Below are 144179 nucleotides of genomic sequence, written 5' to 3' on the forward strand. Positions count from 1 at the left end.
GTAATAGCTACTATCTTAAATTAAGTCCTAACTGAAGTTGTCATAGTGACTAAACAGATAAGATAAAAATTTCAGAGTTAAGAAGTTTCTGCAGTACAGCCCCAGAAGAAACCACAGAAAACACCTGCAATGTATGACACAAGAATTCTTTCCCTGGTGAAGAAAAACCTCAATGTTGGCTGGATCAGGAGGCCAGGTCCTCCAGGATGCAGACATATCTCAAGTCAACAATCAAGAGAAGGCTTTACCAGAGTAAATGCAGAGGGTTTACCACAAGATGCAAATTATTGGTAAGTGCTCAAAAACAGAAAGAGCAGATTAAAATCGTCCAAAAAATGTCAAAAAAAAATCCAGTATTATTCTGGAATTCTGCAACATCTTTTTCAACAGATGAGACAAACATCAGCTTGAATCAGAAGGTTAGGAACAGAAGAGTATGGAAAAGGGAATTAACTGTTTATGATCCAAAGCATACCACCTCAGGTGGAGGTACTGTTTTGGCATATGCATGTATTCATGGCTGCCAGTGGAACTGGTTCCCTTCTTTTAAATGATGACAGTTCAATTAATGATTACATTAGTTTGTTCAATTACTTTTGAGCCCCTAATATTGGGAGGGTGGGGCGGCAGAGTATATTTACATGAACTCCACAAGTTTGTGCAAAAGCCTCTCATAATGATAGATCAGATCCACCTGAACATGTACTTCAGTTGAGAAGAAAAGTTTAAAAAAAGAATCTGACCTTTTGTTGCAATGGTCTTCACATCAACATCATTACTTAAATTTGCTCAAATTTGGGTAATGACATAGAAAACGTGTTAAATCTTGAATATTTCTTTTTCATTTCACTTCCCATAACTTTTCTTTGTTTTATTTTAATACTTCAAAATTCTAAAACTCTCTGTTGTTCAAAATCCCAGGTTTCCAATGTGGTCTCAGACCTTTGGATGTGCTTCTGTATCTTTGTCTGTCTGTCTGTCTAATTGCCATTCCCTTCTCTCTATATATAATAGGATGTGATGTTCTGCCTGCAGTGTTTTTCCTGTGTATAATTTGGATTGCACTTGTGTTTGAGAATGCCAGCACACACACACACATCAGCATCACACTGTCTCACACACACACACACACACACACACACACACACACACACACACAGAGAGAGAGAGAGAGAGAGAGAGAGAGAGCAAGAGAGAGAGAAAGAGAGAGAGAGAGAATCTGCCTACATTATGTGTTTCTTTCTGCTCTTTCCCATTGGATATTGATGTCTGTCTTCTTTTCAGTTATATGATGATGAAGTTTTTTTTGGGGTGGCACATTTTATGAAATACTAAAATAATTACTTGGCATTTTAATTTTGTTAATGCACAAAACATAATGTAATCTTCTTCACTATCTAGCCGTACATGTAACTATCTGGATTGCATGAGAATTAGGTTTAATTTACTTTAATTGTTTTGTTTTTAAAAGGTCTTGAATTGTCTGTTATCTAGTTTGAGCTTATACACATATAAGGTAAACCTTGAATGAACATCTGTTCTTGGAGACTGAATTAACTGCACTGGAGCAAGAGAACAAGTTCATTGTGACCTTCTGTTGGAAGAGAGTACCTCTGTGCCAAGATAATCCTGGAGTTCACCTGTAAAGTTACATAATACAATGCAATGTGATTCTGCAATGGAAAGAATCCAAATGTATGATACTGTAATGACTCCTATTGGGAAATATTTGTTTTATACATTTTACTTTATAACAGCCTAAAAGCATCTAACATAGAGAATGTCATTCCATGGACATATCACATTTCCCGCAGTATTTTCCTTAAAATAAAAATATCCTCAAGTGTTCAAGCAAGACTACAGTTCCTGGAAACAAAGTCACCTCTAAGGGTGCTGTTTAAGTTCACAATAATGGCAGTAATGGGATTGCTTTGTACTGTACTGTAAACAGCCTGCCAGGCTGAGGAAGCTTGCGTGACTGAAGCTGCAGTGTCATGGCTCCCACAGTGAGGGATACATGCTTAAGCCAGACTCTCTCACAAAATCGCCTAGCATTAAAGCAAAGGTTCATGAAAACATTTCTGTGGTTAGCTGAAACACTAATGTTCTTAAACAGCTATGGAAACTAAACGCCATTGATTAGCATCATGTAAATGTGTCAAATTGACTTGCTTATGTGTGTCTAACATACTGTTATCTATAGATGTTGACAAAAGTTCTTTGCATAATTAGAAGCCAGCTTGAACCCTGAATTTTGTTCATATTTTTCAAATCTTTACAGACTTTTGCTAGCAGTGAAGAAGCTGTGTACTGCATAGGACAAAAGAGTGTTGTAATGAATTCAGGGACAGACTGTAGAGTGGGAGCATTCGTTGGAGCAGTAATCTGTCATTTTGATTGAAAATCAATAGTGAATTTGTGGCTACAGAGGCACAGCATAGCTTAGAGTTGTCCCAGCTCACAACTAGGCTATAGCAGCCACAGTGAACAACCAAAGAAGATTTAAATGGCCTGTACAGACTGCCTGACCCAACCTATATTTTGCTATTCAAATACACACACACACACACACACACACACACACACACACACACACACACACAGACACACACACATTTTCTAAGCCGCTTCTCCCTCAGGGTCGCGAGGGGGTGCTGGAGCCTATCCCAGCGGTCATTGGGCGGCTATTCAAATAGTGGTTTTCTATTTGTCTGCTTATGCAGTAGGCTTGCATAGATACACAATCAATAGAGGACCATGTGCATGCTGCAGCTGCACTGTACCTAGACACTGATCCTCCAGACAAACACGCTCTCACACAACCACACACACACACACACACACACACACACACACACACACACACACACACACACACACAAACACAAACAGAGTCAGACAAAACAGATCACCATAGATGGGTACAGATTTTAGAGTCCTATCTCCATGTCATGAGTAAAAGGGCGGGAAAGAAGAGTGATGAGGGATTAGTGAAATGACATAACAGACCTGGAGCGGATTCTCCAAGGTTAAACGATCCCGTCCAATTACTGCAAGGCGTAACCTATTTGCCAACCTCCATGGGGTGCAGTCCATCACCCCAGATGAGATTGGACAATGTGCCTGTGTGAAAGGAAAAAGAGATCCAGCCGTGCACTGTAAATCTGAGGGTTAACCTGACCTGGCAGGCCAGATCAGCCAAGACCAGAGCTGGCAGAGTATAGGTCAGTGAGATAACTTTGGGTGAATTAAATTGAACATTTGGCCTTCAACTGATAAAGCCTCCTGCTGATAGAAAGAAAGGGACTTTGAAAAGATTCTTATTTACTAAAACTGTAATCCACACAGTGGATTTTATTCTCCATTTTTACAAACATATTTTAAAGTTTATACCAATTTCTGCTATACAGCCCATGTGATTTATAATGTTATGTTAGCACCAAGCTAACTGTGTTGAATAGTCATTGTTCCACTGAGTTTAACACCATTTATGGCAGCTCTGGACATCTGCTTGTTGTAGGCATTAAAGTGCATTCTTCATTTTTGAGGCAATTGTAGGGTGAAGCCTTCAATTAATCATTCTGCCTAGCCTGGTGTAGGTTTATGCCAGTTTTTTTAATGATGCAAGCTTAAACTGCTTTAGTGCTAATAGCACCACCTTGTGGAGAATATTCCAACTGCTAAATGTGACCGAGTCAGTGCCTGAGTTATAGTCCAGGCCAATTTACATGGTAGGACTTGCTTGTTTGGAATGATTTATTATAATCGCCAGTATTTATTCAGTACCATATCAACTTATATGTTAACATTTGTGAATGAGTGTGTGATTGTATTAGAGTGTCAAGTGGATGTTTATGAGAGCGTGTATCTGATAATATGTGAGTGTTTTGTGGGAAATGGGAGGGGGTGAGGAGTATATTGCGGGCCTATCCCAAACAGTGCTTGCTCTATGAGAATTTGGGCCTACGTCAAATATAAATAAAAATCTGTATTTTAAAAAAATAAGGAGCTAATCAGAGCCAACTTATGGATCCTTAGGGTTCAAGAGGTAGTTTAGCATTCATCGAGGCAGTTTAGCATTGCAGAGCTAATGCTAATGAAACACCAGCAGAAAATCTGTGAAATGTTACAGTGATTGTTACTTTATCTCTTGAGATTGGTCAGTGCATAACACTAGTATGCTATAATGACTCTAAATTTAGTATGCTAAAACTTTAGTATGCTAAAGTTCCCTGTACTGACCCCTGAGTATCAGAGGAAAGTTAGTTATAGGCAATTGCGCACAGCACTCATTTCCTGCTGACTGCACACACAGCATTGCAGTGGTTATGTGATCCACCACAATTCCCTCTATGTTTTATTACCATGCTGAGCTCAACCTGCAATTCTTTGACAGCCATATCCTCCTCACTATGTTTGCAGTTCTTTGTGTGACTTCATTCAAAAGCTATTTCATATACAACCCCAAATTCAAAAATGTCAGATCAGTATGTGAAATACTGATAAAACTAATGTTTCACCTGTATTAAACTGAAAATGTTACAAAAACACTATTTTATTTTACTTTATGAAGCAGTGTTTGTTATAAATATACACTCATTCCAAATTTCATGCCTGGAAGATGTTCCAAACAAAGGTTTATTTTAGCAGCACTTAAGAAATGTTTGGGGACTAAAGAAACAAACTGATCTGATTTTGAAAGCATCATTTCTGTGTAGTTCTTCTATGCTATTCAGTATGGCAGCAATGGAATATTTTGAGCTAATGCATGACAAGTTTCAATGGCCAATCTAGCACCTGCACTTTCTGATTACACAGCCATGCTGTTGTCATGTTGAAATAAGCATGGGTATCCCTGAAAAAGACAGTGTCTAAAAGACAGCATATGCTGCTCCAAAATGTGTTATGGTGCTTTCCCAAATGTGAAGGTTACCCACTAATACCACCAACACCATGACAGACCCTGACTTTTGAACTTCATGATTATGACAATCTGGATGATCCTGAACTTCTTTAGCTGAGAGAACACAACTTCCAATATTTCCTGTCCATTTCAGAGTTCGAACCCAAAAAAATATGACTTCCACTTTGCATAGTGCAGTCTTGCATTTGATTTAAAGTGTCCTGAGCCCATTTGGTGGTATCCTTCACAGAAGCATACTGGTTTTAATGCAGTGCTGTCTGAGGTGTCAAAATCACAGACAATCATTCATTCTCTGAATTCTCTGAATCTTTTGATGTTATTTTATCCTGTAGAGCAGGGGTCACTAATAGGCATACCGTGGTCTGATTTGGACCCAGATGCTGTCCTATGCGGACCTGGACCTATGGACTGATAAACTGTTGAGAATTATTTAATATTGACGAGATAGTCCTATTTTAATTGACGTAACTTTTCTAGCCTTTGCAGTACCGGTTTAGTGGCCAGGAGGCTCACAGACCAATAGCATGCATTGTAAATATCACACATGATGCTACTCAGCCGATCAGATACGTGCATTTCAATGAGCACCAAGACTCAAGCGAGTGACAGACACACAGTGGAGGGACAAGGTGAGAAACAGCAGTCAGAGTAGTAAGTGAGCCAGAGGAGAGTTATTTCACATGGCGTGCTCTAAAAGGAGAAAACTGACAATAAATGAATTGTACTTTCTTTGATTTGAAATTCAGCTGTTGACTACATACGATGTTGATATACCTAAACAGTACATGGCACTGAATCATGATGCAAGTTAGACATTATGATGTTCCAGACCTTTCCTTGAGGATGTTTTCTCTAACTGGACCTAACTGAACTTTAATTAAAGACCCCTGCTGTAGAGGGTGAAATACTTGAAATCCCTGGATGAGGAATATTTTTGAAAACTGTCAGATTTTTTACTGATGCATTTTTGCCAAAGTGATGAGCTGTGATCCATCTTTGCTCATAAAAGACTCAACTTTTCCTGGAAGTTCCTTTTATATCCAAGCATAATTGCATCATCTGTTTAAAATGTTTTTAAACAAATTACAAAATTCCTAGTCTTAAACTGCTCCTGTCCCAAGTTTGGAACTTGTGGTAGTGTGTATTTACACCAAAAACAATAAAGTTGGTAAGCTAAAACATTAATTATCTTGTCTCTGTGTTGTTTTTGTCCCAACTTTTTTGCAGTTGGGTTTGTATGTTACACTTTGAGTGTGTTTAGCATGTATGATGGGATGATACATATAGCGCAGCTTGTTAAATAGAGCACACTTTCAGATGCAGCCTCTGTTGCCTGAACCACATGCCATGTGTTCACACAGGGATAGTAATCAACAACACCACTTCCTCTTTTTGTTTTGTCAACTTCAACAAAGGTCCTGACACAGTTTCAGTAACATGATAAAGACCAGATATTGTTTCTGCCCTAGATATTTTGTAGACAGACACAATAGGAAGTATTATGGGTTTGCGAAAAAAATAGGGTGGACCGCAAAGCGCATATCAATTCAGCAAAGGAGGGGTTTAGCCTCAATTTTGTTGTGCAGTTGAACTATTGCTCTTCTAAGAGCCTACATTTCAATCATTCATTCTAATAACTACAAACAACATGTCCACAGTATGCAGACAGCCCTTCTAATGAATGAATTCAGCTACTTTCAGGTGTACCTATTGCTGATACAGTGATTTGACTATGCAAACACAGCTTGTTTAATCCCCATAGAAAAGCATAGCCAAAAGAATTAGACACTCTGGAGCAGGTGCACATTTGTTTTAGGTCACCAAGCCCAAAGCCAAGCATTGCCTAGTGGAGTATAACACCCCCATCATTGGACTAAGGAACAGTGGACCAACAGCTAATCCTAATCTTAACTCACAGGTTGTATCTCTATAGAACGGCATTGCCCATAGAATGGGATGCTCTGGAGATGCCTCATCTGAGGCCCCCGAACATCAGCTAAAGTGGTGTAAAGCTTTGGAGCTGTGGAACACCATCATATATTTGGGATGAGTTGAAGTGGAGTTTGTGATCTAGAACTAATCATCCAACATCAGTACCTAACCTCAGTAAAGCTCCTCTGACTGAATACAATCAAATCTACACAGCAATGGTCCAAAGCCAACTATAATGCTTTCCAAGAAGAGTAGAGGATGTTAGTGCAGGGGAACAAACTCTCTATTCATATCCATAATTACAGAAAAAATTGTTGAATGGGCATCTCTCTCTAAACATTTGGACATACAGTGTAACCTACATGTTAGATACACTGTAATTACTGATTAACTCATTATAATTAGCCAAATACTTCATTAATGAATAATGAATTAACAAATAACTACAATTAATTATTATTAAGTATTAACAAAATAATAATAAATAATTAATAAGCCTATAGTTTCAGCAATCAAATGTGAATGAGAAACCATTTAGTTTTCTCTTTATTTTAAATAGTGTCCTGCTACTTAGCAACAAGTGGAGAATGTAAGCTAAGTAGTGGCTTGTGGCCTGTATTTCTCTGTTGTCAGAACAAAACCTTGGATCTCCAAAATTGTAATTTTACAGGAAAAGGAAAAACTAACATTAACTTCAATGTCAATTGAACCAGACTTTTTTTTACAAGTAATTTTGGGACATTTCTTTGGGACAAATTTCATTTTTCATTAAATTTACATACAATGTAAAAGACATCATTTTCAGATTATGGCAAAAACTGAAAAAAATTTCTTCCGGTTTTGTTCCAACAGCAGCAATTTGAAAGATATTTGGTATCTGGGAAGTTGTGTATGGGCTGCAGTGGTTCCGCTGATGCTCAAGAGTTCTGATGTCACAGCTGCACTAATCCTGAGTTTGAAGTTTGAGTCTGATTCAGTCTGGCTGTGCTTCAGGAGATTGTGTAGAATGGTAGCACACAGAAAGGCAAAGTAAGAATAGAACAGAGGTCTTTTGGAGATCCTCAAATAAGAATCTGTAAATAGGTTTTCCGATAAAAGCTGCTTATTTTCCAAGTTGGTTTATTGTGTTATTTGTTTTTAACAGTGGAGTGCTTGACACTGGAGTGCTGTATGAGCAGAACTATCAGATAGCCTCTTTATAGCTATAGCAGTCTTATGACTACATAAACTATAAGCATCTTGTATGCAGTTAGTGCTTGGAGACAGAATCAACCTAAATAACACTCAGAAATCCATCACTGGTGACCATCAGAATTACACGAATCAGATTTATCATAGCTGTTCAGGCAGTTTATCAAAATTGTGTGGATGTTAACTTCTACAAATAGCTACTGTGGTACTATATATTGACTTCAGAGATTCACTTATGGAAATCATGTTTTCCCCTGACCTTCCTGGCTGATTGATGGAAAGGTCAGAAATAGACAGTCCAGGGCTCGGCTGTTTATGATGTACGCTGCTGTCCAAAAGTCAGAGACTGTCCTTTGTTTATTTAATAACAGACATTTAAGCTATTCATTTTTCAGGAAGCATTTATTTAACACAAAAGCACAAATTTTCAGTATTTAGTGGGTCCAGCCTTTGCCTTTATGACAGCATTCATTCTTTTCACTAGCTTTCAGTTTTTTTTAAAGAAATCTACAGAGACATTTTTCCACACCTCCAAAGTTCAGCCTTAGAAATTGAGTGTTTTTTTCTCTTCACAATTCAAGTAAACACAAACACTTTCAGGAATCTTAACATCTGGACTCTGGGGTGGTCTGTCCATTGTTCTGAGCACACCAGCATCTCTATTTGATTTGTCATTTTTTGTCTATTTTCTTTCCTCAGTAACAACGTATTGGCAAGCACACAACCTTTCAGACTCATAGTGTTGAGTTGTCTTCTCACAGTGGAAGGATGGGCAGAAAGACCTGCGGGTTTTTCAGATCTGAAGCAAGAGTAGGGGTTGATTTTCTCCTTGATTATCCTTGATTATCTCAAAACTGAAAACTTTAAGTGCTGTCTTTGTGATAACATTTCACTTTCACTACATTTTTTAATATTTTATTAACTCTAGTTTTGGAAACTTGTGTTTTAATTCATTTTCCTCTGATTTCCCCCAATCCATAAAAGTGGATTATTTTACATCTCCTCAAAAGTATCTCCTGAAATACAAACATTTTCTATTTAATGACTCATTTCACTGATTCATCCTCCACCACATACCAGCATTCACAAATACACACACTCATACTCTTCTCTACCCCCCAGTCTTGGGCCTGACCATTGTGTTCTTGTCCAGCCTGGCTTCTTGTCGCCATGGAGACACCTCTTCACTCACAAAGCCTCCAGCTCATTAAGAATTCTTCCCAAAACATTGCAAGCAGTGTCCTGACATGCCAGACAGCCCAAGTATACAATGCAGACTGTGAACTATAGTCACTGACTGCATATTGCTTGAAAAATGCTTTGCCTCATTACTAAATTAGAGAAAATTGATTCTGGTCCAGCCACAGAACTTTTTATGCATCAGTCACAGAGACTGTTGCCTGCAATATTTATGTGTCAATCCCAATTGTAATATGTGTAAACATCACCTACACATGTCCTAATCCATAAAAAACAAAACAGAAAAAACTGAGGGTAGATTTGCTGGTGTACTGAGTGCAAAGCTTTGAACATTGTTAAAGCCTCAGCCTTTTTAGGAGAAGAAAGGAAACACAGAGGGTCTCTAAAGTAGAAAAAAGAGCCAATCCAGTGCTGAGAGCCAATCCTGCTGCTACTTTTACGCTGGAGCTGAATAAGACCACTGTTTCTTTCAGACCATTTCGTCCACCACTGTACTGTGCTGTACTACAACAGCTACAGTCAATACATCATTTGAGGCTGGTCTGAGGTCAGATTTGTGCTTTCTTTTCAAACAGGTTCACATACTACATTATTATTATTATTATTGTTGTTGTTGTTGTTGTTGTTATTATTATCATTATCATTAATGTAAATAAAGACTCAACAACTAAATATAGTAGCCTATAATATTTTCATTATTCAGTATGTCTATTTTTGCCTTTATTATAGCTTTCATTGTTTCTCTGAGACTTGCTTTTGGGTTTTTAAAGATATCTGCAAGGATATATCCACACCTCAACAGTTCAGTCTTAGAAGTTGGTTGCATTTTCTGCCTTTCACAATCCAAGTAATCTCAAACACATTCAATAATGTCTGGACTCTAGCATGGCCAGTATTATTCTGAGAACATTTTTGTCTGTTTCTTTTTCTCAGTAATGGCTTCTTGACAGCTACACATCCTTTCAGACTCATAGCGACATAGTGAGTTTTCTTCTTAACGTGGAAGGAAGGACAGAAATGTGGTGGATTTTTACCGATCTGAAGCAAAAATGGAGGTTGATTTTCTCTCAAAGATGAAAGTATTAAATACTGATGGTGTCCGTTTTGGTGGTCTACCAGGTGTTGGTTGTTATGAGTCCCATTTTCAGTACATTTAATAAATGTTTTTGCAACTTTATGTTTGGAAACTTCTGGAGTTTTTGAAAACATTTTGTATTTATTTTCTTATGGAAAATAAAATTCAGGTGGTCTTTGTTTTTTTGTGCAGTACTAAATGCAATACATAAAAAATAAAATTACAAATAATTAATATCTCCAGAATCCATAGGTATTTCTACAGAGATAACCAAAACATTATAAGGCTAAAATATTATTATTGACATGAAAAAGCAAAGTTAACAACAATACAGTTACAATAAAACTAAGCATATTCTAGCCTGAACAAGTATGTTTTAATGTGGATTCAACCAGTTGGCTAAAGGCTTATTATTCATTTATAAACCTAATACTTCATATTCAGTGCTATACCCTTAGAAGAAAGAGAATCTTGAGTGCTATAGAGAACCATCACATGCTTAAATGGTGTTTTGCTTGGTGAAATGGTTCTTTAAATTGATGTGTTAGATTTGGTTATAAAGAGAACCTTTTGGAAATTAGTTGTATATGGCACCAAAAGGGCTCTTCTATTGTTACAGCTTGCCTTCGTAACAATAAAAGAACCTTTGTTGGTGCTATATAGAACCATTTTCAGAAAGGTTCTATTTAGAAATATAAATAACAGCACAATCCCCACCAATCTGAAAAACCATTTCACCATGCAAAGAACCATTTGAACATGAGATGCTTCTGTATAGAGCTCATGATTCTAAATAGAACCATTCTCTTTACTAAAGAACCCCTGAGGAACTCACGTTTTTATAAGGGTGTATGTCAAACCTGCTGTGAAAGTAATTTGTATTTTATGTAGTTAAGGATGAGAAATTGAAGTAATGAAACCTTACAGATTAAAAAAAATGAATGATCTTGCATTCCTAATACTATGACAGATAGTTTAGGATCTAAATAAGTGAGAAAGATCTTGAGCTGAGTCCGGGCGGGCTGTAGTGCTTTATAAGCTTTAGTTTTGGTAGATGAATCCTAGATCAGTATAAATGGGGGCAAACAGCCCTAGCTCACTCTCTATTCTATGAGAGATTAGGAGAGCACAAGGAGGGATGGGGGTGTTTGAGGGCTGGGCATCAGACAGACAGGGCAGGCTGTTCATAACAGATGAGGCGTGTCAGTCTGGAGAGCCGTCTGGAGTGGAGGCGAGGAAGTAAACAATAACAAGAGGCCCGACATTTTGCAATCCAGATCACACTTCCTCACAATTTATTCACATCTCATTAGCTTTTTCGACAAGGAGCTGTAGGAGTCACATATACGCACAACAGCCCAGGGTTTATTTCATATGCTTGCAGGACTTCAAATGATTTTTAAAATGGTCCTCACAGGAGCTCTCACTCTGTCACTCTCTGCAAAGCTCTGACAACAAGCAATGAAAGACAGCCTATGTTACAGAAGAAAGTCAGAAAGAGAAAATAAGCATGCATAGGAGGTAAATTGCATCGTCTCCTCTGCTGTGTTCTTACTGCTCCCCCTGTGGTGAAACTCTGCCACTGCAACCTCCAGCATCACCTCAGATGACGTCATTCACACTGTCCTTCAGTCCCCCTGTTTGTTTACATTTTTAACCAGGCAGACCTCAATATCCATTAGAAAAAAAGCATTTAAGAGGCTAATAGGTAAACTGGACCCCTGTCTCCAGCTGCTATGTTTTCAAGGCCACGCATTTGCACCCGTTTTAGATGCTATTGATATGCAGATCTTGTTTCCATCTAAAAGAAGCGCTTGAACGAGACATTATTTCAATTATCAATCAATAAAGGGCCATTTCTTCATTACATCAGCAAGGAGACAAAGCTAATTTAACTATGGAAAATTAAATAATATCATGTGAACAGCAACTCACATTTTATGGAGGTAAACATGAAAAAGGTGAGCTGCCAGCGAAGCTGAAGGACATCTGGAGCAAAACAAATTTGTCACAGTAAATAATTGCTGCTGCCAGTATCTTGCCTCCAAAGCCACAGTTCTTATCTCTTCTTGATTTCCTTATTTGTCTGATTCAGTTAGTCAGTGTTCATACCTATTCATGGCAGCTAGCAATCAAGATACTGAAAAGTATGTGGGGTCAGGTGTTTTAGCCTCACTCATTGCTAACAGGTGTATAAAATCAAGCCCTGTAATCTTCATTAAACAAACAAAAATGTCCAGAAGAGTTCAGTGGTGCTGTCATATAAATGTGACATCATTATAGCTTGCTACTTTTACACAAGCCTTGCTAGATCTTCCTGGGTTTAATAAATGCTGTTGTTGTGGAATGGAAGCCTACAGGAGCAGACACACAAAGAACTGAGTGTCAGGTGCTTCATGACATGGGTTTCCATGGCCAAGAAACTGCACAAGATCACTATGTGCAGTGTCAAGTGTCAGCTGGAGTGGTGAGCCATGTCACCAATGGACTCAATGGAAATGCGTTCTCTGGAGTGATTAACATGCTTTACTCTCTGACAGTCTGGTGGACGCATCTGGGTTTAGCAGATGCCAAAAAAACACTACCTACCGACAACTTTAGTGTCTGGTGTAGGAGGGATAAAATCTAGAGCTGTTTTTCAGGGTTTCCTTTTTCAGTATGACTGTACTTCTGTGCACAAAGCAAGGTCCATAAAGACATGGTTTATTGACTTTAGTGGCCCTCACAGAGCCCTAACGTCAACCTTATTGATCACTTTTGGGATAAATTGGAATGTCGATGGTGAGCCAGACCCTCTCAACCTCACAGATGCTCTTTTGACTGAATGGGAACAAATTCCCACAGACACACTCCAAAATCTTGCGGAAAAGCCTTCTCAGAACAGTTGTTATAGCTGCAAAGGGGGATCAACTCCATATTAAACCCCATATTTTTGGAACAGAATGTCCAACAAGCCCATATAGGTGTGAGGGTCAGGTGTCCACACACTTCTGGCCAAATAGCATATAATAAAATCAAATGAAATCAATAAAATCAAATGAAATTTGTCCAGACACTACAGTAAGACTCTGAAGAGTGAATTACTTTTGTCTTTGCCAAAGCCTTCATTGACCTACGTGGCTATGCAGCAATGCTTTTGAAAATGCACATGTAAATGAGTACAAGAAGGACAGTAGATAAATGCAGGGCAGATGGTTCCAGGTCATCATTGGTAAGCAATAGATATGGTCTCTCATCCATATGCATGTGTTTAAGCATAACATCAAAACAGAAGATTTTTGTAGAGATGCTTTGATTATTTGCAAACAATCTGCCATTTTAAAGGCTGTAAAAGTGCCAGTGACATCCTCATGCAAATGTGCTCTCAGCTATTCTGATTCATGGCTGTAGTTACGTAATGCAGTGTCTTCACATCTCCCAGAGTGTGTGTGTGCTTGTTTGTGTAATTGCCATTTGGATGTAATATATTCATTTGAGTTTCTGACCTCTCTGTGTCTCTAAATATATCCTGGTGAGTAACATCTGCATGAATGTATGTTCAGCTGCGCACACATGTATAATTCATTGTGTGTTCCACGTACCCACAGATTTAGACGTTTCAGAGGCTAGGATCTTGCCTTATGTTCCTTCTTTTGTCCTCTCATCTCTCTTCCCTTCAACACACCCAGAAAGGCTGAGTGAGACTGAGACAAGAGGACGAGGGGTGCATACCAACACTCAGCCTGCCACCTCCTCCTTGCCCCGCTCAGAAAGGGTTAGCACTGCTATAAGAGTGTAGCTTTACAGGCTAATGTTCAAGCCTGCAAGACATTCTCAAGACAGAGCGAAGATAGAGATGTGGGTGGCGTTTATATTTGGCATATCTTACTGTGCATAGCCTGTAGACTGTAGGTATTACGTAACAAGCTTTTAAACGGCGCAGCAGTAAGCAGCTGAGAGCAGTGTGTGTGTGTGTGTGTGTGTGTGTGTGTGTGTGTGTGTGTGTGTGTGTGTGTGTGTTTGTGTTTGTGTCAGAGGGATAGGGGGTGAGTTAGGTTTGCAGTATGTTGGAGATGGAGATGAGTTGCGTCGCTTGGCAAGGGTGGGGGTGGGTCAAGTAATCTGGGACAGCCGACCCATGTGATTGTCGCCATGGTGATGGCAAGTGCTAGAATAGAAAGAAGCAGCTTTGTGTGTGGTAATATGTGTGTGTGTGCTTATGCATCTGTTTAGCTTGCTCTGATAAGTGGACCCTCAGCAGCTCTCTGAGTGAATGCATAGTTAAGTGGGTGTATTGATGCCAAATTGCATAGCTGCAGTATACACAGGATTTCATCATTAAATCTAATTATTTCAGAGACTCTCTCTCTCTCTCTCTCTCTCTCTCTCTCTCTCTATCTCTCTCTCTCTCTCTCTCTCTCTCTCTAGGCTATGTCTCACTATTTTGCGTTTATCACAACAGCTCTTACCCCTCTCTTCCATAATACACAAATATACTCCCACACACACTCACGAACCAAAAACAAGTATGCATCTGATTCTGTTGATGATTCAGGGTTATTCCGCAATGCCGTGACCTGTTCAGGATGTAGAGTCAAGCCAATATTCCCAAAAGACCTTGTGTGCTCTAATAATCAATCACGCAGTTGTTGCCACTACCTAACCTGCTGCACAGTCATGGCAACGCATGACTGTGTTGCCACCACCCCCGCCCCCAGAACCAGTCACAGAACCAGCGGGCCAATTGGAACATTTGACTACAGGTAACTAAAAATGTTTGTCCCGCCATAAATATATGCTGCACATTTTTATATAGCTTGGTTGATATATGTGTTAATGAAAGTCACTTATTTATTGTGGGAAAATTTTTTTTTCTCTTGGTCATGTACGCAGAGTCTTGATTCTTCCCTGTTTATGTGTTACTTTGTCTAGCAGCATAAACTGGTTTCAATAACACAGCTGGGGCACATGATATATTATTATTAGTAGTATTAATACTATGTAAAATAAATATTACCACATTTTATATAACTATTCTTTAAATCTACACACTGTGTCTAAATGTTTGCAGACATCTGCTCATCCAAATTAAGGGTATTAATAGCTACAGTAACAGCCGCTAGTCTTCTGATTAGATGTTGCAACATTTCTGTGAAGATTTGATTGCATTTTGTGTCAAGAGCATTTGTGAGGTCAGGAACTGATGTTGGACGGTCAGTTCTGGATTACAAACTCCACTCCAGCTCATTCTAAAGGTATTCAACGAAGCACCATTATTCCAGAGGACAGTTCCATGGCTCTACAGCCCAATGTTGGAGAGTTTAAGCTCCTGTAGATGATGTTTGGCAATGATGTGTGGGTGCTCCAGAGCATTCCATTCTAGTGGTCAATGCTTTTAAAAAAAAATTTTTTTAATGGAAATCATGCACATTGTGTGGGAGCAGCTGAATGACAGCAATGAGAGCTGAATTCACTAATTAGAGGGGCTGTCTGGATAGCTTTGAAAATGCAGTGTAATCTATAAATACAACATTTTGTGCATGTAATGTGTTCCTAGAAACTGAACAGTGGGGCAAAAATGTAATCTACTGGCAGAAAGGCTCAGGTACCCCGTTCGTACTACCCCAGTGCAAGAAACATTGTTAGATGATGAAAGGTTTTTTTTTATGGTCAAGGCTTTTATTGTCACTTCCCTCCACCAAGATGCACACAGACACCCATGACAGAATCCCTGCAGTGATATAAACTCATATAGAAGCTGACAGTTTTTACCCTCCTCACACCCGCTCCAACACCTCTGATGTAGCACTTCTGGTTGATCTGTCTGCAGTGCGTGTCCCAGGGGCACACTGTGCCCAAAATCAATGACAGCGGCTGGTGTGAAATGGATCAAACTGTGATATCGCTGCCTCAACTGTCTTTCCATTTCAGCAGTCCCCCAGAACAGGTCAATTAGAAATAAGCTGTTTAGGGAGCACCACAGATCCAGCTCTCCACTGGACAGGACATAGAACTGAGTAAAAGGCTTTCATTTACACTCAGTGCCATCTGCTGGCCAGCATGGAAGCTTCAGGCAGAATTTGTCATTAACCTGAAATTACATATTTTATGTCACACTGCTGAATGTGCCACACCCACAGTCCTGGTGGATTAAGAAGAGACCATTAACAAGTCTTTCACTCAGTGTAGCGGCATCTTCAGCCCATTTATCTCCCTATGTGAGTTTATTAAATGCTCTTTACTCCAGCTGTTCTGTAAGCTTGCCTGAGCACAAATCTGGATTTTTTTTTAGTTAATCAGCAAATGTAAGTTTTCCCACTTTATTTACCATAATAAATCTTATTGTGAATAAAGGTATAATAGCTACATAGAATAATAATAATAAGAAGAAGAAGAAGAAGAAGAAGAAGCAGCAGCAGAAGAATCAGAAGAAGAATAGGTTTTGTTCGTTGAAAGTATTCCTATAACTATTCTAAACAGTCATCACTTGACAACTTGACCGATCAGAACATGTTCTGTAACATTTTCATGTAGTTATTGTAGCTTATCTCACACACTCACACACACACACACACGCACACATCTTCCAAGCCGCTTATCCCTCTGGGTCGCGGGGGGAGCTGGAGCCCATCCCAGCAGTCATTGGGTGGAAGGCAGGCTACACTCTGGACAAGTCACCAGTCCATTACAGGGCAGACAGACAGACATATACATTCACACACACTCACACCTACAGGCAATTCAGCATATCCAATTAGCTTGAATGCATGTCTTTGGACTGTGGGAGGAAACTGGCAGAGCACCCGGATGAAACCCACACAGATAAGGGGAGAATAATGTAGCACATAAATGGTTTAATAAAGAAAAGGTTTGGAGGCTATTATATCATCTCAAACAGATTTGTTTATGTGTTAATATTATTATCTGGTATATTATTATTTTAAAAAATCAATAAAAAATACATAGTTAAACGCTGTAGTAGCAGTCATCCATTGTGCCCAATCTGATAGATATTTCTAGTAGTTACAGTTTATTTCACATGTTTACTACCACAGCAGGTCCACTTGACATTACAGAACAACTTGATGTGCCTTGAGGTAACTAAGTGTGATACTATAAGCATGCAGTTTATACACTGTTAATTGGTTGAATATAAGCTTCCATTACTTGTTAGTTACATAAGCCTTGTAGCATGATGCAAAACTACAGCAGCAGAATTTGGGCCCCAAACATCATTTGGCCGATCAACAACTTTAGGAGGTATGTGAAAAACTAAATAAATTTGATTTTTCACCTATTACTTTAATCCTAGCATGGTTGAGAAAATTACATTTAGAACAAACCTTTTTAAAAAATATTATATGATTATTATAAGATTCTACTGATGATAACGTCACAAAGTTTGATAAAATCATCATTTATTCAATGTATCAAAGACAAACATTCATGAAGAACTAATATAGTCTTTCGTTTGTATAATGCTTGTAGCCAACTGACCTTGCCAGAGGTCATTTCAACAAAAGAAAAGTATTTATACAATGTATACAGTCCATCATCTCCAAAAATCTCTGGTGTGCTGTTCCTCATGCACATTACCCTCTGTAGAAGTGTCATCATGAAGAGGTTTGAGGCTGTGCATTGAGATCTTCATGAGGAATCCCTCTAACGCCTTCTTCCCAAACTCCACACAGGCAGCTGGCCCGCGGAAGGTGGGGCGCAAATACCACCTCTAATTTGCGGGGAGCACAAGTCTGACCCCCTGATCTTAAACAGCCCTCCTGTCTCCTCAGCATAAGACGTGACATCACCTGGTTGGCCCAAGCAATGCCGAGTGCAGGTAGCACCTTACTGTCTACCAGCCTGAGAGTAAACAGACAGACAATCATTTCTAACAACATGGTAAGAAATACAAGCTTTTAGCATCTTTTTACCATGTATATTTAACATGAAACAACATAGAGTCTATAGATACAACAAAAACAAGAAATACTCACCCATAATCACAGCGTCCTGGGTTTGGGCCATCCACAACATCTGACACCTAGTTAGTAAGGATAAAGACACTTTAATTACTTTACGTCTGAGCACCTTGACATGTAGTCCTGTTGAATTTAATACTTAATATTTAATACTATGTGATATTTCTGGTAGTTTCAATCCCAGTAACTGTTTATGACCTAGAACAGGCAATGTGATCTTTTACTATCAAGGCCGATGTCATTCATGTGCAGTACAATTCTTCTATAGCATTCCTGGTTCTTTGTTTTGTTAGATGGATGGTTACTCTGAATGCTTTTAATATCAGTCAACAGTTGTTGCTGTACTGCAATGGCAGCAGTATACTACACACGTACTTACTTACACAGAGTATGTTTGGTATACTATACTATTAGGATTACATCATAGGTACACAATTTGTGTCTACAAACATGTCCAATGGTGAGCTCTTGCTGGTGTGGATTCATGTCAGTTTATTCTTTTTAAAGAGGGATTATGGCCAAAATGAAAAATGTAATCACTGCAACATATTTTGTAAACATACATACTTGTATCCCACAGCAGTGCTGCAATAGTCTTATAAGCAGGGTGTCAAACATACAGCCAGTAGAATTTAGAATTCATGTTCTAAATTAAAATCATCTAGCGGAACTTAATTTCACCATTTGCAAAATAATGACCATGACGAAGTTCAACCAGTCATTACTTAGCAACCATCTCTAAGCTCTACTTCTTTTGACATGTGAATGAAAAACTCTGACAAAACTTCTCAGATCAAACCTAGAAGATTGGTAATGATGATAAATTAGTCACATTAGGCTGAGAGGCATGATGTAATGCAACTGAGGAATGTGTAATTCAGACATCCAGATGATCAGAAAAGTGGTGCTGTTTTTATTTCATTACTGAAGCTGAAACAGTTTTGGATTTTACTATGTAGAACACACTCACAGCTCAATGTCAAAATTATTAATAAGCAGCTCAAAGGTATCTAGGTTATGGTATTTACCAACATCCATTTTAATAGAACATAACTAACATTAAACACCCTTACAGAAAAATGTTGACCAATTAGCTAGAAAAGCGAACTCTTCTTAACTTTGCTGCTGACATTGCTGACAGCTTAATGAATTAGTCACATTGGTGACTATAACATTCTGTTCAAACATAAATATTACTGCACTCGTCCGTCTGCAATCCTTGGCATTCTTCAAACATTGCTAAAAATTGTATAAAAGATCATATATCCTCAGCACCAATGTTACATTAGAGTAACTTTAGTCTGACTAACTGTTTTGTGGGTGATATTTATAAATCTGTTTGTTCATTCAGAATGTGCCTTATATAAAATGACAGTAAAATAAATAACTGCTGATGTGTTCTTGGCCTACTAAAGTGTTTTATTTTGGTCCACCCTATTTGTGCATTGTGAATTCTGATAAACCAATGAGTCTGACTGATATAATGTTGTGCTACAGAATACTACATAAGACAACAAATAACATATTTAATTTTAGTTTAAGGCTCTTTAGATGATGCACACAAAATGATTGTGTTAATAGCACAACCTTGTGTCAAAGACTTAGCTTGCTGTGAGATGGAGTGTTTCGGGGAAAAAGTGACCGTCAAACACAGGAAAGAAAAGCCAAAACACTTTGAGGAACCTGGTTGATGCAGAACACAGGTGCACTGTGTGTATGACTGAGACGATGCAGGGCAGCAGAGAAGGCGAGCAGGTGGCGCGCTCTCTCTATGGCTTCATCAGCTTGGAACTCCGTACGGAACAGAGCAGCCACGGAGTCCACCACGACCAGACGCGCCAAACCTCGCTCCAATAGCACGGGCACACGCTGCGACACACACTTCTGAAGAGCCTCCTGAGGAAACATATACAGACTTGTGTTAAGAACTGTATTGCTATGTATTTTCTTTATCACAGAGCAGAGCTCTGTGGCACTCAGGGCACTAGCGCCCCCCAGAGGACAAGAAATACGCACAAAGTTCTCTGATTGCAAAAAAGTAATAGTTATGGCACAATCTATTAATTAAAATGACATTATTCTGAAACAATTCTCTCTTTTGAAATTTAATGTAGGACACCGTCACAGTTGAATTGTGGAGTATCAGGCAAATGCTTAACACACTAGATGTTCAAAAAGGCTATAAAAGCATTAGCATCCCATTCTACTGGCAATGCTTTTACATGGAGATTATGCAAACAGTGCAACTGAACGCTTGTGCCAGCAATGGGTGCCCCTCAAAGGATTCACTCATTGGACAAGGTGTCTAGACACCTTTAGACATGTAGTGCATCTCCTCTTACCAGGTCTGCAGTGTGCTCAATGTAGATGTTGTCACTGAAGCGAAGGCTGCGGATCAGAGCCTGTGGTAAATTAGGGCGGAGCCTGGACTGCTGAGTAATCAGCTGACGCAACCGTTTGATAGGAAAGGAATCTTCAGTGCAGATGTATACAGCTCCTGCATTAAAAAAACAATGTTTGCCAAATTATCTGTGGAAATTAGATTACACACTTAGATTACACACTTACAATATGATTTACAGACAGTATATCTATCTATATATCCAACAATCAATCAATCAATATAACTCTTTCTTCACAAACCTATTTGACCTGTACCTGCCTTACCTGATCCGAGCCCCCCATGGTCCTGCGGATACTGGACAGACAGGCAAAGCTGCAGCCCAAACTGAGTCTTTCCAGCAGCACTCTCGCCTGCCAACTCTGTGAGTCCATGCAATGGGAGGCCTCCCCGCAAAAGGTCATCCAAAACAGGGCAGGCCAATGAAAGTCTATGTCCAGGCTCCAAGGAAGGACACTCTCCACGAGCCAACTGTAAAGCTGTAGCAGAACATTTCACAGGTGCCTGTCCATGTGTTACTAATGTAAATAACAGAAACCCTGCAAATTGTGCTGCATGTAACAGCAGGCCATAATAATCATTCACTTCAGTTATTCACTGTAAAACTTAACACTAGGGTCAGGTTTACCAGGCATGGATTAACTGCAGTCTAGTCTAGGACTAATTAGTAGTGGCAATGGTAAATCACCATTAAAAACTGGATGCAATACTAGGTACTGATACAGGGGGACAATATCTGCAGAAATGTAGATATCAGTGGATGGGTAACTGAAGGACAAAACAGGAATGTATCTGATCCACAGAACACATTGTGATACGATGTTATTAGCTGTGTATTTCTTGCTGTGATTGTAGTCTTTGAGTAGTCTGAGCATTATGGACTAGTTTTAGAACCGATCGGCATTGGCTGTTCCCCAAAGTTTATGTTGGTATTAATAGTAGTAAGCAAAAAGTGGTAGCATTCCACACCAGTTTAAATGGATTTCTCATACAGTGCCAAAAAGTAGCCTGGGGACCCTCTCTAAAAAGACGTCATGACTTGTTACTTTATTACAAGCTAAAGATATTATTTATTCATTCTTATCCATCAAAATTTTTTTAACAACCAGCAATAACAAGCAGGAACTTAAAGTAATAACAGAAACTTAAAATTATCCTGGTAGTGATTTCAAAAGTAAAAGTACTCAAACATTAGTGGGACAGATATTATTTAGTCTTATTCTTATTATTATTAGGTGCTGTTAAGTCAAATCCAACTCCTGGTGGCCATAAGAATAGTGTTTCTCCAGAATATCTTGTCACCTGTTTGAGTCTATAGGCTTCTGAATGGCCAGTTTGGGATTCAGACATTAGCGTTCTCTTTCCATAGTATTTAGGGGGTTAGTATTTAGGATTTTATTTAAGTTAAATAATGTATTTTTGCTTTTGCATAGTCAGCATGTAGCAGATTTTGAACATTTATAGTGTCTTTCCATGACTTCAGTATAATTTTTACAAAAAAAGTGAAAATTTTTAAGTTTCTATTGTTCAGTTGTACCCAATGTATCGACTGATCAGGTACAAAGCATCTGAAATTGCATACCTTTAAAAATGGTATAATACAATAATCAGTCCATTATCAAATTAAAACTGTCTAAAGCAAATGATGAGTGGTTTTGGGGTGTGCAGTGTAAAAACTGATGTATGGAAAGCGAGTAATGAGAGTTTTGTGCAGCCTCTAAATCAGGGGCCCCCAATTATGGCCGTGGAGGTCTACCACCCTGGAAAGGTCAGATATGATACATCTGCCTCTAATATCCAGATGCTCCTGAAGTCCTTCATTATCTTGCTCAGGTGTGTTAGATTAAGGTCGGAGCTAAACTCTGCAGGGGGGCGGCTGTCCAGACCAGGACTAGGCACCCCTGCTCTACACAGTGACTGTAGTGGATTACCTGTGACGGGAGGTGAACTGCGATATGCAGCAGCAACAGCAGCCTGCAGACTTTTCACCTCACTCTGGGAAAGATGAGCGATTCTCTGCAGTTCAGGACCCGTAAGACTGAGAATCTCTTTTGCTGATTTCAAACAGGCTGAGAACATTGACAAAAAACGGCACAAAAATCACACGAAGTCACAAATGTAGATATATAACTGATGCATGTAGTTAGAGCTATAATGCAGCGGGAAATTTGAACGTCTTACCCTTTTTCAGAGCATTAATAATCCTTGGATTCAGTTCAAGATGTTCCCAGTCCATTGCATATTTTTAATTCCATTTAAACCCTTCTGCTTGGTCTGTACAAAGCCATATGCCCTGTAAAATCGTGTTTTTTCATATATATTTTAGCTAAAAAAAAGTTCCAGGGTAGTCTGTTTCCAGGTTATGAAAATACTTTCAACCTCCTGACACAATAAAAGTCCCTGCAGCGACAGAGTCTATTCATGCAACCAATTGAATGAAGTTATTGGAATATTCAAATGAATATTATTGAGAGACACTGGAAAAAATTATAGTTTTATGTCAATTTATTATGCACTATTATTCTCCCAAGATAGAAAAAGACCTAACCAATAAACTTTCTGGCAAGGTCGAATTTTACAATTGAGAGCGGCATTAGCAATGGTACGCGCTACTATAGGGGAATATACTTGTGGTAATTAATTAAATCGACCACTTAAGGAAACAGGTGTAGAAAATAAATAATAATGCACAGTTTTATAGTGCACTAAGAAAGAATACCGGCATATCGCTGTAGGATACCGCCAAGTAACTGAAAAAAAAGCATTGTGTTGTCAAGTACACCCCTCCCAGTGCAAATGTTTGGACCCATTTCGTCAACATTATCTGTGAAGCTGCTGAGCGTCACTGCACTGCCGACTGTCAGTGCTGAATGGAAATATTAGCGACACTAACTTATTTCAGTCATAGTTTGCACAAGATGCAGTGAATTTTCGACAGCATTGATAGTGTTTTTGAATAAGAGTCTCTCGGAGACAGCTTTTGTAATTTGAACAGAACAGAGTCTTTGCTTACTTCCGTGGCCGGTGAGTGGCTAACAGGCTAGCAAAATATTGCACTGTTTACCCGTTAAACATGTTAGTAGATGGGTAGGTTAGTAGCCCATGCTGTTTAAAACATGCTTTATTAAGGATCAACAAAATGTATACCGGTGCGGTATATGTGAATCATGATCAGGAGCTGGGCAAAGATTCACAACCCCAGCTAGCATCAACATAACCTGACCTAGCTAACTTATACCACTAACGTAACGTTAACTTATTAAGCTGTGTGTTAGGTAAGCAACGTAAATGCAGCAACCATCACACATGAACTGTGCATGAACCATACGTGAGCCACAATAGGCTAGAATAATTTATAGTTAGTATACAAAACCTATAGTGGGGTGCAGTGAGGAGCGTGCAGCCTTTGAGACTTTGTCATAAGCACTGAGCGCTGTGTTTCCGATGTGAAGTGTGGTTGAGCGGGAGAGTGCAGCGTATGTTAAGTGGATACGGGCGACCGGGGTTCAAGTCTTGGTAACGACAATCGAAATAGTTGTAGTAGTGTTTCTGGTTGTGGGAGACGAATATGTTTCTTTTTCAGTTACGAAGCGTTGTAACTGTGTTATAATTAACGAAATGTCGTGAATTTTAAGTATTAACACTTTGGAGCAAATTTTCCATATCACAGAAATCATAATTGTCCTTGCAAGCCAATGTAGTAAATGTTCTGCACAGTGAAACGGTTAAGATTTAAACAAAGTAATCCACAGTGGTTTGCTGTGAAATGCTCGGTTCTGGAGTCAGAATAGTTTACTGTGGTGGTGATAGGATCCAGACGTCTGAAACGGCGCTGTTTGTCTTGGATAGTACTTAAAATGCTATATTTGGTTTCAGAATGTATAGACACTGCCCAGTTCATGCATTAATATGATTCTATCTTAAAGAGGAATTCCACCTTTCAAATGTCTGACATAAAACCGTTAAGATGTGAACAGAGTCATTTATAGTGGTTTGATGTGAAATGCTTCTTTCTAGGGAGATTTGCCAACAGATTCTTTCTCAGTGGTGGTGAAAGGAACCGAGCGTCTGCCCTCTGAAAGCGAACGCTACTTCAGGTTCTTTACTGTTCTAGCCTTTCCGCTATTTTACCATTATACAGCAGTTAGTTCCGGTCACGCAAGCTGATTGGTTGAGAAGCGTTATAACCGCGCTGTTATTTCATTCTAACGTCACGGGTTTTTCACAAACACTGTATCACTCCGCTGAGACGCCGTTGCTAAGCAACGACTATGCTAGGAGACGCTCGAGCTATTTGAACGTTTTTACCTCTTAGTTTGCGCACAAACAGAAAACGGATACTTTGATGATCACAACTGACCCACAGTCGATTTGCTCCGAAAATGAGACTACACTAAATTCCCAAACTGTTAGTTGGTCTGTGTGGAGCTGGAGAACGAACTACCAACTGTGCGGCGAATGAGCGGAACTCTTTACTCTGACATAGTAACAAGCTGCTTATTAAGGAACTATAATTCAGCGGAAGGATTTGCTAACGTGTTAATTGCCACCTTCACGGTCCAATTTTCTCAATTTCTTACTTTCTCCTTGTTTAACTGTTTTTTTTTTCTTACTTTACTTTGTTTAACTGTTGTATAAAAGCAATACAATACTCAAGGTCGTGTGTTATTGCTGTAACATCATAAGCGAAATAATATCACTGTGATGCCATAGATCAGAGGTATTTAATTAAAATTCAGTAAGGTCCAGTAGAGTAAATTCCCTCAAGCAAAGGTCCGGAACCTCATAATGTCTAACTTGCATCATGACTCAGTGGCAGTTGGGGGCTGGAGGTTAGGGAACCAGCCCTGTGACTGGAAGGTTGATGGGTTGATCCCCTTGGCTGATAGTCCATGACTGAAGTGCCCTTGAGCAAGGCACCTAACCCCCAATTGCTCCCCGGGTGCCGTGGATAGGGCTGCCCACTGTTCTGGGCAAGTGTGCTCGCTGCCCCCTAGTGTGTGTTCACTAGCATGCATGTATGTGGGAGTTTCACTGCATGGATAGGTTAAATGCAGAGGTCTAATTTCACAGTGTGTAAACACAGTGACAAATGGTTGTAAATTCTCTTCTGGTCTATACTGTTTACTGAAGTAGTAGTGTCAACAACTGAATATGAAATAAAGTAGAATTCAGTCAAATTTCAACAATATTTACTGTCAGTTTTCTCTTTTTAGAGCATGACATGTGAAATAACTTCCCTCTGACTCACTTTCTTTTCAGACTGCTGTGTCTCTCCTCGTCCCTCTCCTGTGTGGCGTCACTCACTCAAGGCTCAGTGCTCATCGTAATGCACAGATCTGATAGTGTCATGTGTGATATGTACAACGCATGCGATTGGTCTGTGATTCTCTGGCCGTTAAAGATAACATAAAGGCTAGAAGTGTTACGTTGATTAAAACAGGACCACCCTGTCGAAAATAAATCATTCTCCATAGTTTATCAGTTATAGTTCCTGGTCCGCATAGGCACCGTCTTGGTCCGTCGATTAGTGACCTCGGCCATAGATCATCACAGCCGTGATGTTATTTCACGATAATACACTCCTTCTTGTTCTACTGCTTAATTATTAATATTAAACTGTAATTCGTTCTTAGGTGTGCCGGCATCATCAGTCCGGTCAGGATGAGTTCCCGGCAGTGTCAGAACTGTGGTGGAGCGGACATCGACATTGACCAGGCCAGAGGTAGCGCTGTATGTACGGCCTGCGGTTCTGTGTTGGAGGACAACATTATAGTGTCTGAGGTCCAGTTTGTGGAAAACAGTGGAGGAGGTGCCTCGGCAATCGGCCAGTTTGTTTCTGCAGATGGTAAGAAATGTTTAATATAATTAATGCTGCAGAAAAAAGCACACCCTGTCTAGTCTGCATTTTCATTTAACTCAAGGTAGTGACTCAAATAACATATAAATATCTGTTTAAATGGCATGTCAGTACTCTTGTGCTAAATTGGAAATACAAATAATGTTATTGAATTATGAATGTTGATTTTGAGCAGTGTCATTTACAGTACCATGAAAAAGTCTTGGTTTTGGTAAGCATGAAAACTATTCTCAGTAGTAGGTGTGTATTTTCCAGGAAAACACTGGAATGAATACAAAAATACAGCAAAAAAAGAAACAGGATATTGTTATCATAGTTAGAAGAATACAGTTAGAGGAACACATTCTTCTTTATGTCCTTAGTGTTTTAAACAAATAAATACTGCAGAGACAAACAGCTTTACAATTTTCTCAGATGCTTTTTAGACAGTATTGTATGAGTGGGAAATGTTCATTTTAATAAAATAATACATTACAGTAATAGGTCACATTGACCAGAGCGTCAAGTGAGCTTAAAGGCTGTGGAGTATTTCAGAACAGGCAAGCAACAGGAGTGTAATGTGCTTAAGCATTGTGTCTTTACAGAGACTTTCAGTCAATCAGGAGATCTAAATAAATGCCGCCTGCAAATCATTCCTTCCAATCAGGCAGTCACAGATCACCGTACACCACAGACAATTCTACCCACATGTTATGATCAATATGCATTTTCCTCTGTCTTTCCTATTTTGAAAGAGACAGTATTCTTCTCTGAGATGCAGCATCATTAAAACCGTTGAAATCCCTGTTTATTCTTGTTATGCCACCCCAGGTTTCCATTGTTATCACTAATTGGGGTCTTGGTGCTATTTCTTGGCTTGATTTTCTTGTTGTACACTGTAATTGTTTATTGATCAACTGCACAAGTATCCTTTAGACACACTCAGCTGTCTGTGTACACATGTTCCCTTTTAAAGGTCATTGGCTTTGAAAATGAAAAGCTAATGCACTGGATTACGGCTGATAGTAAACCATTAATAGGGTGAAGAAGATACAGAGTATAGTTCTTTATTGGTTTTGTTCTTGCTCATTGCCTCCTTTGCTCTCTATACTTGCACTTGAGGCCATTTGCCACTGCGTGACAGTGAAGTGGAAAGCCTGCAGAAATCTAGTGAATATGAAGTTCTTTCTGGTAGGAAAGCACAACATACAGAATACAGACTGGGTTTGGTTGGGTTTGCTATATTGAAAAAAATCACTATCATGATATTTTCCAAATATATCATGGGTGTCAGATGATATTTAGGTTACTAATAATAACCAACAACAATGTTAATTTGTATAACGCTTTTCACAACTAGTGTTGTCTCAAAGCAGCTTTACAGAAAAGAAGTTTAATGAAGCATCAAAAAGAAAACTAAATGAAAATAAAAAAGGAGTAAATGGACAGTTCTTTCTGAATACCACTTCTCTTAAAATGAATTGAATTTAGAATGATCAGCCAACTGTGCTTGCACACTGTGGAATTAGACCTCTGCATTTACCCCATCCATGCAGTGAAACACCCACATACGTGCACACTAATGAACACACACAGGGGGCAGTGAGCACACTGCCCTAGCCATGGCGCCCAGGGTGCAGTTGGGGGTTAGGTGCCTTGCTCAAGGGTGCTTCAGTGATCGACTGTCAGCTGAGGGGATCGAACTAGTAACCTTCTGGTCACAGGGCTGGTTTCTAACCTCCAGCCCACGACTGCCCCAAGTCCTGAAACCAGAGAAACCTTCCACAGTAATATGAACATTAATGAGAAAACACATTTCCAATATTCCTTCCAATATTTTTAATGGATTTTTTAAAACTGTTCTTTCAAAACGGTCTAAAGCACCCACATAATGACATACATTGGGGTCAGATGTCTGAGATCACTCTGAAATACCTCTATTTTGCTTTCTTTCTTGATGCAATACATATTTATTTTTATTACAAATGATATCACATAACACATTGAGTGAACAGTAGAATCTTTGAAATATTTGAAATATTTATGAAGAAAGTATTTTCTATATTATATCTTAGTATTTATTGTGTCTTCCTTTCACTTTAATGTCAGTTCGCTCTCCAGCTGCCATGGGCTGCACAAGTTTGCGCAAAATGGTCAGTCACAAATTTGAATGATGGCTGAGAAATAGTACAGAATTATGACTTGGCCTGTGATGACCTTTATTTGTTTTACTATTTTTATTCTAAAACCTTCTAAAGAAATCTTAGAATTGTATTGTGTAAAAAGTAAAGTTCTTAGCAGTAAGCACATTATCCAGTCTCATGGATATAATACTCATTATTTATCAAATATACTGCTAAAACATTTCTAAAATTCAAAAGCAAAATCCTGCTATATTATGGTGATTCAGTTATGTAGTTATAGATTGACTGGCATTGTTTTGACTAAAATTATTCACTTTTGTTGAATTACATAAATTCACTGATTTATCAAGATTCTCTTACTGTTGGAAAGGCCACTGTGTGTGACTTCAGTGTGCAATTTTCATTGTAATCACTGTAATTTCACAGAGTGACTTAACATTTAAATTAATATCACATTTTCACAGCTGCCCCATTATTTTGGAATAACATTGCTCAGTAGGACTCAATTCAGTTTGCATTTCAAGTTTGAGTCTTTGTTCTCATTAGCAGCATGTCGGTGTTAAAAAAAAGACAAAAAAAAACACAAACTACTTTCCTCTAGCCAGGCTTTGACATTGCAGCCCTAAGGCTATAGTGGTCTTATTGGCTAGGGGATTCACTTAAGCTAGAGGGAAGTGTTGTCTATTATACTAGAGTGCAGGACACATCACAGCTCCACTTCATTGTAACTACATGCAATATCCAAAAATAGACAAATATCCTTAGCCTGCCTAATAAGCTGTAGTTTTGAGTAATGCAGCAAGATATGTTTCCTAAACAATCTGGGACACACTCTGGAATTACCAACACAAAACCCAGATATTGGCATATAAATACATACATTTTCAGTCTTGTACAACCACAAGCATAAAACAATTCAACAGCAACATTTCCTCTGGATATTGTGTGAATTATGAATGAGTATTTAAAAATATTTACCAAAACGTTTTGCATCATCTGCCTGCTGCCTGTTACCTTGACACATTGACAGCTAGTTGAACTAGCTTCAGTTATCTATGTTCCTCTGCGTCCCTACTTGTGGCATTCAAACAAGTGCAAAGCAGTAAAATCTCAGTCCTGGAAGAGGCGTAAAATGATACGTGTTCTTTTCTTTAACACCTCTTATGATAAATGATAACAATAATAGCACAGCGGTTGAAACCTATGGGAGGGATTTTATAAAAAAATCATTTTAAAAACTCTTTAAATAGGACCTATTTAACCTATTATATGGTTCATTCTTTTTGCATGTTTAATGTATTCAGAACAGATAGATCAAAGTCATCCTCCATGCAAACAAACATACAATTAGATGGTTGAAGTGTTCCTAGATTAAATGTCTTATAAGGTGCAGCCTAGCATGGCTGGATTAATCCCCCCTTTGTTGGATGTCATTGTGTTTGAGAGTTGAGACTGAAATGGCTGCAGGCTTGCTCAGCTTCCAAAAGGGGGCAGTGTTGTATTTTCAGAGTAAATCTCTGCCCCTTGCGCTGGAATCCACCAGATGGAGTGTAAATGTACAAGTCTGAACACATGACTGAATGTACTGTATGTTTTTTTCAGTCGTAAAGACATTTTGACCTAGCAGCATATGCTTAAACGCTTAAAGGAGCTTTGAGGCTGATGCCTTTGTATACATTTATTTCAAAGGCTAGGATTTTTTGGATCTCCCGCTGAATAAGTATTCCCCTGCATGCCAAGCAGGTATTCTTTAGTCCAATTGGAAAAATCAACTCAGGTGGCTCCTTGGAAAGCTGCTTGAGAGAATACCAAGAGGCTGTAAAGCAGTATCAAAGAAATGTGAGAGGGGGTGTACTTAGAAGCCTGTAAAGCTTAGTGACAATTTTGATCTGTTTACACTGTTTGGTTACTCCTCGTGTTATTTCACACTTTTGATTATTCTTCATTCTTTTAGTTCCTTAAATGTTTTTAAAAATAAAGAAATCACTGCTGTAAGTAGGTGTATCCAGACTTTTGACTAGTACCATATATGTTTGGTCAGTCTATGCGTTGTTGTGGTTAAATATCTGGATCAGGTCATAGTGAACTAAAACTGTATGTAAAATAAAAGAAAATTAAGCCTAAACAACTTCACTTTTCCATGAAATGACAGGCTCTGAAATGTTTTTGAGTGTTTTTTTTTTTTTTTTTTTTTTTTACTACAACATAATGAACAGCACCTGTTCAAATAAGCCCCTACTGCAGGTGGGCCTGCCTCTGCCGTGTGGTTTGGCTTGTCTTTTGCAGGCTAGTTGATGTGGTTTTGTGGAATATTCTTATACAGGTCCTGCAAAGGCCCCAGTCCTGGGCAGCGGCTTCCATACAAGCCTCGGTAAAGAGTCACGGGCTCAGACGCTTCAGAATGGTGAGTAATCAATCCCTTTCTTACTCCTCTTGCTGAGACAGAGAGGATTGAAGGTTATTAGTACCTCTGATGAGGTTTTAAAGGATGAAGGTCACATACATCACCTGACAGCTTGTAATTTAATTAGTTGTTTGCAGATGTTTGTGTTCTGCACACACTAGAATTAAAAGGCCTGTCCTGGTGCAGTGATGAATGATGTCTAGCAAGTGTTTGTGCCTGTCCTATTACTGACAGCAGTTCAATGGTTCAGTTACTCAAGCTTATATGGCAGTGGTGTCATGGCATTATGTTTAACCTTATTGTAATATACAGAGTTTGAGATAAAATTGGCTGGGACTTTATGATGTTATGTAAAAATTGTTATCATGATTGATAGTCCTAGATAATGAATTATCAGGCATATATATTTTAAATTAACCTAGATAGTTTTGTTGTAGTGTACTGTTTGTGCTGCACTGTTGCCACTTTGCACAGTTGACAGAAAGATATCACATGAAATTATATAACATTACTCACCATCAGACACTTCACGTAACTTTTTAATGCAGATCATTTTTTTAGCCATAACATTTGTTTTTTTTCTTTCAATTCTCTCTGTTCTTCCATACTGATGTTACAAACTGCTGTTACTGTTCCATAAACTGATTTGACTCCACTTATACTGTGTGTGTGTATATATATGTATATGTACTGTATAACCCTTTTGTGGTGTTCATGATTTTGTTACTCAGTGGTCTGGAGGACCCACCGCATGTTACCAGATGTTTAAAATATCACAAGTAGCCATCATAAGGGTCTCCTTTAACAGCTGTAGCTAGTTAGCAGCCTGTCCATGTTGTCCACCCTCACTCACTCGCGCGCACACACACACACGTGTGTACACACACACACACACGTATACACACAGACATACACTCTAAGAGCAGGCCATGTAGGAGGAGAACAGAGTGAATGGACACAGCACCTCCACACTTTCATTCCCTGTGGGTTCACTCCAACACCACATGTGTAATATAAATGTGTAGGGGGTGAACAGTGTGAAGTCATTGAACATGCGCTATTTTATATTTTCTTCACAGAAAAAGAGTAAAGGCCAAGGAATCTGAGGTGGAAATAATAATAAATCACATAATTTTTTGTTTTGGTAAACATTGAAAATGGGTCCCAAAGACCTAAACACCACACAATGGTTCATTGCATTTAGTTAATTATTAAACTATATTTACACATATATTCTCAGCTGAAAATATATCTATGCTAGGGGTTTCAAGATACATATATGTTAATGCTGGTATTTTTTATAAAGGGGTTGTGAGACGATACACTCTGTGTATTGAAAACGGTTAGAATTCATGCTATAAAATGCGTGATACCAGGAATGTCTTCTATAGTTCTATTTATTGTTCTAAAATTTTTAACCATGAACATAAAAATACTGCTGCTCAGCTCTTGAAAAATCTTTTAGTTAGCCTACCTTACACAAAGCTGAAGCACCTTATTCGCCAGCTTTTTAACCAAATTTTCTGTTCCACCTTAAAAGGTGCAGCAATTACACTCTGGAGCCTGAGGAGGATTCACATTAGAAGCTAACTTCAGCATTGTGTACCTTTGGATGGTTGATTATTCAAGCTGTTTGAAATAGCGAGCAGAGAAAACAAGCTGCAGCTGGAAGAAGTGATGCAAACTTTCACTCATCTGCTGTTTGGGAACAGTGTTAGACTGAATGGTGACTGTGTGCCAGTGCTGTTCGAGTATCAAATATCCATGCTAATACCTTACCATACATTATGCTAACTCCTAATCATCCATGAAGACTCACTCAAATGTCTTGGTTACCGGAGAGAGGAGAAAGTTTGACTCAGAGCAGTTACTTATCCACACAGGATTCAGATAGCTGCCAGGTGTCTGAGAACTTCCAATAAAAAGTCCACCTCTATTCATTGTGGATTCCTCAGTTTGCTGGGAGTTATTGAGCCATGTTACAAAAGCAATGCACTTTTAAGCCCAGTTTGTTAAATTTTGAGATGTAGCTATATAGTCCACACAGTTTTTGTTTACTTTTATTATCATGGGCCACAATAACATGTTTGCCAGATGCATCATGCACTTTTGTTTGTATTTTTTTATTTACGGTAATAAATTCTTAGAAAAGAATTCAACAAGCACTGTTGTCTTTTGGGACAAAAAAGTTTGGAATTACCAAAAAATAAATAAATAAATGTTATTTTAGCATTCTTTTCTAAATAGAAAGTCTATTATATTGTAAAGTAAAAAAGGCAATTTGCACCTCTAAAGTATACATGTATGAAACTTCTATACAAATAAATTCAATAAACTCACATAGTTTTTTTTTTATGTTAATGACCTTGGTTGTTATATACTTACTAATGTGGTTTACATTAACTCTCTCAATCTTTTGCACCTCTGTGTTTTCCGCACACATGAAAATTATGCCAAAAAGGCCTTTACCAAACTGTAACTAACAGAAGGGATAATAGGCAACTCATACAGCTAACAGTACAGCTCATACAGCTAATAATCTAAAGCACCTGCTCTTCCACAGTTTTTGAGAGTTGGTGAGTTTCTTTCAGAATACTGAAATACGATACTATGCTAGTTAACAATTAACTTTTTGTGGTATTATGTTATGATATTATGAGTATGTAACACAATACAGCAACTTTAAACTTTTCATTTGATCGCTAACATAGCCAATTATGGAGCATGCTGTTAAAAACATAGTGTGATTTTGGATTAGATCTGGTTTGATCTCCATAAACCAGCGTGTGGGGGGAAAAAAATGACCATTTAACCATTAAAATCTCCTACTCTCACCTATCATATATTGAGCAAAATCTTCAGCTAGCTCAGAAACCCTCCCTAATACTAGGTTTCATTTAAAAATATCAGACATATGTCACAATGCAGAAGGAAAATTGTTATGATATCCTATTCACTTTAAATTTAACAATATTATTTAGCATAGTCTGTGTAAAGCTTAGTGCTGATTTATTATTCTAATAGTCTTTATTTTTTACAATAACAAGAAAATCTGATAGTTTTATAGTGGCCAAAGAGCTTTATATTTCAAATTCACATAACTATAAAACTATTGTGTTTTCTGAAAAGTGTTTAAATGCAGTATTAGGACCATTTCAGTTTAAATGAAAACCAGTGGGATTGGACCATGTGTTTGAGATTTGTTTATAAATGTCTATACTTTCCATTCTGTGAAATTACAGAACTGCACAAATGTATGAACTGCAGTTTATAATGACATGTATTGTAATAGTGGTTCAAGTAAGAACCTGACAAATGAGTGTACTTAAACGGCTCAGACAAAGTTTATACCTGACTTTAGTGTCAGAGGCCTAATATATGGGCCTAATCTTAGCCTGGGATTACTATACTTCCATTATGTAGAGTCTTGAACATATAAATAATGTTTTAATAATCACACATTGAGTTATGTCTTAGAAGTTGAACTGTTACCATATGTAGCTAATTAATAGTAAAGATAAGGGAAACTTTTCAGAAGTTTTTTTTCAAAGGTCCATTTGTCTGGGAGGCTTAGTCCATTATGAAGGAGTAGAGATGCTTGTCGCCCAGTGTGCTGGCTGCTCCCAGGGCTCAGTCAGAAAGCCAGTGTTCCTTTGCTGCAGTTACGTAATCGTGCCGCCACGCAGACGCACGTGCCCAGGTTGCGGCGGAGCTGCCCACTAATCCAGGCAGCGCGTGCAGTATGAAATCCATGCAGGCCGGAGGAGTGCGAAAGAGAGTGCAAGAGGGTAGGGCCGGTACACATTGGCTCCAGAATAGAGGGATTACACTCTTAAAAGCTTTGAGTTATTTTTGGCGTCTGGCATGCTGACGCGCTGCTCTGCTCTGCGGCCCTTCGACACCAAGCCGGGGGAGCTGAGAGATGGACTCCACCTTTTCATTTGTTTCTGTCTCTTCCATACATCTGCTTTAAGGTTCATGTCTGATAACTGACTCCCTCTACCGGGGCTGAATGGTTTAATGGACGTCCACATCTGTGCTGTACAGTGTTGACACCGGTTCTATTTGAAGTTGAAGGTTCTTGAAATAAAAACATGCAAAATGGTGCTGCTCAATATCATCATGATATTGCATTGCAATGATCATATTGCAGAAGGCTGCCATATGCAAATGAGCTCGGTAGGATATCATTTTTTATTTTGTGCTTTGACCATTCTGACCTTCAGATATTCTGTTGAATTTCTGTTGGTGTTCAGATAAATAGGCATTCACGTGATTCACCGAAAGTACATCATTTTGGTACAGATAATCCAGATAGTTCTGTTATCATGAAATAGAGGTTCGTGTGTTTTCATCTCTTGCCTTGAGATTTTTGTTGCAATGATCTGCATTAACCGATCACTAATTGTAGGAGTAGTGTATTTTTACACATTCACAAACATCCACCTTTAAAAACACAACTACTTTTCAGCCTCCTGTGCAAGATCCAGAGTCTTTTGGGTCAAGCACAAAAAGTAATTTCATATTACAAAAAAATCTTTATTTATTTATTTATATTTATGCCAACTGTAATGTTAATGTTACCACCGCAATAGCTAATATGACGAGTGGCAATTTCATTCTAGAATTAGCATTTCTCCGTAGAACTTCGAGAATGCTGGGTTGCTAAACTGTGGCTTTGATAATTACAAAACGAACTGGATAACAATGATTATTAAAAAAAAAGATTTAGAAAGCTCATTCTTTACTAGGAGTAACTTGTTAAAAAAACACAGTGTTCACAAATGCGGCTGCGATGATTTTACATAATCCAGTAACATAATCTGTTTACTATTGCCTGTGTGTTTTAATGTACAGCTGCTTGCAAATGTTTGAATTCCTCCAGTGAGAGATGGGCAATGTGGCGAAAATGTTATATGATCATACTTTAAGGTATGTTTATGATGCACAATAAAATGCATCACAATATTGTTTTTTTAAATTGATAAGTTGAAACAGACAGAAGCAATGTTGTAGTGCTACAAAATAAAAAACTAAAATGATAATAAGACTGCAACTGCAATTTTATTCAGTGTTTCACAAACTGCACTAAGTCACATGCAGTGGGTCGGTGTTCTTTAAGTACTGACGATATGCATGATATGCTCAGAAAAACTTCCTAATTTATTATAAAAACGATAAAATTCTGCTACATTAACCAGCCCCACCTCCAGACAAATTTACATTTTGTTGATTTTCTAAGTGAGAGCACACTTAAACAATGGTTTTCTGTGTTTTCCTGATGGGTTAATATCACAGTGTAAAGGATTCTGATCATTTAATTAGGTGTTTTGGGACTCATTCCACATACATTTGATTGTTTCATAATTGCCTCTAATGGTAACCATCAAGCCAATTCCCGTCAGGAAGCAAAACCATCAGGTTTTATTCCAAATGGCCCTGCAAACAGTTACGTTGTCACAACGTACCATTTTGGTGCCCACAACATTGTCTGCTTAGTGCTCTCTACATTGTCACAATGCTGAAATGTAATTCCTCAGAAGGTTATGACAACGTTGTCTGACAATTGTCCAGGAGGTTGTGACAACATTGATGAGACAGCAAAAGTTATCAGTACTACGTTGTTACAAACTTCTAGAATCCGTTAGAAGTTCTGTTTTAATCAGTATTACAGTTTTTAATAACTGGTTCTAATCATGTTCAGCATGGCTTTCATGAGTTCTGCCGTAGCCTTTTTTGTTTTTTTCTGCGAATAAATCTGAAATTCATGTCTTATCATTGTCGGAGGTTTTAATTTGAAAGTTTCCATATTTAACTTATTATCAGTATGACAACATTAATATACATTCAGTGTAACTCTTGTTGTCCAGCAGTATGTGGTTCACTGTTTTTCCTCATAAAACACTGTTGTGGCAGAGTGGCACTGACGCCATCAATAGAGTACATGTCTGCAGTCAGATCCTTCTCCAATGAACAGTCATTTTACATTCAAATGTGCAGATGCCTTCTTTGTGGAGGATATATTAGAAGATTATTTTAGCTTAACTTATTTCCACTTCATTATTTTGTAAGTATTAAAGGAATACAGTTGTAGATCAGAATGTCTAATTGTGTTCGAGTGATCATTAGCTACACTTAGGAATAGTTAATCTGGGTAAATTCTGACTCTTTTTTCTTTTACAAATACAGTACTCACACAGTATTTATCACAAAAGCCTAAAATTGCAGTGTGCTCCCCAACCCCCCATGTCATTCAGCCCTAGTGCTAAGAAATACAGTACAGTTGCAAGATACTGCACTGTAGTTTTAAGCCCTAATTTCAATAAGATAAACACGTGCAGACATACTGTGGGATTTGGCCTAGACTGATTTATTCGATGTGTCAAATGAATTATGACTTGGCCTGTGTCACGGGTGTGTGATTGAGGAAACACACTCTCAGACTGTGTGTGCGTGAAAGAGTGAGACAAGGTTGCAGATGGTCTCACTCTAGGGAGTAAAACAGCTGTCTCTCTGCCCAGGGAAGCTCTTCCAAGTCCCATTAAAAAAACCTGTCTAGTTGTGCATCGTTCTCATGACATCACTGCTACTGGAAAACCAAACACCTGCATGTGAAGTCATGCTTCGGTGTGTATGTGTGTGCGCATATGTTTGCCTACACTCAAGTACGTGCGTGTGTCCTGTCTCTAGGGAAACGGCAAATACACAGTCTGGGGAGCCAGCTGCAACTAAACCAGCACTGCCTGGACACGGCCTTCAATTTCTTTAAGATGGTGGTGAGCAAGCACCTGACAAGAGGACGCAAGATGACCCACGTCATAGCCGCTTGCCTCTATCTGGTCTGCCGGACGGAGGGCACACCCCGTATCCTTCCTCAAATCATCTTCACACAGTTCAGTTGTAGAACTCAAAGCAGTCTGCATTTGTTCTTTCAGTGGGTGGTTCTTTAAAAGAATAGTCCAGCATTTTTCAGCCTAATATCCCACTTCGGTAATATACAGTCACCGACTACAATGATTCAGATGTGTTTTCCTGTACTTAGTAAAGTAAGGGAAAACTCAAACTCACATGTTATTTGAAAAATAATAGAAAACAATTTTCCTCACTTTTCCCAATAGAAGAGTTTTACATAGTGTATAAACAATTTAAAATTTAATCACTGTTCAGTCTCTAGTCCAGAGGTCCCTAATAGGCGGATCGCGGTCAGAGTCCGGACCCAGACGTTGTCTTGTGCGGACCTGGACCTACAACCAATAAACGATGGAGAATTCTCTAATTTTAATGGGTGGTCCTATTTTAATCAGCGTAACTTTTGCTTGAGGACATTTTCCCTAACTGGACCTTATCGAATTTTAATTAAAGATCCGTGCTGTAGTCCATAGTAGTATGCGGAAACTAAGTTTCCATAGTATGCGGAAACTTAGCTGACTTTTTTTTGTGATGTCACAAAAACACATTTACATAAATCCACCTATTAAGCCCACAGCAGTTTAGCTCGACCTATTTATGCTGAAGTTATAAGATATGTTTCAGCCCAGACTGCTTTTTGAATTTGGTACAATACAATGAAGAACAGAGTTCATTTACATGTATCACTTTTAAAGGCTCAGTAACAAAACAGCCTGTTTAATGGTAAGGGATAAGGAGAGGTGGAAATGGTCACATAAAATAGAATTCAGTTTTTGGTACATAAACCCACTCAAACTTTTTTAGTGGATATGAGCCCTTTAGTACATCAAGCACATCACATGTAACGTCCGAATAATGAAAAGGGCAGTTTAGTTTACATATACAGGCTATATGGACTGGAGAGTGAAATGCGTTTTGAAATTTGAACAATGTTTGTATGCTATATAAAAATCTTTCATTTAAAAAAATCCTGTTTTCTATGATAAAAGCCCTGCTAAGAGCAGAAAACCTGTTAACTCTGCCTGTTAGTGTGTTTTGATTTTATTAGTTTTTTGTTCTTTTACTTGGCACAGGCAAGAGCATGTGAATTATTGTACATGATAATTGACTGTACAATATATAAGCAACAGATAGAGCCAATGCAGTATACATTTAAAGAACCAAACACTGAAAAGTTATTTTGGAACCAAAGGTGGTTCTCCTATAGCATAGTAATAAAGAACCCTTTATTTTTAAAAGTTTAGGGGTATAAATCTCTGTTCTCACAATTCATTTTTAATGCAGTTCTTTAGGAAACAATTAAATTGCATCATGAAATGTTAAACTTGACTGATTTGATTCACTTTGTTTAGAATTGATTATAATTGATTCTGATATCCTAAAATCAAATGACAGCCTTCAGACTGATTAATTGCTGTGCAACAACACTTTTTTCATCCCTACTGAAGTGGCATTTTTTATAAGCATGAATGTATTTACAGTTACCATGTTTTAAGCAAGTCCTTTATTTGCAGCACTTTGCTCCTAATGCTTCATTATCACTAACAGCAAAACGGATATGTCGCACGTTTACAGGATCATCTTTAATGAGCTGAGAAGCTGTTCTGTCAGCAGTGTGTCCCGTGGTGAGGCAGGCAGAAAGCAGCCGTGCTGGGAGATGCCGTGAGAGCTGGGGAGTGTTTACTACACCTCCAGGATTATGATCATTCTGTGTTCCTCTACTGAGTAAACCATGGAATAAAGCCCATCTGCTCACTTTTAGAGTCACACCTCTCTTTCCCCTCAGAAACTATCACAATTATGTTAGTCCTTTCTGTCAAGCACAGCAGGGATGTTGAAAGTAGCAAGAATTTGTGAATGGCAAAACCATAAACACTTATTGCATTTGGAAAGCTATTAAATTCGGAATTGCTCATAAAGTGTATGCTAATATCGGTCTAGTGTATGCTATGGATGGTCTAAAAACATTGTGGTATTTCATTGCTAAACAAAATGTCAGGATAAGCTCTTTCTAATGGTTTGCTGTCATGCTGAGTTGTAGGATTACCAAAGTGTACCTCTTGCACTTTGATTTCATTTGCACTACAAACAAAATTACGTGTTGGCAAGTAAAACATGAACTAAATCCTTTTGTGTGTGTGTGTATGTATGTGTGTGTGTATATATATATATATATATATATATATATATATATATATATATATATATATATATATATATATATATAGTTGTTAAAATATGTATCTACAACTTGTTTGTAGATATTTTAATGTTAATCTATTGAAATTGTCTTGCCTGAAACAAGCAAAATGATCTTGCCAAATAATAAAACAATGTCACTGGAAACAATAACTAAAAAATGTAAAGAAATCTAGAATTTGAACAACCTTATAATATTCTTACAACAATCTCAAAATGAAAAATATTAGATATATTTTGACTAGATTAAAGACACTTGCCAAGATATCATTTCTACAGTGTGGGGCCTCCATCGATACTGATTGTACACCAATGAGCGAAAACATTATGGCTACTGGCCTAGAATGCTGTTGGTTGTCCACATGCTGCCAACACAGCTACGACCTGCTAAGACATGGACCTCTGTGTCCTGTGGTATCTGGCACCAAGACATTAGCAGCAAGTCTTGTAAGTTGCAAGGTGGAGCTACCCCAGGTCTCACTTGTTCCAGCACATCCCACGGTTCTGCAAATTGTTTTGTTGTTCATGCTGATCTGTACTTCACTAGTTTGCTATTAAACCTTTCAGGAGTATAATTAGATATTATGGTATGGAGAAAACAACTGTGCAGTGATGTGGCCCACCATGCGTCTGACTGAAGAAAGCTTCACATACTAACTTTATTCTTAAACTTGTGCTAGTTATGCTGACTGATCTAAAATGGAATCTTTGATGGGCATTTCCAAATGTGAACAAATAGGTTCTCTTTTATAGCAGTCATTAGCCTTTATGATCTACAGTATGACGTAGAGTTAGTCGGGTCTAACTAAGGGCAGTTTGTTTAGGAGAACTTCTCCCATTTGTTTCTGTGTTTACCATGTTTCATTGTCTGTTATATATCTGTATTTCATTTCCTTTTGTGAAAAGCCTCTCCCTGCTCTCACTGCTCTGTGCTCAAGCCTTTCTGGCCTACTAGAGCACAATGTTACATCACGCAGCATAAACATGCACCTATTACCCTCTATCCCTGTCCCACCCTGTTCCTTAGACTGTTCTTGTGCAGAAGCAGAGAGCGTTGTGTGCTTGATTTGTTTCCACTGGGGTGTGGTAGCCCATCCCGGAGGAGTGGGAACGGCTCATTTGGTAGTCAGGGTAAACTCCAGCTAAGCCTTACAGTAATAAATAGTAATAATAATAATAATAATAATAATGTTTAATGTGTGTGGCACAGTTACAGTAGTAAATAAGTAAATAAATACAAAATGAGACACAAAGGCATTCAGAGTGGTTTGGCGTGCTGACCCGATAGGAACCAGGGGTCTTGATGTCTGCAATACAAATTAGGCAATTTATTTACCATACAAAATGTATACAAATATGTGTAGTCTGAACTTTTATCTGTGATGTTAATTATGGTAAAATAATGGTATAATCAAAACCATTTAGCTTTATACTTTGTACTGTTTTTTTGCTTTTTTCTTACAAAACCTTATCTTTATTGTAGAGATAACTCTTGTGTAAGTGTCAGAACAATGTCTTGGGCATCAGGCAGTGTATTCGAAACCATTTTGTGTAATAGCTTTGTGTGAGGTCCATTCTGTGCTATTAGAGGCATTAAACACTTCAGATATTTGGTTCCTGTCACTACCAGTGTCAACAATTGTGACTGAGTTTCTTTGGAACTGATCGTTTCAAATCATTCCGCTCTGAATTAATATTCACGGCACGGTGGCATGGTGGGTAGCGCTGTCGCCTCACAGCAAGGAGGGCCTGGGTTCGATTCCCCGACTGGGGTCCTCTCTGTGTGGAGTTTGCATGTTCTCCCCGTGTCTGCGTGGGTTTCCTCCGGGTTCTCCGGTTTCCTCCCACAGTCCAAAGACATGCCGTCAGGCCAATTGTGTAAAATGATCAAATTGTAAGTTGCTCTGGATAAGAGCGTCAGCCAAATGCCATTAATTCAATATGTTTACATCTTTAGCCTGTTAACTATGCAGAACTTTTTATAAAAATGATGCCACTTCCATTTAAATAATAATAAAAAAAACTTTCAAGTTCAGCTGTGCATAGTTACCAAATAATTATAGTTATCAACCAAAATGCACTGTGCTAGACTGTCAGCATTAGCATTCCAGATCTACCTCGCTACATTTGCCAGGCTTGTATGCAGATTTTCCCTATATGGCTGTGAGCAACACTTGCCCAAAACTGATGTGTTATCCTTATCAAGATCGGTGCCGTAATTAAGGCCCTTAGACTGATCGCCTTCACTATCTCTTGATAAGACAGGATTAGCCTTTCCCTTTCAGTGGTACTAATCTCTCACTACTGTACTTAAAAGGAATTAGTCACCATGGAGACACTCCATGCCACAGGTGTGAGTGAGCCTGTGCTTGTCAGGTGAGTAGTGGTGGCAGACGGACAGGGTGAATCCCTTCCTCATTGTAAGGCTCAGACATCGCCTCGGGCCTGCGGGCACGCAAAGGTAGTTTGAAAAGATTAATCTAAATTCCTAACTAATCCAAAGTGACAATTACTGCATGAGAGATATTGGATTTGCATTAATGGCATTAACGGGTGCAAATACTCACTGAATATGTGATGTTTCTGAAGTAGTGACATTTTTTCATCTCTGTTGTGTGTTGATCATTAGTGTTGCAAGTCTTCTCTTGGTTGGAGTAGCTGTCATTTTTCCTTAATTCACCTGCAGACATGCTCCTGGACCTGAGTGATCTCTTACAGGTTGGCTTTCAGATGTTTTATTAGGTCTTTAAATGGCCCATAGCCTACATTTTTCTTGTGTTTTTTGTATTTCCCTATGTCCCAAAAACAGTCACAATTCATTTTTACCTTTTTTTTATCTTGTAGAATTATTGAATTGGTCTAGGTGTATAATTCTTGGCTAATAACTAGGATAATGCAGTGGGTAATAGGACATTCCTCCACATACTAGAGTAGGCTTTGATTCCCAGCATGGGCAAGTGTGCTGTACCTCTTAGAGCCCTTTGCAAAGGCTTATATTGCTGTGTTTATACACCTCCTAATGTGGTTATGTTGTAGTTTTCTCTGGGTAAGAGTGTCTGCCAGATGTACAACCCCAATTCCAATGAAGTTGGGACGTTGTGTAAAACATAAATAAAAACAGAATACGATGATTTGCAAATCCTTTTCAATTAAATACACTACAAAGACAAGATATTTAATGTTCAAACGGATAAACTTTGTTTTTTGCAAATATTCACTCATTTTGAATTTGATGCCTGCAACACATTCCAATTGATAAAATTTGGCTATATCATTGCTAGTTAGTTTCCAAAAAACAGCCTGTATTCAATTAATTGCTTTTGTAATGTTACAACGCATTCACATAAATCTGCCTCTTCATTCTACAGCAGTCAAGCTCCAAGTTATAAGGAGTGTTTCAGCCCGGACTGCTTTTTGAATGAGCTACAGTACAGGGAAACTATTACGAACAGAGGTCATTTACTTATTGCAGTCTTAAAGGCACAGTAACTAAAGTATAAAGGAAGAGCCATTCAACAAATAATGTTCTGTATATGATTTTAAACCGTGGCTTATACCCCTAGATCAGTGTGCCAAGTTACATCAGTACCTGACCTCACCAATGCACATGAGGCTGAACGCAGTCAAATCCTCACAGCGATGTTTCAACATCTAGAAGCCTTCCCAGATGAGTAGAGGCTGTTACTGCAGGAAAGGGGGACAAACTCCCTATCAATGCCCTTTATTTCAGAACAAGGATGAATTGGATGAGCATGTGTCTACAAACTTTTGGGCATTTAGCAAAGTCAAAAATAATCATATCCTCAAAACATTATGTATGATGCAAAGTGATTTCTTGTATAAATATGAGTGATACTAAAATGTAGCCCTCAAAAAGTTGCATGTTTTATTTAGTTGCATGTCTGTCTCATATTTTCAAATTTGATCATGTTCAGATGCTTGCATTTCTTGTGAGACGGGGCCCTGCTGAGCATTAGGCTTTGGTCTCAGCTGGACCTCGCTATGTAAATGAAAGCTTTCAACTCAACAGAAACAGAAATACAAGACTACACACAGCTCTAGACATTCTGTACATGTGGTTTGAGGAAGTGAATGATAAATTTTATTGACATTGCCTGGGAACATACTGCTATTGTTGTACCAAATGGTTGTTTGCCAGATCAGCTTTGTACACACCATACATTGCATAGCCCTTAATGCTAGTGGTTCCAGGGGGAGGCATTTCAGGAGTACACAGCTGGCATTACACTTATTTTTACTCTCTCAGCTGTCTTGGGAGCATAGACCCTTGAACCCTGTCTGGTGTTGAAGGGATGTTAAGAGGGTGGGTTAGAGCCAGGGTAAAATATGCTATGAATTCTAAGCAAGTGTAGCCACACCCAGCTCTGACGGCACCCCACCCTGTTGGGCATGCCAGGCTAACTAGAGACCTGCTGCTGAGGTCGTGACCTCTGTACAGTACTGGGTTGCCCATCACATACTGTACACTGTTCTTAGCCAGAAAAAATTAGACTTGCCTTACTGTGCCATAAGCAGTAAACAATGCAGGTTGAATTAGTGTTATACTTACAGTAAAGTGAAATGTATTATAAATCTCAAGAAAGTGAGCTTCTATGTAATGTACTTGTAGATTCTCTTCAACAGATCTTGAAGATGGCAGTGAAGTTCAGTCTCATGATTTCTGTCTGTGTTTTGTAGGTGAATGTTTATATCCTGGGCAAAACTTTCCTGCTGTTGGCCAGAGAGCTCTGCATCAACGCTCCTGCTGTTGGTAAAGTTACATTTTACTTGTTCACATGTACACAGCATTGCTGACGGATGACTTTGTTTAATATCACAGACATCAATTTCTTTGTTTCATTCTAAATTCCATACTATACTAAGGTTAGTTAAAGTGCCATTTTTTTCATTTTAAAATATCAATTTTTTAACTTTTGTTTCCTGAGGTGCATACATGCAGCTTTATATACCAAAAACAATCATGATTCATTTTTACTTGGCTATTTCCCAAACTCTCTTTATTTCTTAGGACTAAAAAGGCTGTTACTGAGCCTTTAAGGCTGATATATGTAAATTATGTCTGTTCTGAGTGGCTGCCTTGTATTTTGCATCATCCAAAAAGCAGTCTGAAACACTCCTTATTTTCAACATAAATGTGTGGAGCTACACTGCTTTAGGCTGAATATGTAGATGTATGTAAATATGTAGGTTTTATATGACATCACAAAAAATATGTTTTTAACATACGTATGTCCAAAGTAGTAACATTGCAGAAGAAGGCAAAAACATAATATCATCCATGTAAAATTAGTGTAATAATAGTCTATAAATCATATAGACTTATTTAAGTCTAGAAGTCAAAAAAATAATTTTGGAGCATTCTTTTTGTTTTGGTCCATTCATCACGAAATGTCTGCACAGTGTAAAAGAAGACTGCTGTCTTCTGTATGTACAATGTAGAGAAAAACGGAGATACATGTTTTTTTTGGACACAATGATACATGGACTGCAATGAGTGGGGTGTCAACTGTATATTTTGAATCAGTCCACATCATCTGTATAATTCCTATAACTCCACCACATTTCAGGTAATGGCTGAAAATGAACTATCCATCTGTTTCAAAGAAATTACACAAATGAGTTGCAGTCTGGTTTCAAGTACATAGGGGGCACTGCATCATATCTAAAATCCTTTCAACTCCATCACCCGGTCTTTCTGGGCCAGCCTCTCTTGTTTGTCTTTACCACAATGGAGATAATTCATGTCTTTTGTTCCATTGATGCATTACGTTAAAGTAGGGGGAGCTAGATTTTATCCAAGTATGCATCTGGGAGGATCTCAATATTAATGCACTTATTGTAATCCCAGCAAACAGACCGATTAGCAGCTTTCCATGTGTTCTAATTTCATATTCAGCTCCTTGTCTGTTGAAAATCTGCCATTTTACCAACTTGCATCTGCTCTGCGTTTACTAAACCCTCAATTAGAATGCAAACAGCATTGCAGCAGATTCTTTGGGCTGAATTCAAACAATCTCCCCATTCAGTTTCCCCCGCAGCCTGGCAGGGAAAGTGGTTACTTTATGTGGGCTATGAAGATATTTCACCCATACATGACAGTCATTGTCTCATTAATACAGATCAGGTTTGCTGTAGCTGATGCAATTGCTTTTTGTGTTGGTATTCATCTCACATATATTAATGCACAAAAGAGTCAGAGACCAGATGTTTGTCTTAACCCCAACAAGACAGCTGAGGTCATTTTTTGTACAACTGTGCTAATGTGTGTCTGAACACTTTTGGGTTAGGATGGTTTTAATACTGGAGAGTCTGGTGTTTTAACATTCCAGTTATTCGACTAGTGAACAAGATCATTACTGAAGTAAAACAGAGGGCGACAACTTTGCAGTTTGAATCACAAAAACCTTTATGATCTGCAGTTTAGTAAGCTGCACACTAATACAAGACATTTCATTTGTCAGTCAGCATCAAGCTGTAAACAAATTAGCCTCAGGTTATGTACAAAACACAAACGCTAGTGGTGAGCCACCAGGAGTGCAATACATCTATATCTTTGTTTATATATATTTATATAGATCTGCATGCCGCAGCATCAATAATTAAATCAAATATACTTCTTTTTTAATAAATAAAGCAGAGGAGCATTCCTTCACTCATACTTTGTCTAAGAAGAGTCTGTTTTAGCATGAACAGGCTTTGCCATTCAATTGTCCTCCACTGCTACATTGAAAAGAAGGCAAGAGCCTCTTAGGACCCTGTACTTTCCATGTGTTCATTGCATCCAAATCCAGATGGGCGGAATGCACTTCAATAAGGCCATCCTTACACATTTCATGCGTAGAAGACCAGCTCTGGGATCTGACCTCCCTGCACACCAGTGCCATTTGTACTGTCTGAAGAGCACTGGAACTGAAAGGTCACCTTCCCACACTGCACCTCTGTCATTCCCTCTTGCCCAAAGTAGCTGAGCTCATTCCCATCCAACACAGCACTGACTGTGTAGAAGGCATCCTGTTCCACCTGAACCGGGTGCTCGAACCACACGGAGAAGGTGCTGCTAGAACCATCTGAAATGAATTTAGTCAGGTTCTGGGCCAGGATCACTCCTTGGCGCTTCAGTTCGATCTTGACGCTGTACTCTGCCTTTCCACCACTGGAGCCATACAGGCCCAGTCCTGCGATGAAGATCCGCTTGTCCACAGCAAACTGGATGCTGTCGCAGCGTCCACGGTAGCGCCACTGGTTGCTGCGGTAAGCGGAGGACTGGAAACGGTGGCAGCGTTGTGGCGTCAGCCCCTTCCTCTTTGTCAGTGGGAAGTCCAGTTTGGGCTTATTGGCTGCTGTGTACCAGAGAAAAATGTCATGAGTCTCTTCCAGTGTCAGCACATCCGACTGCGCTGCTCCATCTGCAAACTCCTGCAGTGTCATGGTCGGGATACGCACAAGGTAGAGGGCCTTGCCCAGCACTGCCCTCTTGTTGCGAGCCGTTGGGCCCAGTCCTTGCCTTTTGCATTCGGCCACAGCCCAGTCCAGGACAGCCTGAAAGACTATGGCTTCCCGAGTGTTTAGAGTCTCTCGCTTCAGGATGATCTCCAAAGTCTGCAGGTCAATTTCACAGAAGCCTTCAGAGCGGAGAGCCAGCTCAGCCTGAGCATCAATAACTTCCCAGCAGCGCTGGGTGAGCTCAGGCTCTTCAAACAGCCGGCTCTGGGACAGCAGCACACAGGCGTTCTTGGCCTCCAGACTGGTCTCCAAGAAGGTGACGCAAGCCTTGGCCAGGGCAGGCACTATATATTTCTTGGCGGCGTACAGAGTGGCCAGCACTGTGTCCGCCTCCAGTTCAATCTCATCACTGTACAGGTATCTGAAGGGACAAAGTGAGATTAGGTCATGAGAAAATCGTCTTTTCTTGAATAGATATTATCACAACCACAAAAATAATTATTCAATTCATCATGTGAATAAACCAGTAAATTGTATAGAAGAATATAATAGGAGAGCTTACTTCAATAGGATTAAAAAAGCAGCAGGCTCCACGTCAGGAATATGAATCTCTGATTCGCCTTCAGCTAGGTCCCCATAAAACATGGCACCGAACACCGAACTCCCCACCGCCAATACATACTGAAAGAACCAATGGAAAACACATTGGGTGAAACCTCTTTGACAGTAACTGACCTCAAGTAACACAAAGCTTAAATCACACTGTGTTTACCTTATGTGCTGGAACTTTCTGGGACTCGCCAGGGGGACCCACAATAAAATGAACATCAGCCATGAGTTCGTTATTGAACATCAAAGCATTCCTGGAAAATAGATAACAGCATTAAATTATGTTCATAATTACAGTCGAGCCTTGAAAGGAAAACTGTTAAAATGTGCCTTTACCGTTCTCGCAGCGTTGGATGAGTAGCCTGCCAGGTGGCAGTCTCGACGTTGTTATTGTTGATATTCTGCTGAGTGGCGGTGGATGTCGGGGTGGTCACTGTTTGGGTCACCTGAACGATGCTCTTTTTGCTGGCAGCAGTTACTGCTGGTCCGTTGCTGTTTGGCAGATTGGTGTTTATGCTTGCAGGATACAGTTCTGCAGCCATCTTCTTCTTCAAGGACAAAGTCACGATCTCATAGCATGCTGGCAGCTTGCCGGGCTCTTTCCCACTCTTTCTAGTCCTCTTTAGGGTCTCTGGAAGCAGAAGGAAAAACGTCAGAAACTTCATGATCCGGCCATACAGGCAATCTGGAGATGTTGGCATCAGCAAATAAATCCTCCAGTCTGTTAGGCTGATTGAAAGGCAGGGGTACTGACAGGCGCCCTGCGGTTTAATTCTGAACGACACGTCCCGTGTTTCACATGGGCTGCAGCCTACGCGCTCCCATAACGCTGCTCTCTATAGATGCAACAAAACGGGGGAACACACGCGCATCGGTCCAGCGGAATTATTCCAAAGGCAATACTTTTTCCTCTTTCTCATCGCATCCTCGATCGCGGAGAAAACACCGCCTGTCGAGCTCCAGACCAACAGCAAACGAAGCGCTGCGGCCTCTCTAGGCGTCTTTCATACGACCAGAAGAAAAACAACTAAAAGTCAACAGGGAGCCTCTGCTGATACTGCTGATTAAAAACGCTACACTGTTGTTGCCATCATGCACGAGCTCAGCTCGTCGCCTCTGAACGGCTCCTCTCTATCACTCCTTCTGTATTGTAAAGGCTCGTTTTGTGTGGCCAAAGCACACGCCCAAGCCGTGCGCCGGCCAATCAGATTTACGGACGCGCTTACGTTATACGACGCGGGGCTCCTCCCACGACCCGAATACCCCGCCCATTCTCGCCATAATATTCCCGTACAGCCAAAGCAGCAGATTTAACCCTTGCGGCGGTGTTGACAATATACGTTCACGTCAGCATTCACACCGACATGATCGTGAAAAAAGAAACCAGAAAGACTACGCTGTGTTCATTACAGCGGGAAAGACGCATAAACAGCTACAAAAAAATCGCGAAACGGCTCAATTCTGTTCAGAAACAGTAGTGTTGGTGTGTGGTGGTAGTTTTTGTGCAAGGCTACCAGGACCATTTTGCGAAGTTACTTTCAAACAGACTGGCCGTTGGCAGAGCTCGATCACAAATATAGGGCAGTAACCGAGTGTGTGCGGAACCGGACACTTCACATACAGATCAAGGAGCGTCTATGATCGTTTAGTTTGCCAACATTCCCAGTGATATCTCCACATTTATAAACGGGTTTACCGGGATAAACATCTGAAACGAAGTGCACTCGCCACTGTTCCGCACCAAAACAGCTCAAGATCTGGTCTGTTGGCATACGCGGTGAATTTCAATCGCTAAAATGCCCACCGACGCAGAGAAGGTCTTTTTTTAGAGGCAGACCGGCGCGCAGTAAAAGGGGATAAAGTAGCAACAGTACGGATGAGCCGTTTACACAGAGGAGTTCTCCAAACGGACGGTAGTCGAGCTTTTAACTGCCGAGGTTCGCACGAGATTCAGCACGAAAACGGTCGGAGTGACCGCACGGCTGTATGTAGTTTGGATTTCATTACCTTGTTGAAGAGAGGGAGGCCCAGGTGACAGAGGAATACATTCAGGTTTGGTCTGTGGACGCTCGGTCGCAGCCAGGAGCCATGTTAAATCCGGAGCCTGCTCTGGGAGAGGGGGGTTGGGCTTACGTCCTGCTTCTAGCTCGCTTTCCCGGCTTTCCAACAGAGGGCCCCGGCGTTACGAAATGGATCATTTGGAGGGGTTTATCAGCGGATGGCCTGGGTTAAGAGGCTTAAACAACATACAACCTAGACAACAGTTATTTTGCCAGCCAAAAGTTTCATCAAGTAACTGTTACAGCATTCTCAGGAAATACTACACTGTTAAAGTTATGAGCATTTGCTCAAAAAACCTCTTTCCAAAATACAGTGGAACAGTAATTTAATATTTATTTAATTATATCAGAAAACACTTATTTCTGAACGCAGCTCTTTCACTGTTTCGTCTAAACACTGGATTTAGATATCAAAGTTAATCAGATTTATCTAGACATATGTGCTTCCCATCAGTGTTTCAGCTAAAGACACATAAATCCATTTCAGCATAATTTTACTCCATCACAGGGTCACATGGGCTCAGGAGACTCCTAGGATTATGTTTACGTTCTCACACTATAGATTTAAAAGGCTGAATAGCTCGTTCACAGTGAATTTGCAGTTACATGTATGCAAGGTTGGCAAACATGAAATTATAGAGCAGAATACTACTTTACTGTTCACTGTATATGGAAATTTGCCATTGACCTAAATGATAGCTGTAAAAAAAATAAGATTGGGGGGAAAAAAAAAAAATGTCCTCAGCTAAGAATGAGTGGATAAATGGGGTGGAAATGTTGGGAAGCCCTAAGAGGTTTAGTCCATCTGTACACAGTGGGAGAGTTCCAGTGTTATAATATCAGTCGTGCTAATGTTGTTTCAGATCAGTTATGCTCTTGCTGGAGGAGATACACTACCATTCAAATGTTTGTAATCATATTAATAGTTTTGTTTTTCTGCATATAATAATAACTTGTGCAGTGATGAACCCTTTAAGGCTGACACAAAATGGACAATTTCTGGAATTTGATCTATTCTCTGTTATTAACACACTTTCCTCATGATGTGGTCGATACGTGTGTAATGTGATCTAACAAAGCTGAAAATTCATAGGTTTTCATTCAGTTTATGTCATGAATGTAGATTGGGGGAGAAACATGCCCCTCCTTCTTCCAATCTAATGGCCTTTAAAATTACATCCTTGTCTTCCATTCCCATGACTAAGAGTTCGCAGTCCCCACCGCCACCCCATCTCCTCCCTGTTCCTCAGTCCTACTGGCCTTCTAGCTACAGGCAGAAGCCACCCAGAACTCCAGCCCAAGTTCTCAGAGTTCCCTCAACCAGTCTTGACTCATGGTACCACCATGTTAAAGGCATGGTCTGAACTCACAAACTACCATAACATGTAATTACATTCATCTGAATATAAGTGACAAAGGTACATTTTGTCAGTGCTCAGATTAAATAGAGTCAGTAATACACCGATCAGGCATAACATTATGACCAACCTCCTTGTTTCTACGCTCTTTGTCCATTTTATCTGCTCCTCTTACTATATAGGTGCACTTTGTAGTTCTACAATTACAGACTGTAGTCCGTCTGTTTCTCTGATACTTTGTTAGCCACTTTTACCCTGTTCTTTATTGGTCGGCACTCCCATGGACCCTCACAGAGCTGGTACTATTTGGGTGGTGGATCATTCTCAGCGCTACAGTGATACTGACTTGGTGGCTGTGTGTTAGTGTGTGTTGTGCTGGTCAGAGTGGATCAGACACAGCAGTGCTGCTGGAGTTTTTAAACACCTCAGTGTCACTGCTGGACTGAGAATAGTCCATCAACCAAAAAAAAGTGTCCTGTGACCACTGATGAAGGAGTAGAGGATGACCAACACAAACTGTGCAGCAGCAGATGAGCTATCGTCTCTGACTTTACATCTGCAAGATGGACTGACGAGGTACGAGTGTCTAATAGCATGGACAGTGAGTGGACACAGTGTGTGTCCAGCAGCACTGCTGTGTCTGATCCATTCAGACCAGTACAACACACACTAACACCACCACCACCACCATGTCAGTGTTACTGCAGTGCTGAGAATGATCCAAATAGTATCTGCTCTGTGAGGGTTAATGGGGGTCCTGACCACTGAAGAACGGGGTAAAAAGGGTGCTAACGAAGTATGCAATTAAGTATTGATTGTAATGTATTGTATTGTTCTGTGTTCAACTCTGTTTCTTTTTCTCTCTGTATCAACAGTGACTTTTCATTTCTAGCAGTATCTAAGCTCAGGACTAGCTTTCTCTCTAACCTATTGGTAGCTAGCAAAGATACTTTCTCTAGATAGACAAAACACTTCTTCTAAGTCGCTCTGGATAAGAGCATCTGCTAAATGCTGTAAATGTAAAATGCAAATGTAAATGTATGCAGAGAAACAGATGGACTACAGTCTGTAATTGTAGAACTACAAAATGCACCTATATAGTAAGTGGAGCAGATAAAATGGACAGTGAGCTTAGAAACAAGGATGTTTCTAATCGGACGTGATAATCCAAACTGCGCTGTGAATGAGTTCATATGTTTGCTCAGAGAAAAATATGGTGCAACCAACAAACAAGCCCCATGCATCTTTTATATAGTGATAGAAAACAAGGTAGAACACAGAAAGCAATGATTCTGTGTGCATGTGTGATATTCTCTGTGGTGTAACTCCTCTGTTGGCAAATTTAAATGAACTTTTTTGGGTTCAGTACTGGGCTTGTCAGGTTGGTTAAATATCAACTTGACAACTGTAGGTATTTTTAGGTGTCCTATTCAGTCTTTTAAGTATTCAGGAAGACATCAAATAGATATTATTAAATGAGAAATACTGTAATTAGACAGAAATTATATTTTTTGTCAACTCATCTGCCTCAAGAATCACTTCTGAAATACAATGCATTCTGTGTATTAAATTTATTATAACTTTACTTACAATGCTATACAGCTTTCTATTCTTCATTTGAAATCTGAAAAGCTGTAGAATACAAGGTGGCATAATAGGAACTTTTTGTTCAGCGAAAATTGAAGGGCACACTTTTTGAACATATATACTGAGCTTGTGTAGAAGCTCAGTAATGTGTAGCTTGTTGCATCAGGGATTCCTTTTCAATTTTTAAAACACTAAATCCCCACCACGACTCATGTTTTTTCTTTCTGTGGTAGTGTTGTGGCTTTCTGATTGGCTGAAACATCCCATGACTCTGATTGTTAGAGACCCTCCTGCTTCCCACATTCATTCATCACCTTTTTTAATCAGCCTTCGACAGCTGCACACTCCCGCAAATCACACAAACCCAATAGCCTGGGTGAAATAGAGGCTTCCAGATCAATTTCTATCTTAGTGTAGTACAGAACGTCTCAGAGTTGTCACATGTAGAAATTTAATTTTCCTGAAATTGCTGCTTCCTGTTTCCCAGATGACACAGAAAGATCAGCTTCTTCACTGTTGCTTCGGTGTATTAATATGATAATTTAGTATAAAATTGCCTATATAAGTCAGGAAAAGACGAGCGACAGAAGAGGTCTTGGGGGATTTTACTGTCCCTCAAGCACAGGTGGAGTCTATACAGCATTTCCTCAGATAGGATTGTAACAGACTGGTTCTGTGAGCTGAACTCATTTTCCTGTTATTAGGACATCCATGATGTGTACTTTAGTGGGGCAGTGGAATGAGTTTACCCAAGGACTTTGAAGAAGGTGGAAGTGAGGGATTTTTGCTCCCTCAGAGTGACTCTTAAGCCAAGCCACTAAGAGAGCTCCCTATAGAAAAGCAGTGGTGTAGGTTCACCCTAATGTCAAAGAGAGCAGTGAAGAAGTTGTATGTATTTAAACCCTGCAATAGGATACAAATGAAGTGGCCCTTCTTTGGTTAGCCTGGTTGTTCAGCACACAAGCTTTTAGAATATACTCTGGCTGACTAACATCATTTGTCCATTTACTTTGCACTCTCTTGCTACAGGTCAGCAAGATTTTTGGAAAGACACTTTTTGGGAGACTAAATCTGGAACGTCTATTCTGATTATATGTTCCTTGTCCTTAGATCCATGTCTGTATATTCCACGCTTTGCCCACATGTTGGAGTTTGGAGAAAAGACCCATGAGGTGTCCATGACTGCTCTGAGGCTGCTGCAGAGGATGAAGAGGGATTGGATGCACACAGGACGCCGGCCGTCTGGATTGTGTGGTGCAGGTACCTAATGTTACCAACAAGGCCAATATGAAATAATGTCACCAATGCAAAATTGTAATAACTACCAAAAAGCAAAAAAAGCATTTTCCCTGTATAAAATATTGTAAAATGGTTAGTACTTGATTTTGGAAAAAAAAAATTTAATGCATGTTTCTAACCAATTGCCTATTGTGCCCTCATGAGTACAGTCCAAAAGGGTTATTCAAGTTTGATGATAAACCTGACTATCCAAATAGGAATTGTTGTTTATTGGGAATTAAATAAAGTTAAATGAACTTCTTAAACAGGAGTATTGGTTGAACACTTACTTAACAATTAACATTTAACAATTATTCATTTCCATCCCTACTAATAACTGATAAAATCTGAGCTATGAATGCTATGAATACCTGGACTGTTACATACTTTAAGTAATGGGGTCCAAAATGCTTCATATACATAAAATTTTGTAATAATGACTTGTTTTACCTAGTTATTAGACCTCTTTAGCATCATAGTCCGCCATCATTTAAAGAGATATTATTGGTACTTTACCAGTGGGACATCTACTAATGCCGTTTTCTGGGAAACTCTAACATCAACCACATTTATCAGCTAAATGATGTGCTGGACAGGCTTGCTTTTCATTTTGCAATAGTAAAGATTACAACCTTTACCGTTTACACTCTGAGTCACTGGTTTCATCACATTGTTTTGAATATATGATTATTGCACTGAGCATACCAGAGGAAAGACTGGCTGAATTTTCCTTTGTGTGACTGAAAGATGGTACAGTATGTCATGACATGTTATTGAAGTTCATTGCTGAGTGCTTTTACCAAACTGTGAACAAACCCTTACCAGGCTGAAAGTTTGATATGGGAACTGGAACAGAGTTGCAGCATTACATAACAAGCCTGAACTTGGAGCGCTGCACATTCAGTTCTGCTGCTTAGACCTCTTCGCCTTTCGTCTGAAGCCCAGCATTTAAGCCCTCGTACTCTGCCGTCAGCAAGATGCCCTCGCTTCAGAATAGCATGCAAAGTTCCTGCAGTTCTGCTTTCTCTCTCTCTCTCTCTCTCTCTCTCTCTCTCTCTCTCTCTCTCTCTCTGTTTCTCACACTCTCACTCTCTCACACTGTCTTATGTTCCCTCCTACATCCGCTACTGCAATATCTGAATAATTAATAATTCATCATTAATCATTCACAGTATTCAGGAGAAGGCGGTAAGTTTAGATGGGGCTTCTGAGCATTGACGTTGATCAACCCGAGAGAAAGTTTAGAGTAAATGCAAAAAGGAAAGCACTTTCCATCCTCAAAAAGTGATAAAGTTTCCATTGTAATAGCACAGAAGGTAGTTGTTGAACTTCACAAAAGAACCTGGCCTGGTTCCATAATGTGGGCAACATGTATCTAAGCCTTTATTGATTCAGCTCCGGTTTGTGAGTTATTGTAGAGCTCCATAAATATAGCGGAGGCCATTGTGTGGACTGAGCTGTAACACTGGCAGTGGAATCGCAAAAGCATGTGGAGGCTTGTCTTGGTGTCATGTACTGTAGAACCATACAGCATTTGGTAAACAGTATTACAGCCTAATTGTATGCGCTGTGTTTACGAATTCTGTATACAGTGCTCTAGAAGCTTTATTGCGATGCCATGTAAAGGTACAGGAGCACTCAGAAAATGTTTTCTCATTACCATTAGTAAATAGAAAATGTATTGAGGTTGTGCCTGAGTGTATTTATAAAACGTAGCAAATGGATCACATCTCAATTTTGCAGCTCTGTTGGTGGCGGCCCGCATGCATGAGTTCCGCCGCACGGTGAAGGAAGTAATACGTGTGGTGAAGGTGTGTGAGGCCACTTTAAGGAAAAGGTAAGTGACTGTACATTTTGGGTGAGTGTATAGTTTGACTTCTCTAATATTGCTTATTATGTATAAGACTAGTTGGAATTGGATCTGAGGAGTGCTGGTGTTTGTACTTACTGTCCTTATCTTTTTTAGATAGTTTTTAAGACTCCCTAACATGTTTTCTTATCGCTTTGAGGTTTTCTACAGCTTTGCTAGGTTTGTCTGCATGATGAAGAGTTATGAATAATTTTATACACATATATACATAATATACTGACATACAGGGCTATGGAATAAAACGGCCAAGTACAAGTTTCATTTTTCAAGAGATATTTTTAAGGAGATTACATATACTCCACTTTTATAAGGAAGGGAAAAGTCAAAGGAAAATTTATATAACAGGAAAAAATAATTCAAAGATATAGAGGAAATGGGACTCCTAACCGTCATGCAAGATCTGGTAGATCACAAAAAACAGTTATCGTCACATAAATAGCACTTAAAGCCTTTGTGTTTGAGATGAAAATCAAGCTCTACTCTTGCTTTAGATCTGTCCATCCTTCGACTATGAGAACTGTGTTACTGAGAAAAGGAACAGGAGACTTCTGCAAATTAAATAAAGAAGTTGCTGGTGTTCTCAGAACCCAGAATCCAGACATCACTGAATGTGTTTGGGATTACTTGGATTGTAAGAAGTAGAAAATGCAATACATTTCTAAGACTGAACTTGAGATGTGAGATAATAGTAGACAGACAAAATACTGATTATAAATAATGAATAATACTGAATAAATACTAAAATTCTATTTAGTTGATGATGCATCTGTGTAATTGTCTGTTAAATATGTTTTCTACTTTTGCCTGCACTGAAAAATTAATACTAAGAAAAAAAATGTAGTAAATTTGCTCTTGATCAGTTATTTGTTGAGTGAGAAACGACTGATGGTACAAGATTAATTAACCATACCGGTACGTAGATATAATAATAACTAAAGACAGTCAGATTGGTCATTATACTTATCTACATGATTTCTCCTTAGGCTGACAGAATTTGAGGACACACCCACCAGTCATCTCACTATTGATGAGTTCATGCGAGTGGACCTGGAAGCAGAGTGTGATCCCCCTTCTTTTGTTGCTGGTCAGAAGAAGTTAAAGATGCAGCAGGTTGGTGCACTAACAGAATCATAACATGACCCACAAAGGTAAAGGTGCATACAGCATTATTCCCTTTAATGTTAGTTATATGTATGCTATAAAGACAACTGGCTGTCATGTTACATTGTCTCTTGTATGTTCAAAGGTTTTTGTCTTGTTCAGTTCCTCAGCTGTCCTTTTAATATAAAATTCACTCATTCATTTCAGCTGGAGAAAGAACTGGCCAAGAAGCTTGATGAATATCAAGGTTAGTTTGCCCAACTGAAATAAGATATTGATTTATGTCTTGATGTCTGAGCACCCACTGAAGTTTTACTTTTCCTTTTCGGCCTTTAAAAGCTTTCATCTGGGGTCTGTCACTTGCATTTTTGTGGTTGAACAAGCATATTGGTAATTGAATCAATTTTTGTTTGATCACACTGCGTTCATATGATGAAATTGCATGGCATCAGTTGGAGATGTCACTTATAAAAATCTCAATGGATGAATGTATGACATGCCACATGCATGCAGAACAGTGGGGGAGTTCTAATGAAAAGAACATAACACATTTCACACAAAATGTTCCTGACATGCTTCTTACTATCACTAAAGCTTTTGCCACATTTAATGCTGAACCTTAGTTCTCTTGCATCATGTGGAGATATTGGTTGGTTGTGAAAAAAAACTAGAAGACTGATTTACAACCTTCCCTAAAGTTAAAGTTACTGGCCAGTATCTGATATGATGGTGTTATGGTACAAGATCCTCTAGCCAACCATGGCAGGTACAAACACAGATGTTTTTGAGTTTATTGACCAGTGTTGTAGAGATTTTTGATAGGGGTGTATCGCTTCCTTATCATTTTAATAACTAGGAACTAAACAACACACCATTACACAATACTGTGCAATAGTCAGAGACCACTCGTCACTAGTTTTAAGTCATTAAGTACAAGTCATTAATTTTTCAGTGTCAAGAAACAGCAGAATTGTTCAATTATCATACCTTGCATGTTTTTCAGGAGGCAGTTTTTCAAAGAAAATAAAGGGATATTTATTTTTTCACACCTCCAAGGTTCAGTTTTAGATGTTGGTTGCATTTGTCATACAATGGCATTTTGCATAATTGTGTTTTTTTCAGTCAGGCTATTTCAGAGAGGGAATTTGGCCAAGAAAATACCAAAACGCCTGTACTGCCTTTTTGGTGTATTAAATGTTTTTTAATTATGTTCAGCATACACATTTATTTGCGTTATGTGGCTGATGAACATTTAAAACTATAGATAATGTAAAATGAGAGCTTTGTTGGCATCATGCTGTCCATTCTGTGATGGAGAAAAGATGCAGTCTGTTAGAGGCTGAGTGAGTAGCAATGTGTTGTTTGTGATTTCATAGGTGAGATCAGCTCATATCGGGATGAGATTGAGACAGAGCTGGAGAACAGCAGGCCCAAACTGAAAGGGATTTATGCTGCCTACACTAGAGAAGGTACCATACACTACATGAAGGCCTGTGTGAGGGTGTGTTTGTTCAATCTCGGTGTGTCTTTTTTTTCTGTATGACAGAAAAAACATTATTTTACTGCGTAGGAATGTACAAGGTACAGTCTGTTTTTAGTGTATTTCATACTGTGTAGTTTGATTATTTTGGTACAATTAGACAGCCATATTAGAACAAACTCTGATTACACTTAAAGAAATGTATATGCACTGGCCACTGTACCTTGCAGGTATATACTTAGAGATTATAGCTGTTTTTTCCATGAATAATTTCCCTTTATCTGTGGTCATTTTCTGAACACAGGACCACTTCACCAACATCTCATAAACTGGTGCGTGCACCATGTCAGTGTCACTGCTGTGCTGAGAATAGTCCATCACCCAAACTAATATCTGGTCATTGTTGGTCCAACTGGGGTCCCTTTCTATTGATAATTGGGTTAAACGCGCTAATCTGTAACAACAGTATCCACATGATAGATGCACTTAATTGTTAAAAGGCAGGAACAACTTCATTAGGTGCAACTCCAGTAGGTGCAACTGTACAGGAACAATAATGCATAATTGTACTACCAAATAAACAGCCCTTTTAACGAACCACTTGTTTGAGGGCCTGTTTTAACAACCTTCTCTATTTCTGCTAGACACACATAATGACAGCCTGTCTTTGGCCTCTGAGCTTGCTGGAGATGAAGATCTGGAGGATGAGGACATGGAGGCTGCAGCCCAGCACCTCAACCAGGACTTCATGCAGATGCTTCCTGAGCTGGAGCAGGGGCCTCAGAGTGGGACAGAGGCACAAGAGCAGGGTAAAGAACCAGCCGAGCCCTCAACACACGTGCCCCTCACTGTCCTACTCGGACCCCTGCCAAGTGCTGCCAGCCTAGGCCTCACAGATTCCATCCGCCATTGCATAACAGAGGGCCAAGAAGAAGGTAAGTGGAAGTGGACTTCAGCTGGTCAAGACATGCCTTACCTTAGCAATAATTATGCCAGTGAAACAGTGAAACTGAGAAAAAACATCTTTAAGGTTCTGCCAAAATGAGAAGTTAAATAAGTAACTGATATTGACTGATGTCTGTGCACCGCTTCACTTACATGTTAACATTTGGCTAGACAACAATGGAAATCTGAAAAATATTTTTCTCGGTTTCATTGACATACAGCTCTTTGGAAGTTTAATGCTATGTTTTGATGTCATCTGGCTGTTTTGTATTTATTTAGTTTGTTTAGTTTAGCCTGTGGGTCCTTATGGCACTGATTTGATTTAAAAGAAAAACAGAGAAACTACAGCTCCACCAGCAGCCAGGAAATAGTCTGTTATTTTGCCACAGTTGTGTGAGCTGTGCTCAAACAGAAAGCCCTGGAACCATCACAGATCCTTTGTTTGAATTAATTCATTGGGAAAAAGTGTCTCCATTTAGTATTATAAACTGTAGCCTGCATTTTGTATTTTCCTGAAATACAAAATCATAATCCATGGGTTTACATGTATTTTCCCTGTCAGAACAAAAGCTTGTATCTCAGTTTGGTCAGTTTTCATTTAGCTACATTTTATGATGTATGGACCAACAGAAACAATCAAAAATCACTTTAAAAAATCCTTTAGTTTCCATAAAAGTTAAGAGTATTTTTGCCATCTCTTGAAAAGATTACCTTGTAGAAGATATGACTGCATTTTTGCAGCATAAGATTTAAAATTTTTTTAGTCTGACTCTGCTGTTTGACTTTGCACAAGGTAATTTAATCAAATCTGTGCACATACTCTACAGGAGTCATCCTTCTTTCTATTTTTTTGTCGTGTGTGCTTAAACATCAACCTGCTCCATGTTATATGGCGCATTACCTTTCATTAATTTTGGCCTCAATTTCAGACAATTTAAGTGGTCTATGTTTTATTAAACAAATTGTATTTAATTTTACAGCCCCTCACAGTGTGGGAAAGTCAAAACCAAAGGGGGGGAAGGAATTAGCTGTATAGCCTAATCAATAACTCCTCTCCTGTGCTGAGTGCTGCAGACTTATAGCCAATATTCTCCAGACTTCTGGAGAAAGATGAAGAAATATATTGTTTTGTCTGCGGCATGCACAAGTTCTCTATTACAAGTATGTTTCAGTAATATGACCAGTTATCATCAACAATATAAGAGTTAGTGTTGTTGTGGAATGTGTGCCACCCACCCTATGGACAAAACAATTAAAAGAGAGTTAAATGAACAAATTTGAGGTAATTCAGTCCATAGGCCATAAAACTTCATAACAGCCACAATAAAACTCTGTTATACAGTACTGTAAAAATGTCGGTTTTTATTTATTTAATTTCCAGTCATAATGGCTATTAAGCTCAAGTTATTCATGTTAGGAGATATTTCTGAAGACATTAAATGTAAGGTAATCCATTGGTATAAGGAAAGGAAAGTCAAAGGAAAATAAATAAAAGAAGAGTTTCCAAACTGGAGGTCAAAAAAGGAAAAAAGATACAGAGAAAACAGAACTCCTAACAACCGTGCAAGACCTGATAGATCACCAAAACTGTTAGCATCAGATAAACAGTACTTGGAATTACTCAGATCGTGAGAAGCAAAAATTGCAACCAGTTTTTCAAGATGGATTTCTGGAGGTGTGAAAAAATATCCCTGCAGATTTCTTTGAAAAACTGAAAGCAAGTTTACCAAAAAGAATGTAAGCTGTAATGAAAGCAAAGGCTAGACTATAGTAAATGTTGATAGTTTATTTAGTTATTGAGACTTTTGTGTAGTTGTCTGTTATGTATGTTTCTTGCATTTTTCCTTACACAGAAAAATGAATAACATTTTGAATAACTTGAGCTGTCAATTTTGACTGAAAATAAAATAAATGAATGTTGATCTCTGACTTTTATTTATTATTGTACATAAAGCATGAGGATTAAGTTTCAGTAACATTGACAGGATGGTTTAATCTGGAGGAAACTGTTATCCCCTTTTGGTAAATGCTGCAGTGTTGTCTGCAAAACACAATCACCCAGCACCTTGCTTAATCCCTGTTTGAAAATGCTCGTCTTTAACTTTGTATTTTATTATGGTCTAAGCAGAGGCAATATTTATTAGAATATTTCATGTCTTTCCTGCAAGCGTTGCCTTCATACATTTTGTCTTATGAAACTTCTTTAAATCACATTGCTTTGGCCTGAATGTGTAATGAACAAGTGATTTCACAGAGAAATCAGGGGAAGTAGTAAATTCATGGTGCTAGAGGTTTAAAGATTTGTATCACTATATTGGTTGTGCATTTTGCAACTGGTGTAGCTGTCTTGTGGATAACCCGGTGATCGGATGAGGAGGTCAATAAATAAAGGAGTTGTATTTCATTATTATCATATGTGTTGACAGTTCACTAATAGTCACAACACATTAGCTTGTATTGACATGCAAAACATCAATGGCATCGATCAAGGCTTAGTTAGGACTGTAATTAAAGGCATGATCGACGGGACATTCAGCTTGAGTTAATGTGCCTTTGAGAGATAACAGAGCTCAATCAAAAGGTTTGAAGCCTTGATATATTAGATACATACTGTGATATATTAGATACATCGTCTAAAGCTATCTTTACTAACACCAAAAAAAACAGTGAGTGGTGCCAGTCCACTTAAGCCAGCAGCACTGTTCTGGTCTCAGCACCTGCTGACTGGCTGAACTCAGCCTATTACCTTTTGCACTTTGACCTTGGCCTCTGCCCTACCATTGACCTGGGTTTGGTTAGTGACTCTTTTGGTCCCTAAGGCCGTCTGTAGCACTTGTCAGAACAACGCATACGCTGCTTTTCAAAAGTTTGGGTACACCTGGCTTTATAAATGTTTTTAATTTTGAGAAAAATATCACATGAAAATATTTGTGACAGCATTTACGAGAGTGCCAGCTTGGGAATTATAACAAAGCCCACACAATTTATCGCCTTATGATGTAAGTGCTCATCATTGTTTAAACCACCTTTGGTATGTGCTTTAAAGAATATTTTGGAGAAGAAAGCTGTCAACTCAGGAAAAATCTGATTTTTGTAATAAAGAAATCACTTTGATAAACTTCAAGCTCAATGTTGCAAAATATAACAAAAGTATGAAGGAAAAATGTAGCTCATGATTTTGTTTCTTTTTTCCCTGAGGTCCACTTTTGTGTGGGTTTGTGTCCCCATAATCAATTAATAATAATAATAATGAATTGTAACATATCAACTTTCTGTTTTCAGTTGCATTTACCTCTCTTAATCCATTAGAATGAAACACTGATATGGTTACTGTGACTTTAATGGTGCATGTCTGCTACGAGCGCTGAGATTTTCTCCTTCTATTCCAGTGCTTGGGCACTAGAGGTGTGAATGAACCTGTCAGTCATGAAATTGATTCCAAATAAATTCTCTTCTTATTAAAGCACGCTACTCTCGTAAACTTGGTTCTATAAACAGGCCTCCTGAATGGAATAATTCAGTGAAGTTTTATTTTTGTCAGTGGCATCCATTCCCACTCAAAAAGGCCTGCACTTAGCTATAAATATAATAGCTTAAACACTCTTAATAATCTACATCATGCATCTCAAGAAGAAGAGTCTTGTGCTTAATTTCTATATATGGAACATATAGACCAGGGGTTGGCATCCCGAATGTCCTTTCAACAAAAAATCAATCCCCCTTGGGAACCACATTTTATATCCATTTGTTTAAGTAATGTTTCACCATCTTGGCTGTAAAAATGTCTTAGTATGTTCTAATGTTGGCTTAAAAATATAAATGAAAACACAGACTAACTTTGCTCTGCTTTAAGCTTTAGCTCATCTATAGCTGCTTTTCTCACATCTCTGGCAGGAAGCCTTTCCTCAAAAGTTGAATGGGTTCTTGTAAAATATACCTCAATGATCGACTTTTCTACAAGGCTGAAGTCAGCTTCTCCTTCGCCAGCTTCTTGTTTGAATTTTTCCGCTCCACCTTAAATGTAACTGTTGCGCTGTGTAAGGTGGAACAAGAGAATTCAAATGAGAAGCTGACTTCAACTTCACAACTCTTTAGTGTTTGAGTGTTTCTCACTGCAGACTAAATGTATCAGGAAACCAGCTGGAGTGCTTATAAATGCAAATAAGTCCATTCGTCTCGAATCTTTCTCTTGCCTTTTCGTTATGTACTAGCTAGGCAATGCTGTTGTCTGTGTTGCTATGGTGACCATCAGTCTGCACTGCGTCAGTATTCCAGGTTAAAGGGTGAATTAGCAGTTATACATTTTTCTCCAGCATTTAAGACCATTTATTGTTAAAGCTGTGTTACAGCAGAGCTGTATTTTACTGCAAAGGAGGATCATTTTATTTTTACATGAAACTCTAATTCTGCTATGGAACCGCATGTTACTAACCCCAATATAGACCAAGGATCAGTAGTCTTATCCACTAAGGGCTGATGTGGCTGGAGGTTTTCAGTACAGTCAATCCTCTCTTTAATCAGTTGCTCCCAGTCTTTCAACGATTGATTGATTAGTTATAGGTAGTCTGCTCCTGCTGAGTTGGAATGGAAACCTGCAGGCCCACCAGCCCTATATGGATAATATTTGTGGCCACTCATATAGACTGTTGAGTGAATGTTATGTTTTAAAACACAGTGTTATCTTACATCAACTCTTTCAGTAAAAAAAAATCAGACTTTACTGGGAAAATTTCAGAAGGCAACTTGTTCCTAAACTTTTGACAGGCAGTGTATTTCCTCCAGGGCAAGCAGGAGAGCTGTGGGCTGTGAGCTGCCGTGCACCAGAGATTTTATTAGACTCTTTGCAGGGCGGCTGTGCGCCAATATAATTCCCCGTCATCGGTGTCCTTTGTTGGGGGGGGGGCGCTGATGACTCTGCAGTAGCGAAAGCCTCTTAGAGTCTTCAGTAAACATGGCTTTATTGCTCTCTCCTCCACAGGAATAAATCCACCTCCTCACAACAATAACAACAAAATGCGCAGCAGACTGCAAATTCTCAGTGCTTGTGAACAGCTATAAAATGCACGGTATTGAGGAGGTGCGTTTACCTGCGGTGAATGTGAATGAGTATTCTAAAAGGGAGAACGAGAGACTGTTGCATTGTTGTGGTGAGGGGGAGAGAGTGAAAGTGTTAAACAGACAGAAAGTGGGGGAGAATGTGAGCTGGGGAGTGAGAAAGGGAGTGCCTGAGAATGCACTGCTGTGGGTTTGTGAAAAGAGGAGGGGAGGGAGAGTGATAGAGCAAGCAGCAGTGTGTATGTGTGAGGTCTGGCAGATGCATCTCTCACTCTGACAGGCTGTCAGTACTGAGGAGTCTCTCTCTCTCTCTCTCCAGGCTGTCTCTGTCTGACTCCTTCAGGGTTATTTCGGTCTCTGTAGCCCTCAGTACCTTGGAACCCCGCTCTATTCCTCTCTTTTCTCCCTCTCGTTCACACTCTGCCACAGCCGCAGTGAGGAACAAGTGTGTCTTGGTTCCACGACCTCCTTCTTCTCACCAGCATCTATTTAAAGCAGCCCCATTTCTGACTGGCAGGCCACTTTTAGCCCAGAAAAGGGTTGTAAGTAGTTCACGCTTATGTAATCAAAATATTTTTTTCGAGCACAGCACTTGAGTGCTTTGAAATATGAATGCTATCTGATGAGGGATAAAAAGGGCATTGGGTCCATTATCACATATGTTAGGAACCCGAATGCGCCCCAAAACCCCAAGAGAGGTGGCTAGTGGGTCTGCTGTGTGGTGACGCGAACAGATAAAGTGAATGCAAGAGATGAGAAAAGGAAGCTTTTCTGTAGATCTTTTTCAGTATATTGTTTGGCTGTGGTTCCTTGAACCTTGTGTGAACCCTGCCATTTGGATGGCAGCAGGGCTGATACAGAGAGAGGGATCTCCCTTGAAGGCAGAAGCTTTCTTACACATTCTGCCTTGTCTGTCAGACTCCTGACAAATAAGAGATTTTGATGCTGCTGAAACTTATGAAATTGAATGGGATTTGGACAGTAAGCATGTGTAAAACCCCAAAAAACCTAAAAATTTCACAATCTATTTATCTTTTTGTCTGTTATAGAGATCATTCAGCAACAGAGCTTGTTACTATAAAGATTTAGGCATCCATAGTGATTGATGAAAATCAAAATTTTCACCATTTTAAGAACATTTAAGGGAAAACAGTAAGGGTGGTGTGTCCTTAACTTGGGAACATTTAGATTTTTAAGGCCAATGATATGCAGTGTTGACAGTATGCAAACAGTGCCACCAAAAGTTTATTTTTCTCATTTATAAAGCATAAATATGAAAGGAGAATAAAGAGTGCTACGGGCAGGGAAGCTTAGAAGCCAACAGACACGTTCAATCCAAAGCACTGGCAGTGCTATGAGGCGGAAGTTCATTACTGAGTCATTTATTTATGTATTTATTTAAATCATTAGCTAGCAATTGCAGTCAACAGAGTAAATAAAGCATTAATGACAAACTGAGTGATTGCAATTAAGCATAAGTGACAAAATGCAATAACAGATATAGCAGGTCAGTGGTTCTCAATCCTGGTAATGGAGTATCATTGCCATGCACGTTTTAGAGCTTCCCCATCTCCCAACACACCTGATGCAATTAATAAAGTAGTTAACAAGCTGTTCCTGAGGTGAACTGGGTTTGTTAGAGGAGGAGCAACACAACAACGTGCAGGGCAGTGGTACTTCAGGACCAGGATTGGGAACCAGAGCTTTATACTAGGCCCACACTACAGGATTTAGAAAATCCTAATAACTGCTGTTAGCAGCTTTTGAGAAACCCCACACATAATGACACATTTCACCAATATGTTGTCCTTAGTCATCCTTCAGTCATCACAGCCCCCACACAACAAGATCTGCCAAGAATAAAATACCACACACTTTCAAATTAACCAAAAACTTTTTCAAAATGCTTATAAACCAGAGACCAGACCAAACTGGGACTTTCTAAATTTCTTGACTTTAGATTATTGAGGTAGAGAACACTAGTAGGTCTGTGTGCATTTTGTGAAAAAGAAAGAAAAACAGTTTTTACAGTGCTGATCAGAGAAGTTTTATCCTACTTTTTGTAAGGACTGTGGAAAAATGGATGTTAACTATTCGCTAACAGAACATACCAGTTCCCATAGGGGGAACGTTAATGGAAATCAGCATTATCACATCCTTCTCTTCACCTCAACTGTCCATTCAGCTCAGCTCTCCATTCAACTTGGTCTTTCATGCATGACACCAATACAGCATTTCAGGTTAAACACTTTTGAAATCGGGATGGCCATGACTGGACTTAAGTAGATAGGAAGGTTTAAGGTTGGATTATGCAACCCCCACATAGCAAGTTAATCTGGGAAGACAGTCAATTAAGACTGAAAACCTGAAAACAAATTTAGTGATTGTTGGAATGGTTGATTTAAGTGCAGAGTTAGCCTGATTTTCTTGTAGTGTGGGCCAGGCATAAGATTCAAGAGTTTTATTGTCATGTGCACAGCAGAACAGGCAGTTGCACTGTACAATAAAATTCTTACTTTGCTGTTCCTCCATTCAATGAATATAATTTTAAGAGAATAAAAAAAGAAAATAAAAATAACTCTAAAAACAGTAGTAAAAAAGTAAAAGTGCAAGTAAAAATGTACAGTATGTGCAAAGTTGAAATAAAATTAAAGTTACATGTGCAAATATGTAGAGCAGCTGTTCATAAAGTGCATCAAGTAACAGATGTAAACAGTAAACAATATTGTTCTGTGCAAGTAATAGATGTAAACAGTATTGTCCTAACAGCAGCAGTACAGTGTAGGTAAGGTGCAGTTATTGAGTGCAAGGTTAAATCAGTTCAGATTGGGAGGGGGGAAGAGGTAGTAAGTGAGGTATTCACCAAGCTGATGGCTAGTGGATAGAAAGTGGTGTTAGATGTTAGGCTGGGTGAGGAAAGAAAAGGAAGAGAGGATAACATGCAAATATGATGAAAGAACATGTTACTGTTTATGAGAACACTGACCATTTATTTGATTATAGAAGCATTAAAATACCACAACTGCACAGGCTACCTGTATCTTTCTGCTACTAGTTTTTAAGCTGTAAATGACCGTAATACACCTGCTTTCATCACAGACTGCCTCTCAATGTTCCAATATGTGATCTTAGATCTGCAAATACTGGCCTTCTGCAAATGCCTTACTTAAATATGAAAACATGGAGACACTTTACGTTATTATGCTTCTAACCTATGGAAATCAGTTCTACCTTCTATTAGGCAGTCAAGCTGAGTGCACACTTATAAGAAATATTTGAAAGCGTGTCTCCTCAACTTTTAATTAAAATTCTGTGTCTCTTTGGTATTTATCTTTTTAATTTGATCTCTGACATTGTTTTATATGATTTTAAATTAATACTCAGGTTTTGTTCTATTCCTGTCAAGCTTTATCGAAAGTCTGTAAAGCATTTTATGCTGCAAACTAGATGAAAAGTGCACTTATGATTTTAGAGGTTTTCTTGAATTTCCAGTTTCTGATTTGTTTGAAAAGCTGAAGTTTGTTCGGAGGCATTTACAAATGCAAAGTCTTATGTATTATTACTTATTCACTTATTCAAAGCATCTTTAGTGCATTATGATCATTTAGCTATATACATTACTGTGCCAGTGTTCATCTCTTCTCATTGCTGATGTTCTATGTGTGAAGCATCGCCGCAGTGCTCTGAAGCTCTTGTGTCTGATAGGCCTCGGAAAACAGCAACGTTGCGCAGCTTCCTCCTCCCAGTGCTGCTTCTGCTGAGTGAGCCTGGCTCTGTGCTCCCTTCCTCGCTCCCACTCTCCCACACCGGGGCGGATGCTATCCCCTGCCAAAAGGCTGTGCTGCTGCTGCTTGTGCCTATGTGGGTAAAATATTGATCTAATGGCTGCTGTGAACTCAGGCAGCTGTGTGTGATTCAGAGTGATAGGCCCATGGCCTGAGGTGAGGTAAGGGAAAAGAGAGAGAGAGAGAGAGAGAGAGAGAGAGAGAGAGACAGAGGAATGGAGAATATGTGTCGCTGCAGATGACAGCTAAGCTCAGTGGACCTTCCATGGTTGATGCTTAGCATGAGGGGGAAAAAAAAAAAACCTCCACCGGCAAATGCAGCGCTTAACCTTTCAGGCGAAAGTTGATGGAAATGTTTGACGAGATCAAAAGATGGTAAGGGATTGCAGGAATCGTAGGCTCTGAAGATTTATCCTCCTGTGGGCTTCATATTGAATACTAATGTCAAAAAGACGCTTCTCAGTTTAAAAAAACATTCCACATATGGTTGGATGAGAAGTGCTGCACATGTGGAATACAAACATAAAACTTTTAACTTTTGTGAAACACGCAATAGAATGCTTGTAAGACACATTTGATACATCTGCAATTGGATGGGTAATAAAGTCTTGCCAGTATACAGTCATCATTAATTTTTAACGCTGCTGAGTTTGTGTAGCACTGAGTAGAAGATGTGCCCACTAAGCCTTTTTTTCCTCAACAGATTCAAGCTTGTTAGTTTTTAGCAGCAAAGGGTGACAGACGTGTGCTAGAGTAGGCCTAATTGACAGATATGAGGATGTGCTCACCGCCAGTTTCTGCCACAGAACGTGCTGTGCTGTGAAAATGCAGCGGGTATGTAAATAGATGATCAGTCTCAGGTTTAGCTTGAACCTCTGTAGGGAGGCCTGTCCTGATTGCGATTAACTGACTTACTGGAGTAACGGCCCCTAGTGATGGATAAAACTCATTTACTGCCGGATTAAAAACACTTTCATTGTTAAAACATTTTTTATTTCATGCAAGACACTAGAATTGCAACTAAAGAGCATCACAGAACTTTTTAACATGTTGGGCGATATATGAGATTGGTTAGTCTGTTGAGCTGCGCAGGTCAAACACGGTTGGTGTGGCAAGCAGATATCATCATGTATGGTATTGTGTACATTTTAAGACATCCTCAGACCAGACTGCCAGGTTTCAGACCTCAGACAAAACAACCTTGGGTCTCGAGTGAAACACTGTCTCAGCTCTTATAAATCAGTCAAAACTAAGTGATGACTACAGACACTATAAAACTTAATGTTAAAATTTGTGTGATGTTAGCATTTTTGTTCTTTCTTCCTGTCATTACTACTGTGCGCTATTATTATGTTATTTTGTTTGACAAAGATTAAGCTTTAACACGCTATCACTTTGGTTGCTTCCACATCCGTTGAATACAGTACTGTGCAAATGTCAGACAAATGTTCATTTGTTTAATTTCCAGTCAAAAATGTTTTCTAGTTATTCATTTTTCAGCATCAAGAAAGCAGAAAACTGCATAAAACAGCCTCTAGAAGCCTCAGCAGATAATTTTATTTATTTTTTTGAGAATGTCCACTCTTAAATTCCACACTTTTTTTAAAGTTTCCATTCTTTTTGGGGGACTAGCTTTTAGTTTTTTGAAGAAATCTTTTGTCTGAAGTTATTTTTCCACATCTACAAAGTTCAGTATTAGGAACTGATTGCATTTTCTGTTTTTCACGATCTATGCAGTCTTAAACATATTCACTGCCTTCTACCCAGAAGATGGTTGCTGATAAATGGAGTACCTGACTCCCATAGTATTTATACACATAGACATTTTAAGGCTGTAACTAACAATGATTTCCATAATTGATTCATTGGTTCCTTGTGTCTTTGATTAATTGATTAATTGGTAAAAGAAAAATTGCAGCTAGTAGTCTAATTAAATATTTAATTACTTACACTTTTTTTTTTCAACAAATTAATATTTAAGGGTTACACAATGCTCATTCAAACATAAAACACCTACCCTATTCCTAATCATACTTTCTTTATGATCAGCAGTGCCACAAGATGCTTTCCGAATTGCCCAGAAGTGATAAAGGGAAAAACGAATGAACAAATCTTATGGTTGCAGTACCAGTCCAAGTGCTATTATAGAGGTAGTTTGATTCTACAAGAACTTTGCATTACTATTCAAATGATTTCTTCTAACAAGTTATGATAAATGAATTTGTGTGGTTGGTGACTTGTAATCAAACATGATATCACCAGGCACACAGAAGCAGCCAGTTATCAGCCATGTCAGACATACAGGGCCATAAGACATGTTCAGTATATGCCAAACCTGCAGTAAATAGGCACATTTGTCCTCAAAAATTTCAAAAGCATCTATCTGTATAAAAACAAAATGGAGCATTAAAAATCTCCACTCTGAAAAGCAAAAAACTTAATTTCCAAAAGCTTCCAGTGACCTAAAACATTGTGTTTGTGTGGGAGGGAGGCCAAAGCACAGAGAAAGTAAGCACACTTTCTAAAAAATCTGCGAAGATGAGCAGGTTTGTTTTGCATTACTGCATGAAATCACAGATAACAAATAAGTATAATTTAGTTGTGCAGTGTAGACAAGAACACAGCTCATCCCTACAGTCAATGGTGTTTAATTTAAGTTAAACTAAAACAGAGCTCTCTGAAAAGCAGATATAAATGGACTGTACAAACATCATCATGACAACTTATCAATGATAGGATTCATTATCAACGATGTGTTATTATCGACAGTGTGGATATCTTTTGATTGGTTGTTGTAGCTCCGCACACGTGCGTATAATGGTCTGTCATCTATCTCTATGGCCCTACAGCACAAACAGTGGGAGCAGGTGGTGAGGTTGGAAAGTGTTTGGGGAGGTTATGGTGCCATATTGCACTCATTTTCTCCTTGACCTGCGTGGTGTGTGAATGAACACAGCACTCTCTATATTCTAAAACTTATCTGCTGGAATTAAACACAAACAAGATGAACCACTTCTCTCTATAGCAGTTTAAATGATATAATAAGTTTAAATTACTCATCAAGTTCACCCATATTTTTGTTCTTTGGAGTATGTATGTCTTTACCTCTCTCTCTATTGATATATACTGTTTTGTGAGTAGCGTAATTTGTATTTTTCATCAGCGGTGATTACCCTAAATGAATTGAGCATGTTTTCAGCATTCGTTCATCTCTGTGGCTTTTCACTGTGCTGCATCAAGCTGATCTATTTATTTGCATAATGATTCACATGACTCATTATGTAATTTGGATTATGCTCACTCAAGTGCACAGTCATATTAAAGGCTTGTTTCTCCATAAAACATGCTGACTGCTCAGCATTCACGTTTGAGCTTCGGGTTTGTTCTCTGTCTTGTCATGCACTCGTGTTTCTGCTGTTGTCTTGAGATATCTCCCAGCTACAAGTAGTAGTTCACTGGCTCTTCTTTAGCTCGCATGCCTCTCAGCATTACACAAGAGCCAAACATCTTAAACGAAATTACACGGCTGTGAGCCTAACTCGGTCTCTTCAAATGCATGCTCTGGTGGTGGCTGCCTTTTGCCACACCCGCCCCCAATTCCATTTCTTTTTCTGGCTGGTGTCCCCTCCACTCTTTCAGACTGCCTCATGGTATCTTGTGTCTCTTATATCTGCTTAATGCGTGTAGAACATTAGTGCTGCACTGCACATGCAAATTCTACTTGCAAAGATGTAACATTTTAGCTTGACAAGAGAAATGATCTTAAGTCTAGCCTAAATATCTAAACTCTTTCATTTTGATATTGATGTAAGAACATAGTAAAATTATTTAACCAATTCCTGTATGGTTTTTACATCTTTAAGTATTTTTCGTGAAATTGTCTTATTTACCTGACAAGTAATTTAGCTTATTCTATGAACTGGCTTTTTTACTCATTAACATTTCAGTTTAGAAATTGTTTAATCACATATGATTCTTACAACATAATATTTGTTATTTTGATAAGATTTAGGATGGTTTCACTTGCCAACATATCATTTTTGTAGTGTGAAGGAAGTTTGGAGTATGGTAAGCTTAAAAACTGAACAAATGAAACCCCTGAACGCATTGTATGTTGAGACTGACTATTACCTGAGTAGGTTGGTCTACATTTAGGCTAAAATTAATGTTAGGTAGCCTTTACTTTGGTTTCAAGAAATTTACAGAAATAATTTGCATCAGGATGCACAAGCAGTTGCCACACATCTTTTTCTAATATTTTCTAAAAATATATATAAATCTATAATCTGTATTCATTCTGTGCAATAATTATTAAGATGTGCAGTATCATATGACTCTATTATCTATCCAAGGAATGTGCAATAACTAACTGCTACCTTTCTTGTCTGTTGTCTACTGTCTGTTTAGAATATATAGTTTTATAGTCCTTTTTCTTAATATTTAAGATTTTTATACTTTTTTCCCCTTAATTTCCTTAAATCCTTTATATATTTTAGCCTTATGTTTAATTGTTTTGTATGTAGAAAGTGTCGTTGGGTTGCTGCTCAATTTTGTTGTGCACTGTGCAATGAGAATAAAGACATATTGTATATATGTGTGACTGATGGAGTAGCTCTTGACTAGTCTTGAGTTTAGACAAAGGTGAAATGCATTTCGGGATATGATGCTACAGTTTTGTAGACTCCCTCTTTCGAGTCAGATTGAGAGTTTAAAGAGATGGTAGATGCTTCTCTTAAAGCCTTTTAAGTGTTGTAATGCTCTTCAAGATGGTGTCAGGGATTCCCTTGAGGCAAAATGTGAAGGAGAAACCTAAAAGTACATTTCTCCTCTGAAATTGTAATGCAGAGTCAGGAGTGAATGAAATCTTTTGTACCTGAGGCTTGTAGGTACATTGCTCCAGTGACACAGCCTGTGAATAACCTTTTGGTGACCCTCTCAGCATGTCAGTGGAAAGCAGGCGCTCGAGGTGGGTGATGCAGTTGCCGTGACCCAGGTCAGCTCCTCCGCTAGAGAACTCTGCCAATATGCTGCAGAGCAGAAACCTAATCATGCATTGATGTAAGCTGCCCTACCCCCACCTTTTAGTTGGCTGTGTTATTGCTCTAAGGAGCAGCAGTGATTTGCTCCACTGGGTTTGATATGTGACAGCCACTGCAGGCTGCCCACGAACAAGCCCCATCACGTACACCCCTGTGCCCACGTCAGGCCATGCCTGCCTGGACGAGCACGCTTTCTCTGCCTTGCGGAGGAGAGACCCAGGGAAGGATTTGACTTGCATTCGCCCCCCCCCCCCCCCCCCCCCCAAGAAAATAATCAGGTGTTGCTAGGGAATGTAAGCAAACATAACAGAGACTGTAATGGATAATTGGCTTGGTGGGAATCTGCCGTCAAAATGATTGACGTTATCGAATTGTGTGATGATTTGTGAGTGGACAGCGTCTGTCATAAGCATCTAATGCGTTTGAGCATGATTGCTATAATCTTTCTGGCCTTTTAACCTTTACAGAAGTGGCAGAGCCAACTTTTTCAGTGTATCAGGGAAGTATATGATAATGCTTTGTAGTGCTTATAATGTTGCATAATGGAAAAAGTATGAAGTCAGGTTGGTGTCAAATGAATCTGTATTGAATGACAGCTTCAGCTGTACCACACAGGAGCTAGAGCATCAGATGGCGGAATGCATTTCAAGGTAATTTTTGTCAGTAACGGGGTGGTGGCCTCTCTAGGGCTCCTACAAGCTAAGGGCTCAATGAAAATATACTGTATGTGTTGATGTTAAACGATCAGTTCTGAAATATATACGCCTTGTGAAATGGCTGTTACTTGTGATTGGTTGTTATTATTATTATTATTATTGTTATTATTATTACTAGCAATTTTTTATTATTCATTTTATTAAGTGAAATTATCTCACTATTTTGGCAGATAATTTAACTTAATAAAATAATAAGTAGTAAATAGGTAAAAATATCTGCAAACGTTATGGGGAGATGTAACAGAAAAAGTTATTCTTGCTTTTTTAGATAAAACTTGTATGCCTTTGTAGCCCATGTATGGTAACATAATTAGTAGTTTAAAAACGTCCATTCATTCCTCAGTCCATACCGTCCATATTTGGAAACTAAGCTGTAAAAGTGGCCTGTTTTTTTTTTTTTTTAAAGATGAAATGAAAAACTACATTTACATATATTTGCCCATTCAAATTTTTCTCCACCTATTTACACTGAAACTATAAGCAGGTTTTCAGCTTTGACTGCTTTTTGAATGAGGCACAGTACAGGGCAGCCATTCAGAACAGAGATCATTTACATTTATCAATCTTAAAAGCACATTAACACAAACAGCCTTTTTAATAGTGAGGGATAAAGAGAGACTGCAAAATGATGTAAAAATTGTAATTATTACTTTTTGTAACATGAAACAAATAATAGTTATAAATAAATCTCAGGGGAGAAACAAAATGCAGTAAAATATAGAATATGGGCATATCAGGAGCACAGAGCCTCAACTAATGTAAAAATGTGAATCCAAAAAAATGTCATTTAAAAATGTGAATCCATTTAAAAATGAGACCCAGAATCACTCAAGCCACCCCTGGTCCCTGATACCATTTTAAAGGAGCTGACATTTCCAGATGATACAATTTTCTCTGGTTAAAAAAGAAACAAACAATCTTCAGTCATTTTAAAGTCGTCTGTAACTTTATGCACTTTACTGACTGATATGATTGTTAGCTGACAAATATGATCATGACTCAAGTGGCAATTCACAAAGATACATAAAAGTAACTATAAAATAGGTAAATTACGTCAATTTTTAGAATTCTGAAACAAGGATGTCTAGAATACCCTGTTTATTGTTTTTACCAAAGGCACCTCAGAAGTGAGTGGTGTGCACACATACTCAAATCAACTACATTTTTTTATCTGGACATTATTTTTTTATTTTATTTTATTTTTGGGCAGGACATTTTATTGGCCAAACAATATATTGATCAGGCCCTTGTTTCTGGTGTCTGAAGTAGATTGTCTGAGATGAGCTGTTTATATGTAGCTGTGGACTGTGACAGTTAAAAGTAGGTTTGCTATTATAGAACAGTGCCTGTCTTTTTTTCAGCCTTTATTTTTTTTGTAATGGCATTCTCTCTCTTAATGCAGCCAGAATTTGAAGTGCCTCAGACCCCATAGGAGCAAGAAGGAGAAATCTAAGATGGCTGGCAGATTGTGACCCAATTTCTCTTCTTATCTCGCATGTAAAATCTGCTCTTCTCCTGATCCGCTTGTTTCTTCTGGTCGCCCCCGTTCTTGTTTATGAGCTCTGCCTCCTTCCCCTTGTTTCTGAGAGCTAGTGTGTCAGAAAACGTGCTCATGTTGGGGTGTATCTGTGCCTGTGTGTGTGTGCAGACATGCATGTAACGTCGGTCACGGTGAAGGCACAGCTCAGTTTGGCTAATGAACATCTGCGGAGGTCCTGATCTGCGGAGGCTCGTCTAATTCACAGCAATATCTCAGGCCGGCCCCCTCAGTGCTCCTCTCAGAGCTCTTAATTATCAGGGAAGAAGGCTTTTATGTCACAAAAGACTCTCCTTTTGAAGTCTTAAGAATCAGGCTCCGATACTCACGGAGGCATCGCAGCAATTTCAGAAAGTTGAATACATTCAGTCTGAATATGCCATCCTGTGCTGCACTGCAGCTTTGGTGATGGATTTGAATCCATAATTTAATCGCTGTGAAATGTTAGTCATGCACCATTCAGTGTGCTATTGTGGGCTATATTGTTAACCCATGACAATTAGAGTTCATTTATAGCAGTTAATAGAGGTTTAAAACACAAACCTCAAATGCCCATAAAAATAGGAAGCAGTGATTAGTAAATTCTCTTTGATCTTTATTAAATTGAAAAACATAATGTTTGATATTTCACTTTCTGAGCTTGTTCCAAATTCGATGCATGGAGCCCATTCCAAAACAGTTGGGCGTGAAGGACAGGCGCACATTTACCACTACATCTCTTTTCATTTCAGTCCATTTCAGATGAATCTGAGCCATTTCTGCTGTGCAGAAAGTACTGTTTTTTAGTATTTGTGGATGCAATGAGAAACTATGTTTTTGTCAGTGGCTGGTCAAAGTATTCCCGAAGTATTCCCGAGCCCACACTCGGTGTACTTCAACCTACACTTCTGTCACAGAAGAATGCCGTTTTTAATGTGGTGCCATCTGAGGGATCACAGACGTTCGGTTGTGGCTTTTGTCCTTGCCCTTTAAGCACAGAGATTTCTCTGGATGCCTGAATCTTTTGATGATATTATGCAATGTATAGGTTAAAGTGCCTAAAATCCTTGCAATTGCTTGTTTTATACTGTTAGATTATTTACTGACAGATTTTTGACAAAGTGGCAAGCATTGACCCATCCTTGCTCATAAAGAACTACACCTTTCCTGGTTTCTCCTTTTATTCTGTATGTGTATTTAAGGTGTTTATAAAACTTGGCCTTAACCACTTTGACTCATCTCTCAGATCTATGTTACACAAGTGGCCACTCACGGCAGGAGGCATGGAGGCAAGTGAGGAGCGGATTATTCAAACGAAATGCACTCACCCTTGGCACCTCAGTGAGCTAAACAACTACTCATGCGAACAATGCAGAATGTTTTTTAAAAATTTGAGCATAATGTGCATAATGTCTGCTTTGTCTGGCTATAAATGTGGAGTAGAACTTTTTATTTATTTCAGAATAAGCATATATTTATAAAAAAAAACAAAGTTGATGAGGTAAAACATGAAATATCTTGTACTTGTACCATTTTGGTTAAAAGTAAATGGTTAAATGTGGATTTAATTTTTTATTTCATTATTCATTATATGAATTGCTACCTAGAAATAAGTGATTTTTAATGACATTCACAATACATCCACAATGAATTAAATTCTCTGGGGGCAGTCATGGGCTGGAGGTTAGGGAACCGGCCCTGTGACCGGAAGGTTGCTGGTTCGATCCCCAGAGCTGACAGTACATGACTTGAGGTGTGTTTGAGCAAGGCACCTAACCCCCACCTGCTCCCTAGACGACGTGGATAGGGCTGCCCACCGCTCCGGGCAAGTATGCTCACTGCCCCTTAGTGTGTGTGAATGTGTCACTTCACGGATGAGTTAAACTCTGAGGTGAAAATTCTCTGTTGTGAGACTAATAAGGGTCTCTTAATCTTAAATGGTTTCCATATTTTCTGTTTTATTGTCATATTATGAGCGAATTATATACCCAGGCCAGTCATTTTGCAATGTGTTTTTTATTCATGGTTCTCTCTTCACCTTGCTCTCATTGAAATTAATATATTCCTCCTAGCACTTATTGTGTTTATGTAATAAATGTTAGACATATTTATATGGGCCTGCAGTGGAGCAGGTCACACTGTTAACACAATACAAAATAGCTTTTGCAATTTGCTTAAATATGTGATTTGAACATATGCATTAATGTAGCTCACTGGTGGAATTGAAAGACAGTTTGAGAAAAAAAAATATTTGTGCAATATGCGAAATCCTTTCCCATCACCACTAAGCCTGTTACTGGCAATTAAACAACAAAAAGATTGCAGGGGTATGAGTTATTGACAGAAATCCACTCAAATGGTGTTGCTCCTCACTGAAATGGAATTCCAATTAGGACTGGTATTCTCTGGCTGCTTTGTCCGGGTGCTCTCCGGCCTCCAGTCAGACGGAGAGATAATCTTCTGTTTCATTTAGAAATAAGGTGCTGGGCTGCATTACCTGCTCGCTGGTTTGGCAGGGCGATAATCGTTGAATCATGCCCCAGGGCGTTCTCTGGCTGGCTGGGAAAGCTCACTCAGAAAACCAGATAATCAACTTTTCCCTGCTTCCAGTAAATGCCATCTGTCTTCTGCCCACTGACACCTTTTGCTTAGGCTTATCGAAAGGGTGAAGTCTGAGCCTGCTTCAAAGGAGGAGAGCTAATCTTGATGTTTCTTCAGTGTTTTAATTTGTATGTGCCATTCTCTTTCTCTGTCTGCAGACGAGAAGTCTGATAGCGGCGAGCTTGATCTGGAAGGCATTGATGAGGACGAGATCGAAAAGGTCTGGCATTCATGCTCTTAATGTGCGATTTCATATTTTCTCTTGCCACTTGAATCTGTAAGCTCTTACAGCTCATTAGGCAGTAATGTGAAGTTCAAAAAAGCCCTGGCCTGAATCTTCCATCCCTTATTAGCTCACATTAGAATACAATTTGAGATATTACATTCTAGCTGTGTAGCATTAGCCCCTTATCAACACTGCTCTCCTCTCTGCAGTACATTCTTAATGAGAAGGAGGTGCAAGCTAAGACAGAGCTGTGGATGAAGCAGAATGAGGAGTATCTGAGGGAGCAGAAAGGTAAGAGAACAGACAGAGCGGCTTAACACATTCATTAACTCGCAGCTTCGCTCTCGCAGCGCTGATGTCTCTCGTTCCAGCTGGTGAGCTGCCCAGGAGGAAGAAGGCTCAAATTAAAAAGGCTAAGAAGAAAGAGGTTTTGTTGTTTTTAAAAACTCATTTGGTAAAGTGGGCTGCTTCCTAAGCTTCAAACTTTAGATCTTATCCTATAGTCTTATAGCCAGGTATGGTGATCATAAGGTTAACAACAAAAAACAATTGAACAAGCTAATAATCATATGCAGCAGGATTATTAGTGACAGCAGTTCTTTGGGGTCTACAAGAAGGCAAAAAAATTGTGGTTCCTGTCACCTAGTGGCTTAATAGGGGCTAATGAGAATGAGCCCCAGTGCAAAAAAAAATAATACTAGAATGACAGTGTAATTTAGGTGATTTACATTGACTACTAATTTAAGATTTTTAAAATGATAAATAATGAACATGTCATGCTGTAGATGGCAAAGGGCTATCATGAATGAACAAATGAGAGGAAGATAAACAGGCATCAGGGCTATCTTTTAATGTTGGTGGAAGCTTGTTGGAGGAAGAATCTGCTAAGCAGATGTATCTTACATTTACATTTTACATTTACAGCATTTAGCAGACACTCTTATCCAGAGCGACTTACAAGAAGTGCTTTGTCTTTCTAGAGAAATTATCTTTGCTAGTTACCAGTAGGTTAGAGAGAAAGCTAGTCCTGAGCTCAGACACTGTTAGAAGCAAAAAGTCACTGTTGATACCTAGAGAAAAAGCAACAGAGTTGAACACAGAACGGTGCAATATAATACAGTACATACAGTACAATACATTACAATCAATACTTAACTCAGTGCTCATTTAAGTGCTTAAGTGTCTTCAGTCTGCCTTTGAAGACAGCGAGAGACTCCGCTGTACGGACATCCAGCGGGAGTTCGTTCCACCACCTGGGTGCTAGTACAGAGAACAGTCTTGATGCTTGTCTTCCTCGTGCCTTGAAGCATGGTGGGTCAAGCTGAGCTGTACTCAAAGCTCGAAGGGCTCGTGGTACAGTTTAAGATTTCACCATTGCCATTGAGCAGGAAGGTCCTGGAGCTGTGAGTCGAGAACTATAACTGGCTTTCCAGAATCACTCCAAGACTTCTTGCCTTTACAGACAAAACAATCAGAGAGTTCTCGACTGAGATGGCAAGATCGTGATGAGGACCTGTAATTGCAGGGATGAGTAGCAGCTCAGTCTTGCTAGGATTGAGCTTCAGGTGGTGAACTGCCATCCTTGAAGAGATGTCAGACAGACATGCCGAGATGCGACTGTGTCAGAGGGTGAGAAAGAAAGCATTAGTTGAGTGTCATCAGCATAATGGTGATAAGAGAAGCCATGAGAAGATATTATATCACCAAGAGAACTAGTGTAACGAGAAAAGATCTTTCTATGAGTCAAGGGTGTACAGTCGCATCAGTGTTGATATGTAGGGCCCAGTGAAGATTTTAGGGGCCTGATCGCTATAGCATTTTGCAGACACTCTTACCCAGAGTGGCTTACAATTTAATCATGATCCAGAGGTATGCAAACATAGAGGTCTGGGTCTTGCAAAAGTACACTTATTGTATAGTGAGGTATTTATGCCCAGGCAGGGAATCACATGGTGACTTCAACATCAATTATTTTATTCTTGTTATTTCATTGTTGTGCTACGATTTAATTGATGGAGCTGTTCCTGTATTGTATGTTTAATAAGTCATTGTTGTTGAGCCATGCTAGCAACCAAATTGGCTGTGTGGACAGTAAAAAAAAAACTGGACTGAGAACTGAAGTTGTTTCTCAAAACTGAACAAAATCATTCAGTGGTTTGATGTGAAATGCTCTGTTTCAGAGAAACTTGCTGAGTCAGAGTGGTAGTGATAAGAACCAGACTTCTGATCAGTTTAATGCCTCTTAAAACTTAAAACTTCACAGAACTTTACATGAAATACATAAATGCCTGATACATAGTTGTATAATAAATTTGCGGTTATGTTTTGATTTAAAAATGCACCTTTTAAAATCCATTAACATCACTTCAAACTGCTCTAAATTACTTTATTTAAATTTTAATCACTTAAATAGACAGATTTTGTTTTTTAAATGTTGTAAGCCCCCTTTAAATTCTGAAAAAATGATTTATTAACTATGTCCTGGCTACATCTTTAACCTGAAATTCCTCTAAAGGTTATTTCTTCCTGTCTTTCCAGAAAAAGAGGAGAGAATAACTAAAGAGAAGGAGCAAGGAATATATAAGGAGAAAGTAAGTGTGAATGTATGTATGTGTGACACTGGTCATCAGAGGTGGTGGCCTTTGCTCCTCTCTTAAACTGGGTTCCTCAGACACACAGCAGCTGCTGGTCAGATGGGGGCTGCATACTTTCCATTTTAACCAGACCACTCCTCCAGTTTCACCCCAGACTCACAGTGTTGCCTGTGTTTAACCTGCCTGCTCTGACATCTGCACCGCTGCTCTCAGCCAGGTCGGATTAGCCAGCCCCGCCACCAGACCTCTAATGAGGTGCAGAGAACCTGATCCTGATAGCAGATACAGTAGCCCATGCGGAGAGCAGTGCTGCTGTGCAGGGATTTGTTCCACTCTGGCACATAACAAACATGGCCTTTGAAGATCACTCATGATCATATGAGCTGAATCGCTTTTACAGGATACTAATGGGATTCTGTCATCTTACTGATGACAGCTGTTAGACTTGCATCATTTTGTGGAAGCCCAGAAGGGAAAATATACATAGACGAATCATTGTAATCAAAGATTTAATGGTGCCCTGATGATGTCATGAAACATGAAAGGTAAAAGGGCTCATATCACATTTATGAAGTTTGATGTGGTATGCAAAAATCATTAACAATTCCCAGCCCCTACAGTCCCAATATAGAAACTAAACTGCCAAAAACAGACCATTTTGAATTCATTGTCCTTGCAGTATAAATGCCCGAAGCATTTATCTCCACCTATTTGGCTCACAGTAATTTAGCACCATCCATTCACACAGATGTTGTAAAGACTGTTTCAGCATAGACTGCTTAATAGAAATAAAGGCCAGCCAATCATAACAGAGATCGTTTACATGTATCATTGTTAAAGAAACAGTAACAGGAACAGCCTGTTATTTCTCTGGAATGCAGAAATGCTGGAAGATAATCATGAAGAAACCAATTTAAGTTTTTTTGGTACATAAACCCAGTCAAATATCCCAAAGTGAACATGTGGGAAGTTATGTCTCCTCTGAGGTGAGATAAATGAAGCATATATACATCATCATTCAAAAGTCTGGAATCGAATGTTTTCAGTAATATAAGAGTGTTGTGGCAGATAAATGTATAATACACTAGTCCTTTGCAACTTTTCAAGTGTATGTAATCATAAATAATTAATATAATGCTGTAAAATAAATCATTAATTAAGAAATTTCACATGTTCAGAGCTTTTGATTCTAAAATGACTGTATATTTCAAGTGACCATCACATCTCAAGACTCCTATAAATACACCATTACTGTAAATAATTTATTCTTAAATATTGTCTTGTTCATGCCAAAATACTTAAAATATTGACTAAAACAACCAATTGTTGTCCAATTTATAGTATTTAAATCTGCATTGTTTAAGTTGGTGTTGCATATAAATCATAACAAAAATTATATTTTTTAAAAGTAATTCCAGATGTTTGAATGCTATGACAGTTTCAATATTGTCTGCAATGTAGAGACACTACCCAAGTGCTGGCTCTTTAGGCATTTGCCAGTACAGATTCCTATCCCCTCAGCTTGTCTAATCCTTTATCTTTATGGCTCTACAGCCCAAGAAGCCGTCCAAGAGGCGAGAGCCCATTCGAGCCAGCACTGCTGGAGAGGCTATAGAGAAAATGCTGGAGCAGAAGAAGATTTCAAGTAAAATCAATTATGATGTCTTGCGAGATCTCAACAGCAAAGGCAGCAGCCCGGCTCATCAAGCGGAGGATGTGCCCTGTAGCGGCACCGGGCGAAAGAAGCTCACCCGTCGCAAGAAGCAACCCAACAAAAGCAATCTCGGCCTGGCCAAGCCTGCCAGCCTCATGGGAAAAAGGTGAGAATTAACAAAGAGTGTTTCTTTTCAATGAGGTGAACTGCTTGGTCGCTGCTGTTTTACAGAACAAGGGGTTCATTTCTACTAAAGGCCCTTGTGAGTACTGGAGTAGGTTTTCCCCCTTTTATACACTTGTCTTCAAAATCTACAGAAACGGCCTTTCTATAGTAGCAGGGCTTTGTCCCAAGTGGTATAATACTTCTTTTGTGCCTACTGACAAAAGACAAGATCAAAAGGTTGTTCGCTGCCCTCAAAGGATTTCTTTTTCCTTGTCCAGCTATAAGATTTTGTCTTTCCTCTGTTTCTTTGGCTGACCTTCAGAGTCATTTCCACCCGGAAAAAGCTTGTCATCAATTCTGTGCCAGGATTTTCTGTTCCCTGTCACCTGGCACCCTGCGGTCCTTTCTCAGAGCATACCCCTTCTTCAATTAATAGTCCTACAGGACTCCAAATGCCCCTGTGAGGGAAGTAATGAATCGGCACCAGACGGAGCGTAAGATCATGACTTCTCCACTGGCTCATTGAGAGATGGCTTCTCATTGTGCAATTTCTTCTGTTCCGTTCCTTTCGTTAATAATAATTACTAATTTCATATTGCATGTCAAAATGATTATGAATCAGGCATGTAAGCTCCAGTGGAGGCACCATGTTCTGAAGCTTAGCAATTCTTTTTTTTCATCTACGTTCTCATACTCACACAGAGGGATGGGCAGCAAAATTCAATACTTTTATAGTACCGACCAAATTACTTAAACCAAATATAGTAAAATTTCACATCATTGAGTATGATTTCAAAAACCTAAGTAGTCAATTTAAGCATCCATGAGCCAATAATTATGCTTGTTCCAAAATCTAGGCTGCCAATTGACTATTGTAACATGGAGCGAGGAGGCGGATGCATATGCTGAGATAAGCAACTTTTTTTGAGCAGGAGGGAGAAGCAGGAGGGACAGACATGACAAAGCACACAGAAATTCAAATACTGAATGGAACAAGCAAAACAAACACATCAAACAAAGACCAACCCCGACCTGGGCAAACACTGGGCTTATATACATGACGGATGATGAGGGACAGGTGGGGAAACAAGTGGAGCCAATCAGGGTAGGAGTAGCGAAACAAGGGGGCCGAACTCAAAACACAACAAATGCACGTGGAAAATCAAAAAGTAAACAAAAAGCACATGGAGTGGGAGGAGCCAACCGTGACAGCTATGCTAATTACATTCCACAAGCATGTTATTAACATCTGCAGTCCATCTTCGTCAGTAAATTCCTACAAGATCAGGCTCATTTCTGATTTAAGACACACTCATATTCTGTTAATAATTTAGAAGAAGGGATTAAAAAAGTATTCAGGAATTGATGTTGAAGTCATTAGAAAACACAATAATATTGATATCATATCAGCATCGACAAATAACTTAAAAACCTAAAACATTTTAACAGCATCAGGCAGATGACTAGCTTAGAATTCTTCAAATCGATATTTGGTGCTTTATTGTGCATTTTGGTATTTATTGTGCTGTAGAACAGCAGAGCAGCGTTTGCGCAGCGCTGGACTACTGTGCCAAAATGTCTTTATTTTATTACTTTTACTGCATTTGTAACACTCTTCAAATAAATGTTTTATTTCTGTGTGATGCAAATCCAGATTAATTTAATTCTAATTTCTACAGTTTCTGAATATTTAGGTCTCATCATCGCCAGATGTATACGAGGAAAGTATCGACAGCAGACCATAATTTTTATATGGGTGCAATCTTAGTACCAAGTTTATGTATTTGTGGTTGCTTTTTATTTCTGGCTATTGCAAGGTTTTAGCTCTTTAGCACTGACTAGCTAAGGCCTGTTAAAAAGATTTTCATCATCATGGTGGGTGGCACTCTGGAATAGATTTGACAATAAAGTCAAGCTTAGTTACAGCTCCGACTGAGCAAAAACTATTCCTCTTCTGGACCATGGGAAAACTTCTGATTAGCTGTCATGGGAGGGAAAGTTGGCATTGGCGCCTTAATTTCTATTGCTGATCAGACTTTTGGATGCTTTGGACTTTCTGTATGTGTCTCTTTTTGTGAGGAACCACTTGTACTTTTGCAGAAATGAAATGAAATGACTTGTATTATAAAAGCTTTTAATTCTTTTATCATCTCACCCTCACTTTGAAATGCTTAAAGTAACGCGTCTTTCTTCACGTACATGTTAACTCTCCATTAGCTTCTGTGCTAACATTTGTATTCCTTCAGTGCTGCAGGTGTATTCATCTACCTGCTGTAAAGGTCCAAGTGTTTTTTCTGTGTATTTCCCTTCTACAGAGTTTTTCATACTCACCTAAGACATTAATAACACAGTGACCTCAAAGCCCTTCTGGTAGTGTTTCCAAGCAAGCAGACATAGTGCCTCAACTCCTCCACCCTTCACCCACACACAAAAACACTGCCAGCCTCCCACTCCAGCTGCCAAACCAAGCCCCCTGCATGACCTCCATACTAACAGAGAAGGAAAAGCATTCTTCCAGAAAGAGTAGGGGATAATTACCGTGCAGTTTCTTTTACTTTGCCCTCTTTTTCCTGTCTTCCTCCCCCTCCTCAGCTTTACTTCCTCACTTACGTTCCTAAAGGTTTGCAGTCTTTAGTACTCACTGAGTTTGGCTTTTGAAGTGCAAATCTGAACTCGGTGCGGCAGGATGGCCTGTCTGTGGATCTCTTACCACGTACCTCAGAGAGTGACAGCCCTGCCAGACACGTCTCCTCCTGGCATGTTACGTGATCCTCTGATCCTCATTTTACAGCCTCCGCATACTTTGAAATCACAGCAATAATTTGGGGTTGTAACATTCAGAACAGGGCAGAGTAGTTCGTGAGTATGTAACACCCATAACTGAAGGATTTATCTTGCCCAGTGACAACATAGCCTGAAAGTGATTTGTAAATATTAGCTCAAGGTTAACAACCGAAGGTGAGCGTTAATATATGTGCTTGCTCGCAATATTGCGCACAACGATGGAAGCCCATCACATTCATTTTACCAGACATAGCCACAAATAACCAATGTGGAGAGTACTCTGATGTGTTTCACAGAATCCTGCTGAGGTCTCTTGCTCCCAGTGGAAATGCTCAGCTTCCCACAGTTAATGTCATTGTTTCCACCTACCATTCCGCTATGGTAGTTCACTCAGCTATAGCTGCTCATTCAACATAGCTCATCTAGCTTTATGGGTTTGGCTAGTCATCCCTCATAATGGCAGAGCTTTCAGAGAATGGAGGCCCAGCCCTAGCAACTGGTTTTCTAGTTTGAAGGAAACCAAAGCAACCAGTAGTAGAGCATGCCACATGGTTTATATCAATGGAGCTCCATGTCCTGCAGCACATCCCATAGTAACCAGACCAGTATGTGATGGTTGGTTTCACCGCAGCCTGGTCATGTTGAGTCCCACTGTCCCTAATGAGCACTATGACTCCAAAGGCTTGGCCTTCCTTTAAAAAAACATGCTTACAGTCATGAAAGGGGTGATATGTAAAAAAGACCTCTTAGAATTGCCTGGTAAAAGTCCAAATTTGCATGAACTATGAAGAAGAAAACAAAAAAACATACCACTAAGGATTTGTTGGAATTTTACCATGAATAGTTCATCCCACAGTTTAACTAACTAAACTGCTTCTTTTAACCATTAAGCTCACAGTGCTAACATGTCATAACCATTGGCTAGGGCTTATTCCCAGGGTCATCTTCTGCCTAACCTCTGGCCCAAACTCAGCTGAAGGGCTTTAGATCAGGTTTCACAACATAGAGGTTTCCATTGTTTAAGGATGTGATTTATCAGTGGGCTCTGGTCTTCTAGTCTGAAGGATGCATTTTGGTAGGAGCCACTTCCTGCTGATGAGAACCACATCCTTTGAAGAAGCATAACAGCTGGATGCTGCTGTTAGCCAGTAGGTCTCTCAGGGGAACCTAAGACTGAATTGTAGAGTAAGTGTTGTGTATCCTAGGGTTACCAGTGACCTCCTTGCTGGCAGGTTCATCAAATAACAACTACTAGTGGAATGTGAGGTTGTTCACCACCTTCTATATTACTATTCTTATATAAATAGATCCAGTGGCTAGAAAACGTAATTGTTACTTAATAACAGCACCTTGTCATTGCAAGAATTTTGTATTTACTGCTATGAATGGCATGAAAGACATGCATTCAAAATTGATGATATTGAAAATTATACATGCTGACATGTTGGGACCAGTTAACACAGCCTATCTGTACAGTACAAACCAATATTCACAATATTTTTCAGTTAATTACTCCTATAACATTTGCTAAACTGTGAAAATATATACTCTGATGGTATTTAATAAAAAGGCTTGGTTCCAAGGTAAGGCCTGTTCTGTACAATTACCACAAAGGCCTTGTTGAAAACCTTGTGCACTTTCTCACCTTTCTTTTCCATCTGCTGTTTAGAGACTAAGGCTGGTTGACTCACATTGCACATCTCAAGCTGTCTCAGTAGGAGCCCTCTCCCACACTCTTCTTCACTAAGCCGGACTAGGCCTGCTTTGTTAATAGAGGCTTATGTCTCCTGGTGATGTTGATCAGGTGTAGACAAGCTGACGTGAGCGTGAGCAGAGGTGGCAAGTACGATCCTCTCTGCTTTCCTACTTTTTGGCTTGCAAGCCCACAGTTGTTCTGACCAGATGCAACAAAGGGCATCACAGTGACATGGGGAGCTGTTACCAAGCTGTGTCACTCATGAGGAGAAAATTGGTACTTCCTTTTGCAGCCGCCCTGCAGCATGTCAGATTTGTGGTGCGCGATCGGTTCAGGGCGTTCTCACTCCCACGCGCTGTTTTGTTCACTCAGAGGCAGGATGTTTTTTTAGCAGCCTCCACAGTAAATGCTTATGAATATGTGAGTGATTGAGTTCTTTTAAGAGTATAATGTAAGGTTTGTGTGTATATTTGTGTCTTGCACTAAGCCATTGTTGCACCATTGTTCCAGGCAAGGACCACTTGTCTTTCTTTGTGTCTGTGTCAGCATAACAAGGTTGGCATCGTAGGCCTGCAGGCTAGCCCATTTCAAGCAGAAGGAATTCTGGGATGAAATCGAGTGTGCAGAGCTATGAGGCCAGCGCAGTCACAACAGTGGAGGGCAAGCCCCCTCCTTCTTTCCTGCTCAACTGCTAGAGGGGACGATAGCAAGAGGATAATCACTTCTTTCTTCTCTGCCCTGGATCCCTCCTGCTAAGCGTTCTCCTCAAGCCCACACCCTGGGGGGCTTCCTCAGTGGTCTGCAGGAAGCGTGATAAGATGTCTTGTCACCGGGAGGTGTGGAAACCACCAGGCTCTTAATGCATGCCTGCTCTGGGGTCAGATTGCATGCCTCCTCTCAGTATCTTCCTTCCATCGTGCCGGAGCTGAGAGTGCAAGCTGAATGCGTAATGGATTTGTCCTCCAGGAAGAGGATGCTGTGTAAGCGAGCCTCCTCTGGTCCACGTTAGTGAGGTTAGCTGCCGCTTTAACCTCTCTTCTCCTTCGCTGTGTATGTGTGCAGTGTGCCTAAGATCAGTGATCTATGTCAGAAGAGTGTCTCTGTTTCTAAGGTTGAGATAGTCTTGCTTTACAATGCAAAGCTGGGTACAGTATGGCCTTGACTCGTTTTTTTTTTTTTTTTTTTTCCTTTGGACATCTGACCGTGTTTATGGAAAAGATAGTATTTTTACACAATGGTTGTATTGGCTCTTGCATGTCCCAACCAGGTGTGTCCTGAGCAGAGCTGGTGATGCCATTATATTCCTTCCTGCAGCATACAAATACAGTGCTACTGATCTCAATACTGTTCTTCTTCTCCCAGCTGTCTCAACATCAGCTATGGTCCCTCAGAAGTGCTTGGTCAGATGTGGCTGACGTCTTATTACTTGATACTAAGTATCACTAGATGTAGCCTAAATAGATTTGACTTCCAGGACATCACAGTGGTGTTCCCAAACAGTTGGAGTAGTCCATTATTTGGGAGAAGCATCTGTTACATGCCCCCCCCAACTCAGAATGGTCCCCTACCTTCACCTAAATGCTCTCCTAGTTGCTGAGTGGGGGACCACAGCTGTGCAGTGTCACCGTTATCTATTTTAATTCCTCTCCTCCACTCAGCACTCTGCAACGCCCCTTATGTATTTACACAAACCCAGCTGCCATGTGATATTGCTTCAAAAGAAATATTACTTCCCCCTGTCAGATTTCATTGACGCTCATTATTGACTGGTAAACGGGCCTGGCTGGGGTACTGTACCCCCCCTCAAACCACTGTGGCTGGGCTAGTCTTTATGAGATCATGCTGAGAGCCATTTAGAAACGTTGCCTAGCTACAAAACCCACAAGAGCATGCTGGTATTACAGAAAGTGTATGATTTCCCATCTTAAATCTTCTCCATGATAACTGTGATATGGCTCCCATGTTGCCAAATTGTTGGCTGGGTGATTTTATGCTAATGTATACTTTGTGTTTGATGTGACACATTCGAGACAGACATAGTGGGAGGAGAAGAAAGCTATTGTTTAATTTACAATGAACACCAGGCTTTCTGTGTTCTACTGTGGGTGCATGATGCAAATAATAGCCTAATAATTTTTCTGTGCAGTTCAAGTCAATAAACCGTAACACTGTTAGCATGTGTATGTGTATACAAACATGAGTACATAGTATGTGATGGTGTTTATTTATATATTACTTTATTTTACTTTTTCTCTGCTTGTCACTGTGGAAAGCTAATGTGAGCATTTACATTAATAATGGACGTTGCCTGTTAAAGAGTCCTGGGAGATTCCAGGAAATTATTGATGACAGTGCAGTGTGGGGATTGATTGTTAAGTGGGCAAATTTGTCTTGTGTGAATTCGCTCCATTAGCCAGCTCATCCACCATCTGTCCTGGGGCAGGAGCAAGCAGCCGGGGGGCGTGGAGCCTGGCATCAGGATCACACCCCCTCACCAGCCTGTCCCTGCGAGGCCTGGGGGCATGCTGCACGCTCTGCGGATGCCCCATTGCTACCCCCACTGAGAGGTCATGGACTGGACACCCAAAATGGACTACTTGCCACACTGAATAATACAAGCTCTCCATCTGGTTGCTGTAATTTTCCATTAGTGAAGACTTTGCTGTTGCATTGCTTGTATTCTCAGATCTAATAGTTGTATTTTTTTTAATGTTTCTCATATTTGCTTGGCACTCTCTTCCCAGTTTGAGCTGCTTTGAAAATTGCTTAAGCAGGTATCGTAATGTGTATAAAATCGTTTAATATGGTAAGCTTCTTTTTATTGCCCACTAGCAAGCTCCCAGGGCTTGTGTAGTAAGGGGGCAGCAGTGGCCAGATGCTGCATGATGTTTTAGTATTGTGCTAAGGCCAGAGCCCCAAGGCATTACATGGGATAAACATGGAGGGTTTAGTTGATCCATATGGACCTCCTGCTGGACTTACTGGTTTTGATGAGTAAGGATAAGCCATCGGACCTTTATGGTCTTTTATGTGTAAAATTGATTTAACCCCATTTTTTCTGTAGAGACTTACTTTGAACTGAAATGAGTATTGACCTGCAAATTAACTGATGAATGCAATACAGCATGCAAGCTCAGCACGCAGTTTTGTCCATTGTTTGCTTTAGTTAATTTTGTTCAGCTGAAGGAGTTTTCATTGTAATATGAGCCTTGTGTGCTTCACAGCACCACTTTTACCAACTCTGCGGGTTGGTAAGGTGTCCTTCACACTCCTCTGTCATTCACACCTAGCTTAAATGCTGTTACTGCATCAGCAAAGCCAGAAAAATACCCAAACCTTCCCAATTAGAGACTTGTTAAGATGCCCCCAGTCTCAAATACCCATTCATAATCCAAGTGCCAGCACCATTCCAGACTAGGGTGGCAGACGGGATTTCACTGTTGCTTGTCTCTGTGATGTGTAAGTGGCCTAGCCAAAGGAGCTTGTGGAAACCCACATGGGGATGCGAACTTGGTCACCTCTAGCCTTGCCCTGTCTGCACAAAAAAACAAATAAATAAATAAAAACACAGTGCAAACAGGCAGTGGAGGTCAAAGTTCAGCAGCCACTTTTAGGACCTCACCCTAAGGAGCCACACAACTGACCCATTCTCTCCTTACCCATTCTCTGTTTTAGAGGCTTGGTGCTCCCAGACGAAACGTCTCTTTGCAGCAGACTTCCCTCTATTAAGCGCACAGAGGAAGACTTGTAGTATAATGGGTTGTTTTTACCGAGCTGCCCACACATGACCATATCTCAGTGCAGCTCTGCTCTTAATTCAGCCCATCTAAACTGCTTCAGGGATACAAGCGCTCAGAGCTATCTGACCATGATCTGTTTCACAGTGTGCTATCATAGATGTTCTGTCATACATAGTGCATTAGATTGACTGACATTGAGACAAAGTGTGGGAGTTATGACAAGCAGAGTTATTGTGCTTATATTATCTGACTTGGCAAAGGTATAAATCCTTTTTTGAAAGTGATCTCAGTACAGGTTCTGGTAAAATGAAAGATTAACAAACGAGATTGTGCCAGACGTCTGTTTGACCAAATCTGAGGTTATTCTGAGAAGCTGCAGATGCATTTGGAGAATTGAATTTGAAAACTAGATAAATTACAGTAATCAGTGTTTGATTGCATTGGCAGGTGCTCTCACTACATTTCAGGCTTTTTCAGGTCCCATTATGACTCAGTGAGCTCCGATGGATTGTTATTGATTCCCTGTTACTGCCCTGTGCTATGGAATGGAAGGTCACAAGGAAAAATAATTGAAAGCAATCGCTTAGCCTTTCAGCCCCAGTGTAATGCCCAGTGCATTTTGTGTGGCACTCCCATTTACTTGCTCATGGGCTATCTCCTGAGCCCAATACTAGAAGATTATATACATTTCTCACTCCCACTGAGCAGAGCCGGTCAATATATATTCTCCATGTTCTGCCCAGAGGCCATTTGCCCAGTGTAGCTCACATGCGCTTGTAAGTGTATTAGTTGCAGCCGACTGAAGGACCTGAGACTGTCTGAAACGTCTCTCACTCCACGAAGGAGAGCTTGAGGGTGATTGTATTTTGCAGTAATGTGTTGGGTAATCCTAATGCCAGTGTTACAGTGGGGATCAGTGCCAGAGCTCAGCACACCAGTAGCTGCAGTGCACATGGCGGCCCAGGCCAAGGCAGACGAGGCTTAGCTCACCTTGCACCCAGCAGATGGCTGGTGCTAGCTGCCACTCCTAATGAGGCACAGCGAAGCAGAGTGGCGAGCGCTGGCTCTCTGCTCCTCGCCATCCTCCTCCTTTTTTTCTTAAGCTGATTAATTAGCACCACTTTCGCTTACGGGCCAGGAAAGCACTCCTGCCGATTCCTAGGGGAGGTCTCACCAGGGAGGCCCACTCGCTGCCCAGCTTCTACTTCTCACGCTGGGATGGTTCGGTGTGTAAGTGTATTAAGGAAAGACAGATATTATGTGTGACTGTGTGGGGGCTGGAATGCGTTGGTGTGTATTTCTTGCTTGTGAAGATTCGTGCACAACATTTAGAGAATAGAAGAAATCTGTCCAGGTACCTTCTCCCTTAATCCCCTACCTCATTTCCCCTCTGTTTTTCAAGTCATGCCCACACTTGTCTAAAAACATATATAACACAGAAAATTGTTGATAAAACCTTGGTGGTCTATCAGATCTCACACGGTTGTTTGGAGTCCAATTTTCTGAGCTTTTAATAATTTAGTAACTCCAATTTTGAAAAAGCAAAAGCATTTGTTTTCCTTTGACATTCCCCTTCGTTGTGCAAGAGGAATCTCTTATCTTACTTGGACATGCCTGTTTTGAAGGGAACTGTTGAAGGAAGATGGAGATGAAGGATGTTCTCTGATTTAAGAAGTATTTTTTAAGTATTACTTTCCCTCTGTTCCTTTAATTATTATTAATTATTATTATAAGTCATATTATGTTATTAGTCCGGTATTTGAATTTCAGTAATGACAGTTCGGAAAAATCACTGCAGTTTTCTGTGCAAGAAATTAATGTGCATGTTAAGTGCTTGGTAGTGCAATTTGTGATATGTACACACAATTGGCGAAACACAGATTATAGTTTTTTGTCTGAATCTTTATGTCTTTAAAGTTTCTGATAATGGATGATTGATGGATGATTCATCATATTAATGCCTGAGTCCACAGTTTCAGAGCACTCAACGCTGAAGTGAAGGCTACTAGCATCTACATTTCTATACTAATGCTAAGGTCACCCTGAACGTTTAGGCAGCAGCTTCAAGGATTACGAGTGGTCTAAATGAAACAAATAGCAGAGTCTCTTCAGCGCTTCTCTCAGTCACTCGTCTCTACTCACACAGGACCAGCACGGACACGCATCAAGGTCATTTTTTTCCAGAATGTTCTGTCGTTTCTTCCGTTCCTTTCCCTTCCCCCTCAAGACTAATTAACTTTTCAAACGAGTCTCTTTAATATTAGCCTTAAATAGTGTGGGGCGTTTGATGTTCAAATCCGATTGCTGGCAGATGTAAGCTAAGCATTTCATCAGTGCCACAGGGTGTCTTTTCACCCAGCGGTGCGGCTCTCGGGCTGAACAAAGTGCTTTAGCTATGCTTAAATAATCTGCAGTGCGGGAGGAGCCCAGGGATGAGACAGGATGCTTGGCGCAGTTTTTTAAGAGGACTGTGAGGCCGGTCATGGGAAACCGAATCCACTGCGGCTCTGCTTATTTTATGCATTCACTCTGGAAGTGGAATGGAATTTGGAAATTTCTGCCTGCATTATCCGTTTCTGTGGGATGTTTCAGAGCCACAGTGGTAGCATTATCTCTCTGCGAGGGTGTGTGCATCTGCAAGCTATGTGACTAAAAAAAGGTTATAGCATTATCTGTGACACAGAATGTAACGAAAACATTGGTGTGGATTTAAGCTGAATCGAATGTAACCTGCAGATGGAAGTTTCCCTCTACAGTACAATAGCTTATTGTAGTGTGAGAGAACCAATGATTAATAACACTCTTTCTGCACTTTTCTAGGCTCCGCCCACTAATATCATCCAGTCCCAAGAAGAAGAGAGCAGCTGTCCAGGTGAGGAAAGAAATGCCTCCGAGAGATGAATAATAAGGCTTTTTATTACTAAAGCTCCAGACTGATAGCGTGGATGTAGGGCTAGCCTCTGTATTTTACAGGCTTTTGAAAAGGTGTTTCTGAATGAGTGCTCTCAGTACTACCCTTGAAAACAATAACGTTTACATTTCATAATCATCTTTAGTTTGTTCGTTCATTTCAGCTGTTTTTTTTAATGAAAAATGATCTTTTTTGTAACAAATGGTTACACTTTTATATGTGCCTATTTATGTTGGAAAGATGCCAGGAGAGGAGAGGAGAGATATGAGTCTGACAATGATAAGTCAGCAATGATTAGTTTAGTTCTGTCCTGAGTTTAAAAAAATCTTTGATAGGTGAACATAAATCTCATTCAGGATTGACAGATCAGCAGGTTATTTTAAAGTTTTACGCTAAACTTATGTAGATTAATGGCTGTTATCTTTATCTCTCAAATACAACCCTGCATAGACATAGTTAAATCAACGATATTGCTTCATTGCTTCTTTGTTTCATTGCTTCATAAGCCAGGTTTTAATGAGATTAAATAAATGGCATCAGTTTAGAATGATCTGTGCTCTGTTTTATTACAGAGTCAGTATATTCTATGCTATCAGCTTGTCTGTGCTTGGAGGGCTTTGATCTGACGTAACCTACAGCCCCAGTTGAGCTCCATGTCTTTCTCATGAATCAGATGATTCATCATAAAAGGCTATAGCAGTGACCCTGCAAATGGCACATTATTCATGTTTATGTTTATTTGATCTGAAGTCAGTATCTGCATGGTTAGATGGTTTGATGGATTAGCATTTGAGCTCCATGGCTTTTAGTGCCCTGCATGTATGTCAAGGCTGTGATTAGGAGCCCCTCAGCCTGTGTTTAAAACTGATGCTGCACTGCAAGAGAGGAGAGAGAGAGAGAGAGAGAAGGAGGAAAGGGAGACCGGGGAGGGGGGGAGGTTCTGTGCAGAGAGAGGTAGAAAGAGCACACACAGAATGCTGGCGGGGGTCAACTGGGCCGTCGCTAAGCAACCTCCTGGTCCCGTCCTGGTTGCCGCGGAGCGGCTGCTCTGATTGGCTGAAGGGAGCCGGTGAAATGAATTGGGGTTACATAACCGTGTGTGTTCCTGCGAGGGAATCAGAGAGGAGTCACCCTCAACAAAGAATCAACAGCAGCTGTCTGAATACTCTCTCCATCCCTTAGAAAGAAACATGAGACGAAAAAAGCTGTAAATGCAATAGTCTCTAGTGTAACAATAGTATTAATAATAACAATAAATACATAGAGCATACTTTTATACAAGTAGCAACTCAAAGTGGTTTACAGTTAAGTGATAAATTCATGAAATAAATAAAAAGTAGTATTTAAAAAACAAATAAAAATATTAATTAAAAGAAACAATAAATATGTAATCTGCAGTGGCTCAACATAATAAACTTAAAATCTGCTGTAACTTTGACTTGTTATCACTGATAACATAACTGATATTCATGATGTTCAATTCCAATATGCTGCATATATGTATGTGTGTGTGTGTGTGTGTGTGTGTGTGTGTGTGTGTGTGTGTGTATTTGTAGCAATTTTGATACAACAAGGTTTGAAAAGAATAATAACTGATGTCTAATGCACCCATGGGTATGACATAAGCTTGGGAGAGTGATAAGTTGTGTATATTCTGCAATTTTAAAATCTATGTGTTTTGCTGAGCATGCAAAGTTGAACTAAAGAAATTTGGAAACACTAGCAGCTGATCAGCTGATGTTGCATATAAAATTTTTTGTTAAATGGTTAAAATGGGATGAAATATATTTGGGGAGGCTGTGGGAAAAACGCAGTTTCTGTAGGGTGGTATTAATCATAATATGGCATTGATATTTCTTTTCAATGTGAAACCCACTCCTGAGACTGTATATATCACATACAATGTACATGTTTTTGGATGAGAGAGAAGAAAATTTGTGAAAGTATTTAACTTGTTTTGGATATAATGTATTTATCTTATAATCATATTTGTTTTGATGATTAATGTCATATTTTTACATAGTTGTTATAAAAAAGAGACAACATGCAATGCATCTGTTTAATAGGGCACCGATAATTTTTTTGGCCACTTCTGATTCAGATTTCTTTGCAGCCAAGCAAAAAAAAAGTTAGTTTTTTTTTAACCCAAAGCTCACACTTTATTGGGTAAGTGAACACACTAGCACTTTTCTAGTATGTTCTATTGGCCAAAGCAGTACATAAATAACATTATTTACTGTTTAATGGGCCAAACTAGCATTTTAGGTTTGTAAGTGAAAAATCAGTTGCCTTAGAAAATATGAAATCAAGTTAATTGCTATATGCATTAACATTTTAAAACACGTTGCGGCCGCATTCAAATACAGTAAATGCACTTACTTGCCTCACATTATTTATGTCATTAACTAGTAACACAGATCGGTCAAAATCAAGATAATAAATCAAGCAATTGTCAATTTTGATTTGGAGCAAAAATCTCTTACTGCATCTCTTACTCTTGCTTGCGCTTGTTCATTTAACATTTTTCCCAAAAAAAAGACCAATCAAAAATATTCAGGCAGTTTAATTTCAGTTTTCTTATCCTGAATTATTCACCTAGTCTAATGCATCAAACTTGTCTTTTCACATTGAACTTGAAGTCCATAGCCTTCTGCTCCAGATCTTCTAGCCACCAAGCCTCTGTGTTTAATTGATCCCAGTTAGGATTGACCCAATCAGGGACCGACCCACAGGCGAGCTGCAGGCTGCCTTTGAGGCCAGCAGACGGGTCTGGTTCTGAAGTGGTGCATGCTTGGCAGGATCACTATCAGCAGAACCCTGCTGCTGCTCCCTGTCCCACGGCAAGAGACCGCCTAGAGAGGACCCTCATGCCATCTCAGCCAGTCTGAGCTATAATTAGCATGAAGACTTACATACACATCTTCACTTTTCCACAACATGATAATTAATTAGGCCTCTCTCTTCCCCGGGCGCTGCTTCCTCTCTCTGATGCCTGTTGGAAAGTGCGGCCTTGCTTCTGTCTTTTGTCTTTTTTTCTATTTTTTTTTTTTTTTTTTACTCTCTCTTTCTCTCTGTTTCAGCCTTTTCTTTTTTTACCGGTAGGGAAGTAGTCAATACTGAACAGATAGCATATTTTTTAATTGGCAGAGATCCCGTGTTCGCATTTGTTGCTTTTATGTATTAAATCATCACTTTGTGCCTCATCATTGATTTTATTGGTGTCTCCTCAAGGCACTGGATAATGGTGGTTTCAGCATATTGTTAGTTAAAGTAAGGCTTTATGAATAGAGGTCCAAGGCCAACATATAGGATACTGCAAGTCAACATAAATCTTACAGATGGAGCCAATGTCTCTGCCCTTTGTGATTTTCAGGTTATGCCTAACCCAGTGATGCTGCCTTTAGCAACCCCTGAGCCCCCTCCTGCCCCCACCACTCCTCCAGTGGTGGAAAGCGGCCCTGTTACTTATGAGGAGCCCACTGAGGAAGAGGAGGAGGAAGAGGCAGAGGAGCCCTGTGTCAGCGCCATGGAGCTTATGGGAGGCAGCGGTCAGTATGGACACCACAGTGGGTGATACATTCAGAGTTAATGACTTGTCACATTAAATATTTTGGCATAAAATGCAGTTTATCAGCCAGGTTTGGCGTCTGAAGTTTGCTTCTTTAGTTTTGCACTGGAGCAATGAGGCTAATGTAGCTAAAAAGTGAACGAGCCACGCGAAGCATTGTTCTTTTGCGCATGTAGTTCAGTTCACAAGATGACCTGTTCAGACTGATGTCACATACAGATCACATTTAGAAGATCATGTGAACAGCTAAAAAAAATCTGATTTGGTGAGAAAATCTGATTTGGGCCACTATTACCTGCTGTGTGAACGTAGCCTAAGAGTTAGCATTTTCCCCACTTAGACTTGATGGCCTCAAACAGTTGAAAACCACTGCCAAGCTGGTTTATGTTTAATGTGAGACCTAATATTGCCTATACGGTTTAAATCTGGACTCTGACTAGCCCAGAAGCATCAATAAAAACTAATATATATTGGGCTTGGCCTATTGTTTTGCCTGGGACTCCATACTGGTGGACTGTCTGAATAGATTAAATCAATCTAAAAAATCCAAGTTTCATTAACATTGTCATGTTGCTTTTCATCATTTCCATCACCATTAGCCGTCTGTGTCAACTTGTGATAAATTACCTCACCCCTCTTCTCTCTTCAATCTATAGATCACTTATCAGAAATCAACCGTATTACCCAGCGGCACTTTGCCAGCTAATCTAAAACTCACACTTCTCTTTATTCAGATATCCCCAAATCCCAGCCCTATCATTAATCTTTCCTTCCCTTTCCCAGAATATGGCTGTGAGGCTGAAGAGGAAGAAGTTTTCTAGTCTACGCTACTTTTCCTCTTCTTCAGCGAGCGATGCTTTTCATCAGGCCCAGAACTCTTCCTTCCTCCCCATGGAGACAGGAGACAGGAGAACAAGGTTTAGACATGTGTGCTATTGTTGTTACCATGGAATATTCCTGTATCCCTACTTCTTATGCACCAGAGGACTTGTTCAGCTTCTGCAGCATCTGGCAGAGTAGAGGGAGATTTTGGGGTTGAACGCAACATGTGAGCAAGACATGACTTTAAATTGTGTTTTGGACCATTAGCCTCACATTAATCCAGCAGCTGCACATTGCTGTAGTCACTTTCGGAAGGGATGTTTATCAGACCATGCCCGTGCCTAAGAGGAAACCTAATAAGCCGTTAAGCATCCTGTTATGTCAGTGATAGAGCTGGAGACTAAGCTGAAGCAGACGTGCATTCATTAATGAAGTATACACCTCTGTCTCTCTCAGGGAGATGGAGTTTGTTATCTCTGTGGATGATTTTTACTGCATCCATATTTGTTTTTAAGGTCATTCACTTTCTATTTATCAGTTGACAATACAGAAGTTTCTGATGCTCTCTTTTACTGACCGGCAGCTGTGATGTGATAACTTGTTGGGATGTCGAGGTAAATTTGAGAACAGAGAAATATCTTTTTCTCCCTTTAGTTAATTACAGTTAGCCTAGCTGCGCTACTGCAGAAATCTCAGTCACTTCTTTGGCATGTTAAGATATTCATGTTTCATAGTAACAAAGATATAGTACAGTAGTAAGAACAAAGCGAAAATTTTGTTAGGTATACCTACCTTGTACCTAAACTCATTGACCATTTTATGTGGTACATCTTCTAATCACTGACTAAAATATCCAGTAGGTTGTTAGGCTGAACACTGAGATGTAACTTTGCAGCTGTGTTTTTACTATTTTGCACAATACAAATACTTTAGATTTTACCATACAGTAGTTTCTGGTGTTCTCTGTTAAAGAAGCCAGCAGTTGTTCCAGAAGCACTGAGAGTTTGCTAATAGGTGACAAATATTTTGACCAAAAATGTGAATAGTTGTACTTTTTTGTGCTGTGTTTGTGTAGATTCTTTTTAAATGTTACTTTAGGTTTTTAAACCATAGAATATTCTCATATGCATTTGTGTATAAATGTAAATATGTGTTGTTACATAGCCTTTTCATATTTCACTTGCTTCATTTTGTTGAAAGTATACTATTTTTACTGATATACACTGATACAGTGTAAGATTTCATTCTGATTGTGTTTTATATGTCTGTTCATTATTTTTAAACATTTTCTCCACATCAATGTTAAATTTCAGTGAAATTTAACAGACTCTGTAATGAACAGCTGGTATCCTGAGTACATTCCTGTGTAATTAAAATGACTCAAGAAAAAGTCCTAATTGGTAAATATTCACTCCCTTGTCAGTTTTTAATGGTGTATGGATATGTAGATCGCCTGTAGCTTCATTATTTTCTATTTGTTAAAATATGCATATTCATTATGTTTGATACAGTGCTGGATGATATTTTCTTTGTTTTCCCTCCAGAAATCATTCTATTCATCCAAGCATGTCAGTGTTCAAGTGAACTGTTGTAACATGTACAGATTCTTTTGTGATACATGAGCTGTGGCCCGTATTATGACCGCTGCCTGTGCTCATCTCCCATTTCTTCATCAGAAAGACACACAACCACTGAAAAATCTCTAGCAAGTAACACGATTTCAGCCGCAGACCCTCAGGTGTGTGTATATGTATGCGTGTTTGTGTGTGAGAGAGGAGCAGATGGCCAGCCCTCTGTTCTCCACATGCCTCACACGTCTCCTTGCCATATCACCATCAGCTCTCGTCACCAGATTGCTTCATCAGTCACATGAACACATAGAGCCTTAGACCTCCATTCAATAGTGCAGCATTTCCATTCCATTATCAGGATGGAGGTTCATCCTGTGAATCAGTTTGTGCACCTGAGACCCGAGGAACAAAGACCGAACATCTTGAAGATGGACTCTATGAGTAATGAAGTAGCATATCTGTTATTTCCTCTTATAATTGAGTTCAAATGCAGTTCAGATACAGTGCAGTACATTTAATTTCCAGTCAAAACAGCCATTAAGAAAAATCAGAAAATATATTAAGCAGAAAATTACACAGAAGCCTCAACATCTAAATATAATAGCTATTTTTCACTTAACATCTCCACTCTTTGACTTTCTTGCTTTCGGTTTGTCAAAGAAATAGTCAGATATTTTTCCACTTCCACAAATGCACAATCCCAAGTACACTGGTCAGGGCTCTAGGACAGTCAGTCCATTGTTCTGAGAACATCAACAGCTTCTTTGTCTGATTTGCAAATGTTTTTCTTGTCTGTCAAATTTCTTTTCTCAGTAATGGCTTCATGACAGCAACATATCCTTTCAGACCCATTGCACTGAGTTGTCCTTTCACAGTGGAAGGATGGACAGAAACACCTGTAGATTTTTCAGATCTGAATCAAAAGGAGCTTCATTTTTCTCTTCTCCTTTAAAGAGGGAAGCTATAAGTACTGTTTATGTGACGGTGACAGTTTTGATGCTCTACCAGGTCGGCCACGGTTGTTAGAAGCCTCAGTTTTGGAAACTGCTGTTTTTTCACTTATTTACCTTTGACTTTCCATTTAGTTATGCAAGTGGAAGATCTTATATCTAGTCTCCTCAGAAATATGTCCCAAAAATGAATAATGAAAAAATGAATAATTGCCATTTTGACTAGAAAAGATATCAATCAATCAATCAATCAACCTTTATTTTGACTCGGAAGTACAAATATATAAATGATATAAATATATAAATGAAGGATGGGAGTTTTGCACAGTAAGTAGACAGGTGGTAACTAGAGAACATTCCTACGTATAATTAAAATTGCTGTTTCTTTGAGAAAGAAATCAATATGCATTCACCCACCTGTCTTTTAATTAGATGTAGAACCTGCAGCCATCTTGTTAAAATACCCAGTTCCTCAGCATTACGTTTGAGATTTGGTGTTTTCAGGCTTTGTGGCTTTGAGTGTGAACAGATCTGCACCTCGTGTAAGCACTCAGCCGCCCTCTTTGTGTTTTGGGTCAAGTATCATCTTTCTCCTTGGTGTTGGAATATGAGGGTTCAAACTCTTTAATGTGGGAGATTCCCCCGTCCTGCAGGTGCTTATGTAGTGGATGCAGTCGATTTGCCTGCCTCCAGTGATCAGACTCCTGAGTAATATGACACTATAATGGTCTGGCGCTGCAGCACTGCTTGCCTGCCACTCACGTTTGATTTGATTTGTTGCTAGATACAGACTCAGAGAGCCCTTCCACACTTCAACTATATCATGTTCACCTCTTCAAAGAGCGTATTAAACAACTTGGCGCTCTCCACACCCGTCTTTTGCGCCGTCTGGCTGAAGCCTAGTCTCTGGTTTCCAGCCTTAACTCCCACGCAGCACTCTAAGCAAGGTCATATCAGTCGTTTTACCATCTATAAGTGAACTGCCTTGGATCATGGGACTCCTTTTTCCTAATTAGTGGCCCTAATTGATTTAGGTTGTTGCAGCATCTCCGTATCGGGATGTGCTTGGTGAGTATATGACCTAGTTTGATCGCTAGATATAGAGAATGTATGTTGTTCTCAACAATTCTTGCAGGTTTTGTGGAGTCGGCTTCCTAGTGAAGATTAAGCCTATTCCTGGACTATACAGCATTCAGAATGGAGATTCTCCATTGAAAACAAAACGTAGTCTCGGACTAGGCTTAATCTGTGTCGGGAGGCTGATTTAAGATTTTACTTTTTTTGCTAATTGTCGCTGTTGTAGGAAAATCTTTTTTTTTTTTGCTTTGTTCAGTATCAAACCATCTGAAAAAAACACTAGCTGCTCTTAACATTAGGTGAATGGAGATCGATAGATTTTTGGAGAAAAAGCAAACCTTTTTTATACATTACATTAGAAGATGTGAAGCTTAAAATGTTCTTTTCCTATAAAGTTGCAGTTTTAGTGACACAAGGTTTTCTTTACAACAACAAAAATTCATAATGAATCATAATCATAATGAATCATAATCATAATGAATGTTGATCTTGATTATAGTGACAGCAATAACTATGATGATGATCATGATGATGAAGCAAATCTGATAATCTATCTTATCTTATGCTGCACAGTGATCTCTGCATATCTCACTGATCCCATGGCGGTAGCATTAGCTATACCCTCTGGATCAGCAGAGCTGTGAGGCCTGCAGGGCAAGGAAGAGAGATAGTGGGTCTTGTGATTTATGCAGTGTGACTGGCTCCTTCGTGCTTAGATCAGCCAGGCTTCCGGAGCTGTCCCCCTAAATCCAGGATCACTCGGCTGGGCTCAGGTGAGCGCATGCGTTCTGCAGCCAAACCCGCCCTGACCTCTGCAGCCTATGGTCCAGTCAGTGATGAGGTAATACAGGGTCATGTTTGTGTGTATACGAAGAGGAGTCGCTGTCCACTCACATTGCTATCATGGCATGGAGCTGAACCAGAACAGGCTCAGGTCAGTAACAGGCCATGGGCAGAGCAGGCAGCCTTCATTTCTTCAGGATATCAATATGTTCTGTTCATTTCTTTAGGATATCAGATATGATCATTTTTCATGTCTGCTCTCTTTTCTTGTTGTCACTTTCAATTCAGTACATTCCAGTTTTATTAAGTAGTTCTTGCTTTGGATGTAATTTCTACCTGGTATTATTAGATTATGTGGAGGTACTTTTAAAATGTTCTTCACACTTAAGCATTTCATTTACAAATACGGGTCTAGACTCATCCATTGAAATGTTATTTAATGCACTGAAAGCAGTTTTTCTGTGACGCTGCTTCATAAAGCTCTTTTTGGCACCTTTATTTTCAAGAGTGCAACTTTTCAGAATTCTATTTAATAAACCGAGAGTGATTACGAAAGAGATTAAGTGATTACGAAAAACGCCTAGCCTCACAGGACCAGACATGACCCTGCTACAAGAAAGTCTGGTAACAAATATGAGAAATGTTGATCTAAATATGGGTTAGGATGCAGACGTATTAGGGTGTGAACAAACTGAGTGTGACACAGCAAGCCTGGTAGCCCAGGGATGTAACATATGTTAGCATGGCTAAAAAAATCTCCCCCAAAAAACACTCCCAATTAAACATGTAGATGTGAGCTGGGTAAACAGTGGCTGTATGTAGCCTCTGCTGTTCACAAATGGCAACACTAAATCAAACAGTGTTCCTGAAACATTCATTTTGAAGACTGAACTAAAGCTAATGATAGCATTGTGCTACCTAGCTTCTTTTGCTTGCATTACTCATTACTCAGGGTGTTAAAAGCATAGAATGGAGGAATTCAGGGACAGGTTTTACAGGGAATGTACCCTGGTTTGCAGCAGATTTCACTTCAACCCAGCACCAAAAGTTTAGCAAGTTGTTCCCAGACGAGCACTCACACATCTTTATCTGCAAAATTAAGAGGAACAAGGACTCTGGTTGAGCATAATTATAATGAAAGTAGCGCAAGTGTGCACGTGAGACTGACTTATGTTTCCTCAGTGGATCTGCTGTCTGGCCCTGCGTTCTGATTCTGCAAAAGAAAGGCACTCCAGACTTCCATTCGGCACTCTCCCTCATGGGAATCCCTGCCATCTTAAAGGGCATTCTCATTCTTTAAAGGGTCAAGGGAAATTTCTACTGGCAGCCCCTCAAAGCCTCAACTTGACTCAAGGGACAGAGTCTACAAAACTGTAGACATCAGGCAGTGCCATATCCCAATATGCATTTCACTTTTTCATCACATCTCTTTGGTGTAACAACCCCCCCTCAAACACTCCATATACTTTCAGCTAATGTTATCTATGCATGTGGATTGCTAATGATACACATTAGTGTCTTATTATTAACATCTTGTTCAGTCAGAGTAGAAATAAGGGGAGACTGAAGGCCGAAGTATATTCTTATGCATTCATTTGCTTTCTCAAAATGGTTGATTATTACAAAAATCAGTAAACATTGGCAGCATTTAGAGATCACATTACTTAATTGGTAGAGTAAAGGCAGAATTAAAGGGCATCCATGATGCCTTTTTTAAAAATGTTAGAGACACCACATCTTGTGCTTAGAAAAGAAAGCACAAAGACATTATCACACTATGTCTTGTTAGGAAAAGTTTACTTTTTTAAACTTGCAGTTAAAAAACACTGCAGACAAGAGAAGTACTTTTCAGTCATGATGCATGTTGCTCCATAGACAATGGTGAAAAGAAGCACACTTGAGCGAGTTTGAAAAGGTGTCTGAACACCCCCGAGATATTTTTCCCTCTGAATAAAGAGGTTACCTGATATTAGCTTACCTTACTCTGATAGCACAGGGCTCTGCTCGTTTTCTAAGCATAGCTTGGCTATTATCAAATTAACGCAAATTGCTTGTAGGGTGACAGTAGGTCATAACTTCACGTTGGCATGTGTTCCAGAATATTCATTTTGAAGTGAGCACACACCACTTCAGCAAGTCAAAGCTCAAGTTACGTGTATATGATGCAGAGAGAGAGTTCAGAAGAGTGGAGGGTAAGTCGACGAGAAAAAGACATGAAATTGGGGGCTGTTATTGTGTCTGCTCACTGAAACAGCAGTAGATGCCCCCCACCATGTACTCCCGTAGTGCAATTATGTAATGCACTAAACCTCTCAGTGGCCATTCAGTGCACACAGAGCTTGTCAGGCTCTTTTCTATGTGTGCAGTGTGCACTAAAAATATTTCCCTTTCCGCAGATCCCTAGCGATTGGGCCCTTGTGTTGCTGTATGTTCAATCTATCTTGCCTGCTCTGGTGAGTACATTTACCAAACCTCAACAGCCAAATCTGTTTATTGCGCAGCCACATTGGGAAAGTTTCATTTACAACAGAAATCCCCCGCGAGCCACATGTCAAGATTCCAAGCCTAAGTGCAAATATCCCACATGCCACTTCTTCCACACACATGGCCAAATTGTGGCAGATAGACAAGACGCAGCAACATGCATAATGAAAGGCCCAGCTCGCTGGAGCTATTACGAGATGAGCATTGAGAAGGTTGCAAACCAGCTCACTGGGGCACCATTCAAGTGATCTATTGGAACGGAGGCAGAAGCTACAGGGCCTCAGAGCAGTGGTAGAGCCCCATTTCCCCAGCCCCCTCCCTCTCTGAGCCATCTGCTGCAGCACCGCCGCTGCCGCCTCCTTATCTCACATCTCCAACGCGAGCCTGGAGTGACAGGCAGTGCTCACATTCTGTGGAGAGCTGCCATGGCCTGCATGCTGATTCACCAGAGTTTCAGTGCAGGATGTCTGAAGGGACAAATCCGCTGACCGTCAAAAGACTGGGGATACATAGCCATACAAAAGGTTTAAAAGGGCTCATATCATAGAACCAACTTGTCATCCCTTTTGAAAATGGCATAATGTATGCAGACATTGTTTTGAAATGTATGTTCACTCTTCATTCCATACAGCCAATATATGGAACTAAGCTGTAAATACAGCTTGTTTTGGATTCATTGATCTTGTCAAGTCTCAAAAAACACAGCATTTGTCATATCTATTCAGACTACAACAGTTTAGCTCTGCCCATTTACACTTTGAATGAAGCACAATACAGGGCACCTATAGGGGCCTAATATGAGAGCTTAAAGTGGGCTTCTTATAGTGGGACCCCAATCTGTTGTGAAACCAGGGCATGTGCAACGACGGCTACCCACCCTAAAACCCCATATGCTGGTTTAATGTGGGCCATCACCATAGGGGACCATGATGGGCCCAATTTTTAGACCACAGTGGCCCACACAGTGCACCCACATGAGCATGTTTTCAGGTTTATAGTCCCCTTTCAGATTTTCAGGTTGCTGCTTCTGGCAAGCTACACTATGTAAGATTTGGGAATTTGGAGACCTCTCTGGTGGAAATGTGTAATTGCATACAATGTGTGGATAAATATTTGTCAGTTGGCCTTTGGACCCTCCACAGACATCATGTTTTTTATTATGACACAGTAATGCTACTTCTTTCAGTCAACATTAAATGCATTTTCCTGTCTTAGTGCCACAAAAAAACACATACATGGGTCTTCATCAATTATCAGTCAGCAGACATTACATTCAACATGAATTCAAGCTATTTGGAAAGTAGAGGGTTACTTAAAGTGAATTATGTGAAGAAATCATTGGAGTTTATGGAATAAAATATTATAGGAATGTAAATATTAAGTCTTATATGGTAATATCAATAAACTGACTGGACCCATTTATGAGTTGAGGAAGTTTAGGCTAATGTATACAAGTGACAGCTAGGATCCTCTACTCTCTAAATAGCTTGGATTCATTTTGATGTGTGCCTGGTTGTGCTGGATCACAATTAATATGTGCTTGGCTAGCAACTGATGAAATGTCAGGTATGGTTGATTTAATTTTGAGAGCAGCAGTAACAAAGCTCCATGCTTAGCACACAAAAGAGTAAAAAAATAAAATAAATCTTTATATCTGATCAGAAAGAGACATGTTTGATGGAGGGAAGCTACTTTTTCACATGAGCTAACAGTTGAAACATTACACAGCAAGGGGTCTGCATCGTCTTCCACACAGGATCTATTTTCCTCAGTTAATTATATGTCAGCATGTTGTCTTGTTATGTATTACTGAATACACTAAGAGCCACTGATATTTATTTTACAAATAATGTTTAATCACAAATGCAAGCAGTCTGCAGCCCTGTTAACTGTGGTGTTATGCTTAGACTGGAAATGTAATGATCTGCTTTAGAAACCAACAGAAGAAGCAAGCTGGAAATGTGAAATGGGGCCTTTGGAATTGAGAATGGTAACATATATCAGTCGTAATGGCACAGGGAAAAATGAATTCTTTATTCTAAGAGATAAAGTCAGGGTGGACAATGGCCATGTACAAATGAACTACGACTATCTTTGGTAAATAAATTCACACAAACATCCTTTAAAAATAAAATTTGGATTAAAAGTGCCATATCCTACATTTTCTCATAATGTAGGATATGGCACCTTTAATTAAAACATACATGTGTTTTGCAATAACCAATTTTGCAGGAAATTATCATAAATGCAAATACAGTATTTGTCTTGGTGCCACCTTAGGAATCACACCAAACCCCATACAGTTTATATTTTGTGATGGAACTGTTTTGCTCAACCTTTGCATTTTTTTAAGAAAATTCAAATTTCAAAAGAAGGCAAAGCTTTCCAGACTTTGGCATACATTGTATGCACGTGGTATATTTATAGATATTATAAATTCAGCTACTCATTTTCCACTCATCCGTATAGCCCGCAGTTAGACACGCTTTACCAATCTGTAAATTAAAATTCCTGCCAATGGGACATGGCCTGACAATTTTCTGTTCTTTTTTTCCCCTCAGTATCCTCTACTGCCAAGTGTTAATGAAATGGTGATTATGGTGAACTCACTGATGCTGCCTATAATGTCTTGACTCCTGATGTTCTGTTCATGGCTGTTAAAGGCTCTGTGGTTCTCGCTCTCTGATGCAGTCACACTTTATTAGGCTCTTCTGAACTACAGTTAACCTCCAGCCATTGTGCCTCGAGCACAACCTGTGTCATCACACCCATCAGCAACTTGTCATATACACTCACTGTTCATCAAGAGTTTACATTCCTTTGATCATTTTTGCATTGTCTCATTGCTTCTTTTTAAATTAAGTAAGAAAAACTGCTCATTTTGGTAACATAAAATCATTTATTTCCAAATACTGAGGGTATATTTTGCATGTTCATCAGAGTCTTCCTTGGTATGAAAGTTTTGCCTATAAATGATTAGATGGTTTTCTTTTCAGAACTTTTGTTAAAAGCTCAAACAAAAAAACTCTTATATCTCCAAATCCAGTTTTTTAGTGACATCACAAGTGGATAAAATTACATTTATTTACAAGGTAAGACTATCACAAATATTTACATCAACATTTGCACATCTGTTATTGCTTTTCTACAAATAAAGCTGATTAATCTTTCATTTGTTATCGCAAATAAAAAAAGGTCATTTGTCTTTTAAAAAACCAAGTGTCCCCAAACTATTGACAGGCTATATATGCAGAGTGTGGAGGATGTACCAGACATGATAGATCAAGAATAATGTTGTCTTCTCAACCATGTAAGTGTGTACAATGGGATGAAACCATGTTCCTCCAGGGCCACACATGGTCTGTGTTTACAGGACCACGCAGTACAAGTCAGAAAGACGTAGACTATTTAAACTCCAAATAGACAAAACAGTGTGGTACAGTAAATACAACAGTCTTGCAGAACAGTAGACAACTTGGCTCAATAAACAGAACACAATACATTAATAGAGACTGTGGCACAAACTGTCTCAGGGTGAAATTTAACATGGACATTACATGTAGCTAAACAGGTTCAAGCACAATGAGCTTTTAGTTATGTTCATGTATTTTTACACATCTCAACTTTTACCACTGTGGTTTTTTATTACTGTGGGTAATCTGTGTGTGTAAGTCACAGGATTCACATGCATCTTATTGTATCACCCTCTTGGTTGGAATACAGCCAGTTTACAGCATGTAAGTTAGATGACTCACAGTGAGAGCTAGCCAGGCTAAAGTACAGCCTCCACACAGCAAAGTTAGTTTTATTTAAAAGTTCTGAGTCAGAGAAATGTTTGTCTTTGCTTGTGAATTGAAAACAATGACATTTTTATGCGCAGATTCATCAAAAATGTTCTATTGATATCAAGTATATAAAGTATTGTAGCTCGTTCAAGGAACATTTATGTGTTAGTTTTAGTTTATTATTTCTTCAGCATGTATTAATGGGGTTATTCAGTGAAGGGTATGTAAGCCGAAAAAGAGCTTAGAAAGTCAGACATGAGCTGAGTAGCGAAGGAGCTGTCAGTAAAAAACCCAAAACTTTTGTTCATGTCTAAAGCAGAACTGTGGCCAACAGCTGGTTAATAAAGCATCTCGACTTGACTCAGAGCTTTGACTTTTGAGTAACGCTACAATATATTTCAATTTTATGGTGCTGATATTTCTTCTTCTATTTTGTGATTAAAATTAAATTCCCTATACTCAATTCAGCCTTTTTTAATAATCAGATTTATTTTTAATGCATCTATATTTTGTGTGTATTCAAGTAACAGAGGCAATTTGATTGGGCACTTCAGTGGCCACCCCAGATCTGAGGGGTCGTTTTCCAATTTGAATTTGCCGTCAAACAGCGCGGAGCGTTTGGCTTGAAAGACTAAACGCGTCTCAACATCAAACTGACTTGACCTGAAAACTGTGGAGAAAACATAACGAGATATGATGGGTTTAATGAAGGGGCGTTGTTCATAAAGGGGTGGAATGACTGAGACCAACTGATTAAACCGGTGGAGTCAGGTGTTCTCCAGCGTGTGGAATGAAAACAAAGCAGCCGCAACACCGGTCTTTCAGGATTTGAGGATGATGTTGGACACCCCTGGTTTAATATGGAGTACCTTTGTTTTTTCAGGTTGTCCATGTGAGTAAATGTTATCTAGCACTTAGCCAGCTGCATATCAGTAAGAAACCTGGTAAAATTTAGACAGGTGAGCCTCACAGCACCTAGGAATAGTAACCGGGTTAGCTGGCTAACAGCTGTCTTGCTAAGATTAGCCTGACTCCAAGTAAAACAACGAACAGCTCTTTTTCTCACTTTGTTTGCTGATGATAAGTGGGCATTGCCACGAAGGGTATATTTATAAATATATTTTCGAAGAGCTAGTTAATTAAATGTAGGGCAAAATGTTTAAAAGCCATTCTGCTGATTTGTGTTTAGTAGGGAAAACCAAAGCAGTTAACTACACTCCCCGGCCATTGGATGTCAGGTGAGTATATCAGAAACTGCTGATCTACTAGGATTTTCACACACAACCATCTCTAGGGTTTACAGAGAATAGTCCGAAAAAGAGAAGATATCCAGTGAGCAGCAACTGTGAGGATGAAAACTCCTTGTTGATGTGAGACGTCAGGGGAGAATGGGCAGACTGGTTCAAGATGATAGAAAGGCAACAGTAACTCAAAGAACCAACCAAAATGTCTGAGGAATGTCTCCAACACCTTGTTGAAAGTATGCCACGAAGAATTAAGGCAGTTCTTAAGGTAAAAGGGGGTCCAACCTTTTACTAGCAAGGTGTAGCTAATAAAGTGGCCAGTGAGTGCATAGCTACAGTGCACTATGACGATCCTGCTGTAGTTAACACTCAAGGGTTTACTGGGTTCGCTAGCGTGCAGTTATGTTAAATTATCATCTCTAACCAAAAAAAGGTATATTTAGATACACCTAAGGATATGTTGTGGCCTCTAATGATTAAACAGTGTAACCATTGGTAAACATTTTCCAGCTGTGTTCGCCATGTTAAAAACATTAATGTTATGCTGTTTTATTTCTAAAGATTTTTTCCAGATAAGCTGTGGTAAAGTGCCCTTAAGGATAACTGAGCAGCAGTAGTGATTTGTGCAGTGGGAGACTGGTTTAGGGCTGACGGTATCAGTTATGTAAGTCATTAATGTGTTCTTTAACAGTGGAACTTACTTTTCTATGGACCCAGACCCAGGCATGATCCCTGTTCTTTTACTTTAACTTCAACTTGAGGAATATGTTTAGAATTAAAGGATCAAAGAAAGATTAAACTGACTAACTAGTCATCAGAAGACAGGTTCAATAAAATGCACTTTTAAAGAGATAATGATTGAAGACAAATGTGTACAACATGTAAAAAGGGTCAGTTTACATCAGTGTACCAGTCTTTTTGCACTTTGTTGCAGGTAGTCCCTCTGTCTGTTTTTTAAAAAAATCAGTCCATCTGTAAGTTGTGGCAACTTTTGTACTCATTGGACTTTCTTCTGAATTGTTTGAAAACCAAGTTTATGCTTTCATTTGTAGCAGAGCTGTGCCGAATGCTTGTATAGAAAAAATACTCCCCAATAGACTGTTCCTCGCAGTCCCCTAAATATGCAGAAGAAGACTGTATGAGGCAGGCAGTAAATTGTGTGAATGTGTGATTTGTGCAGTAGTGAGTATTGAGTAGTGTAAGGGTGCGAATAGGACTCTCTTGTAAAGGACTGCGACAGAGCTTTTACCTTCAGGCCTTTATAACATCAGACACACCCAGTTTGCTGTTTGTTTTGTAGGTGTGCCGTTTGTGTTTTGTTCCACTGGGGCCCAGATTGAGTATGATGGCAGTGTTTTTGAAAATCACACTGTTTTTCATGCTAGAGTGACATTAACAGTGTGCTTTGATAAGTGCTGGCTTATGGAGCAATCTCAGCATGCTCAATACTGCACTGACTGTATTCTCTCATCAGATTGTTTAAAAAAAAAATAAAAATCAAGAGGGGTGGATAGGTAGGAGGGCACCAAATTGGGAAGGTAGGTTGTTTATGAATTTTTAATGTAGAAAAAGGCCTTTTCACATCTCTCTAGTCTACTTGCTTGTGTATTTATTTGTTTTCCTTTACAGAACAATTTTAAAGTCTTTGTAATCCTGCATCCATTTCAGTGGGGGACCCTAATGGTCTTTTTGTGAAAAATACATGTCTGTAATTTTGCATTTTTGCTCATTCTTAATTAATAAAATTGTCATTTGTGTTGTTAAACTCTGGAAGTATTGTAGTAATACTTGTATTAATGTTTCCTTTTGGTTGAAAGCAAAAGGTTTACATTTTTTAAATGACCAATAGAAAATTATATCAGCACTTTTTTTTGTTTGTTTGTTTCTTGTTGTTTTTATGTGTTATAGGGCTTCTGGGAATGATTGAACAAACATGTCTTAAATAAGATGATCTTGGTAAGTTGCTTGTAGCCAAGGGCAGAGAGGGTTTTACAACCGTTGCACCAAGCAAAGTTACGCATAGCACAAAGGTCAGACTTAGCCATGTGCGTTCATGGAAAAAAGTTTACACTATATTGCCAAAAGTATTTGCCTGTCTGCCTTCACATGTATATGAAATTGAGTGACATTTCATTCTTAATCCATAAGGTTTAATATGATGTTGGCCCACCCTTTGCAGCTATAACAGCTTCAATTCTTCTGGAGAGGCTTTCCACAAGGTTTAGGAATGTGTTTATGGGAATTTCCAACCATTCTTGCACAAGTGCATTTGTGAGGTCAGACACTGATGTTGGATGATAAGGCTCGGTACCAGTCTCTGCTCTAATTCACCCCAAAGGCGTTATGTTGGGTTGAGGTCATGACCGTGAAGTTCTTCCACACCAAACTCATTCATCCATTTCTTTTTGGACCTTGCTTTGTGCACTGGTGCACTGTCATGTTGGAACAGGAAGAGGCCCTCCCCAAATGTGAAGTCTGAAATTGTCCAAAATCTCTTGGTCTAAACCCCACACCATAATCCCACCTCCACCAAACTTTACACTTGGCACAATGCAGCCAGACAAGTACAGTTCTTCGGCAACCGCCAAACCCAGACTCGTCCATCAGATTGCCAGATGGAAAAGCGTGATTTGTCACTCCACTCTAGAGTCCAGTGGCGGCGCTTTACACCACTGCATTTGACGTTTTGCGTTGTGCTTGGTGATGTAAGGCTTGGATGCAGTTGCTTGGTCATGGAAACCCATTACATGAAGCTCTCTACGCAGTGTTCTTGAGCTGATCTGAAGGCCACATGAAGTTTGGAGGTCTGTAGCAATTGACTGTAGAAAGTTGGCGACCTCACTTCCGCTTTGTTGTTATACCACTGACAGTTGACTGTGGAACATTTAGTAACGAGGAAATTTCACGACTGGACTTGTTGCATAGGTGGCATCCCATCACGGTACAATGCTGGAATTCACTGAGCTCCTGAGAGTGACCCATTCTTTCACAAATGTTTGTAGAAGCAGTCTAAATGCCTAGGTGCTTTGTTTTATACACCTGTGTCCATGGAAGTGTTTGGAACACCTGGATACTTTTGACAATATGGTGTATGATTTCTTACAGAAATCTGAAATCTCTTGATCATTCCACTTTTTCTGCTTCAATTCATATTATACTGTTCTCTGGCATCTCTTCCCTGTCCTGTTCTGATGAGTTTCTCTCTGTATATAATGATTCCATCTTGCACACTCTAGATGCTCTTGCACCCCTTAAACAAAGGCTTGTGCAAACCTCCCGGTTTACCTTTGAGCTTAGGGCTATGAAAGCCACTGGCAGACGTCTTGAGCGGCTTTATAGGAAAACTGGCCTTACTGTATATTCTGTGCAGATCATATGTCTAGATACAGAGATGCTTTAAATAGGGCATGTTCCTCTTATCTATCTTTGGTGATCCACCGTAGCTCATTCTGGCCCTGGACCCTTTTCAACATTATTGACAAACTACTGCAGCCCCCTAGTAGCTTCCTATGGTTAAGTTAAATTATGCAATGAATTTGCTCACTATTTTCAAAACAAATCTGCCATCCCCTTACTTCTGTCCATCAGTCCACCCTGGATTTCTTCTCCCCTGATATTGCCCAGCCACTCTCATGTTTCACTCCTGTCACATCTGTTTCTGTAGTAGAGCTGATTAAAAAATCCAATCCAACTCCTTGGCACTTAGCTCCTGCTCCAACCTCCTTTATTAAGGAATGTGTGACAGAGAGAGCCAACCCTATTGCACACCTTATTAATAGATGTTTTGCAACCTGTTGTGTCCCTCCTGATCTCAAAACTGTTGTTACACCTGTCCTGAAAAAAACAGGTCTAGAGTCTCATGACTTAAATAATTACTGACCAGTTTCTAATGTCCGATTCAGCGCTAAGCTGGTTGGAAAGAGTAGTTGCTACACAGCTGCAGCCCCACCTGGAAGCAAGTCATTTTATATGAGCCTTTTCAATCCGATTTCCATCCCTTGCATAGTACGGAGGCCATTTCTTAGAGTTACTAATGATTTCCTATGTGTAGCTGATTCAGGAGCTCTTAGTATGTTGATACTTCTTGATCTTAGCTCTGGCATTTCATGATCTATTACTGTCTCGTATGTGCAGCATTGATATTACTGGAGCCGCCCTTTCCTGGTTTTCCTCATATCTCCGTGACAGATGTCAATATGTAGCTATTCAGAATAATAAATCTTCTATGGTGTCTTTGACTAAGGGTGTTCCACAGGGCTCAGTTTTGGGTCAATTGCTCTTCACTATTTACGTGCTGGCACTTGGGCAAATAATACACCATCATGGTTTAAATTTTCATTGTTACGCAGAAGACACTCAGATCCATATTATGTTGTTGTAGTGTAGTGGGTAATACCTCTGCCTTCTATGCTGTAGACTGGGTTTCAATACCTGCCTGGGTAAACAACTTCCTCTATACCAATAAGAGTCCTTGGGCAAGACTCCTAGCACTACCTTCGCCTACCTGTGTTTATATAAAAAAAAAAAAAAAAAAAAAAACCACCTCAAGTTATAAGTCACTCTGGATAAGAGCGTCTGTCAAATGCCGTAAATGTAATGTTAGCGTTAGCCCTGTTTAGCCTACATCACCACCTGCTCTATCTGACTGTATACATGACATAGACATGGATAAGGTTTGACTTTTTAAAACTGAATGCTAGCAAAACTGAGTTTCTTTTAATTGGCTCAGTCACTGATATCTAGCTCATCTGTCCTTGGCATCAATATTGATTGGATTCTATTAACACCTTCTCCCCATGAGTTATTTTTGACCCTACACTCTCTTTTGACATCCACATCAATTCCGTTAAGGCAGCATTTTTCCATCTTTGCAATATTTCTCGCCTCTGACCATTTCTCTGTCAAGCTGATGTAGAAACCCTTGTGCATGCATTAATGACATCACATCTAGACTACTGCAATGTTATCTTTTCTGGCCTCCCTGTCAAAACCCTCACTAGGTTACAGTATGTTCAAAATGCCACTGCTAGGTTTGTCACCTTTTCAAAAAAGAATGACCACATCACCCCTGTTCTTCAGAGTCTTCACTGGTTACATTCTGTATTCAGTACAAAGTTCTCCTTATAACATATAAAGCTCTGCACAGTCTGTCTCCTCAATACTTGGCAGAGCTTCTTCATCTATATGTCCCATCCTGTACTTTGAGATCACAAAATCTAGGCCTCCATGTTCCTAGATTTAAATTGGTTTCTATGGGTGGTTGATCATTTAATGTAGTAGCTCCCAGCTGAAGGAATACTCTCCCAAAATCTGTTCGGGTTGCAAACTCTCTGTCTTCATTTAAATCTCTATTAAAGATATACTTGTTTTCATTGTATCGTTGTTCTGTTTATACTTGAATGTTTACCTGTATTGTCCTTTTGTTTAATATGTTGATGTTCTTTGATTGTAAAGCATCCTTGAGCATGGGAAAGGCGCTATATAAATAAAAGTGATGACGATGAATCAAGGACGGTTGCTAAGCAGCCGCAATTAGCGTATTAGTGAATCGCAATTACCTTTTTTCTAGAATCTCATAAGGTTGCTAGCAGAAATTAGCGCTTTTACATTTATGGCCTTAACTGAAGGCCTAGATCTTGTAGTTATGGTTTGTCAGTGAGGCTTTTAACCTTTTTTCTCCTTAATGGAAAGTTCATATTGCTATATCATGCACACTTGGTGTGGTTAGGACAACTTGTGTTGCATCCAATGTAAATGAGGAGATTGTTGGTTTTAATGCTTAGCATGGTGTCTGTTTGTGGGGAAAGGCCTGTCCCAAAAAGTGCCAATAGCTTGTTAGTAAAGCTGCCTGTGGGAGAAGCCCTCCATCGTTGTGGAGATATGTGCTTGCGCGAAGCCAGAAAAAGAGGAAAAGTTTTTTGGGCAAAAGAGTACAGATGGTCTATGTTGTGTGTAGTTGATTTTTAATTTTAAATTTTTTTTTTTTTTTGGTCAGATTTTAGCAATAACATTTATGTGGCATTTAGTTTCAGGTTGCATGCCATTTCTGAAGTCCAGTCCTGCTTGTATTCCTAGATTAGTTGGTTTGGGAATAATAGGCCTCCACTGAAGAAGAGAATAACGTAAAAAGGAGGGCTGTGTGCTGCTGCGTTTCACACTCAGACAGCAGTGCAAACTGCGTCCAGCCGTGTGATAGATGGCCACCTAAACCCTTCCTGCATATCAGCTCTGCCTTCGTCACATATGAGCAGCCACAGGCTCCAGACCATCCTTCAGCAGCACAGCAGGTCACTGCAGAAACGCATTCTGACTGCAGTTTGCTGCACAAACAAGGACGTATTTCTTCAGACAGGACAGAAAAGCAAGAGCGTGCTCTGGTGATGATCACCTGCTTCTGAAGTGTCTGCCCTCGTTGCTTGTGCTGTCTGCTTCTCTGTGCGTTCCTCAGTGCTGTTAGAATCATGACCAGAAGCGGATGTATTTTGCTGTTTATACAAATGGTGAACACTCACATTTATGACATACTGAAAGAACAAGCAAACTAATAATAATGGGTTCTTTGGAGTGATGCTATAGAAGAACCACTTTTGGGTACCTATAGAATCTTCCAGTGGAAGGTTCTCTAAGGAACCTTTTTTTTTTTTTTTTAATTAAAGTACCCCAGCATAATGTTCTACACTCTGAAAAAATAAAGGTTGCAGAAAGGGTTCTTTGTGTAGTACCATAGCACAACCACTTTTGATTCCCTAAACAACCTTTCAGTCAATGGTACTTTTGAGAACTGTTTTTGTAAATTCAATGTGTGCATGTAAACAACCGTTTTAAGGAACATCCACGTAACAATTCTAGGAAGAACACTTAAATTGATAAAGAATCTTTTATATTGTATAGAAGTGAATCCTAGAAAAGGCTCTTCACACTCATCTCTTTTTCTAAACATGGTTTGTTTGGGTCCAAAAGTGGTTCTGTGGCATTGCTCAGATAATCCTTTGTGGTGCTTTTATGTGGGCATAGCAAGTAAAGTGTTTTTTTTTTTTTTTTTTTTTTTTCCTAGAACTGAATGTTCAAGCAAATAACCATAGCAAAACAATGCATCCTACTTATGTTAGCCATCTGTCACAGAATTCTACACCAAGTGATTAACTTTGTTTATGAGAGCATGACCACTAGCATTCCACCTTAACTGTAGGATTGAAATATGTTAGTTGCCTCCAACATCAAGGTTCACAGTGTTTCCCTGCAGTTGTACTTTACAGATGTTGCACAATAAGAGAAATGTCTCCACAATGTCCTCATATATCACTGTGCCTCATGACTTGTGAGACCTCAGTTTCCAAAGCCTGCCCCAACAGTTGGCTAGTTAACTAGCTATAGGTTGTGAATACAATAGTGCTGAATGTAGAAATATTGGGTACGATATGTCGGTTATTTCTGAGAGTCTCAATCATTTAGGGATAAGTCTTCCAGAATGGCAGTGTCTGACACGCCTGTACAGTTCTATGCAGCCAGCAGCTCAAAATGTTCAGAGCCTTTACTACTATTAAATTGTATTAAGCTTTTTCTGCAGCACATTTTGCTGTTAAAACAAAAATGTATAGATTTCAAAATATATTGACGGGCTTATTTAATAAATACATGTAATGAGCACATATAATGAATAAAGGAGAAAATTTGTTACCTTCATCCCATAGTGGATCAGCTGATTAAAGTCATTTGAAAACTATCATATCATATAAAATACCATACCTGCCATAAAGTGTAAGAAAGGAAATTTGGAGCACAAAAAAGGCCCCCCAGTTATAAAGTTTACACTTTCATTCTTACCACAAAGGCAGGAATTAATTGAGATTGAGAGAAACTAAACAATCAAAGCAACATCAGTTCCTGTAGTCTGGCTGCATTTTCATACTTGGTTCTGTTTATGGAAATTTAGAGCACGCTTGACATGCTTGCACCTCAATTGCCATTTTTCCTTCAGCAAACATCCAATCAGGCACGATTGTGTTTGGCCCATTCATGTGTGCAGTATAGTTGACCTTCAGTCAGTGTACTGGATTGAAGAACAGGCACTTGGCAAAGTCCAGAGAGTAAAAACAAATTAAATGGTGTGAAAACATCTCTGGTTCCAAATGGGCTTCTGTATAGCCTACAGATTACCAATAAAGTGGTATTGAAGCTCATTCTAGTGTTGACTGAACCCTCACAGGCTCTTCAATGGGTAGACCCAACACGTGTCATGCTCAGTTTAAGGCATGCCGATAAATCAATGCTTAGGATCGCTAAGTGTTCTGCTGTCCGAGGAGACCTGTCTGAGGCTGTGTGTGTATGCAATGAAGGTTTGTACCGTTCTCCAGTCTGTCCGAGCTCCACAGTCACTCTCCTCATTTGTTACCTCTCCTCTGACAACTAAACATGGCCATTAGAGATGCTGGTGCATGCTGCCAATTCATCAGATGAATGAATGGACGCTCAGCTGTGTGAGGCTGCGTGTGATAATCAGGATTAGTCTTGATTTTGGCCTGATCTGTCACTGAGATGGTGATACGTCACCCTGCAGGCACATGCGTCTGTCCACGTGTCCTGACAAGCTCAAGCAGATGCATGCAGATTGTAGGGTGCTTACACTGTGAATAGAAAGTTAAACAGGCTAGCCCTGCTTCAAATATTTTAAAGCTACTCTGTGAGATTTTGGGATTGGGAGACCTTTGTGTTTATGATGTTGGTTGTACTTCAAGCTCCTTTTCTGAGTGGATGAACCTGATGATTGGGAGTGTATTGAAAAACGTCAAAGAGAACTTGGTCAAAACCTGGTGAAGGTCATGTCTTCACTGTAAGTGAATTATCTGCTTTTGTCCTCATATCTTCATCAGCATGTTGACTTTTGCATTTGAAACCTAAACATCAAACCACACATTCTTTTTGAGCATGCATGTGTGTCGTTAATGCATAAAGACGCATGATGTCTGGAAAAACTCCCATAAAGTGCAACCTCACACTTTTGACATTTATTATTATTGTTAATTTATTCATATCATGCTTTATAGTGTGACTCACAGCAGCGCAGACCCACCATGTTTTAATTTATGTAATGATACTTCTTTCAATTTTATTAAAAATAATCTTACATAGTTCAAGTATTAAAGGAATATTTATATATAATAAAATGCCTTGTAGAGTAAAAGTCATTTTTGCCATATAGCCCACCTCTACCCAGTTTCCCTTTTACCAAATCTTGTTTGGTCTCCAAAGTTTGCTTGTTTAGATCTAATAAGTAATGTAAGCATATAACATCATAAGCATCATACAAACTGTATACCTAAGAAAAACTTTATATATATATAAACACAAATTAATTAAATAACCATATTCTTACAATGTTTGCACAATGTGAAATTTCACATATATTGGCTATATTGAAGAAAATGTGCCAGAACATAATTTCTTTCAGTGCTCCAGCTAGCCACTCCAAACCATGTCTGTATCGCAAGTATGGACAGTTCCCTTATGCATTTTCACAGGATGTAGCCATGACAAGCAAAGAATCTGCTGCAGTGGTAAACTCTAAAAAAGGACTGAAATGAGCTTAATAAGTGTCCAGTGAGTTTAATGCACCCGAGTGCGCTGACAATTGAACGCAATCAAACTGGGAACGGCTTGTGAAACACAGGCCTCAGTCTTTTTCACACACACGCCCTCGTAAACACAAAAGGGGCTCCGATGCTGATAGATGGTTGTAAGTGTGAGCCATAAGAGTGCCATTTTTACCTGTCAGGGGACCTTTTAGACGTGATTACACATGATTAATACCTTTCTCCATCATAGCTATTCATTACCATCCCTCTGTGTCCCTGAGGAGCCTGATCACGCAGGAGCAAATCACTCATGGGATTTTTCAATTTAGGCTTCAGGAGAAAAAAAGGCCTTCACAACAACAACCCCCACACTGCATTGTTTTTTTTTTTTTTTTATGACTTTCATGTCGCTGTGCAGCCTGTTGTTCCAAATATGTTGTGATGAGCACAAATAGCCCTTTTGTGATGCTTCATTCTCATGCATTTTGTCCCAGATCACAGTTTTCACGCTCAGCTGAAGGAGCCCTGCCGTCCAGTGCTCTGGCAGCTGCTCAGAGATTGTGCATTTTCTGTTAGAGCAGAGCAATTTAAAGCTTGCACCCAAACACTTACAGAGCACGCGAAGCGTGATGATTGTCCATCCGGGTTTGTCATCCTGCTATATGCACATGAAAAAGACTATGCTGCAATATACTTTTATGAATGTAAATTTATTATTGATAAACGATATTGATAGAATTTTTTTATATCTAGTGTTGATGATGCTAAAATAGCTGTAAATGGATCATTGGTATGATGTGCATTTTCATCTTCCCAAATTCATTTTAGTTTCTTTTTGCCTCCGAAAGTCTGAAAATGTGAGGTGGTGCATAAACCAACCATATATGACTATCAGTAAAGGTAATTTAGTTGTATAAAATTGAAATAAAAACATTTGGCATGATTTTATTTTTGAAAACTTCAAAATAAAAACACGTTGCAAAATACGGCAAATCTTAAAAGTGCTTAACTGACCAAAAAACTTTTGGCTGCAAGTTCTTATTTCCTCAAATGTGGTGGAACAAACAGAAACAAAGGACTTTTATTTTGATGTTTTTCCAAAAGAGGGGCTTTGCATTTTATAGAAGACTGCAAGTGACCTGATTATTATAATAATGTTTATTTATTTGAAAGTATAAACTCAAGTTCAAGAAAAGTTTTCTATGGGTGTGTGTGTTTTTTTTTTTTTTTTTTTAAATAGTCTGAAAAGTCAGGTGGCACAACCAGTTATAATTAAATGGTGTACCCAGAACAGCACAGTTTTAATAACTGAAATAATTAAAATAATTAAAAGCTTTAACACTGATTGTAATATTTAAAAATACACACAGATATAAATGCAAATATATATGTAGTATGCACATGTCCTTTTTAATAAGATTTTTTAAAAATCGTAATTTTGAAAACCTTATTTGTCTCATAAGTTGTCCTTTGATCTATTTTGCCTTTTTAACGTTCATGGTGGAGAGGCACATACAAGGTATTTTAAACATTTGAGGCCAAACCATTATTTTGAAACTGTCGTAAAACAACTGTTCAAGCATCAGGCAGTGTGTTTGTAACCATTTTGTGTGAGAGAGCTTTTTAAGGTACTCCTCAGACGTTTCCACATTTCCACACCACCACTGTAAAGAATCCTAATTAGGTAAGCTTATAGAACAAGACAATTCACATTAAAATACTCTGAATGACTTCTGAGTCATGAAAATGAATTTTTAGCAATTTAATTATGTAGCAGTTTTGAAATAAATCCGTTTAAGGTGTACCCACTGCTAACACGAATATCCAGCACAGCTTGAATAATTTTAATAGAAAAGCTTAGAATAGAATAGAATAGAATAGAATAGAAATAGAATGAGACATTCTGGACCAGCTGCACACGAGCCTAAGGTCACCATGCACAATGGCAAGCATTGGCTAGAGGAGTATAAACCTCCTAGCTTAGGCTGTGCAGCTCTGTCCAAGGATTTGTGATGAATACGAGTGTCGTTTGTGATGCAGAACTTATCATCTAAACAACTAATAAAGTCTTTCAAGAAGAGTAGATGCTGTTACTGCAGCAAATTGGGGACTCCCTATTAAATACCCTGGATCTCAGATAAGAATTGGATAAGCAGCTGTCTACAAACTTTTGGACGCACAGTGTAAATATAAGCTTGGGAAAGGTGAGTTAAAGACCAGTGCTGTTATCCTGGCAAAGGGAAGGCACACAATGTGCTGATTTATAGGGGTGGCAATAATTGTAGTGCATTTTTAAGATGAACTGACCGAAAGGTTTGATTTATAAATGCATCTTAAATGTTTGTTCACAGGAGCTAGTGGCTGATATCTGTAACATTTTGGTAAACATAAGCGAAAGAAGACTGGACAAATGCTTTACTTAATGTTAAGTAATTCTAAAAGAATATTTGTTCTCTTATTAAAGGGAGGGTGCACAAAGTAGCCTATTAAATGCAGAAGTGTTTTTTAAATTTTGCCACACCAGGAGGTTTGGTTTCTCTCCTATCTTCAATGTCAGGTCTGATAAACAAGGAATATCTTCCATTTGCTTGTCTTTACCAAGGGTGCCAGTAATTCTGTATGTAAGTGAACTGGATAATTTTAAAGAGTTCTAATGGACAAGAAGAAAAAACAAAATCAGAATTGAATGGTTAGCCACACCAATCATGTGATTGCATGTGAGCTGATGAGGAAAAGATGTTTAAGACTGTTGCTGTGGAGAGTTTCTGTGATTTCCAGCACAAACCTTTCGTCTCTCTTTTCTGCCTTACTTCAGGACGACTAAGCAGAGAATGGGAGGGATTGCTTGTATATGCATCACTGCATGGTTGTAGTTTATGAAGTACTAAATGCGGATGTGCCAATATGTTTATGAAAAAAAAGACAGATCTGTTGGCATGTTTTCAAAACAAAACAAAAAGACAGATTCTCTTGATCACATTTGCTAAGGATGCCAGTAATTCCTTTCATAAGTGAACTGGATTGTTTTTGAAAGTTTCTCATGGGCAAACGGAAGAAGATCCAGTTAGAACGTGATGGTTAACCATAAATGGGAGCTGATGGGGAGGGAGATTAGATCGTATTTGAAATGCCTCAGAGAGTTTGTCTCATTCCCAGCATCCATCCATGTGATTTAGATCAAACTTTTGGCTCTCTCTTCTGCTTTACTTCTGGATGACTGTGCAGGGAATAGGAGAGATTGCATGTTAATGCAGCCTAAACGTATTGCTAGTGAATGCAGGGTGTCATAAATTTGTTTTGAGGAATGAGGACTTTTTCTTTTAATAATTTACCATACCGGATGGTTCAGTTTCATACACTGCAGTTCAGATGTTTAGAATATTAATATAATTATGAATGTTAATAAAACTCTTGACGGTATACATTGAAATGTTGCTTAAGCCAATGCTTTATTTTTTGAAGTTTGAAGTATTTTAGAAACATGAAATTAGAACATGATTTTTAAAAGTATGGAAGTGTTATTAAATTAAAACCTGTAATAAGCTGTTGCAAGTTTTTGTCATAAAATTACTATGAATAGCTGTTAATTAGCAAGATTTGGTTATTGCTTTTCATATATGATGCATTCTGGTTGTCAGTTTCTGTTGTCAGTTCATTCTCAGTGCTGTACAGATTTTACTTATCTTGAAGTGTCTTGCAGCACCTTTATCATCAAAAATGTCTTTATATTCATAGGTTCCTACAAACTGTTTGGAATTTGTAAGAAATTGGTTTAATTGCAAAATCATTACATACATATAAACTTCCATAAAATGGTTTTATATGAATGAAATTGATGACTGTCCGAACTTTTGAATGGTAGTGCATTTCCAAAGTGAGATCAAGCAGATAAGAAAGCAAGCTTTTTAAATGTTTTTTTTCACTCATCTGCTCATGTTTTTCATTTGTTTGAATAATTGTGCCTCACAGGAAGGTTTGATTTGTCTTACTTTGTCATTTTCAACAAAATCAAGCTTATAATCAAGAAAGACGTGGCTTACTTGAGTGCTAATAACTGCCCAAGTTAATAAAAGTAATAACAGTACACATGAGTGAACTGGATGTCTTTTAAAGAGTTTTTCCAAGTGGATAGTAAGCTATAGAGGCTAGATGGTGCGATGGTATTGAGATGACTAATGCTGATGCATTTTTATTGTAAAGTTTGAAATGATGGGGCTGCAGCTAAGATAATAGCAAGCCGTACTATAGACTTGTCTTACATAATGTTCTGCTAACAGACTGTCTGCAGAGGAGACAAAAGAGCCTCATTACTGCCATTATCCTTTTAAATAATGAACCCAAGCAGTCTGCAGTGCAGCCACCATCTTCCAATGTTATGCAGCTGTTAGAAACTCAAAACTGCCTTCCAAGGCCATTTAATAGTGTACCTACAAACAGAAGACATGCCATTACACCACTGTGTATGGGTATGCATGAGCACAAGCTATGTGCTTGTGTTTGCAGTAGCATCACTAACAGAACTGTAGTAGCACACTACATCACTAAACAATGAGGCATTATTTTCGGGGCCTAGTTTGTAGATTCTTTTGCAGAATGCAGTTCCGTTTAAAAATAATGTGTCTATGAATTATTGATTAACTTTTTCTCTGTAGCAAGGTCTACTTTCATGTGCCTCTCTGACCTTTTAGTTTTAATAGCAATTATGAGCAAATACACACATGCGTGCAGTTTTAAACTCAAGGTTTTCATCTGTGTGCATGAGCTTGTTGTGTAGGAGCAGGAGAAGTGATGTAATGAAAGTGTGGGAGGAACTGCAGGTGGAGAAGCAAAGCCAGCACCATCAGAGGCGGATATGGTTTAAAAAAAAAAAACTCGGTACTAAATAACTTCTAGAACTGGCTGAGGCAAAACATGAAAATATTCCGAAAATGCAAATCCATCAAAATCTTACTGAGTGCATGTACATCTAACTGAGTAAATATAACTAGTTCCTGTCCACTGCTATTCGTCACCAGTTACTCTGTTCACACCAAACCCTCTTTTTTCCTTGGGCTCAGTGAAGGAGGTCCCCACCTGCAGGCCCATAGCCTGAGGCTAGTTTTGCAGTCAGGAGGGAAGTTTAAGTTCTTGCCAGCGGGCAGAGGTTAGAGGCAACCCCCTTCCCCCTCTGGGCATTGTGAAGGGCCATAAATCAGCTTTCTCCTGAGTCATAAGGGAGCCTGCATTTCTACAGGTATCAGCACTCATCCATCTTCTTTCACTATTCACCATTCTAAAACTTGGGCCTGCAGAACTGCAGGTCTTCTGATGCTTTTAGTGGGTTTAGAGGAAAGCCTCAGTGAATTTTTAATGTCCTTGAACCTTATTCAGTTATTAATCTTAAGACTGAAATATTCAGTAGGCTTAACTACTATGCATTATTTGATAACTGCTTTGAAATGAATATAGAAGGCATGTAGTGATTAGAGTGAATAATTAAAATGTGGGTCCATATGCAGGCCTTTATAGGTTAATGGTTAAAATATTAACATATTGTACAATGAGTGTATGGCATAAAGAAACAAGTTAATAATAATATGAATAATAATAATAATAACAATAATAATAATAATTAGTCATTGAAAAGGAGCGCTCTTGATTATGCAGTCGACTAATACACTTCCTAATTGTCTAGGGTCAGAAATATCTCATCTCCATCTGTTTACTAGAAAGTTGTAACTCCATGCGCAATATGATGCAAAAGGGAGAAAGATATTTGTTTCTATTTCCACAGGCTGTAAATAACTGAGCTAAGTGGCTGAAGCTATTGCCCATCAACACTACCTGTCAAACGTTTGGAGACACCAAAGTTTCTTAGTTTGCAATAACTTAACATATCAAATAGAAAGCTGTTGGGATCTTTCAGTTTCTATTTGCAAACTGAAGGAACAACTCTCCAAAATCCTACCTTGAATAGCATACATTTCCCCGTTGTGGAACTAATAAGGGTCACTTAACAAAGCCCACTCTTTATATGCCCTTGTTGTGATATCAGCACTCGTCAGCAAAGATTTTTAGTATGTGCTGAATAGTTTAGAAAAGAAAACTTTCAAATCAATATCTAGGCAGGACCTGCTCTTCATACTAAGGATGAACATGAAGCAGAGTGTTGCAGAGTACACCCAAAATAAAAATGCACAGCTGTTTTCTGGTAACAGTTTTAGTAGGTATTGTTTGTTGCTTAATTGAAAAATAACTGAAAATCAAACATTACTTGGAACATAAAATAAAAATAAAAGTTTGCTCAAATTTGTTATAGGCCGGGTTTGTCATATCTTAAAAGACTGAAAGAATTGGTCATTTCCAGAGTAAAAGTTTGTCTCAGAGTCACCCCGATGCTCTCTGCCTTGGCACTGCACCTCTATTTACATGGTCTCACAAACTTTCACCAAGCTAAATGTCTCAGAGACTTTAGCAGCAAAGGGCAAGCATTTCACAAAGCCCTGCTGAATTGAGTCAGGCTTGGTGCTGGCCCCCAGTACTACTTCACTTTCATATCTCACAGTTCTTTGCTACAAGGAATTTGGCAGAACAGCTGGAGGAATAAATTACTATTCAGATAGGGTTAGTTTTATGTAGGGCACTAGGGTAATGTAATTTTATCATAGGACATATGTAATATTTATGACCAATTCACTTAAGATAAAACATCTTGGTATAAACTGTATGGGAGTAGCTAGTCCATTTACACACTGCTTTCACTCCAGAAATAGTTACAGATGCAACACCATGTGGTTGCTCTCAAATAGGAACCATATCCAAAAGTTTGTTATAATCATAATTAACTTTACTCTCTATCTAGCTAACTTAAGGGACTGCAGAGTCGTTGTCAGTGGTTTGTAAATTCACAGCAGATGGTCAACATTGCAGCATAAAATAAAAACTTTTTTTCTGTTTTGATGTCTTAATGCTGAGTTCAGAGGTAAATACACTTGAGGTAGGACAATACATAGTGGCTTATTTTGAGCCACAGAGGGTGTGAGAATGAGTGCGTTCATAATAAACTTTAACAACTCATTTTTCATGGGACATGATGGAATATTTACTGACATGGCATTTGTCATGGGATCTGGGATTTGTAGCTTGTTTTATCCTATGTAAAAGCTAACAGAATCTTAACTGATACAGGAACACGCAGTCTGTAGACATAACGGATTTTCAATTCAGCTTTATAGTCATTATACACATGGGGGGGTACAGGATAACAAAACACAATCGGATTGATTCTCTGTTGCATAAACATTGAGAGAAGGACATGAGTGCATGTATTATTAGGATGACGGTATGTATGCCACTAAAAAGAAATACATTTCCAAACACTAACAATGCAATACAGTACAATAAATAGACAGTAGACATTAAATACAGAATGAATGCAGGACACAGAAGTGTACTGGCGCATAGATGTATGTATGAATATGTGAATTGTGCAAAATGTGTGGTAGTTTTAGAGGTAGTGTTTTAAAGCAGTTCACTCTTACCACTGTGGACCCCCCAATGTTCAGAGGGGCATGCACTCTGCTTCCTCAGACAGGACAAAAATCACTGAGATGTTATTAATTATTGTTAATAATTTTCCTACCCCACCATTCCCCTGTAAAACTACGCTTGTCCGAATAATATTGAATTTACTTTGATATTGCCCCATCTTTGTCCCCTAAACAATTTGCAGTCCATTGGAGTAGCTTTTTGTGCATATGTACATGACATTTTATGCTAGATCAGTACAATATGGTGCATCATTTTACATTAGGTTGAGATGTACTATACTATTATACCAGCTCATTAAGAGGGAGTTAATTGTTGAGGCAACAAACACTAGAATTTCTCCAAGAAGAAAATTTGGCATATATAACACTGACAGTTTGGGACACAATAGTGATGTCAGCCAGAACTTTGCAGTAGCTGAGCGTCATAGTGTTACAGCACTAGTTATAGCATTGCCCAACAGATTCCTTGGCTGGCAGCCGTCTAATTCGGCAAGTGACAGACCATGTTTCACAGTAACTGTCTACTCTAACAAAGCAGTGCGTAGGCCCATCTTTGAGCCAGCTGCCTTCTTGAAGTTATACTATCTACAGTCAGTTTTTGCCAACCGATTAGGCTGTGGATATGCTGGATATGTTAACTTGATATGTCTGAACTCCTAGACAAAAGTCTACTGTTTAAAATGGAAAGTGCCAAATTCTGAACTGAACAAATATGGATTTTCATGTTCTTCAGTAGGGGATGGAGGCAGATGATCCGCTGTGGCGACCCCTAAAGGGAGCAGCCGAAAGAAGATGTTCTTCAGTAGGGCCATGTCAGGATAATGTGAGTAGTAGTCTACTGGAATACCAGTTTCTCAGGAGTCTCAGGTCTACCTGAAAGAGTGACTGGTTGCTGCCTACTTTACCCCATGGTCTTTCTATTTTTCAGCTACCCACGTTTGCTTGCTTTGATTTTGTTCAATATTTTTGTGACATTTTTCACAAGCTGGAATTCAAATCAGGCCAAAATAATGCAGCCTTTGCTCTCCAACTATTTTATACCTAAATAGCCATTTGTTCTGAATAGAACACTTCCTTGTAGCTCCATTCGTGAACGCTTGAACAGATTTCTGCCTAGGATGGGCTTTCACGATTTGAAATGACCGTCTATCTTGCAATCATCTGCCACACTGTGTTTGAAGTTGGGCAATTTTTTCCTGACAGTTTACATAATGTATGCTTTTGTTCATAGTGTTCTGATTTTGTCAGGTCTGAATGGCTGGAACATTTTTTCCCCAAAATGTTTTTTTTTTTCTTCTGAGTTCATATTACATTTTATATTTTAATTTGAGTCTGTAAGCTATGGTGATTTTAAGAGTCATTTTTTTTGTTGCCAAATATTGCTCTGCTCCAGGGTCTGAACTCAAATCAGGATATCATCTAACTTGCAATGCCTAGTTGCAGAGTGAAAATATGGATCATTTGGGGGTCCCTGAGGAGCTGCTGATCTACTGCATGGTTCTCAGAAAAACGTCAGGTGCTGAGGAGTACCTTCCGCTTGTCTTGCACTTTCTTTGTCTAGAACTATTTGCCAGAAACTTGCTGATGCACCTAGTTTGAAGAACTATGTAGCTCTTGCTGTATCTCCAAAAATTCCTCCTCAAGCAAGTGGAAATGTTCTTTCTTCACATGTGTGTAACATTTTTTGGATCTGTGCATAAGCTGAGAAACTCCTTTCTCTTAGTGACCAGTGAATGAACCCACCTGATAGGTTACTTAATAATATCCTGAGTCTCAAATCTCAGTAGTTTTGCTTTTAACCTATCGCTGAGTCCATGTCTGGAGTTCCTCAGTCACTAATTTAGTAATCGTTTGTATGTTCATCTCCTAGGCCGAAATCTGACATCTATGGCATCCGTCCAAGCCTGCAGAAAAAAATTGCAAAGAATCATCTTCATTATTAGCCTTTCTATCACTGTGAGGTAGACAATGAATCATTGATTTGAGCTGCTTTCGCTGCTCTTCCACATTGCCAGTTAATTTAAACTCTAGCAGGGGCTTTACTTGCTTCATCTTGTTGGCTAGCAACAGTGCCACGGTGCTGTATGCTATGTCCTCACCACACTTGCCTACCTGCTTCACAAACAAGTGCACTGTTTTGTTTTGTGTTTTTTTTCTTCAAAAAAGGAAAATGAACTGACAGAAAACTAACGTTACATTTTCCGTAAAATTAACAGTTAAATTACAGCACATATTCTGAGAATATACCAGACAATTCCTTCACTACATATATTGAATATTTATAACTTTTACTGGTTTATCTGTGAAGAATCATGTATTCTTTCTTTAACCAAAAAGAGAAGATTTTTCTGTATCCTAGAACCCAACCAATAGTATCAACCATTATTAACAGCCTGCATATTTAGTGGTATCATTGAAAATGTTGAAGATAATATATCAATGACTTTTTTGGGTTGTAGGATCATCAGAATTCAAATGTGATATCCTGACACCAGAGCAAAACCTTGCAAAACTCTGGGTAGCCCCATCCTCAGCGGTCCAATAAAAACAGATTACACGAGGTAAAATCTCATCTTTACAAATAAAAGATAAAAAACATTGCAATTAAATATTTATTTTCTCATTTCAGGACCTGCTCCTATGTATTTGCTGTTTTCTAAAGCAACCTAAACAAGAAACATTTATGTGAGGCTAACTAGCCAGTGTTAACTATCATTAGCTAATTTAGCATGCTGGCTTTCTCATACACTTGAACTGCTTTTATGTCTTATTTCTGGGATATGAACATTTCTGTGATACTCTAACAGACGCTGACATGATTACGGTAGTTAACGTTACCGTAAAAAAGTAACAGGAAAAGAATCTAATGATATACAGCTAATATTATGCTAATGTGTTGGCTATCTTTACATCTACTTTAGTTTTTCTAACTTCAGCTAATGTTTAATACTGTAGCCACATATCCAATACTGCACCTAACCTTATAGTTATAATGGCAGTGTTCTCCTCTAATCTTGTTTGACTGTCACACTCTGCTGCAGCTGTGTGCAGTGAGGTGACGGGTGAATTACTCGGCATTCAACGCAAGCTTGAAAATACTGAAAAATGAAAATATCTGTTCAAGGAATAACTCAGAAAAAGATGGTTATATTTTACAGCGCAGCTTGGCTGTTAACGGAAAACCAGTTTAGCCCTAGTAGCTCTTAAAAATGATTAAATTTTTTATATGCATGTTTTTGAAAATTGATAGCCATTTAAAAATGCTTTCTGCTAATGACATGAGAACATTCTACCGATTTACTTTCATTTGTATTTATTTATTTATTTATTTATTTTTGCTAACAAGGTCATTTTTAAAGTACAGTCCTATCAGTTAACATCCCAGTATCTTTGAAAATAAAAAAAAAGAAAGAACAATAAGAGAACTTAACTTTTCTTCCTGCTGCGATGCTCAAAAAACTTGGATGATGTAAATTCCTTTTTGAAGATTCAAATTATATTTCAGATACTTCATTGGCATAAATATGTACAAGTAACAAAGTTAAGCGAACCTAAATGTACATTTTTCATAACCTTTAATGGACAAGTCATGAAAAAGGATGTTTTGAAACAGGCACACTGGCTGATCATTTACATTTAAAGTGTCTTATCTTTTACATATGTATTTTTAAATGTAATATCAGTGGGACACAAACAGCACTGCATTCACGGAATTACCCATAGATATAATGAGGGGCATAGGCTCCCTCACTAGGAAGACGGGCCCCCTTTCAATCACTGACTGCTCCAAAGAAGGAAGAAAGTAATCACTGACAAGTTGCTAAAGGTAATTTGTATTGTGCTTTTATAATACAAAGTAAACCCAAAAGCACAGTTCTTGCATCCTTTTTCCATCTAAAATGAAGTGACCACCAAGGCTCGTCTCTCATTATAGCAAATTTTTGCTAGGCAATTATGAGATCATCAATCTCTAGTTATGTTACAGTGATGTTGCTAGTTGGTGGTTATCTTTAGCGATGTCTCTGGGATATAATGCTTTACATTGGCCCCCTCAAACTGTAACATGGAACCCCTAAAATGATATTGTAGTTATGCCACTGATATATACGTTTCAGATTCCCAGATAGGGATTAAACCTAGTCCTGGATTACATTGCATTCTGCTGGGAGATTTGCTGTTGAAAGCAGCCTCAGACCAGGGTTATTATTATTTTGAAATGCAAGTGAAGTGAATTGACTTGTTACTGTTGTTATCAGATCTTAACAATGTAATACTGATATTGCATTTGAGACATAACTTTGAGCCAGACCTTGCTTTTGAGCCTTGCATGAAGTGCATAAAGACGTATGATGTGGTCTGAAAAAAAATCCAACCCAACACCTACCAACCCAATGACTTTTAAATCATTATCAGTGGTGGACAGTAACTAAGTAAATGTAATTCATTACTGTACTCAAGTAGTTTTTTTGTGTATCTGTACTTTACTTAGTTTTTCCATTTTGGGTGACTTTTTACTTTCACTCCACTACATTTCAAAGTCAAATATCTTACTTTTTACTCCACTACGTTTTGAGAAATCTGTTGTTGCTTTTGGTTTGTGTGTGTATAAAAAACATAACATGTCAAAAAGAAGTGCAAAGCAAGAACACCAATCAGGGCACAGCGGTTGGTCATACCGACCCAGTGCAGCACACGGTTCAACATCAGTGCAGCAGCGAAAAAATTTGGGAGCACATACGTCCCTAAATGATGAACTAACCTTTGTGTAAATAGAGCACAATATAGAAATATGTACACACATGCAGTTGTAACAAGCATGTTCCTTTTTTCTGAACTCATACAAACACTTTCATTTTATAGTAAATTGGTTATGGTTAGTTGTGTAGATCTGTGGACCTACAGATCAATATAGTAAAGGAAACTTATTTGTGATCCTGAGTTTAAAGCCAGTTTTTTTTCAACTTGTAACTAATTTACAAAGTAATCTTAAACTGAAACTTTGCCTGTTTGTAAAAGTGATTTCAGAGCCACTCGGTTCTCCCTGATGGAAACTGTTTACCTTCAGTTTTTTGTGCTTATGATCATTTTAATAGACGTAAGTGTCACTAATTAATGACGTTCTATTAAAAGGCTGGTTTACCAAGAGAAACACTGGAGGATTTTCACCTAAAGTGAGTTCATGAAGCGAGTTTTTTTACAAAAATGATAACAGGACATCGGAGTCATAATTAATCATTTAGTACTTTTACTTTTGATACTTAAGTACATTTGAAGGCAAATACTTTTGTACTTTTACTCATGTTGAGGTCTAGAGTAAGGACTTCTACTTTTACTGGAGTAATATTTTAACTTGGGTATCTCTACTTTAACTCAAGTACATGATTAGCATACTTCGTCCACCTCTGATCATTATTTAACGCTTTACATGGTGACTCACAGCAGAGTAATGACATCATATTCTAGTGTGGTTTTCCATCACTCAGTAACGCTGCATTCAGTTTTAACATTATAGCTTATGATATTCTGATAAGATGATATTCTGCACTTATTGTAAATGCTTGTTTGTTTTTAGACATGATTGGCCTTTTTATCTATAGACTCTTTTAAATTTTTTTTCTTTTTTCTTAAAGACTAGCCATGCTTTCAGTTTTTGTACAGTATCTGGCATTGTCATCTCCTGCAGGTTGGTTGTGGTCACTGTGTAGGAAAAAGGCAATGCTGCTGATTGTTCTCTTGTCTTTCTGGAAGAGTCCCATCACTCCTGGACATCTTGCAGCCGTCTGTGCCACAGGCCAGAGCAACTCTAATTGAATTCATTAATGGATTAAAGGGCCTAGGCCAGGAACGCCCCCTGAGGCACCGGACGGCACACCACTCTTCTTTGTCACCGGATCCTGTGGAGAAGCGAAACGAAACCCCCTCCCATTCCATGCTACTCACCCTCCTCAGAAGTTTGGGCCTTCTGCAGCCTGGATCAGTCCGTTGCTCTTCTAATCTGCTGGGCCTAGTGCCATGGCAACATCATGTGGGGCCGATCAGATTTTTGACCAAGCAGCTCATCCAACAAGGGGTTGGTGACCTTGAGTGGCCTTTGACTCTGGGCCCTGTGTTGACATGGATCTGGGTAATCAAAATCAGCTCTCTTGCCTTTATGAAGTGCTGGTGGAGAGGCATGCTGCGTAATGAAAGGCATACACTGCAGGGAGTAGGGAGGTTACAGAGGGCTGGACAAGACAGATGGACACACTCAGAGAGACCAGTGGACCAGGACCTGGAACACAACCTGCGCTTAGGTGGTCCTCTGGAAACCTGCAAAGACCAGTGAGGGGAAGATGAAGAATATTGTGCATTTCAAGGGAATTTAAATGCTAATCTACCCTCTTAAAAAAAAAAAAAAGTGCCAAAAGAGTCTGCTGGAGTTACGTCTAGAAGAGTGTCTTAGAACAAACATTGCTTGTATTGTAAATGTGTCTTGAGTCAAGGTTTTCTGTTCTACCAGTGATATAACCAAAATTTAATTTCAGTAGGCCTAGATACAGACTGAGGGGGTCAGCTAGGAAGCATAATGTCCCAGAGGCATTGTTATGGTGAGATTGATGCCTTCCAACTAGTCTACGTCACTGTAACTTCTATAACCAGAGAGAACAAAATGAACTGTTAAACACAGTAGATGTTTGTGATCTTGTCTTTAACTCTCTAGGTAACATAACGACTGACTGAACACCTTAGCTGGTATAGACTAATTACCCACAGGCCTACCTTTTACAGCACTAGGTTCAACATATATGTAGTACAGTCAACTGTACTACTTATAGAAAAAAGGTTGATTATTATCTATTTAAGCAGGGAGTGCTGTGTTTACATGCTTCTCTTAGACGGAAAGTGTTGTTCCATGCCTCATTGCAGAATTGGTGTAAAATGGTGAATGTATGTGACCAAAAATGGGAGAAGAGGTTTGGTGGTAATTTTTTTTTTTTTTTTTTTAATAACTAGTTTTTTTACTAAGTACAAGTAAAAATTGTGTAATGTCCATGGCAAGTACACTACCTTTTTTTGCAGATGCAGCAGACAAAGAATAGGTTGAAAAATGCCAAAATGTTTATGAATACGTTTACGTTTTATGAATAGCACCCATCTTTGGTCATGTGCTGAAAATCTGACTGCGGTGTCCTTTTCTTCCCCAGACAAAAGAAATGAAAAAAAAAAAAGTCATTGTTTCAATCCTGGAGGCTAAGAGGTTTTGCCATGGCATGGCTATTTCATGAGGAACATCATCCATCATGTTCATTTCATCCCATGTAACCATCTGGCTTATGCATATTTCCTATTAATGTGCTTATCAATATTCATCAGCTCTACTATATTATTCATAATAAGATCACTTCATATAGATGCCTACATGAAAATATGGATGATGTGGAAACATTATGCTATGATTGTAGCTTGGGAAATGACTTCTTAAAAGACATAAGAAATTCAAATTTTTCAGATGACTAATTAATGGTATGTTAACAATGAAATGCACATCATAGCTTAGCATTCTAAAGATACATCATTGCTCTGAGGCGCAGGTTTTAGGTGAGAAAAATCTTTTCCTGTAACCCTAATGGCTGGTTAATTATAGAGATGGCTAACGGAGCACCAGCTAATTATCTGAAAGGATGAACTACATAGATTACTGTAATGAACATTCATTACAGTGATTGAGTAGATTTGTAGTGATGGACAGATAATGAATGTTGCGAGTGACTTTTGGGTTTGTTTAGCTCATGTGAACTCCTCAAACAACTCAAAAAATTGTTGGTCTTCCAGTCTGAGCTACATTTCTGCTCAGTGTTGGCATATATTGTACTGAGAGCGGAGTTAAGTAGGCCAGGTTCACTTACACAAACTCAGCTTTGTGTAAATGCAAGCCGACTGGTACGTGTTTGGAGAGGTCAAACTGCTAAAACCCAAAGAGACACTCTTGTTGAAGGTAAGGTTCATCTCACTTGGTCTTATTTGAAAACACTACAATCAGTGTAAACATTTGAGGCCCTTTTCCATTTTTCAGCTACAAACTTCCAACATACTGCAAGATGTTACTTTCATAATGCATATGCATGTAGCATGCAGGGAGGTTTTGCTCTCCAGCTGCTGAGTGGGTGTTTGATTGCTAATCTCTGGTCAAATCTGCTTGCCTCCAGGTAATTAGGTACAGTGAAAGCTAGCATTTAAGTATTATGATTGCAGAGGAGGGACTTTCCAGGTGTGCTTGCAGATCCAGGCTGAGGTGCGGACAGATTGTGCATGCTATGCTTTGTTCGCAGGCAATGCAGCGTTCCTCTGCACCTGCGTGAGGATCCACACGAGCACATCTTGGCTGTGTGTTGTGTCTCATTTTATGTGAAGCGTAGGCTCTTCTGCACCAGTGACATTTATTGAAGGATTTTATTTGTGTGGAAGTGTAGCAGGGTGATTTTAGCAGAAACGGTTCACTCCTCTGACACACATTGATGTGAGGAAGTGTCTACAGTGCTGACTTTGTTTGCTGAACATTGAGGTCATGTGTTAGTATTCTTCCATCTCCCCTGCTGTATGTGTGCCTTTGAAAAACTATAGTTCATTTGCCTTCAGGAATGAATGAGCCATACTTCATGTTTAAGTAGAACTTTTTCCTGTGACATTTGTTTTCCTGCATCTTTCTAAGAAGCACTAGCTTCTGCAGTAGGCCTTGTACTATGCCTTACTGACTTCAGTTCTACATTCTTAGAAAAACAATGTTGCAAACATTTTCTATCATGCAAGCTGATGTGTCTGCTCTCTGACCTCATAAATCTGTGTATTTATTTACTTTTACATTCCTATTGGCTTACTGGCTTGCATCCACTTTGGCAAAAGGCTCAATGCTGAAATCTCCTAACAGAGGGATGAAGAAGCAAGTGTGTTTTTGTTTTCACAGGAACTCGTGGAACTGCCCATGTTGGAGACGGACTCCCTTGTGCCTCCAGCACTTCAGCACACAATCTTCAGCCACCATCTGGCTTACCAGCATTGTGCAGAACAAGCAGGGAATGAGACGGAGAATATGAAAGCACTTTCTCCCATTAGAAGACGAGTGAATTGCCAAGATGGTCTGAATGAATGAGTGCTCATGCATACGGCAGCAAAAGGCACACCTAATACAGGGTAGGGATGAGCCTTCTGACTATTTTTGAGTTTCTAGTATCCAGAAGAGTTCATGAACAGATTGTTGGTTAACTGCATGTGAGGGGAAAGAGAAAAACAGAAATAAAACATCTCCTGAATATAATGCTGTGCTGTAGGCTTGCATTTTTAGAAAATATAGTATAGTAGCACACAGAATAACATGTTCTATTATTCAAAAGCAGTTGAGATACATTGGTAGGTTTTTGTCCTGGATGAGTAATAGAGGCTGCCTCTTCAGATAAGCTAATGAGCTAACAGAGGTAACGCGATCACATTGGATGCTGATCAGGACGCATCTTCTGCATAAGGCCTTCTTTTCAGTGCATGATGTGCCAACATGTCATTTGTCAGAGAAATATATTTTCACTGGACCTGGCCAACATCAGCTAGAGTAGCTAGACTGCTCTGCTCCTGCCTTCTCAATCATGTCATTGGCTACATACACAAATTCAGGCACTCATGTTTCAGAGAGGAAAGTTTAACATACTTAATCGCAAATAATAGCAAAATGTTGCATCTCACTGAATTGTTAGTATGTATACACTTTATTGCCAAAAGTATTTGCTTATCTGCCTTCACATGCATATGAACTTGAGTAAGAGCCCATTCTTTTTTTTTTTTAAATTCTTTATTTTGAGAGACAATCACTTTTCCACTTTTAGCCACCTTCCAGGTCAATTTTGTTTCTTAATAGTTTTTTTTTTTCTTTTCATTTTTAACACAGTCAACTACAATGAAGAGGAAAATAAAAAAATAAAATAAAAATAAAAAAAAACCTTTCAACTATGTACATTCAGTCAGAGAGCAATATACAGTCCATGTTGGAAGTGGGGAAGTACATAGATACATAAACAAATGTCAGAAGTAGATACCTTTACATGAAATTATATGGTGACTTTCAAAATATATTTATCAATTTGGTACAACAACACAATATTATAAACAGTAATTCTTACTCATTGGATACTTCCATGAAATGTGGTCGTAAAGGTTTTATATAAGTAACCCACTTCGACCAAGACTTAACAAATTTATTCATTTGCAAACGGAGTGAGAAATTTATTTTTTCCATAATATATATTTCATTCACTAGATCTATCCAATTGTCTATTATAGGAGGCTCCGGAGTACCCCAGCACCTTGTTATATTTTTTTTACAAGCAGATATCAAAACCCCAAATAAATATTTATCTGACCCTTCCCATTTCCAATTCCCCAGGTACAAAACTTCAAATTGACAGGGTATTTCGGTACGGAATATTTCCATCAATGCTTTATGAACCTTCAACCAGTAACTTTGTATCACTGGACACTTCCATAATATATGCCAATGATTGCTTCAGCAATTACTTGTATTATTGGTTTATTCATGTCTAAATTTTTCTGTTTAATTTTGTGGTCAATGTAATGGCGTATCTGAAGATATCTAAAAAAATCTTGTTTTTCCAGTCCATACTTTTCTCTCAAGGTCTGGAAATCTTGCAGTTGACCTTTTTCTGTTAATGAATAGAATGTTGCTACTCCTTTAGCTATCCAGGTTTTAAATCTATCATCCATCTCGTTAGGCTTAAAATCTCTATCATACGCACACCATCTAAATATTCTCAATTTTTCATTTAATTTGTATTCCTCCTTAACCTTACTCCAAATTTTTAATTCTGCCTTCATCCATGGATTTTGAATTTTGTCCACATATCTTCTCCAGTCATTTTCTCCTAATACAGCATATACAGGGGGATCTTTCATCAATGACAAAATATCTTTCCATCTAGCATGAAAATCTGGATTACACAAACTAATCAAGAATTTTATTTGGGCTGTGTAAAAGTAATCTATAAGATTGGGGTGAGCCATTCCCCCTTTCCCCTTTAAGAGTTGTAGTGTTTTGAATCTAATCCTGGGTCTCTTCCCCTGCCATATAAATCTAGATATAATTTTATTCCATTCTGAAAATTGTTTTGAATTAATTTCTACTGGAAGAGCCTGGAACAAAAAGAGGAATCTTGGAAGAATATTCATTTTTACGGAATCTACTCTACGACTAAGGTTTAAAAAGGAGATTGAATTCCATCTCTGTATATCTGCTTTAACTTTTGTTAAAGCATAATTAATCTCTGCCAGTCTCAAAATGTCTCTTGGTAAATTTACTCCAAGATATTTTAATGAATTCTGGCTCCAATTCAAATTAAAACTATCTAATATTATCCTTTGGGGTGTATAATTATAAGCCAGTATTTGGGTCTTTTGTACATTTAGTTTATATCCAGAATATCTCCCAAAACAATCCAAAAGTTCCATAAGTTTAGGAAAAGAGTTTGAGGGTTCTTCCAAATACATCAAAACATCATCTGCATAGAGTGCAATCTTATGTTGCTCCCCCTGTATGAAGACACCTTTAATCTCATCTGTTTGGCGTATCCATTGAGCAAGTGGTTCTATATAGAGGGAAAAGAGCAGGGGTGAAATTGAACACCCTTGTCTTGTACCACGTTTTAATATGATCGTGTCGGAGAGATGTCCGTTTACCTTTATTCGTGCTTTTGGATTATCAAATAAGGTCTGAATTCCTTTAATGAATTGGTCATGAAACCCAAATCGTTTAAGGACTCTATATAGAAAGGTCCAACTTACAGAGTCAAAAGCCTTTTCAGCGTCCAAACTCACTAAGCAAGCTTCTAAATTACGTTGTTAATATATGTAGTGTGCATCTAATATTATCATGAGTTTGTCTTTGTGGGATAAAAGGATCCCATTCTTAATCCATAGGGTTTAATTTGATGTCGGGCCACCACACTGTAACCGCTTCAACTCTTCTGGGAAGGCTTTCCACGGGAATTTTTGACCATTCTTTCAGAAGCGCATTTGTGAGGTCAGACACTGATGTTGGACGAGAAGGCCTGGCTCGCAGTCTCCGCTCTAATTCATCCCAAAGGTATTCTACTGGGTTGAGGTCAGGACTCTGTGCAGGCCTGTCAAGTTCTTCTACACCAAACTCGTTCGTCCATGTCTTTATGGACCTTGCTCTGTGCACTGTCATCTGGGACCAGGAAGGGGGCGTTCCCAATCTGTTCTCACAAAGTTGGCCACGGTTTACACCACTGCATTCAACGTTTTGCATTGCGCTTGGTAATGTAAGGCTTGGATGCAGCAACTCAGCCATGGAAACCCATTCCATGAAGTTCTCTACACTGTTCTTGAGCTCATCTGAAGGCCATATGAAGTTTGGAGGTCTGTAGCGATCGGCTTTCCAGAAAGTTGCCGATCTCTGCACACTATTCGCTTCCACTTTGTTATAGTACCACTGACAGTTCAGTGTGGAATATTTAGTAGTGAGGAAATTTCACGACTGGACCTGTTGCACAGGTGGTGTCCTATCACTGTACCACACTGGAATTTACTGATCTCCTGAGAGTGACCCATTCTTTCATAAATGTTTGTAGAAGCCGTCTGCATGCCTAGGTGCTTGGTCTTATACAACTATGACCATGGAAGTGATTTGAAACACCTTAATTTAATGATTTGGATGGGTGAGTGAATACTTTTGACAATATAGTGTATTTTCTCTATCTTCTCATGGTGAAATGTAAAGAATGTAAAGGTTTTTTATGCTGTTAAACAACCTCTTTAAAAATCCTTTAAAAAAATCCTATAAATTAATTTGTATTTTCTTTCTTATAACTAATGAAAACTTCATACATAATATGAATTGAATTCCAGGGTATTTAATTGCAAAACTTGGTAATTAATTATTTAATTATAGAATTCCTTTAATCAACAGTGCAGTAAAGTTTTGTCTAATGCTGAAATTCAATGTTCTACTTTGTAAACAAAACTAAATTTGCTGGATTTGACTACTATATTTTTAAGGCCAGTGCTTTGTAAAAGTATTCAACTCCTTTAAAGTAATCAGATTCATCTTACAAATGACACACTGTTTTGTCATATTTCATTCTAAAGGATTGCCCCTCAAAAGACATTAATTTATAGTGGTATTGGTTTTATGTAATAAAAACATTGTGTGACATTGGTTTGCAATAAAAATACTTGCTCTGTAAGCATCATTTGTTGTCAAGATGAATCTGATGACTTTTAAGGGGGTTGAGTGCTTGCAAGGCACTGTATTTCAGATGCAAAGCTTATTTGGTTCAAACAACATAGTTCTGTATTAAATTAATTGTATTTGCATCACTTTACCAGACTTTTCTTACAAATGTTATTTTACAACTAGCCCCTCGGTCTGTTACAGCTGACTCACATCTTGGGGTAAGCATTTCTGGTCAGACCATATTTTTCTATGTTGTTCATGAATGGTAGGTTCTTTTACAGTTTAATTTGTAGTAGAAATGTGCTTGAATAATATGATTTATCTTCTTATTTAACACAAACCAAAATGTGTTAGATTGTTCTCACCTAATGACCGTGGAATAAGTATGTGAAATCAAGCCCCATCAGTATTCAGCAAAACTTACTCATTACTGCCTAGACCAGCTCATGGGGAGACATAGAGCTGGTTAATTGACACCAGTAATTGCACTGAATTGCGTCACTGCTAAGGTCAGTGGTTTTTGAAATTTCATCAGCTGTCTGTAAAGGTGTGCACATTAGTGGTGAGCGTTTAATTAGGTCTGCTGAGGAGAACAGGAGCAGCAGATGGATTCTCTCTTGCACTGGAGTCATGGAGGGTCTCCCAACACATTGTGGGCCTACAGTGCACAGTGGAGACTGGGAATCCAGCAGCATAGAAAAGCAAAGACATGTAGAGGTGGGCTTTGAGAGCAGAATAGAAAGCCCTTTTTTCGTGGCAGGAGAAAAGCTGCCAGGTGGCAGTTTGATTTGTTTTGTGCTGCTCTCTGCAATGTCCTATTGCTCTGTCACCAGGGAGACAGTGACCCAGGTGTGGAGGTAATGATATCAGAAAGAATCAAAGAATAGCAGGGGAGCGCGCTTATTACATCAACACAATCAATGTGCCAGCACAGGTAGTGCATCTCGCTCTTAGATGCGTTCTCTAAATTGTAGCCTGCATTTGTGTGCTTATCCAGTAATCTCCCATGACATATTTTTCTGAGATATCCAATTTTCTTTGAAAGATAACGAACTTCAAAGTTGCCATTTCTCTGTTTTGTGGTGTTGGCATAATGAAGTAAACAACATTTGAGGAATTACTGGGGGTGCTTTTATGAGTCATATTAAAACACATAAACAGGTTATGATTTTTTTTTCTTCCTTTTTTAGTTCTGTAAGATGTCTTACTTTGCATAGATGTGTGGTTTTCATAAACAGAATTTGGGTACTGGATGTACTGTGTATGTTTTCCCACACTCTGTAGGTGAAAAGTAAGCATTAACGCCTTTATGCAGAAGATGAAAATTGCCTCTTCCGCGTTTTAGACTAATCTTCTTCATTCCAATCATTCCAGCTATTATAACACAAAGTGTGTGCATTATAATACAAAGTGTGTGTGTATACTGTGTGACAAAGGCTATATTCAGTAGATTTTGCTCATAAACTGCCACTGAGTGAAGAGAAACTAACAGAGTCATAAACTTAATGTTTCAGTTGCACTTTCTTACTCTGATAGAATGCAAATCAAGTTCCAACATCAAAAAGATGCAATTTGTTATCTGAATGTGGTGTTGAATGTCTGAGCTTGTCCTGTTACTGACCCAGATTGTGTTTGGTATCTACAACAGCAGCATTCGACCCCCTTTTGAATTGCAGCAGACAACACAATAGTAAAATAATAGTTCATATTTTGCATAAACAATAATGTTCACACCTTCATTAATTTAATTTCCAGTCAATCTAGTTCAGTATTCAAATGTAAGCAAATTTGTGACCTTGGCCATGTTGGGGCTTTTATACAAAAAAGTCTTTTTTTTTTTTTTTTTTTCTCTTCTTCAGTCTTATCCCTTTCACTGTAGCTTGTGTCCAGACCACTCTGTCTGATCTACTCATCAGAAGCTTATGCACAAACTTGCAGAGTCCATTGCCAGCTGGAGTGCACACTGTCATTAAAGCAAAAGGGGACACACTAAATACTTAAAAGTCTGAAATTCACATCAAAAAAGACTCTACTTTTCATGCAAATTGTTATGCGGACAATATAGTCTGGAATAAAACTTTGTATTGAATTAGAAAATAAGTAAATAGAAGCAGTTTCCCTAGTGGTCTTGGACTTTTAGACCCCTCTGTAGATTTATCAGATTATACAGAAACCTCAACAACTAAATGTGATATCAGCATTTTCAGTATCTAGCAAAAAATGGACATTTTTACCTTATACATTTAGACTGGAAATTAAATAAATGAAGGGTGATCTCTGACTTTTGCACAGTACTGTGTATACAGTTTACTACATACAGCATAGATGGTGGTGCCATTTTTCCTGTTAAACACTTAAAATATAACAGATGCTGGCTTCTCTGATGCTTGGGGGTCTGAAGTGGCTATAGCGGAGCATTTCGGATCCGTTTCGTCTCTGTGAAGTCTTGCATGAGTGGAGCTTTTGCCACACAAGGGGCCTCAGGTGGTCAGCGTTGGAGCAGAAAATGGCTTAGAGGTGCTGAATGGGACTGTATGTTTCCAATAGTTTCCCCTCCTAATATCCTTCTGTATTTTCCCCAAGTATTTGCCAGATCATAATCCATATCCTTCATTATTATTCCTCACAATAATGAAGACATCTGTCTGCTTTGAGCAGAGCAGTGAGTGTGTTTGCGTGCTGCCGTCTGCTGTGGACCGTCTGCCAGGCAGCAATATGGGGCTGCTTTCGGGCACTGGGCCTGTGGAGGCTGATGCCAGCAGTGCCCCAAGCCCCACCCACTGCTTACAGTGCCTCCTGGAAGCTCCTCTCAGGTTAAACTCCCTCACACAAGCAGGAAAGTGAGGAACTTGCACTGATGCCCATGTCCTGCAAGATGCTGATTGCTGGCTTCCTATGTGCTGACATAGCGATGTTTATTCAGCCTAGAGGCTCTACATTTGTTTGTTTGTTTGCCCTGCTGGTGGGAGGTTCATGGTGAACTGCTGTTGCATTATTCAGATAACCCTGCGTTTACTGTTTTTCTGGTATATTTTTAGTGCAGTAAGGCCATTAAAATGTGCTCCCCTAAAATAGAAATCTTTGTAGATTTGTTGCTCTGCTTCTGCATATTTCATCAGTTTGTATTGTATGAAAATGTTTTTTTTTTTT

At 39.1% G+C, this 144179-nt stretch overlaps 2 protein-coding genes across 6 annotated transcripts; one reads left to right on the forward strand and one right to left on the reverse strand.

Moving 5' to 3' along the window:
* The first annotated feature begins 22635 nt into the window (after positions 1-22635).
* brf1b (BRF1 RNA polymerase III transcription initiation factor subunit b) lies at positions 22636-100205 on the forward strand. Of its 3 annotated transcripts, XM_037537796.1 has the most exons (20): positions 23521-23705; positions 25944-26007; positions 26318-26529; positions 30988-31068; positions 37759-37932; positions 42863-42894; positions 44875-44947; positions 54365-54514; positions 56276-56369; positions 57386-57512; positions 57711-57750; positions 58880-58972; positions 59628-59918; positions 78799-78860; positions 79076-79157; positions 81405-81457; positions 83015-83280; positions 94320-94371; positions 97784-97958; positions 98762-100205. In XM_037537796.1, exons 3-20 carry the CDS (start codon positions 26346-26348, stop codon positions 98797-98799), a joined length of 2067 nt encoding a protein of 688 aa, XP_037393693.1. In that variant the 5' UTR covers positions 23521-23705; positions 25944-26007; positions 26318-26345; the 3' UTR covers positions 98800-100205. The 3 variants fall into 3 exon arrangements, with proteins under 3 accessions (XP_017538422.1, XP_037393693.1, XP_017538423.1); XM_017682933.2 differs by lacking the exons at positions 23521-23705; positions 25944-26007 and adding an exon at positions 22636-22713; XM_017682934.2 differs by lacking the exon at positions 25944-26007.
* btbd6b (BTB (POZ) domain containing 6b) lies at positions 46579-50390 on the reverse strand. Of its 3 annotated transcripts, none has more exons than XM_017682938.2 (5): positions 50257-50390; positions 48586-48880; positions 48413-48503; positions 48203-48321; positions 46579-48061 (listed from the first exon to the last, which is right to left on the reverse strand). In XM_017682938.2, the coding sequence occupies exons 2-5, from the start codon at positions 48789-48791 to the stop codon at positions 47029-47031; spliced, it is 1449 nt and encodes a 482-aa protein (XP_017538427.1). In that variant the 5' UTR covers positions 48792-48880; positions 50257-50390; the 3' UTR covers positions 46579-47028. The 3 variants fall into 3 exon arrangements, with proteins under 3 accessions (XP_017538427.1, XP_017538428.1, XP_017538426.1); XM_017682939.2 differs by lacking the exon at positions 50257-50390 and adding an exon at positions 49004-49393; XM_017682937.2 differs by lacking the exon at positions 50257-50390 and having other exon boundaries at positions 48586-49394.
* Positions 100206-144179: the final 43974 nt, after the last annotated feature.

This window comes from Pygocentrus nattereri, chromosome 4, assembly GCF_015220715.1.
Source record: "Pygocentrus nattereri isolate fPygNat1 chromosome 4, fPygNat1.pri, whole genome shotgun sequence".
NCBI classification, from domain to species: domain Eukaryota; kingdom Metazoa; phylum Chordata; class Actinopteri; order Characiformes; family Serrasalmidae; genus Pygocentrus; species Pygocentrus nattereri.

Bases quoted from the DNA above. Each gene is read 5' to 3' on its own strand.
- brf1b (XM_017682933.2), top strand. From the start codon at position 22,637: ATGCAGCAGCAACAGCAGCCTGCAGACTTTTCACCTCACTCTGGGAAA. The intron at 37,933-42,862 runs GTATCCTTCCTC...ATTCACCTGCAG, and splicing joins CCGGACGGAGGGCACACCCC to ACATGCTCCTGGACCTGAGT. The intron at 44,948-54,364 runs GTAAAGTTACAT...CCTTGTCCTTAG, and splicing joins CATCAACGCTCCTGCTGTTG to ATCCATGTCTGTATATTCCA.
- btbd6b (XM_017682937.2), bottom strand. From the start codon at position 48,950: ATGCCAACATCTCCAGATTGCCTGTATGGCCGGATCATGAAGTTTCTG. The intron at 48,504-48,585 runs GTAAAGGCACAT...TCTATTTTCCAG, and splicing joins CATCCAACGCTGCGAGAACG to GAATGCTTTGATGTTCAATA. The intron at 48,322-48,412 runs GTAAACACAGTG...TGGTTCTTTCAG, and splicing joins AGAAAGTTCCAGCACATAAG to TATGTATTGGCGGTGGGGAG.